We start from the raw sequence: 144,179 nt of genomic DNA on the forward strand, positions 1-144,179 counted from the left end.
GGATTCTTCTCAGCTGACCCCTACAGGCGGGCACAACATACTGCACCCTCACCTTTTCCCTGACCCACTGGCAGACCCACTACACCACACGCTTGGGTCTCTCTGCTTGTATAGAGAGGAACAAAGACCCAGAGAGGACTTGCTTCTTCCTTCCACTCTCCCCGTGTTGTCCACTCCTCTCCACACTTTCTAGATGGCCAGGGCAGTGACCACCTCGATGCGGAGGCTGAGCGGTCCTCGTGACTGAAGAGTTTGTATCTGTCTACTACAGTGGGCCAGGACCAGGCTTTGGGGTGAGATTCCTCCCTCCCTTGAGCCCCTTGGGGGCCTTCTTGCCGCTGAAAGTGTCTCATCCATGGGCTTTTGTAGCGACTCTGGGGCGCCCCAGGATGCTCTCCAAGATGCTGTTTTCCTGCCATCCAAGTGCCTGGGAAACAGATTTATAACCAGCAGGAGGCTTGGTAAACATGAGTTCAAAGCATAGAAAGACATTTATCATGGATCATAACAGAAGTCTGGAGTAGCAGTGGCCTCAGCAGCCCTGTGGGCAAGATGCATACACAACACAGACATACACAGACACACACACAGGCACAGACATACACAGACACACATGCACTCACAGACACATACACATAAATAAACAAATAAATAAATTCAAAACTAGAAAAAGAAGAAAATAAAGAAGCACCTTTGTGAATTTTGTAACATATTTTTGGGGGAGGGTAGGAAGCCCTCAGCATGGTCATGCCTAGGTTCCCCACACCTATAAAGAGCTCACGGCAAAGAGAAGCTAAAGTTGAAGTTAAGATGACCCATGCGAGTCAGCTGACTTTACAACAATCTGGACTCTCCTGGCAGGGCTAATGTAATGACCCTAAATGTCCTTAAACTATGAAAGAAGAGGCAAAAGAGGAAGAGACAAGTGGCACATGCAGAGTCTCTCTGATTTGGGGTCGTAAGCCAGAGAATGCAGACAGCTTTTAGAAACTGGGGAAGCCAGGGGTGGCTGTGGGATGAGCAGAGGAGGCCGCTCTGCTGGACTGTTTCATAAACCCCGTCCAGAGGGCACTGAGGGTTAAATGTTGAAAGAAACACTAACTCTTGATACCTGTGACTCTGGCCGTGTTTGGAGGTAGAGTCTTTGTGATGCCATCAACTTAAATCAAGGTCCTACAGGATGAGAGGAGACCCTAAATCTAGAACCTGGACTCCTTGTAAAGAGAGGGGGCTTGGAAACCAAGCCACATAGAGGAGAAAGTTATGTTGAGACAGAGATCAGAACAATACTGCAAGCCAATGAAAACCAGGGCCTATCCTGAGCTGGAAGAGGCAGGAAGCAATTTGCCTTAGACCACAGCTAGTCCTGCTGGTGTCTGACTTAAGACTGCGGTCCCCAGAGCTGGAGTACCCTCAGCTGGTAGTACTGTGCCCTCTGTAACCCCAGGAAACCCATATTGAGAGTTAGCTGTGTGGTCACCTCAGAGCAGATGCTCTCCCAGAGTCCCTTTAAGGTAGGCAGCTTCCTCTGCACAGGCAAAGTGACATGGACCAGCCACTGCCTGTCCAGCTGCCATATTTCACTAGAGGAGGAGGAGTTGCTGTCCATGGCTGACCTGAAGTTGGCTTTTTATTTTTGTCACCTCTATTTCTTGTCCAGTGTGCTGTTCATCTTCTTGGTGGTGGCACCTGTGTTAGTCACTTTCACCTCACTGGGGCAGAGTAATGGACGGAAGTTATTAAGGGCGATAGTATTTATTCCAGCTTGTAGTTAAAGATGAGATGGCCCAGCATGGTGAGGAGGGCATGGGTTCCACCCAGGAGCTTTCGACGTGACTTGTTACAACAGAAACCACAGGCTAGAAGCCCAGCCCCTAGAGGCTCACCTCCCCTAGCTAAGCCCCCGGATACTCCCCCAGACTTCAAAACACAGTGACATGAGCCAGGCTTCGGATGTCCAATGCATGAAGCCTGTAGGTGACATCTCACAGGCAAACTGTTCAAACCACAACATCTTCTAAATGTAGTCTCCTAGCCAGGAGCTCCGGGCCCCAATCCCTGATTCCAGAGTTGCCCTCCAAGGTCCCCACCCAACATACCAGTCAGAATCTGAAATGACATGTCTCTCCCACACAGAAAGGTGTTGAAATGCTATGTATTTCCAGATGCCATCAGAAACATTCCATTCTGAGGACCAGCAAGACGGCGGAGCAGACAAAGTTCTTGCTGCCATTCTGATGATGGGACTTCAAGCCCCAGTACCCACATGGTGAAACAAGAGAAACGGCTCCTTCAAGCTGTCTTCTGATCTCCTCGTGTGCCACAGCATGCACACGCATGCACACACATGTACACATGCACACACTAGGAGTTAGCTGATTTAAATTAATCAAGATAGTTTTTGAAAATCCATCTGAGCTGCCAACAGGCGTGCCTGGTCAGAATAGAACCTGCCATAGACTCACCTGACAAGGCATCCTGTATATTCACGTCTGTGTAACACAGCAGGGTGTGTGGACAGAACCACGCTGTCAAGCCAGTAGCTCTCCAGACTCCTCCGTGGTCTCCCTGACTCTTCCTCACTGCATCCAAACCCTCCCTCTTCCCATTCACCTCTCTCCTCTCTCCCTCCCTTCTCCCAGATTTTCTAAAGGTAGGTGCGTGTGTACGGTGCCCAATGTTGAAGGTTTGGTCCCTGTAAATGAGTCTGACAGAGTGCTAAACCACGGTTTTGAAAGTCTATAACCACTAGGGGGAGTGTTTGTACAGGCAGCGCATCTGAACCTTGGTGTTTGCTGTGAAGGACTCGTGAGGAAGGAATTCTATTCTATACATATGTAAAAGGAGAGAAAGGGCAGCATTTCGTGGCTGTAAGAGTAAAATCATTCTTTTGACGCTAGTCTGTGCGATCCTGAAGAGGTACGATCGCAACTCATCTGTCTCACTTTCCTGTATTGATTTTGTGAGCATGCCACTGCCTTTAAAGCTGCAGGCTATGTTTTGGAGCAGTTCGGGGTTACGGAAAACCTGAATGGAAGGTACACTGCGTTTTACAAATGGCTCGCTTATCTCTTCTCCCCTTGTTTTCCAGTTACTGACACCTTGCAGTTGGGTGGTTCAGTTATTAAAACCAATAAGTCGATGTTGGTACACAATTATTGACTAAATTCACAACTGACAATAAAGTTCATTCTTGGTGTTGAGTGTCCTGCACACACTATACATATATACGTGTACACACGTGTGTGTGCCTGCATACAACATACAGGATACAGCAAAAATACTCGTGACTCTCCCCACAGAGGGCACAGACTCGGGAGAACCTGCGCCCTTGTCACAGTGCCATGCAAAGTAGACCGCCCTTTCCCCTCCAGCATGTTGGGACCCAAACATTGGCAGCTAGCTCGCACCCTGTAACAGCCAACCATTACCTCACTCAGCATCGCCCTCCGTGGGCACAGCGCTGCCAATCACTTATGCGGGGGAGGGGTCTTATCTAATAGCAAGGAAATGTGCGCTAGGAACCGGGTCCTTTTCTGAAGCCCATCGAGGCTCGGCATCCTCAGAAAGAAAAGCAGCTGAAAAGGAAAGACCAGAAGAAGCGAGGAGGAGACTAAAATAACTCGATATATCAATGAGGATCGCTATCAGTGGTAGCCTGGGAGTCAGAGGGATGGGAAGTGGTGGGGCTGGCCGAAGAGACCTGGAGCAAGGTCTCAGCCGTGAGTCATCTGAGATGAGCCACACGAGAAATGGTCCAGCCCCGAGCTAGCCAGCCCCAGGCAGGAAAAGAGGAGAGCCGTTAACTTCATTGATATGCACAGTGATTCACCAGGCAGAACGGTCAGGACCTGAAGCCCATGTCTCTGGTGATGATGGGACCCAGGTTTCTTCCCCAGAGACTGAGAAAGTGGGAGGTGTGGGCTAGAGCAGAGCAGTGGTGGTCTTGGCAGGAGGCAAGATGGCTTGCTTCTTGGCCTCCTGAACTGGAGGTAGTTTGGGGGGTTTGGTCTGGGTTTCTGACATGGGCACAGTAAGTCCCACAGCTGGTAGTCCCACCCAGGAGCAGACAGCAAGACAGTTGCTATGGAGACAGTTGTCAATAGTAGACTCCTTCCATTTTGTTTGTGACACTGGATCAGGACTCCATGGTAGACAGTGATAGCTTCCACTCACTGGAATCAGGGAAAATATTTGGATTTTTGTTTTGGTTTTTTTTTATTATTTTTTTTTTCAAAATAAAAATAGACATTACGTTCTACTGCTTTGTGAAGTGAGTTTGGCGCAGAAGCTAGAGACGCGGGTGCATAGATGTGACAGACACCTGCAGAGTACCCAGGCCAGTCCAGGTTCGTTCTCCTGGCAGGAGCCAGCCAAGCCGAGGATGCAGCTACCCTACTAACGGGACACGTGGAGCTCACACAGTGTAGGCTAACATGGCTCTGCCCCTGCTCTGCTTCCAGAGTTTCGCTGCCATTGCAGATCCTGAAGCCTTGTGGGGAGGATTTGTAGGTAAGCTATCTTGTTTATACCCAGGCTAATCCTCCCTGAAGAAACAAGCTCTTACAGAGGCGCTAAGAAGCACAATGAACCAATTCTATCTATCAAGTAAGATGGACAGAAAAGACTGGCATGCTCCTGCTCCAGGTATAAACAAATACTGGCTGTGGTTAGTGCTCCAGGTATAAACAAATACTGGCTGTGGTTAGTGCTCCAGGTATAAACAAATCTGGCTGTGGTTAGTGGGACTGAGCATCAGCATCGAGAGTAGTTCACCTGCCCACCCGAGGTCCAGGGCACATCTAACACCTGCAGAAAACTGGAACATCGTAGAATATTTTAGTCACAGAAATCTGGAAAGATTTCTGTCATTAAGCAATTTTGGTGCCAAAAATCAAGGTATGGTATCTGTTAAAGTTCTCCTATCTCACACTTTAAAACTTGCAGGCAATTTTCAATTGCCTGCTTTCCAAGGGGCCCTGTGGGCTGCACCCATTTGTGAAGTTCATAAAAGTAAGCAATTGCAATTGATTTCCAAGAGCAACTCACTGACACCAAGGGATGTGGAAATGCTCCAACTGCACAAGGTAGGAACAATATTCTTCTGTCTGTATGTAGATGGGGTTGAAACTATGGATACTGTAGATTAATAAGCATGGGGCTCAATGGTGCCGTGCCTCAAAGACGAAATACACTTGTACAAAGTCACATGAATGATTGTCGACGAGCAACCAAAGGAACACAAGAGTTTTGAGAAGGCAAAATCATTTCTTATTTTATTTTACTCCCAGAGTGGATTCTCTAAAGCCCAGCCTGAGCCCAGGCATGTGAGCTCCTAACTCAACCTCTCTCCTGAGCATTTGGGACACAGGTGCGCCACACCCTGAGCACACCACTCCAAGCCCTGAGCACACCACTCCAAGCCCACACCAAGCCACGCCACACCCACGCCTATACCACACCCAGGTAAACTGTCTTTTTTTTTTTTTTTTTGCATTCTAAACTGTGTTAGACTTGGTAAGTGTCGAGTTTCATCCCTATCACTGGGATAAAACACCCCAGCTAAGACAACTTAAAGAGAAAGTGTTTGTTTGGGTTCCAGGTCCAGGCTCCAGCGCATTTCTGAAGGGAAGCCATGGCATGAACCTGCAGCAGCAAATCACATCCAGTGGGGAGGAGAGAGCAGACGCGGCCTGCCCACTGCTCTACCCTTTGATGAGCCCACAGAACCTTATGGTCCACTTTCAGGCTGAGGTTTCCATGACAATCCCCTTCGGACACCCCCTCAGGCCTACCTGAGCTGGGTAACCCTCACTGCCACTCTCTTCCCAGGTGACTCTGTGTCGTGCTGAGGGTGACAACGACATCACAGTAAGTAAGACACATCATTTTATTAATTCATTTAGCAAATGTTACTGGGACCCTATATGTGTTCAGAACATTCTAGGCTTTACAAATCATAATTTAGATAAGCATTGTATCTTCATCAAGCTTTCCTGCTAGAGGACAGAGAACATGCAAGAGATATTTAAATCTGTGGTCATTTTCTTCCTTATACTGTCACTACTACCATAATGCATGTTTTATATCAGGCATGAAGCTTACCAATAAAGTGAAGAAAACAGATATCATTAATAATACATATTTTTAAAATTTTGCATTTTTAGTGTATACAACATAACAATATTATTACATGTTACGATCATATTTCCATACTCCTGTATAATGTGTGAACATATTTTCATACGTCACATTGCATATAGTATATTCAGGTCCTGTAGCTATAACTGTGTTGCTATATATTTTAAATATTATCTATATAGTATTAAATATTATGTATCACTCCTATTACTGTATATGCAAACATTTTAGTTTTATGCATCTAGTTACCTATCATATGTTAGACACGTGTGTTTTCTGCTGTACACAACCACACCACATTTGTGTGTGTGGAAACACTCCCTCCATTAACTAGCTTGGGTTCTGAGGAGATGAACTACTTCACCATTTTCTCTCTCACTTTAAATACTCAAAACCCCATACCCTACTCTCACTTCCTATTCCTCTAAGATTGAAGCAAACACAAAGAATTTCCCCAACCCCCAAACTCTCCCCGCTCTCACACCACACTACTCTCTAACCCTTGTCCTAGGAGCAATACAGGGCATACACCACCATCTCTCCAGGTCAGTGCATGGGTGTAATCCCAGGCCAGGCAAGGCCAGCACACACGGAGCTTCCAAGAATGCAAAACAGGGTGGCTAATCTGAATTCTCAAGTTGATGGGATTTAAAATCACCATGGGAACAGAGCTCTTGGTGAATCCGTGAGAGGTTGTATAGATTAGGTTATCTGAGACCAAAAGGCCCACCCTAATTGTAAGTAGCACCATTCCAGGGTCCCCAATTTCCTAAAAAAGAGAAAGGGGTCGAAGCTTCAGCATCCCTCCCTCCTTCCATCTCTCTCTCTTCCCCCCCCTCCCTCTCTCTCTCCTGCTGATGCAATGTGACCCGCTGCCTCACACCCCTCCTGTAGTAACTTCCCCACCAGGTTGGACCACGTACCCTAAAACTGAAAGCCAAGACAAGTCCTTCCTCCTTCAAGTCCACTCCTAATCAGTATTTTGATTAGCTAGTGCAGGTCAGCTGCCTGAGGAGAAGAAGATGGGCTGAGTCACTGTGGGTGCATCGAGTCACAACCTGGAGAACTCCAAGCTGAGAAAGGAAAGAACTGACCTGGCCCCAGACTGCACTACGGTACTCCCTCCCTAGAAGCCAGCCAGAGGGCAAGAGCTTCTCACATTATCAAAAGACCATTCTACAGAAGGAAAGCAGTCTCTGAACAGAAGAGCAAGTGTAAGAATCCCTTCCATCCTAAGTCTCCTTCTCAGGCACTGATTGGACATTGTGTCAAGCTCCCACAGCATCTCAGAAGGAAGCTATTTATGTCAGAGAGCTTGGGGGATTTCCTCCCAGCCACAGTGAGAGACAAAGCTCACACAGAGTCTGTCTGGCTTTCCCAGATGCATGGGTACCTGTGACTCTGAGACAGGATGACTATCTTAGCTCAGAATCAAGGGACGTTATGAACAATGCATTCACTGAACATGCCAGGTTACCGACTTTCCGGAGACAGGCTCAAAACGACCCCCACAGACAGCCTTACTTTTGGGTACTCCGAGACCTGGTTGGCTGTATTCTTGCCTTTGCCTCCTGTGAGATGCTCTTCATCCTTTATTTAAACCATTTCCTGTGGTGAATCGCTCAAAAAGTATACACCTACCTTTGGATGGTGTCTTAGAGTTTCTCTTGCTGTGAAAAGACACCATGACCATGATCATTTTTTAAATATTTATTTATTTATGTATAGTGTTCTGCCTGCATATATGCCTGCATGGTAGGATAGAGTACCAGATCTCATTATAGATGGCTGTGAGTCACCATGTGGTTGCTGGGAATCTAACTCAAGACTTTAGGAAGACCAGCAAGTGCTCTTAACCTCTGAGCCATCTCTCCAACCTCCCCCCATGGCAACTCTTACGAAGGAAAACATTTAATTGAGGTGGTGGCTTACAGTTCAGAGGTTTAGTCCATTATCATCATGGTGTGGAGCATGGTGGCATGCAGGCAGACTGTTGATATGCAAATAACAGGAAGTAGACTATGACACTGGGTGGTATCTTGAGCATATGTGAGACCTCAAAGCCTGCCTTGACAGTGACATACTTCCTCCAACAAGGCCACACCTACTCCAACAAGACCACACCTACTCCAACACGACCACACCTACTCCAACAAGGCCACACTTACTCCAACAGGATCACACCTACTCCAACAAGGCCACACCTACTCCAACACGACCACACCTACTCCAACACGACCACACCTACTCCAACAAGACCACACCTACTCCAACACGATCACACCTACTCCAACAAGGCCACACCTACTCCAACAAGGCCACACCTACTCCAACAAGGCCACACCCACTCCAACAAGGCCACACCTACTCCAACGAAGCCACACCTACTCCGACAAGGCCACACCTACTCCAACAAGGCCACACCTCCTAGCAGTGCCACTCCCTTCGGAAGCCATTCTTTCAGACCAGCACGGATGTGCATCACTACCCCGTACCCCACTCTCTCCTGTGTTTAAGTCTAAGCCTATTAGACTGCTTCCTAAAACGCCCTTTCCTGTTTAAACTGGCCATTATGGTTTGTGGTTTAGATGTAAACTGCCCCCCTTGGGTTCATGTATTTGGATAGTTATGCCCCAACCTGGTGGTGCTGTTTGGGAAATCCCAGAATCATCAAGACACGGGGCCAGCTGGAACAACTGGGATGCTGGAGGGGTTGTATCTCGAGCCTTACAGCCTGGCCTGCTTTGTGGTTCCTTTGTTTCCTGGTCAGCTGAGATGCAAGGAAACAGCCGTAGGACACTTCTGCTGCACAGAGCTGCCCACTGCCTGCTGCATCTGCCTGAACAGACTGCATGTGCACAGAGCTGCCCAATGCCTGCTGCATCTGCCTGAACAGACTGCATGTGCACAGAGCTGCCCAATGCCTGCTGCATCTGCCTGAACAGACTGCATGTGCACAGAGCTGCCCAATGCCTGCTGCATCTGCCTGAACAGACTGCATGCCTTCAAACCGAGAGCCAAGAGAAGTCCTTCCTCCCTCACTTTGCTTCTCAGCAGGTATTTGGCCATAGCAATGAGAAAAGTAACTGATGAACCACCTTCAGAGATTCCTATTCTCACAGCTGGAAGAATCCTAACCATGTGGAACCTGCACTGAGTGCCAGCAGAGAGGAATGCGAACTGCATTTCCATAATTCCCCCAAACTGAACCAATGACTTTCTCCTGCGTTAACTAGATGATGCTTTTCTAACCTTAGGAGAGCATCAAAACTACCTGAGCTTTTAAGAAATGAGTTTTAAGAATGAACTGTAGTTAGAAAAATGTTTCTTTCTGTAAAGCAAAGCTAGAGACTTGGGACTTGGAAAAGTGCTTCAAGTGCTTGCATTGTAAGAATCTGGGCCAGATTTTGAGGTCTCCAGAATCCACATAAGTGTTGTGTGGGTGTGGTGGCTATTCCAGCTTTGGAGAGGCAGCAGCTCACCCCTAGAACAAGCTAGCTGGCAATCAAGACTAGCCACCTTTGCAAGCTCTGGGCTTGACTGAGAGACCCTGCCTCAATGAATAGGATGTAGGAATAACTGGTTCCTAACGTCAGTATCCGACGGCCATGTATGCACACCCATGTGCATGTGGATGCACACGAATGTGCAGCTACACACATCCAACTTTCACACACACACATACACATACACACCACACAAGCACACACACACAAGTGGAAGAAAATAAATAGATAGATAAATAAATAAATAAATAAATAACAAGTCAAAGCAAAGCAAAACACACATGCACACAAAATTGCTTGATATTCTGGTTTGTTTGCGTGGAGTAAAAAAGCAGGGAATTCTAATTCTAAGTCAGTCTGATTGCTTGCGCAATCTTTGGAACCCTCAAAAGGTCAGTAATTTACCTTCCACTTTACGGTAGAATTTGTAAATGTCTGTAATTTTTCAGACTCTGCAGGAATGCCTTTGGTTCATTTAGTAAACATTCAACAGATGCCTGCTGCATGCACCGCCTCCATCTTCAGGACAGGAGACTAGAAAGCAACCGAGGGTAGGGCAGGAGGAAGTTTCTCACCTGGTGGACAGATAGGCGGCTGCATAATGGAGGAGGGGCGAAGGAAGAGGTAGGTACGGGGAGCAAAAATAACCAAGCCTGGCATCCTGAGCCTCGTATCCTTTTATGCTGGGTAACTGACACGGCCGACATAGAGCAGCAGAGGGGGAATGAGTGGGAGGGAGGGGCAATATCCTAACTCAAACAGCCTCATCCCGTTTGAAAAAACCTGAGTAGTTCTTGGCCTCTTCTGGTTCTTCTCGCATCTGGATCAAATCACCTGTAAGTAGCAGGTCTGGTGCCAAGGAGAAAGGAAGGTTCTCTAGTCAGACCCTGATGTGGGAGTGTCATATCAATCTGTTGATTTCATTGGTTAAGTAATAAACAAACTGTTTGGGCTCATAGCTTAGAACATAGGTGGGTGGAGTAAACAGAACAGAATGCTGGGAGGAAGAGGAAGTGAGCTCAGACTCGACAGCTGCTCTCTGGAGCAGAGAGGCTATGCTCTGTCTCCTGGGCAGACGTGAGCGATGAAGCTCCGACCCAGGATGGATGTAGGCTAGAATCTTCCAGGTAAGACCAGTGCTCACAGATTATTAGAGATGGGTTGATCGGGATATCAGAATTAGCCAGTAAGGGCTAGAGCTAAAGGGCCAAGCAGTGTTTAAAAGAATACAGCTTCCGTGTAATTATTTCAGGTAAAGCTAGCCGTGCGGGCAGTGGGGTGCTGGGGACGCAGCCCCGCCGCTCCTAGGGTCCTACAAGACCCTAGGTAGATTTGGGTTTGGGGTTCTAGATTTGGGTTCCCTTGCTGCCGCCAGTAAAGGGGCTTCAGGGAATGAGACTCGAAGGGTGCCGGGGGAGGGGGGTCAGCCCTGTTTTGTGGCGGCATGCTCTTTGAAAAGGTTGTCCCCAAGTTCAGTTATTTCCCTTCGGAAATGGCTATGGTTCTGTTTACTCTGGGGCTGTGTCACGGTTCGTTTCTGCCTACGCTGCTGACAGCTTCCATTCTCATTTTTCTCCTCTTTTGCTGATACTGACGGTGTCACCGAAAGCACAAGGCACAGCTTCATCAACCTGAATTTAAGAGGCGCGCTGAGGGTTCCAGGGCTACAGAATGCTATATTCCACAGCAAAGAGAAATGGGACATTTTCTTATTAAACGCGTTGCCTGTGGAAAGCAAGAATTCTGGCTACCCAGGTATGGAAGGCATGGTGCTAATCCTATTTGTACATAGCGTTTTGACCTGGCAATTTTAAGAGTGCTGTCTTGTGTGCATCCTGCCGGAGCTAGCTCAGCTGTGTCAGGGTGTGCGTGTGCGCTGCAGCCTGTGTGGAGGGAGGCTGATCTCTCATAGGATGGTTACCCCTGCTCCCTCGTTCAGCTCCAGACATTACTTACCCTCTGCCCTCAGGCTCCCCACCTTTTCCCCCTTCTTTTCCTTCCCTTACATTTCTCCTTCTCTATCTTTTATGCTAGGTTTCATTGGACCTTTCTCATATTTATTTGGCTGTAGAATGAAGATAGCATGAGAAGAAGGAGAAGAAGAGGAAGAGGAAGAAGAAGAAGAAGAAGAAGAAGAAGAAGAAGAAGAAGACCACCCGTTTGGAGCTGAAGAGATGGCTCAGAGGTAAGATTTCTTGCTGCTTTGTCAGAGTACCTGAGATCAATTCCCAGCAGCTTCACCACGAGGCTCACAACCCAACCATCTGTAACTCCAGCTCCAGGAGAGGTGGGGGGGGGAGGACAGAGGGAGAGACGGAAGGGGAGAGAGAAGGAGGAAGGGAAAGAGGTGGAGGGAGGGAGGGAGAGAGAGGGCGACGCAGGGAGGGAAGGCACGGGGATAGAGGTGGGGGGAGAATAAAATTTAAATGTACCCGTGTTACTGTTGGAGAAACTGACTTGGTATCAATCACATCTTAGGTCATGAGACTAAGAAACAGCTCTCTCCTCTCTGCTGCCTGGGGAAGACCAGGCAGAGATGTTCTCCACTCAGAGCTTTAGTAGTGACCAGCAGCACTCTGACGTTAATTATGGGTCATCTTGTCCTTGACACTTGCCTGAGGTTGTCCCCCATTCTCCTGCCCCGAAGCTGCAACAGAGAGCCAGCTGTGATCTATGCCTGACCGCATCTTGGGTTTCTATCCCCATGGTGTGTTCTTTCCTCTCGCTCTCTGCCCATCGGGCCCACTCTCTGTGCCACAAACAGCTTAGGGTAAGCCAGCCATGAAACAGTGCCCTGTCCCAAGGATGAAAACAACAGACCCACCCAGCAACTGGTTGGCTGGGTGTTGTTTTTCCAACACTGGGGCCCCGCACCCCTTGCCATCCTCTTCAGAATGTCTGGCTGGGGTCCATAGAGGGTTTTTGACTCCATGATGTCATTCTCTCTGATGAACTTCATCTAATCCCACGTGGCCTTTATCATACTCTATTTTAAAGATGCCAGCTATGTGGGGACAATTGTGTGTCATAAAATCTGCCCCTTAAAGCACCACAAAGTGATTTTTCCAGTACACAAGGAGTCGGGCAGTTTTAGCTGTTCATCGCTGCTCAGAGAAACGTGACTCAGGGCAATCACTCCCTGCTCCCTCCCATCAGTCCTTGGAAACCTCTGGCCTATTATTCTTTGTCTCCGTGTATTTGCCTAATCTGGACATTTTATATAAGTAGGATATATGACATTTTGTGAGTGACTTTTCATTAGCATAATGTCTCCAATGTCCATCATGGGAGGGTGACAATATTAATACTTCTTTCCTTTGTAAGCCAAATATGTTTTCGTTGTGTGCCTATGCCCTGGTGCCTCCATCCACAGGACACCTAGGTTCTTCCCATGAATAAAGATGCCAAGAGCAGCGATACCATAAATTGTCAGATGCAGGTTCTTGTATGATTTTATTTTTCTTGGGTTTATACCTAAGGAAAAAACTTCTGGGTCACGTGATGGTAACTTGAAATTTTTCTTTTCCAGGGAACCACCAAACTATCTAGCAAAGTGATGTGTCACCTCACAGATCCAGCTGCAGGCCCGAGGCTGCATGTTTCTTCCTATTCACATCCTCTGGGCTTCTATGAATTATTTCTGCATGAGCCGTCTTTCTTCTCTTGGATTCTTGAGGGCATCACAATGGCCATACACTCAGTTTGGTATAATTTTGTTGTTGTTGTTTTGTTTTGTTTTGTTTTTGGACAAAGTTTCTCTGTCGTTTGGAGCCTGTCCTGGAATTTGCTCTTGTATACCAGGCTGGCCTCGAACTCACAGAGATCCACCTGCCTTTGCCTCCCGAGTGCCAGGAAGTTGGGTGTATATTTTATGACAATAGCTCCACTTCCTGACTAGTTGGGGTGCCTATTTTAGGAGAGTACATGGTGCTAACCCAACACCCCCCTAAGAGGCTAGCAGCACTAGCAGAGGGTACCATTTACAGAGCACATCCTGGATTCTGTCCCATGTGACCTCATTTAATTAGAAGGGACACCAGGCTCCAGATTACTCTCCAAGTAATCAAGAGAAGGATGAAACTCACACTCAAGATTCCCCTCTGCCTTGATGTCCTTGCACAGTGCTCCCTTGAGGTCGCCGTGTTCCCCATTAACAAATTTCCCCAAACCAAGGCCAGTGTCTTGCCTCATTTCCTACTGCCGCAGTTCTGAGCCTTCCTAAGGCTCTGACCCTTCGGTACAGTTCCTCATGTTGTGGTGATGCCCATCCATAAAACTATTCTATTGCTACTTCACAACTGTAATTCTGGTACTGTTATGAATCATAATGTACACGCCAGAACTGCAGGATATATGACATGTGACCTCCGTGTAATGATTGACTCCCAGGATAAGAACCACGATCCTGCTGTATAGGGTGGCTTGAATGAGAAGTATCCCCTGTGGGCTCAGGCATTTGAATAGTTGGTCCCCAGTTGGTGGCAGGGTTTGGGGAGGTTTACAAAGTATGGCTTCACTGGAGGAAGTGTCCACTGGGCATGGGCTTTGGCAGAGATAGTCTCCCCCTATTTCTAGTCCCCTGTCCCTGCTTCTCACTAGTGTTTGGGACGTCATCTCTCATACCTGTTACTGCCGTGGTCTTCCCACCAAAATGGACCCTTATCGTTCTGGAACCTGACTCTAATAAACGCTTCCATAAGTTCCCTTGGTCTTGGTATTTTATCACCGTAACATAAAATTAACTGATATGCACGGCAATAAAAAAAAGACATTAAAGCAGAAAGATAAGTACTTAGAGGAAAGAAAGGAGGCCAGCAGGATGGGGCAAAGGGCAGAAGGGAGGGCAATGGGAGGGAGATGAGAGCAAAATACAGTGTCTGTGTATACATACCTATACACGACATATATATGAAAATATACTATTGAAATATTTTGTATGCTAATTTGTATTTCTAATTGTTTAAAATTGGACAGTGGTATAATGATTACTAAGTTGACATACAGACTCGGGGCATGTTATCACGGCGTGATTCAAACCTTATTTGTGATTCCGTGGTAATCCACACTAAGTATCCAAAGGCTGCTGATGACCACTGAACAAGCTTCTAGCTATATTTCGTTCAAGTCCTCCTGACGTGGCCGCGCGGGAACCGCAGGCTCGCTGCCTCCTGGCAAGGACTGGGATGGTGTCCTTCAACAGGCACCGCCAGCTGTCAGAAAAGAGAACCAGCAAGAGGCCTCTGCCCGCAACAAATATGGCCGCCCTGAAGCTTCACGCTTAGGGCGGTGGGATGGGCCTCACGTGTCAAAATCCTGCTTCGTTATTGGTCATGTATAAGAATAGGGCGGGACTTAATGACCCGAGCAAGCCGACCTTAAAGGGACCTCTCCTGTGCTCCCGCAGGATCTGCAGCTCAAGGCCGGCCGGCGCAGGCTGGCTGCCCCTCCCGCGTGGGACGGAGGCGGGCGGGGCGGGCGCTAGAAGCCGGCGTCCCGGCGCCGCGGTGACCCCGCGAGGGCGAAGCGGGAGCCGGCGGCCGCGGCGCAGAGCCGAGCGCAGTCGAGCCGAGCGAGGGAGCGCACGCCGGGAATGGAGGACGGCGTGGCGGGGCCGCGGCTCAGGGAGGCGGCAGAGGCAGTCGAGGCGCGGGCGCCCCCCGGGGTGACTCTGAGGCCCTTCGCGCCCTTCTCTGCGGCTGCCGAAGCCGACGAGGGCGGCGGCGACTGGAGCTTCATCGACTGCGAGATGGAGGAGGTGGATCTGCAGGACCTGCCCAGCGCCACCATCGCCTGCCACCTGGATCCGCGCGTGTTCGTGGACGGCCTGTGCCGGGTGAGGACCGTGCGGCCGTCGGGGCGGAGGGCGGACACTTGTTGCGGGGCGCGGCCAGGGCGGGGACGGGCCGCAGCCCTGCTCCCGGGGTCGCCGGCTCTGAAGGCGGGCTTCCTTCTGCACCTCCTACATGGTCCAGATCGTGTTCTACTGGATCACTGAAGATTTGAAATCAATTCCTCCTTCCCACTGCCATGGTTGGTTACTCTTACCTGTCCCCTCTCCTCCTTCCCAGAGTGTCAAAATTGTGTGGATTAGGGAGGGGAAGGAACGACTCCCAGTATACTGGATGCCCCGATGGTGTCATGTCACCCCTATAAGGAACTAAATATCCTAAAGGCTTAGGAAAGGGTCCCCTTCCCCCTAACACCATTCTACCAAAACTGGCCAATCAACCGCAAGATAATGAGCAACCAGGATCCTCACCCAAACACCGGCTTTTCTTCCAATAGTGCAGATTGAGAATGCAGAGCCGTAGTCCTATTTATGAACAGTGAGTCACGTCTGTTTCCTCCTTCCTCCCAGTTAACGATGTGAACCCCTCCTCTACCGAGTAAATACAGGGCAGGGGCTGAACCCCCAGAGACAACGTATAGCTCCCCTGGCCACTTCAGATGATAATTCATTCTGAGGTCCAGCTCACACTTGCTTGTTAGCCCTGAAGGCAAAATTGAAATTTTATTCTCTGCTGTATCCTCAGATCTAGAACAGCCCCACAACAGAATTTTAATAAATGTTGAAATTAGTAGCTGGCCAAGTGGGCAGATCCTTAGACAATGCTGTTTCAGGATCTTGCCACAAAATGTATGAATTACCAGGCACCCAAGCAAGTAAGTACAATCTCACAGTGAACTGATCTTGCATGCGGGAAAGAGAAAGCCTGGGGTCCCTAAAGGTCTGAAGTGCTGGCCAGAGCTAAGCCTGCAGATGGAGCTCCTGACCTGTGACAATTGTTGCTCAGAGTACGATGTCCGGACGCTTACATGGTCATTGTAAATCCTTTCTGAAAGTAAATGGGCGTATAAATTATAAATAACCAAAACACAGTGGTGTTTCTCTTGGCAGCGACCTTCAGCTGCAGTTCATTGACATATGGACCCAGCGCCAGGCTGGGAGCTTTGCTGACATGTTTGACTGGGGGAAACAGAATAGGCAAGTAGCAGATGAAGCAGAAGGTGACCGTGCTGTAGGGAGGAGGAGGGCTCAGGGACTAGAGGTCTGAGGAAGGAAGAAGTTGGCTGCCTCGCGGCAAAGGAGCAGCGACACCTCTGGAATGATAAGGTGGCTCTTGCTAATTCCCCGACGCTGGCTTCCAGGGTGGGTGACCGTGAACCTGCCAAGCTTGTTGCTTTCATGGGGCTTGGATTCTGGAGAGTGTGGAGAGGAACGGACCATAGGAAAGAAGCAAGGGAATGGGATATTTTAAAGCATAGCCATTCCTTGTATCCATGGCAGATCCTTGGTTCTGGGACACACACCCCCATACTAAAATCACGGCAATGTAAAATAGCATGATGCTTGCACATAGTATCATCCCACAGGCTTTAGCTCGGCTTCAGGTGATGGATGATTCCAATGGGTTGTAAATGCTGTATAAATTTATCATAGGTTGTAAGTGCCATATAAATAGTTGTTACACTTTTTTTTTTTTAAATAATGGCAAGAAGGGAAGTTCTGTGGCTGTTCTAGCAGGTGCAGTTTTTATGAAGAAAAAAAAAAGTTGATTCCAGATTGCCCAGCTCTGAACATGAGGAACCTTTGGATACAGAAAGCTGGCAGAAATGGTGGTCCATGGTAGAATGTGAAACAGAAACAGGTAGGAGTGACAGGTGGCAGACCGAGTGGCAGCCAGGTCCTTACAGGGTTGCATATCGCTGGTTTAGGATATTGGACCAAAGAGCTGGCTAATTGGGCTAGCCTCGGGAGCCTCACAAGAGGCATTCAGTCCATCAGTCATCGCAGCAGCTAGAAGCCACATCAAGGAGAGGAAGCAGCATGGCTGGAGCCCCCCTCACATCCCCTCCCCGCCCCGTGAGGAGCTGTCCAGCAGGAGCTCTAGATCTGAAGGTGTGGAGTGGAGGGGCCAAAACTCGCAGGGAAGGAGCCCAGCTGTGGCACCCAGATCATCCAGTGATAGGGTCTGCCTTCCAGGGTCCAGAAAAGGGCCCTCGGGACAGTGTGGATGCAGAGATACCCACTGAGGAGTTAGGTCAAGTAGCCCAGGATGGCCCCTGCACAGGCTGAGAGGGCTGACAGAAGCTTCTGAGGGGACTTTTCTATCTGGGATCCATGTGAAAGGAATAGCAAAGCTGGTGGGTGGGTGCCAGGGTAGGCGAGCCGGAAAGACCAGAAGGAGTTCAAGAGAGCGTTGAAGGGCAGGGTGCCATGGTGGGGAGGTCTGAAGAGCAACCAGGAGAGGGTCCCCAGAGAGCTGGACTCAGATGTTGCTCTGACTTTAAAGTTGGGTGGAAACTGTCCTATAGGGAAAGGAAAGTGCGTGGACAGGAGAGGAAGCGGGGAGGCAGGCCAGGCAGGGATAGGCTGTGCTCATTGTCAGGGTTGCTGAGACCGACACTGCTTAATGCAGAGGCATAGCATTGAAGGAGAAGGACCCGCCTGGCTGAGCCTCCCCTTTCTCTCCACCTTGAGGTCTGGAGTTTCGGGATGAATGGTGGGGGAGTGTTACCCACTGATGGGCTGATGGTTCATGGGTCTGGAGTGATGCAAACATCATTAGCCACTGGGCGCAGGGCGCCCGCCTGCTGTGTGAATAGCTCTGTACAGGAAGACCGCCTGACAAAACGGCCTTCATAGCAGGCCGCTGGTGGGTCTTTACCCGTTAGCTAGCGAGAAAGTCTAGCAGGGCGTTTAACTTGCTGTCTGTGGGTCTCTTTGGGATGGTAGATTGAAAACGTGCTTGCTTCAGGTTGGCCATGTCTACTCTGGTCTAGGTAGGTTACTGAGAGCAGAGCTGACCCCAGGCCCTGGAGCTGGCACCCCCTTTCTAGTCCTGACGTCTTAAAGGAAATAAGAAACTGAACTACTCACGTGTTGAGAATTTCTGAAACTTTTAGAACTGCTAGTATATGAGTTGGATATGTGAGATTTGCTTTTAGTAGACTCTGTTAGTTAAATGTCTGCATAAGAAACTGTATCCTTGTTCATGTAAAGAAGTCTCGCTAGAGAGACTCATACCGTTACAGGGGGTGGAGACCTTTATTAAAATAAGGCTACTTTCTGCCTGGGCAAATGTTTACCGGTCATGCTCCGTTGCACTAGCTGCTCCTTCTACAAATAGGTTCTACTTAGAAGGTAAAGCTGTGCCTTCAATGAGCAATTACCCGTGCTTTGGGCTGTTGACTGGTTAGTTGGTTCCCTTTGCTAGCTGTCACCAAGCTAACGGGCAGTTTCAGTGTTCCCATTTGGCTTCCATGGGGCAGGGCTCCAGACAGTGGAAAAACATGCACTTGCCTTGATTGTCTCAGACACAAATGTGCATCTGATGGACAGAGCTTTGCCTGAAGGCTATGTCTGGAAATCGCACAGAATCTACTTGTTTCTACTGAACATACATTTCTTTAAAAAATGATTATGATTTATGATAGATAATTTTATTTTAATAACATATACTCTGATCAGCATAAAAGGAGCTTATGCAAGGGCCCTAAATTCTTTATATACATGCCCCACCCCCAAGCAAGGAGATTCCAACTGTACCTGCCCCTTGCAATCTGTTTTAAAAAATTGTGTGTGTGTGTGTGTGTGTGTGTGTGTGTGAAGGGGAGGATATGTTTGTGAGGTCAGGACAACTTTTGGAAACCCCTTCATTCCCTTCATCTTGCTTTTGAAGCAGAGTCTCCCATGTTTCTGCAGACTTTAGGCCCTGCCACTGGCCTGCAAACTGTGTGTTCTCCTGTCTCTTCCCACCTCCCACCTCACCGCAGGAGCCCCAGGGTTAGATGTGAGCCCCCTCTAGTTTCTCACCCAGGTGCTGGGGCTCAGCTCACACCACCAGGTTTGTTCCTGCCGAGCCACCTCGCCACCCTTCCCCCCCGCCCTCGGAATCTCAAGGGAGGTTTGAGAAGTCCCCTGTCCTACACTCCAAACCAATTCCATTCTGAGGCGAGGAGCCGGTCTGAAGCAGTGCTTCCTTGGCTAGAAGGGGTTTGGTCTCAGTCAGGTATGGTAGCCCAGGCAGGAGGATTGTCTTTTGTTTGAGGAGACCAGGGCTATGCAGTGAGCTGTGGTCCAGCTTGAGCTACAGTGTGAAACCCTGTGGGAGGGAAATGTGGCTGGGAGAAAGAGGCAATGCATAATTTAAAGAGACACCGAATAATTGGCCACTGGGTCCCGACTAAGCAGATATCCAGCCTGCCTGCTCCTGGATTTCTTCCAGTCCATAATGGAGGTCAGGTTCTCTGCCCTGAGGCTCCCTTTCCTTAACAGTTTGTGTGACTTTGAAGCCTAAGCAGAATGACTATCAACAGGAGTGTCCACGTCTTCGGGAAGCTTACTCTAAGGAAGGACCATCCTCTTCCCTTTTGCCCTTACATGCGGTCCCCAGGGGTAGACTTGTAGACAAGTCCACATTCCATGTTGATTTGATGGTTAAATGTTTTGGGGAACTGGAATGGCACCGCTGGTGTCCACAGCTTCCACTCCAAGGTTGAACATCAGCCATGTTTCTGCCTGTTTCCATCCCACATCAGTCTGGGTAACATACTGGAAATATGACATCCTGGGGGCGGGATGGGGGGAGGGAGTTAGGAATCCAGGTAGTGTCAGGCCATTTTCACTTTTCAGCCAATTCTGGGGGCAAAGCCTTGTTCTCTCAGGCATACATCTTGGGTGAAGTTTCCTCTTCTGTTGTTTGGGCTCTGGTGTGGTGGGTTCAGTTTATCTGGACACATTTGGAACGCTATGATAATCTGTAAAAGTCCACATTTACTAGGTGCAAGGCTTGGTGTAGCATTTACGCGCTATTTCCTCGACTTTAAAATTTCCGACTCTTCACAAACAGGACACTCCATAGCCATGCTGTTTCCTTTCTAAATGTTTAGTCTCTCTTCCACCCCACAAGTCAGTCCACCACCAAATCTTGCAACAATCTTCATAGCAGAAGCTATAACTGTTCCTGTGCCTACAGCTACAAGCTCTTCAATCCTGGGGACACTTACATAAGGTGACAGAAAAAGGCTTCGTGATAGAGCAGGAGACTGACTGCTATTGACTCGGGGTTTGCATCTCAGGCTGCACCCTTTGTCTCTTTGTTTGGCTCCCTCAAAAATGGTGGTAATAAAACACAATCTTGTCTTCAGTGCCAGTCAGCAAAGGGCTGGTTTGCTTCTGTGAATGCATTGCTCCTGTGCAGTGTGTGTGTGTGTGTGTGTGTGTGTGTGTGTGTGTGTGTGTGTGAATAGACCCCTTGGTGATGCATGAGTCGTGCACAGTCATTAGGACCCATTTTCAGAGCTGTGGGGGAGTTCCCTTTGTAAATACTAATGACTATCAGAACCAGCAGATACTGAGGTAATGAGACCAGGAGTGATTCTGCTGTGTCTGGAAGCAGTAGCAGGTTTCCCATAGCAGTAGATGGTAAAAACGTGTCCTGTGTATCTGTATTGGCCAGGATTCTCTAAGGAGTAGAACTGATAGAATGAACACACACACAAACAAACACACACACAGGATTATTAGAGTGGCCTACAGGCTGTGGTCAAAGTAGTCTCCTGACAGAAAGGCCAAGGATGCAGTGGCTAAGACTGGACATCTTTACACCATTCTGGTGCCAGAGTCCCAGGGAAGTCCTAGAAAGGTGCTGGTTTTCACTCCTCATTGGCATTCCAAAAGAGTGGTCTCTAACCCCCGTGCACAGTGAATGGGTCAAGACAGATGAGGCTGCCGGTGAGGGTGAGGCAAGCTGGCAGGAAGCACAAGCTTCCTTCTCCCACATCCCTTCAAGAAGGCTGCCACCAGGAGGTGTGGCCTACATTTAGCGTGGGCCTTTTCACCTCAGATGATCCAGATTGAGGGTGAGTCTCCCACCTCAGATACTCCAACCAAGAAAATTCCTCATGGGTATGCCCAACTGCTGGGGTTGAGTTAATTCCAGATATAGTCAAGTTGACAACCAAGATTAGCTGCCACCGTGTCTCTGGGGGAAACCAAATATGTCAGAATATAGGACCTGAAGAACAGCAGCACCAGGAACATCAGTACCACAAGGCTTGGTTGGCTTCCTGCTGTATGAAATTCAGTCTCTAGAAGTCCTGGCGTGGCCTGTCCACAAGGAGGCAGTGTGGTGTAGTGGGTAGGAGCATAGGTCTTTATCCAGAGGCCACATTCACCCAGCCTGTGTTCTAGTTCTTCTTCCTGTGAAATGGGGATGCTAATAGTAGTTTGGGGGGAGGGGGAAGAAGAGTGGGTGACTTGGATCTAGCAAAGGTTCAGTGTGAGTTCCTGTATCAGTTTTCAACCCTGTGTAATGAGCGTGTGTGTTACTGTATCACTTTCAAGCCCGGTGTGACAACTCACACAGATGGTTGGTGAACTAACAGGGCATGGTCGTGGGATCCAGCAGTGGCTGAGCCTGGCACAAATCTGCATTCAGGCGTCATCTGTGCTTCACATGGAGACCGGCAAAGGCAGATTTCGTGTGGACTGTCACTGGGAGCCTCAGTCCTTTGATGGTTAAAGATGGCTGTGTTCTTGGGTCTCTCCACAACAGCTCAGAGTGACTGCTGGCTTCCCTCAGAGCAAGAGAACATGAGGGTGGATGGAGCCCCCATGCCTCCTAACGGCAGCTCAGAGTGAGAGCCGTTGTCGCACTGTTCTAGGAGTGAGGTACAGATGCAGGTTTGATTTAGAATTTGCCCACTATTCTCCTAATTGTAGAATTTCTGGCTCTTAAAGGTGATGCTTACAAATGCCATCGTGCAAGGCCGCAGTGCTGGGAGATGGGTCCCGGCGACCAGAGACAGGCCACCTGGCAGCACCGCGGTGAGGACCTTTGCTGTCCTGCTTACTTTATTTCAGACAGTCCTCAGGAAGCAGCTCACTGGCTTCCAACTCCCTAGGTAGCTGAGAATGACCTTGAATTCCTGATCTTCCTACCTCCACCTCCCAAATGCTATAATCACAGGTGCCCACCACCATACCCATTAGGTTGTTGGTTTTGATTTGATTTGTTTTTCCCACTGCCCACCCCCAGGCCTCTGGAGCTACTGATGTTTAGAAATGTTTGCTAAAACAGGCTTGAGATAGAGCTCAGAATGTAGAACTCTCACTTGCTGTGCTCAAGGCCCCAAGATCAAGCCCCAGCACAGAAAACAGGTGTTTATTAAGGCATTCTTGTTTGGTTTTCTTTTGAAGTTCACCTTCATAAAAGAATACCTCCGCGGCTTACATACACTGCCTCGTTAGAGGCTGTAGAGCTCCGGAGATTCGATACCTGTCACCGAGTTTCTGAAAGGAGCAGGGTTACTGAGCCCGTCTGCGACCACAGCGCCCTGGCTCATCTCAGAGGATGGGCAGGCAGACCTGGTTAACTCGGAGGGAGAAACTGGACCCTGAGCAGCTTGGGAAGGCCCAGTACTTTTCCTCTGTTGCGCATCTTGACTGGCGAGGCATGAAATTCCCACCGCAGTCGTAATTAACCCAGTAGAGAGGTATTTGAGGTTGGCCTGGATTTAGAATTAGAAGACAAAAATGTTATTTAATATAGAGAGCTAATTTTGGAGTTTTTTCCACTCATGATAAGAAACAGCAGCTTTCCTTACTTTATCATGGCATTAGTGTGCCTTCCCAAATGCCTCTGACAGACTTCCGTTTTCTCACAGCTCAGAGGCTCCGCGGCTGGTGTCAGGGTGGAGTTTCTCTGCGTGGCCTACAGATGGCGCCCTCTCACTGTATCCTCGGAGGGTCTTTCCTGGTATGTGGGGACAGGGAGCGTCTGGGGCCTTTTCTGAGAACTTGTAAAGACTTAAGGGCCCCGACCTTGGACCCTGGATTAATTACTTTCTTAGAGACCTCATCTCCCAGTCCAGCCTGTGTTAGGGCTTCAGCATGTGGATTTGATAGGGAGGAAAGGACCCAAACAGTTAGGCCTAACCACCCACCTTTGCGTTTCTGGTTAATCTCTAAGACAAGTGCGTTATGCCCGTTTGTGTAGTACGCTTTGTTTCCCCTTCTGAGAGCCTTGTGAAATCGTCCCATTGCTCAGGTGGTGTTCAGTGACTCAGGTCACACGGCGCAGGTCGGGCTCCTGCCTGGCTTCCATGCACTCAGAAGGCCTTGAGGCTCACCCTCTCACACAGTTCAGCTCTGTCACCCCTAGATCGACACGGTACAGCTCTGTCACCCCTAGATTGACAGGGTACAGCTCCGTCACCCCTAGATTGACACGGTACAGCTCTGTCACCCCTAGATTGACAGGGTACAACTCCATCACCCCTAGATCGACACGGTACAGCTCTGTCACCCCTAGATCGACACGGTACAGCTCTGTCACCCCTAGATCGACACGGTACAGCTCTGTCACCCCCAGATCGACACGGTACAGCTCTGTCACCCCTAGATCGACACGGTACAGCTCTGTCACCCCTAGATTGACACGGTACAGCTCTGTCACCCCTAGATTGACACGGTGCAGCTCTGTCACCCCTAGATTGACACGGTGCAGCTCTGTCACCCCTAGATTGACACGGTACAGCTCTGTCACCCCTAGATTGACACGGTACAGCTCTGTCACCCCTAGATTGACACGGTGCAGCTCCGTCCACTCTTAGATTGACATGGTACAGCTCCGTCACCCCTAGATCGACACGGTACAGCTCTGTCACCCCTAGATTGACACGGTACAGCTCTGTCACCCCTAGATCGACACGGTACAGCTCTGTCACCCCTAGATTGACAGGGTGCAGCTCCGTCCACTCCTAGATTGACACGGTGCAGCTCTGTCACTCTTGGGTTGACACGTTCAGCTCCGTCACTCCTTTCACTGTGCCTTTCCCTTGCAGGGATGCTGCTGGTGATCCTGATGGGTCAGTCAGTACAGTGGCAGCCCTCATGCTAGGCATGTGCATGTGCTCAAGCCCAGTAGTGCCTGGACGTTGGAGACAGGCAGACCTGGCTCCAGCATTTCATTTCCACCCATTCGTGCAGACATTCATCAACAAGTGTTTATCAGGTCCCACTCACATTCTGAGCATTGCACAGCTCAAAACTCGCCATGGGAGCCCAGACAACTCCCATCCTCCTCCTTGATTGCACAAAGACCACCGTGCTCTCTACCTAAAGTCCGGGAAAGTTCGTGTAAGAGGGCCTACTGCTCCAGACAGTCATCGTCTCCCTTCAAACCTCAGGGCATAGGGAGGACGTGAAAGTTAATTTTGGATATTGTTCATGCCATGCAAATGATGAACTGTGTTTGTTGGGTGAATTACTTTCTTGTGCAAACCTTGTCTGCCTCCCTTTGAGCAGATTAGAGTCTCTGAGGTCATCTCTAGCTCCAGAACCACAGTGCACTATTCTCCCTGTGGGTGCCATAGCTCGCTTGCTCCCTGCTCCCCAAACCCACAGGATCAGTCAGACTTTCCCCAGTTAGAATCTGCTCAAGATGCGGTGTGTTCAGTACATTCTGTCTGTCCTCTATCCAGGTCACCTACCTTCCATCCCCTCCCCCATCCATCCATCCCCCCAGCCCTCCATCCCCTCCCCCAGCCTTCCATCCATTCCTCCCCCCAGCCTTCCATCCATTCCTCCCCCCAGCCTTCCATCCATTCCTCCCCCCAGCCTTCCATCCCCTCCCCAAGCCTTCCATCTACTCTCCCCCCCCCCCCCGCATTCCTCCTCCCCGTGTCTTGTATTGTTAGTTTGTGGCTAAAGGATGGTGAATCTAGACACTCAAACTTTGTGCCTTTAATTGATTTTGGAAGTTCATGTAAAATTAATCTGATGATCTTGTACCAGTGAGGATTTAAGTGATCCCAGCCCTGGTCATTAAGTGGTTCTGCTGCTGTCTGAAGATTTGCCAAAACACTAGAATGACATTTGTTTAAAGTCTGACAGCAGAGAGTTTTCCAAATGTCAGGGCAGGTTTACCTTATTGAGAGGATGGCTGTCTGTCCACCTTGTTTATGCTTATTGCCTGGGGAAATTAGTTCTTCTTCCTCCGTGTGTGTGTGTGTGTGTGTGTGTGTGTGTGTGTGTGTGTCTGTGTATGTGTGAAAGTCTCACTGTGTTGGCCAGGCTGCCCTCCAGCTCCCAACTCAGACAACCCTCTGGCTTCAGCCTTCTAAAGACTCCAGGTGGCTGCCACTACTCTGGGTGAGGGTATTCTCAGTGCACGCTTCCCAGTTTGGGTGGCAAACTATAGAATTAGCAATTCCAAAACTAACTCTGAGTACATCAGTTTAGCATTTTGTGACTTGTGTCAACTCTGTATGAGTGGCACCCTTTCCGATCTTTCTTATGAACTTCTAGGGGAGATGCTGTTATCTGCTCATCTTCTAGACAAAGGTGACTTCTCTTTATAAAACAGCAAGCATCACTAAATCTCACAGTTCCTGCAGAGCCCATGGGAAGAAGCGTCCTGTGACCCTCACCTTGCATTTGTCTGGGAAAAAACGGAGACCCAGGTGACTCACCAGATGTGGGCAGACCTGGAGCCTCCTAGGGTGGGCAGCTCCATCATTTCTGGGTCCAGGAGAGACTTCTCTCTTATTCTACATAAAGGAGCTCAGGCTGTCTCCAGGCCACTGTTAAAAGAGCAAGGTGCCCTGCCTGTGAGATTTGTACCTGTGCTGTTCAGTGGTCACCACCAGAGGGAGTAACTTCCTCTGGGTTCTCCTTGGATCCCCTGTTGACTTAAGACTGTTCAGGCCTGCCTTTCCCTTGAGGAAGCTGGGAGCAGTCATGCCCAGAACTTCAAAGACAGATTTGTAATTTCAGCTTTAAAGGGGAGAGACACCATCCTATCTCCTAGCAGAAAGCAGGCCAGCAGGAAGCCCCTCCTGCTGCTGCCTTCCCTGCTAGGATTGGATGCTGAGGCAGGAGAGTAGAGTTTGCCTGAGGGGAACCCTCCTAATGGAGTCATCCTCCTGTTCCAATTGTTCACTGACACAGTTTAGGAAATTTCTTTCCAAAAACTTGACTTTTTAAAAAAATTATATGAATAAGTAATCAGAATAAATAATTATGACTTGATGTAGCTCCCTGGTAGGGCACTTGCCTGACATGGGCAAGGCCTCGGGTTCCATGCCAGCACCATGACCCCCACAATAAAATATCAGAGAACTCACTCGTGAAAATGTCCACTAGTTCAGAAACGCCAGGGCATTGTGAGCAGCGTCCTGTGTCAGGTCGCTAACGTGAGTACACTCAAAGGGAAAGCTTGTGTCCCAGGTGGTTCGCCAGAGCTCCATGCTTAGACCTGCTCACTCGCATGGGAGAGAACCCTGTGACATCTGCCTGGACTGGGACTGAGATTCTGGGACGCAGGGGTGGGTTCAGCTTCCTTCCTGCTTCCTAATCTGTGGTTTTCAGGTAGGCATTGCCAGTGCTCTGTAAACCTTGGCAGCTCCTAAAAGCAGGCCCCAACCAGAATCCATCACAGGGCTGCCCTGCACTCCTGCAAGTGGTTGGAAGGTGATTGAGCCCATGTGAGAAGGCGTGCAGTTTCCTAGTCTAGGTAAATCCAGGACGGAGCTTTGGGAGTGATGTGGAGTAAAGCGGGCTGTGATAGAGCCGTATGTCAGCAAGGAGTTCTGTGCAGAGGACGACCTCAGGGGACATGTGTCCTGCAGTGATGCTGCTGGTGCCAGGTGATGTGTGAGTCCCCTCTGTGAATAAAGAAACCGCCTTGGCCTGTTGATAGGGCAGAACCCAGGTAGGCGGGCTGGGGAGGAACTAAACTGACTGCAGGGAGAAAGGAGGCGGAGGCAGAGAGAACCCAGGTAGGCGGGCTGGGGAAGAGAGAACCCAGGTAGGCGGGCTGGGGAAGAGAGAACCCAGGTAGGCGGGCTGGGGAGGAACTAAACTGACTGCAGGGAGAAAGGAGGCGGAGGAAGAGAGAACCCAGGTAGGCGCTGTGACAACCATCTTAGACCTGCCCTGTCTTTGGGGAGCCCCTTCCTGCGTTGTGCCCAGCGTCCCGTCAGACATGTCTGTTTATGTGTGTGCATACATTTCTGAGGCAGGAGCCTCTGCCAGTTTCTCTCCATCGTACTACCGTATGGCTGTGTTTACATTGCCACCAGCCCTGTGGAATCCTGTCTTTTACCATTTTGGGTCTTTGACAGATGGGAAAGAATCCCTCCTTGCTTTAAGTAGCCTGTCCTTAACAGGGAACAGGGCCGGCCATCTTAACAGGCTTCTTGGTCATTTGGTGCTTTGTCTCTGCCAATTGCTTATGTTCACTGTTTTTCTGGTGAGCTTCTGGCCTGAGGCGAAGAATTTGTTAAGAGGGCTATTAATTAATTCATTTATTTATCTGTTTATTTATTATTTACAACTGACCCTCTGACTCCTTGGCGATGACAGCCCCACAGAACCCTTTTCTTCTTTTCCTTTGTGGTTCAGATGCAACACTGCTGTCTCCATTGTGTGCATGCAGGGAGGCGGGGAGGCGGAGAGTGTTTCTTTGAGTGCTTTGCATTATTGTTCATTTTTTTCTTCTTTCTTTTTTTGTTTCTCGAGACAGGGTTTCTCTGTGTAGCCTTGGCTGTTCTGGAACTCACTCTGTAGACCAGGCTGGCCTCGAACTCACAGAGATCCGCCTGCCTCTGCCTCCCTGAGTACTGGGATTAAAGGCATGCGCTGCCACCGCCACCACCACCTGGCAGTGCTTTGTGTTCTTACTGTCGGCTTTTCTGTTTGCTGCAGGAAGGGGGTTGTTTGTATGTTTGCCATGACTTGTTCCTGCTCTGCCTACTAACACTTCCCCTTGAACATTGGAAATGCAGCCTAAATGGTGTTTATATGCATGTATCAGAACCCCTGTTAATGTCATGGTCCACGTCTGAACCAGCTTTGTCCTGATTTTGTGACTGTGGCTAGGATATTAGTAGGCTGACTCTCTCTTTGTCACTTGTCCTTCCTTCTGTCACCTACGTAGACTTAAAATGTGTTCAGATAGAGCTGAGCCAGTGAGATGCTCAGCGGGTCCCGGTGCTGACCACCAAGCCACTTGAGGCCCATGCCCAGGGCCCACATGGTGGAAGGACAGAGACTACAACACACATACACCTTTGTCATGGGCGCACACACATAGACACATACATACTGACTACAACACACACACATCTTTGTCATGGGCGCACACACAGAGACACATACACACTGACTACAACACACTCACACACATCTTTGTCATGGGCGCACACACATAGACACATACACACTAACTAAATAAATGTAATAAAAAGTGAGAACTCACTGTTCCGTATTTTGCTTTCCCGTAAGGGAAGTGTCTGCCCCATCTTGACTCTGTAACCCAGCCCTCATACCAAAGCCTCCTGCTGCTCCTCACTGGCCGAGTCCCTTGAGTGTTGGGACACCCTGCTTTGACTTTTGTGTTTTTTTCAGACTTTGGCATATTCCCACACATACAGAGATATCTCGTGGGCAGGATTCCAGACTAAACAGGAGTCATTCAGGCTTTGTGGACGTTATCACACACATGGCCCAAGGCTGGCTTTCTAGAGTATTTTTATTTCATTCATGTTTCTGCGTCAGCCCTTCACTCTGGTGTTGAAGCTTCCCTTGTGCTATGTGAGCATTCCAAAGGCTTTGGGTGAGGTGCTGTCAGTGTTTTAAATAATTTAGTTTCTGTGTGATTATTTCAGGGTTGAGCATCCAGGAACCAAGTGGCCTCCTTCAACACAGAGAGGGTCAAGAAAGCCCACCAAGTGATGACCCCTCCCCAGGGAGGTCAGGACCATTCCCAGAGGCTATTTAGGCTGCCGCTCAGAGAATGAACACGTGGCCTCCAGGTTTTGCATGGTGTCCCCTTCTCTCTCTTCCCCTTGCCATGCTTTCCTGGGCCACCCAGGAGCATTGCATTAAACATGAGCACCTTTATTGGGTCTAATTTGGTCTGGTTGGAATTATTTGCATCGGTGGAGAGGCTCGTCCTAAGAAATATTCCTAACAGAAGGAAATAGTTCAGTGAGGGTGTGCCTTGAACTCTGCCCCTGTCTCCTGGTGTACACACATATTCACTCATCCCTTCCACTTCTCTTCCTCCATTCCTTCCTCCCCTTCCTCCTCCCACCTCTCCCTTCCTCCCCTTCCTGGCTTCCATAAGGTGAGAGTCCTCCACTGTGCCCTTCCCCACCATGCACCATGAACCTCTGAACCCGTGGCCCAAATTGACCTCTCTTGCTTTTTAAGTTGGCATTGTCAGATCTCCCCCTGACTCCCTCACTCTCCCACCCCCGTGATGGAAGCGGGCTAACACACCAGTCCTCCCAGAAGGCGGCAGAGCCTTGTGGCCAGCTAAGAAGCCAGATCCTTGGGTGTGACAAGAACCCAGTCTCTCTTTCTCGGCAGCAGCCACCTGCAGTGCCCAGCTCTGGGCCTCACTTCCCACAAAGCGAGCTGTGGCACACGTGGCAGAACTGGTTTGATGGAAGGTCTCAGGCAGCTGGAGTCTGTCCTTCAGCAGCTGTTGCTCCATTGAGCAGGGAGAAGCCTTGAGGCGGAGAGCTGCAGCAGTCAGTCTTTTCCCTTCCTCTTAGATGACCCGTCTGGAGGGAGGGTCACTGGATGGTATTGCACAGCCAAGAAAGAGGGGGGCAGATATGGAACTCCATTGTCTTATATCAGAGTTCAAATTCTTACCACCCATTGCATCCAGTCTACCCTGGTTTGTTCTGATCCCTCCTATTTCCCAATGAGGACGCTAAAGCCTGTGGGACATGCCCAAAAACTAGAAACTGCACCATTTTTTTCTCAAGCATTTAGCTGCCTCTGTCATTGTCCACTTCCAGTCCCTTGCACTGTGTCCTGCTCCATGCCTCCTGTGCCGGTCAGTGTTAACTGTCACCTTCTGGAATCTAGAGTCACCTGGGGGAGGGTTCTCTGAGCTTGGCTGTGATTGCATTAACTCAGGTGGAAAGACCCGCCAACTCTGGGTGGTGCCATTTCACTGGGCGGTTCCTTCACTGTGCAGCTGGAGAAAGGAAGCTGAGCAGCTGCTCCTGTGCATTCTTTCCTGCCTCCAGCTGTGGGCGTGATGTGAGCAGCTGTTTCAAACTACCATTGCCTTGACTACCCCACCATGTTGAACTATACCATGAACTGTGGCCCATAACAAACCCTTTGTCCCTTATATTGCTTTACTCAGTGTTCGACACAGGAACAGAAAGAGAAACTGGGATACTCCCACATCAATGGGACACAGACACATCACTAAGATACTTCCACATCACTGGGATACTGCCACATCACTGAGATACTCCCACAACACTGGGATACTCCAACATCACTGAGATACTCCCAAATCATTAAAACACTCCTACATCACTGGAACACTCCCACATCACAGAGATACTCCCACATCACTGGAACACTCCAACAAAACTGGGATACTCCCACATCACTAGAACACTCCCACATCACTGAGATACTCCCACATCACTGAGATACTCCCACATCACTGAGATACTTACACATCACTGGGACACTCCCACATCACTGAGATATTCTGACATCACTGGAACACACCAACATCACTGGAATACCCCCACATCACTAGATATTCCCACATCACTGAGATACTCGCACATCATTAAGATACTCCAACATTACTGGGACACTCCCACATCACTGGAACACTCCCGCATCACTGTGATACTCCCAAATCACTGAGATACTCCCACAGCACTGGAACAGTCGCACATCACTGGAACACTCCGACATCACCGGGATACTCCAACATCACTGAGATACTCCAACATCACTGAAACACTCCAACATCACTGGGATACTCACACATCACTGCGACATTCCCACATCACTGGAACATGCCCACATCACTAGGACACTCCCACATTGCTGAGAAACTTAAACATCACTGGAATACTCCCACATCACTGAGATAATCCCACATCACTGAGATACTCCCACATCACTGGGACACTCCCACATCACTGGGACACACCCACATCACTGAGATACTCCAACATCACTGGGACACTCCCACATCACTGGGACACTCCCCCAACACTGAGACACTCCCACATCACTGGGACACTCCCACATCACTGGGATACTCCCACATCACTGAGATACTCCCACATCACTGGAACATGCCCACATCACTAGGACACTCCCACATCGCTGAGAAACTTAAACATCACTGGAATATTCCCACATCACTGAGATAATCCCACATCACTGAGATACTCCCACATCACTGGGACACTCCCACATCACTGGGACACACCCACATCACTGAGATACTCCAACATCACTGGGACACTCCCACATCACTGGGACACTCGCACAACACTGGGACAATCCCACATCACTGGGACACTCCCACATCACTGAGATACTCCCACATCACTGAGATACTCGAACATCACTGGAACACGGCCTAATCACTGGGGAACGCCCACATCACTGAAATACTCCCACACCACTGAGATACTCCAACATCACTGGAATACTCCCATATTTCTATGACACTTCCACATCACTGGGACACTCACACATCACTAAGATACTCCGACATGACTGGAAAACTCCCATACCACTGGGACAGTCCCATATCACTGGGATACTCCCACATCAGTGAGATACTCCCACATCACAGGGATGGTCCCACATCATTGTGACACTCTGACATCACTGGAACAATCAGACATCACTGCGACACTCCCCAATCACTGAAAAACACCCAAATTACTAGGAAACTCACACATCTCTGGAATACTCCCACATAACTGAGGTACTCCAACATCACTTGAACACTCCCAGATCACTGGGACACGCCCACATCAGGGAGATACTCCCACATCACTGAGAAACTTCCACATAACTAAGATACTTCCAATCATTGAAATACTCCCACATCACTGAGAAACTTCCAGATCACTGTTATACTCCCACATCACTGATATACTCCCACATCACTAAGATACTTTAACACCACTGAGATAGTCCCACAAAACGGAAATAATCCCAAATCACTGGAACACTCCCAAATCACTGGGATACTCCCAATCAAGGGGATACTCCCACATCACTGAGATATTCCTACATAACTTGAACACTCCCACATCACTGGGATACTCTCACATCACTGAGATACTCCCACATCACTGGGATATTCACACATCACTGTGACGCTCCCACATCACTAGGAACTCCCATATCACAGGGATACTCCCACATCACTGAGATACTCCCACATAACTGAGGTACTCAAACATCAGTGGAACACACAAACATCACTAGGATACTCCCACATCACTGTGACGCTCCCACATCACTAGGAACTCCCATATCACTCGGAAACTCCCAAACCACTAGGACACTCCCACATCACTGGAAAATGCACACATCATTGGGACACTCCCACATCACTGAAATACTCCCACATCACTGTGAAACTTCCACATCACATAGACACTTCCACATCATTGAAATAGTCCCACATCACTGAGAAACTTCCACATCACTGGGATACTCCCAAATCACGGAGATACTCGCACATCACTGAGACACATACACATTACTGGGACACACCCACATCACTGAGATACTCCAACATGACTGGGACACATCCACATCACTGGGATACTCGCACATCACTGGGACACTCCCACATCGGTGGGACACTCCCTAATCACTGAAAAACTCACACAACACGGAGATACTCCCACATCACTGGAACATGCCCACATCACTGGAACACTCCTACATCACTGGGAGAATCCCACATCAATGGAACACTCCAAAATCACTGAGATACTCCCACATCAATGAGATACTCAAACATCACTGGAACACTGCCACATCACTGGAATACACCCACATCACTGAGATACTCCCACACCACTGAGATACTCCCACATCACTGAGATACTCCCATATCACTGGAATACGCCCATAGTACCATGACACTTCGACATCACTGAAATACTCATACATCACTGGGACACTCTCACATCAGTCTGAAACTTCCACATCACTGGAATACTCCCACAACACTGAGATACCCCCACATCACTGGGACACTCACAGATCACTAAAATACTCCCACTTCCCTGGAAAGCTCACATTTCACTGGGACACTCCCACATCACTGGGACACTCCCACATCACTGAGGTACTCCAACATGAATGGAACACTCCCACATCACTGGGATACACCCACATCACTGAGATACTCAAACTTCACTGAGATACTCCCACATCACTGGGATATTCCCACATAACTAAGATACTTCCGCATCATTGAAATACTCCCACATCACTGAGAAACTTTCAGATCACTGGGATACTCCCACATCACTGTTATACTCCCACATCACTGAGATACTACCACATCACTGAGATACTTTAACACCACTGAGATACTCCCACAAAACGGAAATACTCCCAAATCACTGGAACACTCCCAAATCACTGGGATAATCCCACATCAAGGGGATATTCCCACATCACTGAGATATTCCTACATCACTTGAACACTCCCACATTATTGGGATACTCTTACATCACTGGGATACTCACACATCACTGAGATACTCCCACATCACTGGGATATTCACACATCACTGTGACGCTCCCACATCACTAGGAACTCCCATATCACTGGGATACTCCCACATCACTGAGATACTCCCACATAACTGAGGTACTCAAACATCAGTGGAACACTCAAACATCACTAGGATACTCCCACATCACTGTGACGCTCCCACATCACTAGGTACTCCCATATCACTCGGAAACTCCCAAATCACTAGGACACTCCCACATCACTGGAACATTCCACATCACTGGAAAATGCCCACATCATTGGGACACTCCCACATCACTGGAACACTCCCACATCACTAAGATGCTTCCACATCACTGAAATACTCCCACATCACTGTGAAACTTCCACATCACTTAGACACTTCCACATCATTGAAATAGTCCCACATCACTGAGAAACATCCACATCACTGGGATACTCCCAAATCACTGAGATACTCGCACATCACTGAGATACGCAGACATTACTGGGACACTCCCACATCACTGAGATACTCCAACATGACTGGGACACATCCACATCACTGGGATACTCTCACATTACTGGGACAATCCCACATCGGTGGGACACTCCCTCATCACTGAAACACTCCCACAACACGGAGATACTCCCACATCACTGGAACACGCCCACATCACGGAACACTCCTACATCACTGGGAGAATCCCACACCACTGAGATACTCCCACATCACTGGAATACTCCCATAGTACTATGACACTTCGACATCACTGAAATACTCATACATCACTGGGACACTCTCACATCACTCTGAAACTTCCACATCACTGGAATACTCCCACAACACTGAGATACCCACACATCGCTGGGACACTCCCACATCACTGGGATACTCCCACATCACTGGGACACTCCGCCAACAACTCCCACATCACTGAGATACTCAAACTTCACTGAGATACTCCCACATCACTGGGACACTCCCACATCACTGGGATACTCCCACATCACTGAGATACTCCCACATCACTGGAACATGCCCACATCACTAGGACACTCCCACATCGCTGAGAAACTTAAACATCACTGGAATACTCCCACATCACTGAGATAATCCCACATCACTGAGATACTCCCACATCACTGGGACACTCCCACATCACTGGGACACTCCCACATCACTGGGATACTCCCACATCACTGAGATACTCCCACATCACTGGAACATGCCCACATCACTAGGACACTCCCACATCGCTGAGAAACTTAAACATCACTGGAATACTCCCACATCACTGAGATAATCCCACATCACTGAGATACTCCCACATCACTGGGACACTCCCACATCACTGGGACACACCCACATCACTGAGATACTCCAACATCAATGGGACACTCCCACATCACTGGGACACTCCCACAACACTGGGACACTCCCACATCACTGGGACACTCCCACATCACTGAGATAATCCCACATCACTGAGATACTCCCACATCACTGGGACACTCCCACATCACTGGGACACACCCACATCACTGAGATACTCCAACATCACTGGAATACTCCCATCTTTCTATGACACTTCACATCACTGGGACACTCACACATCATTAAGATACTCCGACATGACTGGAAAACTCCCATACCACTGGGACAGTCCCATATCACTGGGATACTCCCACATCACAGGGATGCTCCCACATCATTGTGACACTCTGACATCACTGGAACAATCAGACATCACTGCGACACTCACCAATCACTGAAAAACACCCAAATTACTGGGAAACTCACACATCTCTGGAATACTCCCACATAACTGAGGTACTCCAACATCACTTGAACACTCCCAGATCACTGGGACACGCCCACATCAGGGAGATACTCCCACATCACTGAGAAACTTCCACATAACTAAGATACTTCCAATCATTCAATACTCCCACATCACTGAGAAACTTCCAGATCACTGGGATACTTTACCATCACTGAGATACTCCCACATCACTGAGATATTCCTACTTCACTGGGATACTCACACATCACTTAAACATTCCCATAACAGTGAGATACTCTTACATCTCTGGAACACTCCCACATTATGGAACACTCCCAAATCACTGGAACACTCCCACATAACAGAGAGAATCCCACATCATTGGAACACTTCCACATCAATGGGATACTCCCACATCACTGAGATACTCCCACATAACTGAAATACTCCCACATCAGTGAGAAACTTCCACATAACTATGAGGCTTCCACATCATTGAAATACTCCCACATCACAGAGAAACTTCCAGATCACTGTTATACTCCCACATCACTGAGATACTCCCACATCACTGAGATACTTTAACACCACTGAGATAGTCCCACAAAACGGAAATAATCCCAAATCACTGGAACACTCCCAAATCACTGGGATACTCCCAATCAAGGGGATACTCCCACATCACTGAGATATTCCTACATCACTTGAACACTCCCACATCACTAGGATACTCTCACATCACTGAGATACTCCCACATCACTGGGATATTCACACATCACAGTGACGCTCCCACATCACTAGGAACTCCCATATCACAGGGATACTCCCACATCACTGAGATACTCCCACATAACTGAGGTACTCAAACATCAGTGGAACACACAAACATCACTAGGATACTCCCACATCACTGTGACGCTCCCACATCACTAGGAACTCCCATATCACTCGGAAACTCCCAAATCACTAGGACACTCCCACACCACTGGAACATTCCACATCACTGGAAAATGCCCACATCATTGGGACACTCCCACATCACTGAAATACTGCCACATCACTGTGAAACTTCCACATCACTTAGACACTTCCACATCATTGAAATAGTCCCACATCACTGAGAAACTTCCACATCACTGGGATACTCCCAAATCACTGAGATACTCGCACATCACTGAGATACGTAGACATTACTGGGACACTCCCACATCACTGAGATACTCCAACATGACTGGGACACATCCACATCACTGGGATACTCTCACATCACTGGGACACTCCCACATCGGTGGGACACTCCCTAATCACTGAAAAACTCACACAACACGGAGATACTCCCACATCACTGGAACACGCCCACATCACTGGAACACTCCTACATCACTGGGAGAATCCGACATCAATGGAACACTCCAACATCACTGAGATACTCCCACATCAATGAGATACTCAAACATCACTGGAACACTGCCACATCACTGGAATACGCCCACATCACTGAGATACACCCACACCACTGAGATACTCCCACATCACTGAGATACTCCCACATCACTGGAATACTCCCATAGTACCATGACACTTCGACATCACTGAAATACTCATACATCACTGGGACACTCTCACATCAGTCTTAAACTTCCACATCACTGGAATACTCCCACAACACTGAGATACCCCCACATCACTGGACACTCACACATCACTAAAATCCTCCCACTTCCCTGGAAAGCTCACATTTCACTGGGACACTCCCACATCACTGGGACACTCCCACTTCAGTGAGATACTCCCACATCACTGAGGTACTCCAACATGAAGGAAACACTCCCACATCACTGGGATACACCCACATCACTGAGATACTCAAACTTCACTGAGATACTCCCACATCACTGGGATACTCCCACATCACTGTGACACTCCACAATCACTGAAACACAGCCAAATCACTGGGAAACTCACACATCACTGGGATACTCCCACATCACTGAAATACTCCCACATCACTGAGAAACTTCCACATAACGAAGATACTTCCGCATCATTGAAATACTCCCACATCACTGAGAAACTTTCAGATCACTGGGATACTCCCACATCACTGTTATACTCCCACATCACTGAGATACTACCACATCACTAAGATACTTTAACAAAACTGAGATACTCCCACAAAATGGAAATACTCCCAAATCACTGGAACACTACCAAATCACTGGGATACTCCCACATCAAGTGGATACTCCCACATCACTGAGATATTCCTACATCCCTTGAACACTCCCACATCATTGGGATACTCTCACATCACTGGGATACTCACACATCACTGGGATATTCACACATCACTGTGACGCTCCCACATCACTAGGAACTCACATATCACTGGGATACTCCCACATCACTGAGATACTCCCACATAACTGAGGTACTCAAATATCAGTGGAACACTCAAACATCACTAGGATACTCCACATCACTGTGACGCTCCCACATCACTAGGTACTCCCATATCACTCGGAAACTCCCAAATCACTTGAACACTCCCACATCATTGGAACACTCCCACATCACTGGAACACTCCCACATCACTAAGATGCTTCCACATCACTGAAGTACTCCCACATCACTGTGAAACTTCCACATCACTTAGACACTTCCACATCATTGAAATAGTCCCACATCACTGAGAAACTTCCACATCACAGGGATACTCCCAAATCACTGAGATACTCGCACATCACTGAGATACGCAGACATTACTGGGACACTCCCACATCACTGAGATACTCCAACATGACTGGTACACATCCACATCACTGGGATACTCTCACATCACTGGGACAATCCCACATCGGTGGGACACTCCCTCATCACTGAAACACTCCCACAACACGGAGATACTCCCACATCACTGGAACACGCCCACATCACTGGAACACTCCCACATCACTGGAATACTCCCATAGTACTATGACACTTCGACATCACTGAAATACTCATACATCACTGGGACACTCTCACATCACTCTGAAACTTCCACATCACTGAAATACTCCCACAACACTGAGATACCCACACATCACTGGGACACTCACACATCACTAAAATACTCCCACTTCCATGGAAAACTCACATTTCACTGGGACACTCCCACATCACTGGGATACTCCCACTTCAGTGAGATACTCCCACATCACTGAGGTACTCCAACATGAATGAACACTCCCACATCACTGGGATACTCCCACATCACTGAGATACTCAAACTTCACTGAGATACTCCCACATCACTGGGACACTCCCACATCACTGGGATACTCCCACATCACTGAGATACTCCTAATCACTGGAACATGCCCACATCACTAGGACACTCCCACATCGCTGAGAAACTTAAACATCACTGGAATACTCCCACATCACTGAGATAATCCCACATCACTGAGATATTCCCACATCACTGGGACACTCCCACATCACTGGGACACACCCACATCACTGAGATACTCCAACATCACTGGGACACTCCCACATCACTGGGACACTCCCACAACACTGGGACTCTCCCACATCACTGAGATATTCCCACATCACTAAGATACTTCCGCATCACTGGGATAATCCCACATCAATGAGATACTCCAAAATCACTGGGACACTCCTATATCACTAGTACACTCCCACATCACTGGAACACTCCCACATCACTGGAACACTCCCTCATCACTGGGACACTCCCACATCACTAAGATACTTCCAAATCACTGGGATAATCCCACATCAATAGAACACTCCTACAGCACTGAGATACTCCCACATCACTGGAAGACTCCCACATCACTAAGATGCTTCCACGTCACTGAAATACTCCCACATCACTGTGAAACTTCCACATCACTGGGATACTCCCAAATCACTGAGATACTCGCACATCACTGAGATACGCAGACATTACTGGGATACTCCCACATCACTGAGATACTCCAACATGACTGGGACACATCCACATCACTGGGATACTTTCACATCACTGGGACACTCCCACATCGGTGGGACACTCCCTCATCACTGAAACACTCCCACAACACGGAGATACTCCCACATCACTGGAACACGCCCACATCACTGGAACACTCCTACATCACTGGGAGAATCCCACACCACTGAGATACTCCCACATCACTGGAATACTCCCATAGTATTATGACACTTCGACATCACTGAAACACTCATACATCACTGGGACACTCTCACATCACTCAGAAACTTCCACATCACAAGAAAACTCCCACAACACTGAGATACCCCCACATCACTGGGACACTCACACATCACTAAAATACTCCCACTGCCCTGGAAAACTCACATTTCACTGGGACACTCCCACACCAATGGGACACTCCCACTTCAGTGACATGCTCCCACATCACTGAGGTACTGCAACAGGAATGAACACTCCCACATCACTGGGATACTCCCACATCACTGAGATACTCAAACTTCACTGAGATACTCCCACATCACTGCGATACTCCCACATCACAGTGACACTCCCCAATCACTGAAACACAGCCAAATCACTAGGAAACTCACACATCACTGGGATACTCCCACATAACTGAAATACTCCCACATCACTGAGAAACTTCCACATAACTAAGATACTTCCGCATCATTGAAATACTCCCACATCACTGAGAAACTGCCAGATCACTGGGATACTCCCACATCAAAAGGATACTCCCACATCACTGAGATATTCCTACATCACTTGAACACTCCCACATAACTGGGATACTCTCACATCACTGGGACACTCCCACATCCCACATCACTGGGACACTCCCACATCACTGGGATACTCACACATCACTTAAACACTCCCATAACAGTGAGATACTCTTACATCTCTGGAACACTCCCACATCACTGGAACACTCCCAAATCACTGGAACACTCCCACATCACAGGGAGAATCCCATATCAATGGAACACTTCCACATCAATGGGATACTCCCACATCACTGAGATACTCCCACATCACTGGAACACTTCCAAATCACTGGGACACTCTCAAATAACTGGGATACTCACACATAACTGAAATACTCGCACATCACTGAGATACGCCCACATCACTGGAACACTCCCACATCACTGAGATATTCCCACATCACTAAGATACTGCCACATCACTGGAACACTCCCACATCAGTGGAACACTCCAACATCATTGGAACACTCCTACATCACTGGAGAATCCCACATCACTGAGATACTCCAAATCACTGAGATACTCCAACATCACTGGAAAACTCCCACATCACTGAAAGACACCCACATCACTGGGAGACTCCCACATCACTGAGATACTCCCACATCACTGAGATACGCCCACATTACTGAAACACTCCAAAATACTGAAACACTCCCAAATCACTGGGAAACTCACACATCACTGGGATACGGCCACATAACTGAGGTACTCAAACATCACTTGAACACTCTAGGATCACTGAGATACTCCCACATAACTGAAATACTCCCACATCAGTAAGAAACTTCCACATAACTAAGAAGCCTCCACATCATTGAAATACTCCCACATCACTGAGAAACTTTCAGATCACTGGGATACTCCCACATCACTGTTATACTCCCACATCACTGAGATACTCCCACATCACTGAGATACTTTAACACCACTGAGATACTCCCACAAAAGGGAAATATTCCCAAATCACTGGAACACTCCCAAATCACTGGGATACTCCCACATGAAGGGGATCCTCCCACATCACTGAGATATTCCTACATCACTTGAACACTCCCACATCATTGGAATACTCTCACATCACTGGGATACTCACACATCACTGAGATACTCCCACATCACTGGGAAACTCTCACATCACTGGAATACTCCAACATCACTGAGAGCCTTCCAAAGCACTGCGACACTGCCACTTCACTGGGACACTCCCAAATTACTCAGACACTCCCACATCACTGGGATACTCCCACATCATAGGAACACTCCAAAATCACTGGGATACTCACACATCACTGGGACACTCCCACATCCTTGGGACACTCCCACATAACAAAGATACTTCCACATCACTAAAATACTCCCACATCACTAATAGACTCCCAATCACTGACATACCCCCACATCACTGAGATTATCCCACATCACTGGGATACTCCCAACACACTGAGATACTCCTATATCACAAAGATACTCCCACATCACTCGAACACTCCCACATCACTGGGACACTCCGGCATCACTGGGACACTCCCGCATCACTAGAATACTCCAAAATCACTGAGAGATTCCCATATCACTGAGATACTCATACATCACTGAGATACTCCAACATCACTGGAACACTGCCTCATAATGGGATACGCCCACATCACTAAAATACTCCCACACCACTGAGATACTCCCACATCACTGGACACTACCATATTACTATGACACTTCCACATCACTGGGACACTCACACATCACTAATATACTCCCACATGACTGGAAAACTCTCATATCACTGGGACACGCCCACATCACTGGGAATCTCCCACATCACTGGGACACTCCCATATCACTGGAATACTCCCACATCAGTGAGATACTCCCACATCACTGAGATACTCCAACATCAATGGAACACTCCCACATCACTGGGATACTCCAACATCACTGAGATACTCCCACATCACAGGGATACTCCCACATCACTGAGTTATTTTACCATCACTGAGATACTCCCACATCATGGGGATACTCCCACATCACTGAGATATTCCTACATCACTTGAACACTCCCACATCACTGGGAAACTCCCAAGTCACTGGGATACTCACACATCACTGAAACTCTTCCATAACAGTGCATTACTCTTACATCTCTGGAACACTCCCACATCTCGGAACACTCCCACATCACTGGAACACTCCCACATCACAGGGAGAATCCCACATCATTGGAACACTCCCACATCACTGGGATACTCCCACATCACTGAGATATTCCTACATCACTTGAACACTCCCACATCATTGGAATACTCTCACATCACTGGGATACTCACACATCACTGAGATACTCCCACATCACTGGGAAACTCTCACATCACTGGAATACTCCAACATCACTGAGAGCCTTCCAAAGCACTGCGACACTGCCACTTCACTGGGACACTCCCAAATTACTCAGACACTCCCACATCACTGGGATACTCCCACATCATAGGAACACTCCAAAATCACTGGGATACTCACACATCACTGGGACACTCCCACATCCTTGGGACACTCCCACATAACAAAGATACTTCCACATCACTAAAATACTCCCACATCACTAATAGACTCCCAATCACTGACATACCCCCACATCACTGAGATTATCCCACATCACTGGGATACTCCCAACACACTGAGATACTCCTATATCACAAAGATACTCCCACATCACTCGAACACTCCCACATCACTGGGACACTCCGGCATCACTGGGACACTCCCGCATCACTAGAATACTCCAAAATCACTGAGAGATTCCCATATCACTGAGATACTCATACATCACTGAGATACTCCAACATCACTGGAACACTGCCTCATAATGGGATACGCCCACATCACTAAAATACTCCCACACCACTGAGATACTCCCACATCACTGGACACTACCATATTACTATGACACTTCCACATCACTGGGACACTCACACATCACTAATATACTCCCACATGACTGGAAAACTCTCATATCACTGGGACACGCCCACATCACTGGGAATCTCCCACATCACTGGGACACTCCCATATCACTGGAATACTCCCACATCAGTGAGATACTCCCACATCACTGAGATACTCCAACATCAATGGAACACTCCCACATCACTGGGATACTCCAACATCACTGAGATACTCCCACATCACAGGGATACTCCCACATCACTGAGTTATTTTACCATCACTGAGATACTCCCACATCATGGGGATACTCCCACATCACTGAGATATTCCTACATCACTTGAACACTCCCACATCACTGGGAAACTCCCAAGTCACTGGGATACTCACACATCACTGAAACTCTTCCATAACAGTGCATTACTCTTACATCTCTGGAACACTCCCACATCTCGGAACACTCCCACATCACTGGAACACTCCCACATCACAGGGAGAATCCCACATCATTGGAACACTCCCACATCACTGGGATACTCCCACATCACTGAGATACTCTCACATCACTGAGATACTCCCACATCACTGGAACATTTCCAAATCACTGAGATACTCCCACATCACTGAGATACTCCCACATCACTGGAACACTCCCACATCAGTGGAACACTCCCACATCACTGGGAGACTCCCACATCACTGGGAGACTCCCACATCACTGAGAAACTCCAAATCACTGAGATACTCCAACATCACTGGAAAACTCCCACATCACTGGAATACACCCACATCAATGGGAGACTCCCACATCACTGAGATACTCCCACATCACTGAGATACGCCCACATTACTGAAACACTCCCAAATACTGAAACACTCCCAAATCACTGGGAAACTCACACATTACTGGGATACTGCCACATAACTGAGGTACTCCAACATCACTTGAACACTCCAGGATCACTGAGATACTCCCACATAACTGAAATACTCCCACATCAGTGAGAAACTTCCACATATCTAAGATGCTTCCACATCATTGAAATACTCCCACATCACTGAGAAACTTTCAGATCACTGGGATACTCCCACATCACTGTTATACTCCCACATCACTGAGATACTACCACATCACTGAGATAATTTAACACCACTGATATACTCCCACAAAACGGAAATATTCCCAAATCACTGGAACACTCCCAATTCACTGGGATACTCCCACATCAAGGGGATACTCCCACATCAAGGGGATACTCCCACATCACTAAGATATTCCTAAATCACTTGAACACTCCGACATCACTGGGATACTCTCACATCACTGGGATACTCACACATCACTGAGATACTCCCACATCACTGGGATATTCACACATCACTGTGACGCTCCCACAACACTAGGAACTCCCATATCACTGGGATACACCCACATAACTGAGATACTCCCACATAACTGAGGTACTCAAACATCAGTGGAACACTCAAACATCACTAGGATACTCCCACATCACTGTGACGCTCCCACATCACTAGGAACGCCCATATCATTCGGAAACTCCCAAATCACTTGGACACTCCCACATCACTGGAACATTCCACATCACTGGAAAATGCCCACATCATTGGGACACTCCCACATCACTGGAACACTCCCACATCACTGAGATGCTTCCACATCACTGAAATACTCCCACATCACTGTGAAACTTCCACATCAATTAGACACTTCCACATCATTGAAATACTCCCACATCACTGAGAAACTTCCACATCACTGGGATACTCCCAAATCACTGAGATACTCGCACATCACTGAGATACGCAGACAATACTGAGACACTCCCACATCACTGAGATACTCCAACATGACTGGGACACATCCACATCACTGGGATACTCTCACATCACTGGGACACTCCCACATCGGTGGGACACTCCCTCATCACTGAAACACACCCACAACACGGAGATACACCCACATCACTGGAACACGCCCACATCATTGGAACACTCCTACATCACTGGGAGAATCCCACACCAAGGAGATACTCCCACATCACTGGAATACTCCCATAGTACTATGACACTTCGACATCACTGAAATACTCATACATCACTGGGACACTCTCACATCACTCTGAAACTTCCACATCACTGGAATACTCCCACAACACTGAGATACCCCCACATCACTGGGACACTCACACATCACTAAAATACTCCCACTTCCCTGGAAAACTCACATTTCACTGGGACACTCCCACATCACTGGGACACTCCCACTTCAGTGAGATACTCCCACATCACTGAGGTACTGCAACAGGAATGAACACTCCCACATCACTGGGATACTACCACATCACTGAGATACTCAAAATTCACTGAGATACTCCCACATCACTGAGATACTCCCACATCACTGTGACACTCCCCAATCACTGAAACACAGCCAAATCACTCGGAAGCTCACACATCACTGGGATACTCCCACTTAACTGAAATACTCCCACATCACTGAGAAACTTCCACATAACTAAGATACTTCCGCATCATTGAAATACTCCCACATCACTGAGAAACTGCCAGATCACTGGGATACTCACACATCACTGGGATACTCCCACATCCCTGAGATACTCCCACATCACAGAAATACTACCAAATCACTGGAACACTCCCAAATCACTGGGATACTCCCACATCAAAAGGATACTCCCACATCACTGAGATATTCCTACATCACTTGAACACTCCCACATAACTGGGATACTCTCACATCACTTAAACACTCCCATAACAGTGAGATACTCTTACATCTCTGGAACACTTCCACATCACTGGAACACTCCCAAATCACTGGAACACTCCCACATCACAGGGAGAATCCCACATCAATGGAATACTTCCACATCAATGGGATACTCCCACATCACTGAGATACTCCCACATCACTGGAACACTCCCACATCACTGGGATTCACCCACATCACTGGGATACTCCCACATCACTGGAACACTCCCACATCACTGAGATACTCCCACATCACTGGGACATTGCCATATCACTAGGATACTTCCACATCACTGGGACACACCCACATCACCTGGACACTCCCACATCACTGGGACACTCTCACATCACTGGAATACTCCAACATCACTGAGAGCCTTCCACAGCACTGGGACACTACCACTTCACTGGGACACTCCCAAATTACTCAGACACTCCCACATCACTGGGATACTCCCACATCACAGGAACACTCCCAAATCACTGGGATACTCACACATCACTGGGACACTCCCACATCCTTGGGGACTCCCACATAACAAAGATACTTCCACATCACTAAAATACTCCCACATCACTAATATACTCCCACATCACTGAAATACCCCCACATCACTGAGACACTCCCACATCACTGGGATACTCCCAAAACACTGAGATACTCCTATATCACAAAGATACTCCCACATCACTCGAACACTCCCGCATCACTGGGACACTCCCGCATCACTAGAATACTCCAAAATCACTGAGAGACTCCCACATCACTGAGATACTCATACATCACTGAGATACTCCAAGATCAGTGGAACACTGCCTCATAATGGGATACGCCCACATCACTAAAATACTCCCACACCACTGAGATTCTCCCACATCACTGGACACTACCATATTACTATGACACTTCCACATCACTGGGACACTCACACATCACTAATATACTCCCACATGACTGGAAAACTCTCATATCACTGGGACACGCCCACATCACTGGGACACTCCCACATCACTGAGGTACTCCAACATGAATGGAACACTCACACATCACTGGGATACTCACACATCACTTAAACACTCCCATAACAGTGAGATACTCTTACATTTCTGGAACAATCCCACATCACTGGAACACTCCCAAATCACTGGAACACTCCCACATCACAGGGAGAATCCCACATCAATGGAACACTTCCACATCAATGGGATACTCCCACATCACTGAGATACTCCCACATCACTGGAACACTCCCAAATCACTGGGAAACTCTCAAATAACTGGGATACTCACACATAACTGAAATACTCGCACATCACTGAGATACGCCCACATCACTGGAACACTCCCACATCACTGAGATACTCCCACATCACTGACATACTCACACATCACTGGAACACTCCCACATCAGTGGAACACTCCAAAATCATTGGAACACTCCCATATCACTGGGAGACTCCCACATCACTGAGATACTCCAAATCACTGAGATACTCCAACATCACTGGAAAACTCCAACATCATTGGAACACACACATCACTGGGAAACTCCCACATCACTGAGATACTCCCACATCACTGAGATACGCCCACATTACTGAAACACTCCCAAATACTGAAACACTCCCAAATCACTGTGAAACTCACACATCACTGGGATACTGCCACATAACTGAGGTACTCCAACATCACTTGAACACTCCCAGATCACTGAGACATGCCCACATTTGGGAACACTCCCACATCAGTGAGAAACTTCCACATAACTAAGATGCTTCCACATCATTGAAATACTCCCACATCACTGAGAAACTTCCAGATCACTGGGATACTCCCACATCACTGTTATACTCCCACATCACTGAAATACTCTCACATCACTGAGATACTTTAACACCACTGAGATACTCCCACAAAACGGAAATACTCCCAAATCACTGGAACACTCCCAAATCACTGGGATACTCCCACATCAAGGGGATACTCCCACATCACTGAGATATACCTACATCACTTGAACACTCCCACATCATTGGGATATTCTCACATCACTGGGATACTCACACATCACTGAGATACTCCCACATCACTGGGACACACCCATATCACTTGGACACTCCCACATCACTGGGACACTCTCACATCACTGGAATACTCCAACATCACTGAGAGCCTTCCACATCACTGGGACACTGCCACTTCACTCGGACACTCCCAAATTACTCAGACACTCCCACATCACTGGGATACTCCCACATCAGAGGAACACTCCCAAATCACTGGGATACTCACACATCACTGGGACACTCCCACATCCTTGGGACACTCCCACATAACAAAGATACTTCCACATCACTAAAATACTCCCACATCACTAATAGACTCCCACATCACTGACATACCCCCACATCACTGAGATACTCCCACATCACTGGGATACTCCCAAAACACTGAGATACTCTCATATCACAAAGATACTCCCACATCACTCGAACACTCCCGCATCACTGGGACACTCCGGCATCACTGGGACACTCCCGCAGCACTGGCATACTCCAAAATCACTGAGAGACTCCCACATCACTGAGATACTCCGACATCACTGAGATACTCCAACATCACTGGAACACTGCCTCATACTGGGATACGCCCATATCACTAAAATACTCCCACACCACTGAGATACTCCCACATCACTGGACACTCCCATGTTACTATGACACTTCCACATCACTGGCACACTCACACATCACTAATATACTCCCACATGACTGGAAAACTCTCATATCACTGGGACATGCCCACATCACTGGGAAACTCCCACATTTCTGGGACACTCCCATATTACTGGGATACTCCCACATCGGTTAGATACTCCCACATCACTGAGGTACTCCAACATCAATGGAACACTCCCACATCACTGGGATACTCCAACATCACTGAGATACTCCCACATCACAGGGATACTCCCACATAACTGAGATACTCCCACACCACTGAGATACTCCCACAACACTGGAATACTCCCATAGTACTATGATACTTCGACATCACTAAAATACTCATACATCACTGGGACACTCACACATCACTAAAATACTCCCACATCCCTGGAAAACTCACATATCACTGGGACACTCACACACCACTGGGACACTCCCACTTTAGTGAGATACTCCCGCATCACTGAGGTACTCCAACATGAATGGAACACTCCCACATCACTGGAATACTCCCACATCACTGAGATACTCAAACTTCACTGAGATACTCCCATATCACTGGGATACTCCCACATCACTGTGACACTCCCAATCACTGAAACACAGCCAAATCACTGGGAAACTCACACATGACTGGGATACTGCCCCATAACTGAGGTACTCCAACATCACTTGAACACTCCCACATCACCGAGATACTCCCACTTCACTGAAATACTCCCAAATCACTGAGAAACTTCCACATAACTAAGATACTTCCACATCATTGAAATACTCCCACATCACTGAGAAACTGCCAGATCACTGGGATACTCCCACATCACTGGGATACTCCCAATCCCTGAGATACTCCCAAATCACGGAAATACTACCAAATCACCGGAACACTCCCAAATCACTGGGATACTCCCACATCAAGGGGATACTCCCACATCACTGAGATATTCCTACATCACTTGAACACTCCCACATCGCTGGGATACTTTCACATCACTGGGACACACCCACATCACTGGGACACTCCCAAATCTTTGAGATACTCCCACATCACTGAAACACTCCCATTACACCGAGATACTTTCACATCTCTGGAACTCTCCCACATCACTGGAACACTCCCATATCACTGGAGCACTTCCGCATCACAGGGAGAATCCCACATCAATGGAACATTTCCACATCTCTGGGATACTCCCATATCACTGAGATACTACCACATCACTGAGATACTCCCACATCAGTGGGACACTCTCACATCACTGGAATACTCCAACATCACTGAGAGCCTTCCACATCACTGGGACACTGCCACTTCACTGGGACACTTCCAAATTACTCAGATACTCCCACATTACTGGGATACTCCCACATCACAGGAGCACTCCCAAATCACTGGGATACTCACACATCACTGGGAAACTCCCAAATCCATGGGACACTCCCACATAACAAAGATACTTCCACATCACTAAAATACTCCCACATCACTAATAGACTCCCACATCACTGACATACCCCCACAACACTGAGATACTCCCACATCACTGGGACACTCACACGTCACTGGAACACTCCCACATCACTGAGATACTCCCACATCACTGAGATACTCCCACATCGCTGGAACACTCCCACATGAGTGGAACACTCTAACATCATTGGAACACTCCCACATCACTGGGAGACTCTAAATCACTGGGACACTCCCATATCACTGGACACTCCCATATTACTATGACACTTCCACATCACTTGGACACTCACACATCAGTAATATACTCCCACATGACTGGAAAACTCTCATATCACTGGGACACACCCACATCACTGGGACACTCCCACATCACTGGGACACTCCCATATCACTGGGATACTCCCACATCGGTGAGATACTCCCACACACTGAGGTACTCCAACATCAATGGAACACTCCCTCATCACTGGGATACTCCAACATCACTGAGATACTCCCACATCACAGGGATACACCCACATCACTGAGTTATTTTACCATCACTGAGATACTCCCACATCATGGGGATACTCCCACATCACTGAGATATTCCTACATCACTTGAACACTCCCACATCACTGGGACACTCCAACATCACTGGGATACTCACACATCACTGAAAAACTCCCATAACAGTGCATTACGCTTTCATCTCTGGAACACTCCCACATCTCCGGAACACTCCCACATCACTGGAACACTCCCACATCACAGGGAGAATCCCACATCATTGGAACACTCCCACATCACTGGGAGACTCCCACATCACTTAGATACTCTCACATCACTGAGATATTCCCACATCGCTGGAACATGTCCAAACACTGGAACACTCTCAAATAACTGGGATACTCACACATAACTGAAATACTCGCACATCACTGAGATACGCCCAATCATTGGAACACTCCCACATCACTGAGATACTCCCACATCACTGAGATACTCCCACATCACTGGACACTCCCACATTACTATGACACTTCCACATCACTGGGACACTCACACATCACTAATATACTCCCACATGACTGGAAAACTCTCATATCACTGGGACACGCCCACATCACTGGGACACTCCTACATCACTGGACACTCCCATATCACTGGGATACTCCCACATCAGTGAGATACTCCCACACTAAGGTACTCAAACATCAATGGAACACTCCCACATCACTGGGATACTCTCACATCACTGAGATACTCCCACATCACTGAGATACTTTACCATCACTGAGATACTCCCACATCATGGGGATACTCCCACACCACTGAGATAGTCCAACATCACTTGAACACTCCCACATCACTGGGATACTCACACATCACTGAAACACTCCCATAACAGTGAGATACTCTTACATCTCTGGAACACTTCCACATCTCTGGAACACTCCCACATCACTGGAACACTCTCACATCACTGAGATACTCCCACATCACTGGAACACTCCCAAATCACTGGGACACTCTCAAATAACTGGGATACTCACACATAACTGAAATACTTGCTCATCACTGAGATACTCTCACATCTCTGGAACACTCCCATATCACTGGAGCACTTCGACATCACAGAGAGAATCCCACATCAATGGAACATTTCCACATCACTGGGATACTCCCACATCACTGAGATACTACCACATCACTGAGATACTCCCACATCACTGGGACACACCCACATCACCTGGACACTCCCACATCACTGGGACACTCTCACATCACTGGAATACTCCAAAATCACTGAGAGCCTTCCACATCACTGGGACACTGCCACTTCACTGGGACACTTCCAAATTACTCAGACACTCCCGCATCACTGGGATACTCCCACATCACAGGAACACTCCCAAATCACTGCGATACTCACACATCACTGGGACACTCCCATATCCATGGGACACTCCCACATAACAAAGATACTTCCACATCACTAAAATACTCCCACATCACTAATAGACTCCCACATCACTGACATACCCCAACATCACTGAGATACTCCCACATCACTGGGATACTCCTCAAAACACTGAGATACTCTTATATCACAAAGATACTCCCACATCACTGGACCACTCCCGCATCACTAGGACACTCCAACATCACTGGGACACTCCCGCATCACTGGAATACTCCAAAATCACTGAGAGACTCCCACATCACTGAGATACTCCGACATCACTGAGATACTCCAACATCATTGGAACACTGCCTCATACTGGGATACGCCCATATCACTAAAATACTCCCACACCACTGAGATACTCCCACATCACTGGACACTCCCATATTACTATGACACTTCCACATCACTGGGACACTCACACATCACTAATATACTCCCACATGACTGGAAAACTCTCATACCACTGGGACACGCCCACATCACTGGGACACTCCCACATCACTGGGACACTCCCATATCACTGGGATACTCCCACATCAGTGAGATTCTAGCACATCACTGAGGTACTCCAACATCAATGGAACACTCCCACATCACTGGGATACTCCAAAATCACTGAGATACTCTCACATCACAGGGATACTCCCACATCACTGAGATACTTTACCATCACTGAGATACTCCCACATCATGGGGATACTCCCACATCACTGAGATATTCCTACATCACTTGAACACTCCCACATCACTGGGATACTCTACATCACTGGGACACTCCCACATCACTGGGGCACTCCCACATCACTGGGATACTCACACATCACTGAAACACTCCCATAACAGTGAGATACTCTTACATCTCTGGAACACTTCTACATCTCTGGAACACTCCAACATCACTGGAACACTCCCACATCACAGGGAGAATCCCACATCATTGGAACACTCCCACATCACTGGGAGACTCCCACATCACTGAGATACTCTCACATCACTGAGATACTCCCACATCACTGGAACACTCCCAAATAACTGGGACACTCTCAAATAACTGGGATACTCACACATAACTGAAATACTTGCTCATAACTAAGATACTCTCACATCACTGGAACACTCCCACATCACAGGGAATCTCCCACATCACTGCATCACTGGGACACTCCCACATCACTGGAACACTCCCACATCACTGGGACACTCCATATCACTGGGATACTCCCAAGTTACTGGAACACTCTCACACCACTGGAACACTCTCACATCACTGGGATACTCCCACATCACTGGGACACTCCCACATCACTAAGATACTTCCACATCACTGAGATACTCTCACATCACTGGGATACTCCCACATCACTGTGACACTCCCCAATCACTGAAACACAGCCAAATCACTCGGAAACTCACACATCACTGGGATACTCCCACATCACTGAGATACTCCCACATAACTGAGTTACTCCAACATCAATGGAACACACCCACCTCACTGGGAAACTCCCACATCACTGCAATACTCCCACATAACTGGGACACTCACACATCACTGAGATACTACCACATCACTGAGATACTCCAACATCACTGGAAAACTCCCACATCATTGGAACACACCCACATCACTGGGAGACTCCCACATCACTGAGATACTCCCACATCACTAAGATACTCCCACATCACTGATATACTCTCACATCACTAAGATTCTCCCACATCACTGGGACACTCCCACATCACTGGGACACTCCCACATCACTTGGCCACATCCATATCACTGGGACACTTCCACATCACTAAGAATCTTCCACATCACTAAAATACTCCCACGTCACTTAGATACTTCCACATCACTGAGATACTTCCACATCACCGAGATACTCCCACATCACTGGGACACTCCCACATAACTGGGGCACTCCCCCAGCACTGGGACACTCCTACATCACTGGGACACACCCACATCACTAAGATAGTCCCACATCACTGGGATACTCCAACATCATGGAGATACTCCCACAGTAGTGTGATACTCTGACATCACTGAGATACTCACACATCACTGGAACACTTTCACATCTCTGGGACACTCCCACATCACTGAGATACTCCCACATCACCGAGTTACTTGAGCATTACTGGAACACTCCCACATACCTGGGACACTACCACATTACTGGGACGTTCCCACATCACTTGGAAACTCCCACATCACTGGGATACTTCCACATCACTGTGATACGCCCACATCACTGAGATCCTCCCACATCGCAGGAACACGCCCACATCACTGGAACACTCCCACATCACTGGGACACTCCCACATCACTGGGATACTCCCACTTCACTGGGATACTCCCACATCAATGAGATACTTGAGCATTACTGGAACACTCCCACATACCTGGGACACTACCACATTACTGGGACATTCCCACATCACTTGGAAACTCCCACATCACTGTGATACGCCCACATCACTGAGATCCTCCCACATCGCAGGAACACTCCCACATCACTGGGATACTCACACATCACTGGGATACTCCCACATTCCTGGTACACTCCCACATCACTGAGATACTTTCACATCTCTAAAATACTCCCACATCACTAAGATACTCCCACATCACTGAGATACTCCCACGTCACTGAGATATACCACAGCATTGGGATACTCTCAAATCACTGAGATACTCCCACATCACTGAGATATTCCCACATCACTGGAACACTCCCACATCACTGAGATACTCCCACATCACTGGAACACTACCACATCAGTAAGATACTCCCACATCACTGATATCCTCTCACATCACTAAAATTCTCCCACATTACTGGGACACTCCCACATCACTGGGACACTCCCACATCACTTGGCCACTCCCATATCACTGGGACACTCCTACATCACTGGGACACTCCCACATAACTTGGGCACTCCCCCAGCACTGGGACACTCCTACATCACTGGGACACTCCCACATCACTGGGATACTCCAACATCACTGAGATACTCCCACAGTAGTGTGATACTCTGACATCACTGAGATACTCACACATCACTGGAACACTTTGACATCTCTGGGACACTCCCACATCACTGAGCTACTCCCACATCACCGAGATACTCCCACATCACTGGAACACGCCCGCATCACTGGAACACTCCCACATCACTGGGACACTCCCACATCACTGGGACACTCCCACATCACTGGGATACTCCCACATCACTGGGATACTCCCACATCAATGAGATACTTGAACATTACTGGAACACTCCCACATACCTGGGACACTACCACATTACTGGGACATTCCCACATCACTTGGAAACTCCCACATCACTGTGATACGCCCACATCACTGAGATCCTCCCACATCGCAGGAACACTCCCACATCACTGGGATACTCACACATCACTGGGATACTCCCACATTCCTGGTACACTCCCACATCACTGAGATACTTTCACATCTCTAAAATACTCCCACATCACTAAGATACTCCCACATCACTGAGATACTCCCACGTCACTGAGATATACCACAGCACTGGGATACTCTCAAATCACTGAGATACTCCCACATCACTGAGATATTCCCACATCACTGACATTCTCCCACATCACTGAGATACTCCCACATCACTGGGACATTCCCACATCACTGGGATACTACCACTTAACTGAGATACTCCCACATCACTGGGATACTCCCACATCACTGGGACACTCCCTCATCACTGAGATACTCCCACATCACTGAGATAGTCACACATCACTGAGATACTCTCACATCACTGAGATACTTCCACATCAAACTTCATGGCCCGGCCTCCCTAAAGGGTGGCCGTTCCCCTTTGCTGCCACAGAACGCTTTTTTTCTCAGACAGCAAGATTGTTCTTGTCCATGTGTTTGCTTGAGGCTCTGTTGCCTCTTCTGGGTTGCAGTTCAGAGTCTTCATCTGTTTAGCTTCTGTTTGTTTATTCTAGGAGGTCTGCATCTGACTCCAGGGCCAGGATAGACACCCCCTAAAGTCTGTAGGGGACGTTTTTGTTCCCTGTCTGTTTGTATCACCTCAGAATATAGTAACTTGCCCATGACACTGAACAAATATGTATGAGTACACTTTACCCATCCCCTCCCTTCTAATTCCAGATTCAGACTGAGTGAACACTAGCCTGCCTCCCTATTTACTGTAAGATTCTGGGTCTTTCTGGGGCATTGGTCACCCTGGGGCATAAACCATTCCTCTGGCTGATCCCTTGAGGGCAGATGGGATCTGGCTCAGCATTCTGGACTGCTTCCATCTGTTTACTAAGCCTGGTTCCCTCTGGACTCCCTGCAGCAGTGGGCCTGATGGTAGAGCCACCCTCGTGTCTCCTGCAGATGGTCCCCTGCTCTAGGAAGTAGACTCAGCCAGTGCAGGCTGCTGAGTGCACTGTTAATGGCAGGGAAGCGACAGATGTGTTCGCCTTGCCTACCCATGCTTCCTAACTCCCACATGGAAAACTGAGACTCAGGATGACCCAGCCGGTGTGTTGATCATACAGGGGCACTCTGACCTGGCACTTACAGGCACTGGCGACAGGTAGCAGGCAGTTGGGTGAGGGCCATCTAGTATTAGGCTGAAACACTTGAACTCACCAATACCCAGCATTTTCGCTGAAATGTGAGTGTGTCTGATGAGGTTTCTTAGAGATCGTCCTGTAATCAAGTTTTTGGGACCTAGCAAGGTGGAGACCATCAGTTATGGAAAGTCGGGCAGGTTTTGTAGACATACAGCAGGGGAGGGTTGAGCTTGTCTCAGGGAGGAGCATGCAAGCATCTTTTTCAGTGCAGTGGACATTAGTGAGCAGAACAGTTCCTGCCCGTGTTCTCTTCCCATGGACCTAGCGCCAAGGCCCCATCCCATGGCCTCCCGTGTGCTAATTAAGTCAAGCCACAAGGTTTTCCTATAATTGCAGATTGATGCCTCAGAGTCAGTCTCTAGAACATGCTAGGGACATTACATCAGAAAATCTGGGCAGAGCTGAGACGACCTCAGCCAGGAAGTGTGTTTTTATTTCCCCCTGGAATTGGAGAACACAGGTACAGATGGTTGAGCCTGTGGTTTGGTAATAAATGAGTCCTTACTTATGACAAGACTTGGGTCTTGACAAGGGATAGTGGCAGGGATGTTTCCAGACCCAGAACAGTGGCTCTAGTGGAGCGGAGGCCAGGAGTTGGGCCCGGGTGTGCTGGTACACATTGCCCCGTATTAGTATTGACTTCCATCTCTGCCTTGAACTGGGAAGAGGGACTTTGCCCCCTCTGCCTGAACCAGCCACCAATGTTGTGTTCAGAACAGCAGTCCAGAACTGATCCTAGGACTTACCAAGTCTTATTTTATTTTATTTTTAGCATCATCCAAAGATGATGGCAGAGCCAAGGGGCATGTGGCTGGCTACCACTGTCAGGGACTAATTGTGCCACTGTGCCCGACTGGAAAGCTGTGTGCCAGCATGGGCACTTAGAACGTTTAGGAGGATGTGCATAGGTTACTTTCAGATGCTACCACAGTCTACATGTCTAGATAAGGTACCTGGGAACCAGAGGGTTTAGATTCTGGAACCATTCCCTTACAGATACTGAGGGACGATTGCACAGGGCAGGCATCTTCTAGTCCTCCTGTAACACCCTTCACAGTGCCTGGCACTCAGGGGCATCAAGGATGTAACTGACCAGCCACAGGCCAGGCTCCAATGGGACTCAATGGGCAAAGCTCAGTGGCCTGGGGCCAGAGCCAGGGAAGGTGCCAGCGCTGCTGCATGCTGGGATGGGACATGGAGACAGCATTCACCCCCAGAGATGCCGTTTAGAAGGGTTTGGAGGTGTACCCTGAAACCAAAGTTCTTGGTTAGGACATGGAGACAGTATTCACCCCCAGAGCTGCAGTTTAGAAGGATTTGGAGGTGTACCCCGAAGCCAAAGCTCTTGGTTAGGCTTTGTTATTATGATTGCTGGGACCCATGAACCTTGCTTCTGTATGAATTCATGTGTGCATGCGTGTAGAAGGAGACTGCTGCCCACATCACACGTGTGCATGTGCGTGTGCGTGCATGAATGAAGCAGTATGGATATGTTAATGGATAGTCGTCGGGGCTCTGCAGTAGCTGCTCTGACCATGTGGGCTCTAAGTTATAGATCAACCTATAGACAGAACAGAATGCCAGACTCTGGCAGCTTAAGCAACAGAACCTTCTCTTTATTTGGAAGTTGGAAGTCTGAGGTCAAGGCACCAGCAGGTTAGTTCCTCGTGAGGCCTCTCTGGTGGCTGTGTAACAGGTTACTTTCTGTTCCCCGTATCCTCAGACCGTCCATCTAGTGACCTTTGTGTGCCCTAGCATTTTCTGTCTTGTGGAGATATCAGGTTGAATCCAGACCCACTTAGTGACACTGTTTCAATCCCCTCCCCCCTTCTAAGGCAGCAGACGCTCAGGCTGCAGCCCTCGTGGTGGGGGCTTCAGTGAAGGATTGGAAACTGTACGAGCCGTGCGTATAATTGCTCCAACAAGATACGCAGTAGCCACAGCTTAGGGAACGAGGATTCATTCTGGCTCATGGCTTCAGGGGACACAATCCACATGACAAGTGAGGAGTGGCAGCAGAAGTGGGCTCGTCTGTGGTGGCAGAAACGTGGCAGTGGCTTCTCAGGTCTCAGAAGGTCAGAGAGCAGAAAGCTCTGGCTAGAATAAGAAATGGCTATAGCCTCCAAGGCCCACCCCCAGGGATCACAGGTTCTCGCAAAGGAAACCACCTGTCCCCAAACAGTGCTGGCAGCTGGGGACCAGGTGTTCAAACATGAGGCCTGCGGATGACCTCGCACGAGGCAAACTGCACTTGGGGACAGAGGGACAAGGGTTCAGCTCAACCGTGATAGTGACCTGAGCTCTCCAAGGGCCAAGTCAGAATACCTGCAGGACTTTATTAGCAAACAGTATTAGTTCCGGAATAAATAGCAGGTGCAAGTACGTGTATGTGTGTGTTGGGGGGCGGGGCAGTACATGTGAGTGCAGTTGCCCACAGAAGCCAGAAGAGGGCATCAGATCCCCTAGAGCTGTTGTTGTGGAGCTGTTATCTGCTCCATGTGAGGGCTGGGAGCTCCCGTGCTCAGTAAGAGCAGCAGGTGCCTTTAACCTCTGAGCTGTTTCTCCAGCCCCCAACAGCCTCAGCATCTTTTTAAAAATATATATTTCTTTTATTTATGTGTGTAAATGTTTTGCCTACACGTATATTTGTGTGCTTGTGTGTGTGTGTGTGTGTGTGTGTGTATGGTGTGTGCCTAGGGAAGCCAAAAGAGGTCATCAGATTCCCCAAAACTGGAGTTGTAGGCAGTTGTGAGCTGCAGTGGGTCGGGAATTGAACCTAGATCCTCTGCAAAAGCAAGCTCTCTTATCCTCTGAGCCATCTCTCCAGCTCCTCTCTGCCTCTCAGCCACAGCCTCCTATTGTCCCCTCTCCTGTCCCTGAAGTGCTGTCCCCCTTAGAACCAGCCACATCTGGATGGTCACACTGGGGCTTCTCCAGCACGTCAGGACATGGCCTACATGCCACAGAATGCCCGCGAGTGTCTCTGTCCTGCTGTGCTGCCTCCAGAGCCTCCTCAGCTCCGCTTCTGCCATGGCAGGGCCCTTCTGCCCTCTCGCTATTGCTCCACTGCGGTGGGTGCCATCTGGGTTCCTAGACTATTCTTCCTCCTCACACACCGCTGCTGAGTCCTGAATGCATTCTCAAGCAGGCCTTCATAGCCCGCACCAGCAGCACACCGTCCTCCACTTTGACCTTCTTAGCAGTCCTGTGGCACGGGTCACCCCTTAACACACCATCACGAACTTTTGTTGAAGCGTCAGCACCCAGCACCTAGGACAGCACCTGGGTCTTGAATAGAGGCCTCACTGATGATAAATGTCCTCCTCTGGACAGTGAGCCCAAGGTGTCAACGGCTGAGAGCACAGAACCCTCTCCCGAGGCTCAGCTGAGCCCTGAGCTGGGGAAAGCCTGCAGTCCTTGCTTCTTACTCAGGACACAGCTGGGAAGAAGCACCTGCTAAGCCAAGTGTCTGGTCAGCTCTGCAGTTTGATAAGAGATTCCTAGCTGGAGGGTCACTGTCAGTTCTAGGTCCCACCTCCTCCCCACCATTATCTCCCACTTTCCCAACTTCCCCTAAATGCCTGCTTCTATTCTCCTTGTGATGCAAACATTTCCTTGTCAGTGTTTTGGTTTTCTTGTTTGATTGTTTGTTTGTCTTTTTGTGTTTTTTGTTTTTCTTAGAGTTAATGGCATTGATGTCTGGCAGTGACAGCTACCTATCTTTGTGGTTTGTTTGCCGTTTCTAACTGGTTTCCTAAGTGGACAGGAGTTAGGAGCTTAGGGAATGGGGCTCTCTTCTCTCCTCTGCCATCCCCTCGGCTGTCAGTCCTTCCTTCAGCTGAGGGATATTTGCCTTGTGGAGACACAAGCCTGGATTGTGTCTTCCAGTCGTTAGGTCTAGTTTTCCCTGGCTCTCCTGGCTTTATCTACCACCACTCTCCCCAGCCCCGTTCACAGGCTTTCCCTGCAGTGTTTGCCTCCCGGTGCTTTGCTGGCTCTCCAGTGTGTGCCTGACAGGGGCGGTTGCAGGCCATAGCTAGGCAGGTTCTGGAGTCGTCCCTGCTTTATGCAGTCTTGAGCCAGCCATTCTCTCGTCCCAAGAGTGGGATCAAAGTTGCAGAGCCCTGACAATCCCGAGACCGGCACCAAGGTGGGGAGCAGGAGAAACAGTACATGCTGCCCGCTGAGTGCTTTGTGGGCTTTTACACCCGCAGCCGCCACACCCACTGCTCCCGACTCTAGTTCCAGGGATCCTGTCCCTGCTACTTTTGCAAGCATTTCCTCGGGTCCCATGGGCCCCAGCAAGGACATGACTGGATCCTAGCCAGCAGAGTGAGCTGCACTGATATTTTAGCACGGGCCCCAGGCTGCTTATTCATCCAGTCACTCAACCCTAAGCAAGAATGTGTTCATACTTTCCATCGTCCCCCGGCCAGCCAGTTTCCATATCAGCCTGGCCTCAGGAAGGTAGAAGGACACACTGTCATTCTTTCCATTCATGCTGACCCTGCTTGCTGTCAGGCCTGCGTGCCAGCAGAGCTAGCTACAGGAAGTCACAACTGTTGACCCTGCCGAGCAGCCTCGCCTCTGTACACTTGATGACAGATAAGATGGCTCGACTCTCCTTATCCACAAGAGCACAATGCCAGCCACCCTTTTCTCCTTGGCAGTCCTCGGCCACTTATCTTTTAAGATGCAAAAATAATTGTGGTTGTAGACATTTGGGGTCTGTCAGAGCTGGTGTGACATCGTCCCCTCAAACCCTGACGCCCTGGTGGTGTGGTGATTGTCAGAATGACAGCCGATGCCGTGTGCTCCTTTCTGAAATGACAGTTCCAGTGTTCAGGCTCACAACAACCAGCAGCCTCAGTGGACGAAGCCAGTGCACCGTGGTCCTGTCAGCCTCTGGCTCGATTCTAGGGCATCATGGCAGAGTTGGTGCTGAGGGCTTGGTAAATGTACGCATGGAATCCGGTGCCATGAGAACTGGGATGGACTCTGGGCAGTTTATCCAGTGGTCTCAGAGTCTGGCTGTGTGTCAGAATCACATAAAGAGCTCATGCAAAATTCAGATGCTGTCAAACCTGTGGAGTCTGTGTCTTTCATCACAGTGTGAATGTGTGCGTGTGTGAGTGAGAGAGTATGTGTGCTTTTGTGTGCACTTGTGTGTGTACGTGTGGAGGGCAGAGGTCAACCTTAGGCGTCATTCTATAGGTGCCATACACTTTTTCTGGTTTTAAGATGGTGTCTCTCACTTGTAAATCACAAGGCTGGCCAGCCAGCGTTTCTCAGTGTAGCCTTGGCTGTCCTGGAATTCACTCTGTAAACCAGGCTGACCTCGAACTCAGAGATCTGCCTCCCGAGTGCTGGGATTAAAGGCGTGCACCACCACCACCCAGTGGTATTTTATTTTGTTTTTTAGACATGGACTCTGAGGATCAAACTCATACTTTCAAGGCAAGCATTTTATTAACTAAGCAATCTTTTGACCTTAGCCATTGCTTTTTTAACAGACTCTCCATGTGGGGCCTAAACAACAGGCCAAAAATCCCTTCAGGGACCCATCACTAAATATAATTATTTTTAAATCGACTAATTACTTGTTACTCGATGAGGAAGCAGCGCTTCTGCTAACTCTTTGTAACCGACCTGGAGTCCCCGCAGAGCTCGTGCAGCCCAAGGAGGCATTTCTTCTCAGATGAAGGTGCAGAGGTTAAGGGTACCCCACTACCACCTTAGGATGAGTTCTTTGTGGGACCCCCTGAAGCCTTCTCCACAGAAGGGTACCTGTGAGGCCAGAGTCGATGCCAACACTCAACCTTAGGTTAGATCCTCGCCCTCCATCTGCTGCCTGTGGTGACTGCGTGCCTAGGAGAGGAGACGTCGTTTGCTCTTCCTGGGGTACCTGGCTGATGGCTGCTCAGTGAGAGACTGACTGGCCTGTGTTCTACTGCCATTCTTGATTTCCTCTTACACAGTCCACATGACAAGCTGACATCCAGAACAAGCTAATGTCTGTCTCCTGTCCCAACTCTTCCTGAAGGTTCTGACTGAACATTGAGCTCACTGCTCAACCAGATAGTGGAATGTGGTTTCCAGATCGTGCCCAACCCCACTTTGCAGTTCCCACAAAGTCCAGTATGATTTCATTTACTTATTCAAATGATATGTTTCGGGTGTATGTTGGGCAGCATGGGGGGGGGTGGGGTCCTGGCAGCTCGAGGTCAGAGTGGTGCAAGGTTTGTTTCCACAGCACTTGTCTCAGGCTCTCAGGTCTCGGCATGCTTTCTGGCTGTCGCCCGACTCTGCCCCTGACACCCGTGTTTCCTCACCCCTGTCGTGTCACTTGGGGACTCGTGTGGCTCTCTGTGGGGCTCCAGGCCTGCTGTCCTTGCTGTCCCCTAGCAGGCTTTCGTATCTTGGACATTTCTTAGGTACTTCAGTTGCCTCTGGAGGCTGCCCGGAGCCACAGTCCCCAACACAGCGCTGCTGGAAGGAGCAGCTCAGGGGAAAGGGCAGCCTCAGTGTGGGGTGGTATAGGGGTGAGTCTGGCTCTAGGCCTGGCTACTGCACTTTCCTGACAGAGAGCACCAGCCCCATCCTATTTTAATTCCGAAGTTAACTGAAACCTGTGAGTCAGCAAGTAGGGCTTACATGTGTGTAGCTAAACAAATACACAAACACTCTACGGGGCTGGGGCAGCCATGGCTCTGAGCAGGAAGGACCAAGAGGGTGTGCCTGTTTCACACGTCAGTCACCACTTAAACCAACCTGTGGGTCACGACCCCTTTGGGGGGTTGAACAACCAACCCTTCCACAGCAGCGGGCTGTCAGCCTACATATCAGATATTTGTGTTACAATTTTTTGTTTCTTGTTTGTTTTTGTTTTCTGAGACAGGGTTTCTCTGTTTAATCCTGGTTGTCCTAGAACCCATTCTGTAGACCAGGCTGGCCTCGAATTTACTGAGATCTGCCTGCCTCTGCCTCCCAAGTGCTGGGATTAAAGGCATGCACCACCACCACCTGCCTTGTATTACAATTCTTAACAACAAAATCAGAGCTATAAAGTAGCAATGAAATAATTTCATGTTCGGGGATCACCATAACATGAGGAACTGTATTAAAGCGTCCCAGCATTAGGAAGGTTGAGAACCGCTGACTTAAACTATGTCACATCCTGCTTTGCCTGCTGTAGGACCTGCCTTTCTTGAGTGACATTTCTGTAAGTCTTTCTGTGTGCGTTATGTATGTTACCACAGTCCTGAGTGTGGGCATCTCCTGGGGCTCTGTCCTTCATGTTGTACATTCTGCGTTGGCCCATGCGAAGATCTGAGGCCAAACTGCCCTCAGCACAGCGTCCTCTCAGCCTCCTAAACTGACATCTGAACCACATGTCTTCTTCCTCTGTTGTGGGCTTGCACACATACACACACACACACACACACACACACACACACACATACACACACACAACACAACACACATACCAAAACAGGAAAGAACGGAAAGTAAATTATGTAATTTCTCAATAATGTGTTTCCTTGGTTGTTTTTCTTTATTTTGTTGCTGTATTTCACTGTGTAGTCCAGGCTGGCCTCAAACATCCTATGATCCTCCTGCCTCAGCCTGCGTGCTGGGATTATGGGGGTAAACCACCACACACCTCCTCTTGAAAACATCTTAAAGTGCATGTATGTGTTCCCCTTGCAGTCTTTAAGGCAGCTGTCTATTTGCTGATGGATACTGATTTCCAGGGGTGGGGGTGGGACTGGAGGTGCTTACTTGTTTCTGCTCTGTTTGACTGACAGAGCCTGAGGTCCAGTCCCTGGCAGGTCTGCGCCTAAGGCGTCTCTCCACCTTGTGTCTAGCTCCTTCAGCCATGGGGAACTTCTTCAAGTGTTCCTATGTTCTTCCTTATTTCTTCGGTGGGATTCTGGAGATGTTGGGCCTCCTGAAGATGCTCCCCATCTCTGATACGTGTTTTCTCTCTGCGTGCTTTTGCCACCCTGGTAATTTGAGCCATTTTCTAGCAGTTGGGAAAGCAGCGTGTGCTGTGCCAGCCGCACAGGTTGTACCAGCTGCAGCAGAGGGTACAAGTGGGAGTGACTGCAGGCTGAAGGACGACCTTGGAGGAGCAGGGCCCTGAGACAGGAGAGCAAAGGGAGGAGGAAGCAGACAGGAGTGAGAGCAGGAACAAAAGGAGGCTTCTCTCTCTTTGGGTGGGGGGACACAAATGGTTGCTTCTTATGTACTAAAGAGAAGCAAGCTCAGATCAAGACAGAACTGCTGTGTAGTACAAGGGTTGCCTTGGGAGTTGTGATGCAGGGAGCTCATCTCCTTGGCTGATGCTGACCCAGACCCATCCGGAGTTACATAGGATGTGTTTGCCATGGGACCAGTCAGCCTGGTTCCTAGCACTGGTGTAAGACCCATGACCAAGAGCTGGATTGAAATTTGGCACAGTCATCACGATGATGGAATGTGAAGAGGGGATTCCATGGGGCGCAGTTTCCATCACTCAGGGTTACCAACAGAGACTAGCTAAGGGATCGGAACTGTGTCCAAATGTGTGACTTCATCTCTCTGAGTTCTCCCTCTGCTCTGAATCACCATTTCCATGCCAGTGCTTGTCCGAAGAAGAAACAAGAGCAAATGGAACCTGGAAACTTTGGTGCCACAAGTGTCCGTCCACACAATACACGGCGTCTTTCCATGCACAAACAGACAGCACAAAGTACACAGACACGTGTCTTCCTCCTCCATAGGAACAGTGGTCATGCAGCTTCTTTCCATGTCCATGCCAACAGCAAACAGCACTCAGACAGCATCTATACGTGTCCACTCAGACAGCATCTATACGTGTCCACTCAGACAGCATCTATATGTGTCCACTCAGACAGCGCTCAAACGGCACCTATACGTGTCCACTCAGATGGCATCTATATGTGTCCACTCAGACGGCATCTGTCAGTATCCACCCAAACAGCAAACAGAGCTCAGACAGCATCTTTGGATCTCAGAAGTAAAACCAAATCCCCATCCACGAAAGTGATTCGTCTTGCCTTCAGAATGTCTGCTGATGTTTGCTGGGTATGGGGAGCAGGTGAGCAATCTCACACACTTCCATGGGTGTTGGGATTGACCAAGCTGGAGGAAGCATTAGAGATTGATCAGCTGTCTCAGTGATTATGAAAGGTTCACTTTAAATTTTTTGATGTTGCTCAAAATGAAACAGTTTTCCAAATATTTTACCAACTCCTTACACATAAATGCAGAACTATCCTGCTATGAAGTAGAGAGTCAACCTTGGAGCCCTACAATGCTCTCCTGTACCCACTGAATCTTTCCACTGCCTAGAAAGTCTCTTTATTTTCTGGTTGAGGAAGTCAAGCCAGGAAGAGGGGTTGGAATTGCACCTGGCCTCCATGTTCTTTCCCAAGAAGCAGCAGCTCCCAGGACAACAAGAATTCAGACGTCTGACATTCCGACTCCTCATTGAGGCAAGAGGAATAATTCCAGGACAAGAGTTTAGTTCAGGGCTTTGTTACTTTGGGGTTGTGTGACGTCTCCTGGTCATAGAGGAGTTAGTAGCCATGTTCTTGTCTCACGGCCTTTCCCATGTCCCTCAGTTAACATGTAGGTGAACTCTGCCTGTGTTCCAGTCTATTGCCCTGAATGACACTGACCACCTCAGAACAGCCAGTGCAGCCAGCTTCTGTGCTCATAGTTCTCACCCTGTGGAGTCATCCGACTATAGCACAGAGAGAGCAAATGGAAGCTCAGCGCACAGCCGTCTTCCTAGGTCATTATTTCCTAAACAATGCAATTTACTAACAGTCTGCATCACAGTTGCCTGTTAGATATTCTGAGTAGCTCAGAGATGGCATGACAGCCACAGAAGGGGGTGTGGAGTCTGCACAAATACTCTGCTTCGTGAGGGTCTGGGGGCCTGAGCTAACCCGCCACGGACAGCTGTCCCTCTCACACTTCACGGATCAGCAGCTCTTCTTGATTCCAAATTATCATCAGTGATTATTAAATTAGGGCTTGGGTAGGCAGGAAGTAAAAGCAGTTTGCTGTAATTTACCAAATTAAGTAAATTAACTTGATGTGTTTTTTAAAGACTTATTTGTATTCTCTATGTAGTTCTAATTTAATTAATTGGTAATATTAAGGAAATTTAATTTCTTTACAGTACTTCCATATTCTAACAGCACTGCTTTTTTAAACAGATATATTGATTTTTATAGGATATATTTCACCAGTTTTTAAGTAGTTATTTTTGGTTTTTGTTTCTGTTTTCAGGATAATTTAACAGCCCCATCAGGAAACTAATAGCAGTGTGGTACATTGGACGAGCCCGTGTGTTTCTAAAGCAGCCTCCCCAGCAGCTGCCCTCAGCTCCTCGCCCACTCTCACCTGCCCCGTGTCTGTGGGTCTTGGCTGAAGTGTGCAGCTAGCAATCTGTGATCAGGGAGAGGAAAAAAAGAGGAAGAAAAAGAAATCCTCAGTCCAGCATTGTGTGCGTCGTCCTAAGCAAAGTTCTCTGCTGAAAGCAGGCGGCACACCTCTTCAGTTATGTTAAAAGTCTGTTTCCCGAGTAGTGCGTGAGAATCAGAGATGGCGATGGCCACTTTCTATTTTTAGTTCAAAATTATGTTGCTGGGTTCATCATGGACTGCATAGATCATGTTTTTATTCAAATGTTCATCCAGAAAGGGGGAGGGGCTGCCTCCCTCTTTTAGTTGGCAAACTTATTCAGGAGGGCAGGATGCTTTAAGTCTAACTCAGATTGCCGCGATGTCATACAAAACCCGTTCCTACTTAGTGGACCTCTGCCCCTCCAGTACCCAAAGCAATGGGCGCTCTTCAAGCATAGCGTGAGTCACTTAACACATCTATGAATAGTCAAACCCTAATTCTATATATTAGCCACGTAATCCGAAAGAGTTTATAAACATTTCTCCTTCCTGAGACGCTAGGGTTGTAGACTAGACAGAGAAGGCCGTGTCCACAGAAGGCCTGTGAATGAGGTGGCTGAGTTCTGGTGCTGTGCCGGGCTCTGGTAGATGGCAAGGCTTTCTCTCCAGGCATTGCGGTTGGCGCTGAGGAAGTACAGGAGAACGCTTCCTCTGGGGTGACTCGTGGAACCAGGGAAGGCTTCCTTTTGCTGTCTGCCCTGCTTTCCTGACTCTCTTTTATTTTCTTTAGCTCATATTTTCCCTGTGACATTTTTTTAGTCTTTGTACGCATTTAGGAAGGAAAGGACATTCCCCCTGTTTGAGGTCCATTAGGGAGTTGGAGAGATGTCTCCATGGTTAGAAGCAGGCACTGCTCTTGTATAGGACCTGAATTTGGTTCCCAAGACCTGCTTTGGGTGGCTCACAACTCTGTTACTCCAGCTTCAGTGCCAACACCCTTTTCTGGCCTCAGTGAGCACCCTCATGTGTGTGCGCGCACACACGCACAGGCACACGTACACAACTAAAACTATGTAAAGACATCTATTTAAAACATTTTTGTGGTGCTGTACTTACTGAAAGTTCTGCTCTCCAGGCCAGTCTACTGCAGGCTTCTAGGATAAGTGATGGAGACCCCACTTGACTTCATCATCTTTCCCTTCCATCCTCTTCACCCTCACTGAGTCCCACAGAGGTCCCATAGGACAGATCTTGTCCCAGTTTGTGTTCAAAGACCGGATCTGCAGGAATTCACGCCAGGCCTAGGCAGAGCCTCTTTGAGGTGGTTTCCTCTCTCAGACAGGAATCCACACCTACCTCACAGCCAAGATGAGAGTCTACGTGTATGCATGAATGCCTGGTACAGTGCGGCACATGCTAGAGTCTTCCTCCTTTTCCTTCCTTCCGTCCCCACCCACACCTATTCCATCCAGATGTTCTCAGCAGTGTCCCTGTTAGGTCTGCACTGGGCAGAACCATCCTCAGTGTGGGGCAGACCAAGGCCTCTGCTGCTTCCCACCTGAGCCCCGTTCCTCTTCCTGCTGACCATGAGGGCATGGTAGTGTGCACTGTGTCACTTCAGAGTCTGAGGCCACCAGGAGTGTGGTATGGTATCAAATTGTCAGTGTTGTTGTTATTATTATTATTTGTAAGGGTGTTTGCCTCCATGCATTTCTGTGCCAAAAGAGGGCACTGGGTTCCCCACAACTGGAGTTACAGACGGATAAGCCACTATATGGGCGCTGGGAACCAGAACTAGTTCCTCTCCAAGAACAAGTGCTGTTACCCACTGAGCCATCTCTCAACTGTATTCAGTCATGTTGAGATAAGGGTCATGGAGCAGCTGCCGAGGCCTTACAATGGCTCCTCCACAGCCATTCCTCCATGTCAGAAATATTATTCCAGAACCCCGAGAGCCCCCTGCTCAGAAATATTATTTCAGAACTCCGTGAGCCCCTGCTTGGTGTTAGGAAGGTCTTTCCCACAGATGCCTGTGTGGCCAGCAGTGCGACTAGATGTGATCTAGTGCCTATCTGGAACCCCACGGGGAAGTGCTAACAGAAGGGAGCCCTGAAGAAGTGACAGGGCCTAGGTGCTCTGGCCGCTTTGCCGTACTGGAAAGGCAGCTGCCGCCAGTGCCGACGGTCCTGTCGGTCATCTGTGAGCATGCTTCCTCTCGGGAACAAGGCTCCTTTCTGCAGAGTCCACTGAACGTGGACTTCACACACTTCTCCATCTAAACCTCAGTAGTTCCATGGCAGATGCCAGGAGACTGCAGGGGGCCGCACAGCCTGGCTCCAGGCCCCAGACTGTGCAACTTTCAAAGGTAACTGAAACCTTAAAACACAAGTTCTAACGGCTCATCTAATTATACAGCAAAGCCCTTTGGCAGACACTGGGCTGGGTGAGCATTGTACCCAGACTGAACACCTTTAGTTTCCCTTCTGTCAGAGACACAGAGAAGGCTGACCTTCCCAGCTGAGCTCTGGTGGCAGGGGGCTAATGAGAAGGGGCCCTGGAGCCAGCAGGAGGCCTGCTTTCAAGAAAACCTGTTGACCTTCCTCCTGGTGGGATGGCCTTTAAGGAAGACTCCAATAGAAACTGCTAGAAGTGTACCGCCACCCTGGTGTGTCTGTTCCCTCCACATTTCCAGAGCTGAATCCTGACCAACTGCAGGAAAGACCGGGGAAAGATTTGATCTACTCCAGCATAGAGCCATGTATGAACAAGATATAAATAGTCATCATAAGGCTGCTGGCCCCACCCCCCACCCCCGCCCCGTCATCTGCTACCATTTCGTGATGTCAGCAATGGCGGCAGAAGGGATTATCACAAAGCCCATATAGGTAGGGCTTTCTTCTGCTGTAATTAATTTTAGGGAAGTCTGGCAGAGTGTTTTCCCAGTCAGTCACAAAGACAATGTTCAAACCTTCCAAACTGACTTGAGATCACCCTGAATAATTATGGTTACCGTGTATCAGAGGCTGCCCCTCAGAGCTGCGCTTTTCAATAATATATACATTTTATTTTTGTGAGTTATCAGTATTTCTAGCGATCTTTCTGTGTTTACACATACCATATAACATAGTCATACCTATATATACATATACATACCATATACATGCACACAATATATTCACACAAACTTACACTGTACACATATACACATGTATATACAGGACACATACGCAACATACACACTAGACACACACATTTTCATATCACACATACACATGCATATACACTACATATACAAACACCACACATTTATGTGCTGAGAAGAGAGAGGAAAGGGAACTGGGAGACTGTAGACTGGAACGGGGAATATACTTCAAGAGCCCCTTACACATAAGCCATTTGGCTCTGGTCCTATACCTGTGCTATGACAGAAGAGCCTCTTCAGTTCCCAGGCAGCCCTCTCATCTTCATGTGGTCCTCAAATAGTGCTCCTGTGCCCTCAGCCAGAAATACCTCTGTAACTACTCAGAGGCTTGATAATAATTACAGACTGTTTGGCCTATTAGTTCAGGCTTATTATTAACCAGCTCTTATAACTTAAATTAATCTGTTTCTTTTAATGCTCTTTTTAAAATTGTTTTTATTGAGCTATATATTTTTATCCACTCCTCTCCCTTCCTCTCCCCTCCCCTTCCACCCTCTCCCATGATCCCCGTGCTCCCAATTTACTCAGGAGATCTTGACTTTTTCTACTTCCCATGTACATTAGATCCATATATGTCTCTCTTAGGGTCCTCTTTGTTGTCTAGGTTCTCTGGGATTATGAATTGTAGGCTGGTTTTTTTGCTTTATGTCTAAATTAATCCATTTCTATTAGTTTATATTTCACTACGAGGCCTCGTGTCTTGTTACCTCACATCTTACTTCTCCAGCTAATGCTGGCCTCTCACTCAGCTCCACCTTCTTTCTCCCTGCATTCAGTTTGGCTTTCCTGCCTAGCTCTGTTCTGCCCTGCCGTAGGCCAAAGGAGCTTCTTTACTAACCAATGGTAATAAAACATACAGCCTGCACACATCACCTCCTTTTCCTCTGAGGTGTTGTGTAGCACATTCCAGTACTGTGACCAATGTGATGAGCGGCTTTCGCTGTGCAAGAGTCGGAGAGAGAAAGGCCATTGCTGTCCTGTGCCCTTCCATCAAGAGGGCATTCTGTTAGCATTGTCTCTCATTCAGTGCTGCGTACAGGACGTACACACACTCACACGCGCACACACAAGGTGGAGCTGTCTCACATAGGTGCCCACCTCTGTGGAGCTCCATCAAGTGCATACACAGTCATCAGTGAAGAGACCCCAGAAGCACAGTAATCAAGTATCACCTCTTGTTGTGTTTCTATTTACTTTGCTTTTTGGTTTTGCTTTGAGATAGATCCACTGTGCTTGTAGACAAGGCTGACCTTGACCTTATAATCCTCCTGCCTTTTCCTCCCCCGTGGAGGGGATTACAGGTCTGTGTCCTCACATCCAGAGAAGTGCGTGTCTGTCTATACCATCTGTGTGCCCCAGTGGCTCTAGTTCCTTGTGTTGCTGTGATAAAAAGCAACTCTGAGCAAACAACCTAGTTTTACCTCAGAATTCCCAGGTCACAATCTATTGCTGAAGGAAGTCAGGCAGGAGCTCAAGGCAGACACCCAGAGGCAGGAGCCATGGGAGAATGCTGCTTGCTGACCAACTCTCTGGCTCTCTTTCTGGCCTGTTCAGGCTCATGCTCATCTCAGTTCCTTATACAGTTCAGGACCCTTGTTTGGAGATGGTGCCGCCCACAGTGGCCAGGGCCCTCCTGCATCAATAGCAGTCAGTCCTCATAACAATGTCCTCAGACCAGCCTGGTGAAGACCCCTGCTCAGCAGACCACTCAATTCTCGTCTGGGTCAGACTGACAGTTGGCGGTGACTAGGACACTAGTCCCAGGTATTTATTTGTTTCAGGTTGCAAATTACGCAGAGCATGCAGGATGCACTGGATTCACGCTGACTTTCTGAATGGCAGTAAAAGAAAAGGCTTTGAGCCCTAAGAGATTCTAGATCTCTTGGATGGCATGCCCACCCCATCTTATGCTAGCCATGCTTTCTGACCACTGGGACAATAACTCTTACACTGTGATCCACACACAGGCAGGGCTGAAAGAAGTCATCAAGGGACATCTGTCCAGCCACAGCTGTTTTCCACCACCAAGCCCCTCTACCCCGAGCATCTTGTCAGTGTCTACAGTGCTATCTGGGATACAGAGCACGTGGGAGAACCCTGCTGCTCTCTGGACCTCTCCATCCCCAGAAGCATTGGTTGCTGGGCTTCCTTGGGCGCCTCCTATATGCTGGGCTGCCCTGGGAAATAGAGGCATATTTGGCATGTAGTAGTCACCCATGCATTGGTGCCTGCAGGAAGCAGAGTGCTTAGAGGGGAGAGTGGAATGCATGCAGAGGATAACTGCACATAGCCCGAGCACGTCGCCCTGCATGCTCTAAAGTATCCCTAGGATGCATACAGTAACTGGTACAGTGTAGACACTGTGCAGTCACCACACTGTATTGCTAAGGGAATAAGAAGTCTGTGCATGGAGACGTAGCGTCCTTTCTTAATTTGTTCTGTGCACTCTGTGATTCATGTGGCCGTACCCATGAACACAGGTGCTCAGCTATACTTTGATTTCCAGGAGTGTAAAGACATAGCAATGATGTCGCTAACGATGTCACTTTACTGACATTTAGCCAAGCTCTGCCTTAAAGGTTTGTCCTAGAGAGAGTGGCACATAGCAACTGCGGTCCAAACCCTCGTTTTGGAAATCACGGAACCCTCAGTGGGCCCCACTTGAAAGGCTTTGCTCTTCAAGAACTCACAGAAACTGTGGGGCAGATGGGGGAGAGCCGCACCCAAGCTGATGCAGCTCCATGCAGGAGAATGTAGTTGAGTGTGGCACGAGAATGATAAATGACCTGGAATTTCTGGGTCAGTGCCTGAATTGGATGGGTAGGACTATGAGCCTTTTATGGAACCAAATCCCCGAGTCCTTTGCCTATGGAAGAATGCAGTCTGCGGTCACCAGCTCCGAATCCACAGCGTTTCTAACATCGAGACTAATGTCTGTTTATGTGGAGCCAATGTTGTAAAGTTAAGTTAAAATTTAAGCCTTTGCTGTTGTTGTTTTGTTTGAAATGAGGTCTCACTCTATAGCCCAGACTGGCTTAGAATTCACTGCACAGCCCAGATTTACCGGGAATTGAGCAATCCTCCTGTCTCAGCCTCCCAAGGCATAAGTCACCACACTAGCCCTAAAAGTTGGGAGTTTACTTCCTCATAACTGTTTCTGGATTCATGTTTGACTGCTTTTCATAAACAGATGTCTGGGGTAGATTTTACCTATAATAACCCAGAAAGAAGCAACACTTCCCAGAAATTGCCAGTTTCTACAACTCTGCTTTAACAGGGCTGGAGGCCCTTGGGCTCAGTTGTTCCCAGCACCCACTTGGTGGCTCACAGACATCTGTAATCCAGGTCCAGAGCATCTGACACCCTGTCCTTGCCTCTGAAGGCACCAGGTACACACCAGTGCATTTACATGCATGCAGGTAAAACATGCAAAATTTTAAAAAATAAAATATTTGAGCCACATAGAACTTACTCAATATTTTTATCCCTTGGAAGAAGATGTAACTAACTATTCTGAGTGCTTTTGTGTTCATACACAGAGTGTTAGAATAGACTTGAATATAGACAGGGTGTGCAGGCAGGTCACTGTTTCTGGATTCAAAAATAGTCCCACCATGGCTACAAATGTACTTTAGGGATCATTTTTCAAGGCACTACAAATAAAAGTTTTAAAGCAACCACTTGCCACAAATACAAAACAAAACAAAAAAACCTAGTGCCTAGAAAAGAGTTTAGGAACTGTTCCCTCTGTCTGTGCTGTCATGGATGGGGCCGTTCCCTCTGTCTATGTAGTCATGGATGGGGCCGTTCCCTCTGTCTATGTAGTCATGGATGAGGCCGTTCCCTCTGTCTATGTAGTCATGGATGGGGCCGTTCCCTCTGTCTATGTAGTCATGGATGGGGCCGTTCCCTCTGTCTATGTAGTCATGGATGGGGCCGTTCCCTCTGTCTATGTAGTCATGGATGAGGCCGTTCCCTCTGTCTATGTAGTCATGGATGGGGCCGTTCCCTCTGTCTGTGTAGTCATGGATGAGGCCGTTCCCTCTGTCTATGTAGTCATGGATGAGGCCGTTCCCTCTGTCTATGTAGTCATGGATGAGGCCGTTCCCTCTGTCTATGTAGTCATGGATGGGGCCGTTCCCTCTGTCTATGTAGTCATGGATGGGGCCGTTCCCTCTGTCTATGTAGTCATGGATGGGGCCGTTCCCTCTGTCTATGTAGTCATGGATGGGGCCGTTCCCTCTGTCTATGTAGTCATGGATGAGGCCGTTCCCTCTGTCTATGTAGTCATGGATGGGGCCGTTCCCTCTGTCTATGTAGTCATGGATGAGGCCGTTCCCTCTGTCTATGTAGTCATGGATGGGGCCGTTCCCTCTGTCTATGTAGTCATGGATGGGGCCGTTCCCTCTGTCTATGTAGTCATGGATGAGGCCGTTCCCTCTGTCTATGTAGTCATGGATGGGGCCGTTCCCTCTGTCTATGTAGTCATGGATGAGGCCGTTCCCTCTGTCTATGTAGTCATGGATGGGGCCGTTTCCTCTCTCTATGCTGTCATGAGTTCAGCACAGTGTGGCGCACAGCACAGTCAGATGGCGCACAGCACAGTCAGATGGCTCACAGCACAGTCAGATGGCTCACAGCACAGTCAGATGGCTCACAGCACAGTCAGATGGCTCACAGCACAGTCAGATGGCTTACTGGATGTGGCACTTTTTGTTTCTTGATTGACCACTCATTGTCTTCACTGCCCCCGCCCCAGGCACCAACGGCTTCCTCAGCAGCAGAGTGGCCCTTCCGGTGCCTCTCTGAAGCCATGTCAGTATCACTGACTTCTAACAGTCCTCTTTTTTGTTGTTATTTCAACCAAAATTTCTTCTGGAACATTCTAGATTATTCTATTAAGCATTAAAAGTATTAAAGAATTGCAAAATAGTTTCCATTATAAAATCCTGCTTTGCTCATTTACAGCTATCTTTGTAAAGATGTTTTCAGGAAGTGGTTTCCCACCAAAGCCCACAGCCCCAAGGAAGACATCTATACAAAAAGTCTTTGCGCCTCCTCTTATTCCTCAATTTTAATTCCCATTTTTCTACTGCCTCCATGTTCTCGGGGTAAAAGCTGGAGAAAGGAAAAGGATGGTCCCACTTTCTGATGTGGAATGTCCTTTTGTATGTATGTTTTTATTTATGCTTTTATTGCTTGATGAATAAAGTTGTTTCAGCCAATGGCTTAGCAGAGTAAAGCTAGGCGGGAAGTCCAAACACAGAGAGAGAGAGATTTACCTGGGGAAAGTGTTGAGAGGTGGGGAAACTGTAGGGTGACTGGGGTGTGCAGAACCGTTAAGGCCCTGTTCAAAGGCCTAGGCTAATTCTCAAGGGACAGACTATCACTGCACGGCCGCTTGTGTGCTGTAACTCTTCTGCAAACACCTGCTGGCCCCATCTGTTGTCTTGAGTTGAAGGAACAGGAGGTTCTCAATGGCTCTAGGCCCTTGTAGCCCTGAGTTAAATCAACTTACTTATAAATTGCCAAGTCTCAAATATATCATTATAGCCCCAGGTGTGCACTGGCACTAGACTGACCCGCCCGGCTGTGGGAGTCCCGAGTGTGCAGTAGGGAATTCAGATGTGTGCCCTCCACCCTGAGCAGCATTTAATGGGTTAGTGTGGGAACCTTTCTCAGAGGCCTTGGGCACTCACTGCTCTCACGGAGTAATTTTGGGCATTCTGAGGACCTGTCAGGGTTCTAGTTTGCTCTCTGTTGACCTGATAAACCCCACGACCAAAAGCAGCTTGGGGAGGAAGGGGTTTATTTAGATTACATGTTACAGCCCACCATACAGGGAAACTAAGACAAGAACTGAAGGCAGGCAGCAGAGGCAGAAACCGAAGGGAGGCCACAGAGGAGCGCTGCTTACAGGCTTGTTCCCCATGGCTCACCCAGGGCCACCTGCCCAAGGTGGCACCTCCTCCTCTCATGGTCCTCCTTCTCCATCCATGTCATATACCTGTACATGTGTGTGCTATACACACACATATAGACGTTCTAAATGTAGATTCTGCATACAGGAAAGAGTATGTAATCTTTGTCTGGCTCACTTGGCTGAATGACATGATCCCCGGTTCCATCCACTTCCCTACAGATGTCAGAACTTCTCAATGAGTGTGTTAATACAGGGGAAAGGCTGTTGCCAGCTGCAAAGTGTAAGCTGAGTGTCACTTGGACATGTTGTCAGTCTCAGTCTGCCTCATAGGCTGGAAAGTGTGAGCTACATCCAGAAGAATGTCAGGCCCTTCTGTGGGACCTGGCTCCAGACATTTCAGCTGACTTAACACACTTGAACAAGGAGATGTTTCAGAGTGGAGTCTCCACAGTCTCACCAGACTGTTGCCATGAGGGGCACTTTTGTCTCTTAGAGCCGCGTTCTTTATCTTTTACCTTCATCCCTGCCTATGAAAACTAAAGAGGCCCTGTAGTGGTGTCTACTGAGATGCCTCTCTGGGGCACACTGAAGAATCCTTCAGTATTCATACCAGTGCCCAAGATAGTCTGGAGTTTGACCAGGGCTCTTCCTACAGGTATCCCATGCTGGGAATCAAACACACTGTATTACTTCCTGATACCATCCAATGGCTCAAGCATGTTTTTGTCTGTTTATTCCCCTAACTCAGCTTTGCTGTGCTTTTCCAACTCTTCCTGGAATGAGCTGACTGCCTTATCCACCTTTGCCATCTCACAGTTTCCAGCGACCCTAATGGGAATTCTGGGCAGCCAAACTGACAGAATGTTATGGCTTTATTACCGTTAGGATTACATGGAGCCTATTTTTGGTATTCGGGTGAAACATCTTTACAGCTCTCTGCTAGCGTTTTCTTTCCCACACTAGGTCCCGTTAGCAGAGCTGACCTAACAGGGTGCCGGCTTTCTGCTGCATCCCTATGGAGTCCTGGGCTCTGAGATCAGGGCTAAAGGAGTCCCAGTCGTCAGCTTAGCAATAGACCAGACTGCGGTGCAGGGCACAGAGGGTCAGGCCCCTACAAACACAGACATAGCCTGTCACAACCAGAACTCTGGGCTCCCAAGGTGACACCATGGTTCTGTAGAATCAAACTCTGCTCCCATCTGAACTCCTTGAGAAAGAATCGTCATTTTGGACAGTTGGGTTTGCTGTAGAGCTGAAGATCGCCACACGTGGATGGGTGTGGATTACTGCAGGTTTGACCATCTGGGCTCCATGTAGGACAGCAATTGTCAGCCTGTGGATCGAGACCCCTTTGGGGTCACAGAGGTCACCTAATACCATCTGCAAATCAGATATTTACATCACAATTCAAAACAGTAGCAAAACTACAGTTCTGAAGAAGCAGAGAAAATAATTTATGGTTGGGGTCAGCACAGCATGAGGACCTGTATTAAAGGGTCTCAGCATTAGGAAGGTCGAGAACCACTGGCCTAGGACATGTACACTCCTACCCTGCGTTCTTATGTGTAGCTCGAAATTTTGTTCTTTTTTTAAAAAAGGAAATTATTACATTTATTCTTTGGGGGAGAAGGCACACTTATGTGGAGCTCAGAGGACAACCTGTGGGAGCCGACTCTCGTCTGCCAGGCGGCCTCTGGGCTCGAACTCAGGTCATCAAGCTTGTCACTTGAGCCATCTTGATAGCCCAGTCATCTATCGGCTTTCTTGGTAATATTATTAAGGTTTTATTTGCCCATCGCTCACAAGTTTCAGTCACAGGTAGAGTTGGGGCTGTCAGGAACCCACTTCCTGGGTTCAAGGCCTGTCTTTCTGGGGAAGGGGACAGAGCTGGAAAACCTTCCTATCCTGTTCTTTTACTTGCATTTATTTTACTGTGTGAGTGTGGGTTCTACTCTGTATCCTCAAATTTTTATCCTTCCTGACCTAGCTTTTGGAGTGCTGGGATTGTTCTCAGAAAACTATTATTCCTGTGGCTTTTGTTTCTTGCAGGGCTAGGAATCAATCCCAGGGCCTTGTGCATGGCCAGCAAGTGCTCTAGCCATTAGGCTAAGCCCCCGGCTTTCCCACACACCAGTAGTTAGTGCAGGGCTCCTCTGCAGGGCAGCGCGGTGCCTGTCTGTAGAGATCCAGGAGAGTCTGAAGCAGCCTTCTCCATAGGAGCTCCCTCGCCTGTAGGTCACCCGCTGCCAGCAGCCAGCTGTGGGGTGGGCACTGCAGGGTTGAGAATGATGGGCTTTTTCCAGCAGCAGTGCCTGGGACCACGGGCACCATCTTGGCAGCTTGAACTTGTCAGCGTGGTTTGTCACGGGGCTGATGGATCGTTCCTCACTATTTGAAGAATCTGTGTCAAGCTGGGTACAGTTTCATTGTTAAGTTGCTTTAAATCCTGATTACAGTCATATCTCCAAGAGACCTAAGCACCACAAGCAGCCTCTCTTCCGTCTGTAAATAACCACCCCTGTCTCAGAATGGTGCGGGAATGAATGAAAAGCGAAATACTGCGGTACCTGGCAGGTGCGGTCAGCTGTCCCTTAGTGGGTGCCCACTTCGGTACCTGGCAAGTGTGGACAGCTGTCCCTTATGAGGTGGGTACCAGTTATCCCAGTATCCCCGTCATCGCTGGTGCTGCTGAATCCCCAAGGTCATCCTCTGTGAGCAGTGGGCACTGTCTTGCTCGTCTTTCAAGTATTTTGCATATGCGACTTGTTTCCATGTTTACTGTTTTTAAAACTTACCTCATGGTGCGTGTTAATATGAATCTGAGTGTGTCATTCAGTTTATCATTTCTCCAGGCTCGGCAGCAATTCTCTGGGCATAAAGCTGCCTACAGGGGACCGGTAGCACAAGCTAGGCGCTTTTTGGCCGGTGACTCCTGCCCTGCCCTGTCTCCCAGATGGAGCTGCCACCTCTGTCGGATTGCCACGGGAGCTGGGAATTACTGTTTTCTGAAGCAGGTGGCTGGAATGAGCCTCATGAGTGAGAGGCGGTGTAACTGGCTGGGTGACTTCACTGTACCTGGTGGCTCTGGCTTGATCTTCATCACTTTGAAAGGCCAGGTGTGTCCACCAGCAGAACAGTAAAAGTGACTTCTCTGATGGTGCGGTCGGCTAGACCCCGGTGACACAGGAAGGAGCAGCTGTGTCCTTGATTCTTGTCCCCCACTGAAAGGCTCACTAGGTGCCCAGCCTTCTGCTGCGCATTGTTCTCAATATTTCCCCTTACTGACAGCAGTACAGTGATCGTAAAATATAATCTGAACATCTTTGCCACTGATTATAGTGACTTACGAAGAAGCTGTTCCTAACAGAGCGTACTCTCTGGAAAAAACTTAAAACTCGAATGGCGCTCTTCAACTCTGCCTCCATCTTACTACTCTTAGACACACGTCCAGTTAGCGCCAGCCCAGGGTAGTGTGGACAGCTCAGCCCAGGGTAGTGTGGACAGCTCAGCCCAGGGTAGTGTGGACAGCTCAGCCCGGGGTAGTGTGGGCAGCTCAGCCCGGGGTAGTGTGGGCAGCTCAGCCCAGGGTAGTGTGGACAGCTCAGCCCGGGGTAGTGTGGGCAGCCCAGCCCGGGGTAGTGTGGGCAGCCCAGCCCGGGGTAGTGTGGGCAGCCCAGCCCGGGGTAGTGTGGGCAGCCCAGCCCGGGGTAGTGTGGGCAGCCCAGCCCGGGGTAGTGTGGGCAGCCCAGCCCGGGGTAGTGTGGGCAGCCCAGCCCGGGGTAGTGTGGGCAGCCCAGCCCGGGGTAGTGTGGGCAGCCCAGCCCGGGGTAGTGTGGGCAGCGCCAGCCTTGTTCTGACTCTTTTACCAAGTCTTCTTTCTTTCACTTCCTTTAAAATTTTGAAGGAACTTTTTATTGTGCAGATTTCTAACCTCATACAGAGGCAGGGAGAGTGTTCTGATGTAGCCTGTCGCACACCTGAAATCCCAGCCTCGGTACTGGACAGCGTGGACTCTCCATTTGCCAGCATGTTCCATTCTACACAACTCTAAAATATAAGAATTCTGGTTTTCTTCGTTTTTTTTTTGTTTGTTTTGGGGGTTTGTTTGTTTGTTTAGAGACACGGTCTCACTGTGTACCTCTGGCTGTCCTGGAACTCACTTCATAGACTAGGCTGGCCTTGAATTCACAGAAATCCAACTGCCCCAGCCTCCCGAGCGCTGGGATTAAAGGTGTGTGCCACTGAGAATTCTGTTTTAATAAAAAATAAAATAACTTTGATATAATCATCAAATACCCATTTTGTTCTCAGATTTCCCAATTGGCTTCATAATGCCTTTTTAAAAATTTGCATATTTGAATCCAAATCTAAATCCGTGCCCCTTCTGTGTGGCTGATCTGTCTACTCTGTGCCCTAATATCAGGGCTCCACCCCTAGTCATTCGCATTTGAAGGCATGGTCTCATTTGTCTGATGGAAGAAAAGAGCAGTTGCACCCGGTTAGCAGCACTGAGCACGTGTCCTCATTCCCAGAGTAACGGGTGAAAGCTCGGTGACTGAGTATCTGGTTTGATCGCACGCCAGCCCTTCACCTGGACTGGGCAACCCACTGCTGACCCCTACCCTGCAATTTGTCAGTGCTAAGGCATCAGCGACCCAGCACCTCGCCTTCACCCGGTGTCTAAATCAATTTGAAAGTTTGCTTTTAAAAATAATAATTCATTTAATTATAGGTGTTTAAAACACCGAGTGATTCTTCTGAAGTAATGCTCTTTAGGTCCCAGTGATTGCGTAATTCACGACATCGTGGCGTCTTTCTGTAAGGATGCTTTTAGGGACGATGGCTAGAAACATAAAAATCAGAGTCAGGTGTTGGGGCTCAAGGGTGGAGTACAGCATCCTTGGGAACCTGGAAGTGATCCCCAACAGTGTCCAAAAGAGAACAGAAGCAGATGCAAAGGAAGGCGAGTACAGAAGTGATTGGCAGAGTGGTTTGCCCATTGAAAATGTGTGCAGTGTTCTAGAAAGAAGGGATTTTAAATCCCCTCTCCTCCTTCAAGCCCAAGCAAGCTAACACAGAGTGTTCGTTTTGGTAATAAAAACATGATAACATATTCAAATGGCCTTTAATAACGCCTGTCTTGGCCCGAGCAGGACTGCACGTTGTGGCTTAGCTCATTTGCATCTTAACTACTCTGGAGTCCAGGCTTCCCTGCTGCCTTCTGCTCTTTTGTCTCTCTGGCAGTAGCTCTGATTGTGGGGCTGAACCCGGAGTTTGAGTCTGAAATGCTGGCTGTGCTGTGCCAAAAGCTCTTCCCCTGGAGCAGATGTGACCCCCGTGTCTCTTCCCCTGGGGTAGATGTGACCCCCGTGTCTCTTCCCCTGGGGTAGATGTGACTCCCGGGCCTCTTCCCCTGGGGTAGATGTGACCCCCCTGTCTCTTCCCCTGGGGTAGATGTGACCCCCGTGTCTCTTCCCCTGGGGTAGATGTGGCCCCCAGGCCTCAACCCCTGGAGCAGATGTGATCCCCAGGCCTCTTCCCCTGGAGAAGATGTGGTCCCAGGTCCCAAAACACTGAAAGCATTGGGATTTTCTAACCAAACCCTTACTTGGGGCTTAGACTCAGGAGTTCCATTGTACCTGGGTTTCCGGGTTTTCTGTATACCTGACTTTTTAAATGTGGAATCCTCCTCAACAGAATCACTCTGGAGCAGAAGAGGCTGTGAGTCAGTGTGGAAATGGCAGCAGGGAGTGAATTAGTCAGGAGTGTCTGGTGGCGGGCTGTGTGTTATCAGGAAGTGGTGTGACTTTCCATGGTCTCGTGCCCTGGAAGTCATGTGGCAGCATGCTCCAGGCACCTGGCTGGGCTTTCTGTTCCTTTTGGAAAATCCTAAATTTGGGGAGAAAATTGGCAGGTGCTGGTTGAGCAAAGGCTGCCGATGACTTCTGGACCCAGTGAGTCCGTCCCACTGGGAAAGGTCTCTGCCCTGCTGCCCCAGCTGTGGAAGGCTGTCTGTCTGGAGCCCAGTGGAGGCTGCTGGGTCACGTCTGAGAAGCAGCTAGCGAATAGACCTGCTGTCCCAGAACTTTTGGGCCTGACCCCTTTCCCACAGCCCTGGACCTTAATGCTGTCACACCTGTGGTCTAGAAAAGAGTTCTGTGTGTTGTGTCTCAGGCAGCTTGAAATTCAGAATTATATTATATTCTGGCCATTATACTCCAGTCTTCCCTCATCCCATTAAGAAAAGAAAAACTTGTGGGAATGAGGCAGATTAAAAGTTTGAGTCATGTGAATTCTATAAAATTGGTCTCTAGAGGAGAATGTTGGAAACACAGGCAACCACTAAAACTGGTCATGGAGAGAAAGACGTTTATTGTTTTATTGGTCATGTAAGTCAATTAAAATCAAGTCCAGACACTTCTCCATCTTTATAGACAGTACCACAGCTTCCCATGAGCTCAGGTTGGCATAGCGCAGCTAGCTGCATCCCCATCTTTATGGACGGTACACACAGCACCCCCCTTCCGTGATCTCAGGTTGGCACAGTGCAGGCAGCCCCATCCCCATCTTTATGGACAGTACACACAGCACCCCCCTTCCGTGATCTCAGGTTGGCACAGTGCAGGCAGCCCCATCCCCATCTTTATGGACAGTACACACAGCACCCCCCTTCCGTGATCTCAGGTTGGCACAGTGCAGACAGCCCCATCCCCATCTTTATGGATGGTACACACAGCGCCCCCCCCCCCGTGATCTCAGGTTGGCACGTGTCACACATTTTAACCAGCACATCAAATAGAATGATTCAGTTGAGAATGGAGGGTGTGTGTAAGTGGTTGAGTTGAGTGCTCATTTTCTGGTTGAGCCAGGGTCTCACATGCCCCAAGCTGACCTTGAACTCATGATGCATTGAAAGATAACCTTGAACTTCTCCTCCTCCTGCCTCCACACCTCAGCCACGTCCCCGGCCCAGGTGATCCTAATACCACGGACCACATGCTAAACATTTTCCCTGGGCAGTCCTGAAAGCTGCATTGGCCTTTGTGAGTCTGGTAAGTTCCTGTAGAGAAGTTAACGCTGACGTTTTCACGTTCTTACCATATGTTGTCACGTCCCTCCACGGGGTCGTGCTCCTCATACCTCAGCATGTGGAGGAGTCCTCTGGGGACCTGGGGGCCCAGGATTCTGTGTTTTCAGCCATGGCATGGCTGCTGCCTAAGCCTGTTGCAGACTCAGGATCCCTTGAGGGCCCAGACTGTATAGTAAGTGTGTCTGTAGCACCACCAAAAACCTGAGCTGCAAACAGGATCACATCTGATACATAGATCATGTCACAATGGTAGACTTTCCTTAACAGGACCTGCCCATGCACAATGTGTCCAGTAGAGACGCAGTATGAGTGTTAACCTCAGGAAGCCCGGCAGAGCTTCCTGCCTGTATCCCAAGCCTGCATCCTAACTGAGCACTGTCTCAGACCTCAGACAGTGAGGGGCTGTCACCCCCTACCTCGGCTTAGTAGAGTGTTCCTAGAACCTTGGCCATTCTGGCTTTCTCATACAACCTGTGAGCTGAGATCTACAGCTTCTTTCCATGGTATTTTTTAAGGCTCTGTGCCAGTGTCAGACCAAGATGCCCTCCAGGGGTCTTGCTGCTGAGCTACAGGGTCAGGGAGCTCCAGCGCTGCCTAGGAGCAGGAGGGAGATGCCAGCATCCTGTAAGGAAAGGTGCAGGAGGCCCTCCAGTGTTGTAACACTGACTGAAGGGAACAGGGCAAAAAGAGTGTCCATCGGGGAACATTGCAGCCAATCTTAGCCAACAGTGCCGCGCTTGCCCGTTGTCAGAATGCGAGCTTGTGACCAGATGGAAAGAGGTCCCTCTGAGTTCCCCTCGACTGCTCTGGTGGAAAGTGGCAAGTCAGCATCATTTTAAAGTCCAGGACAATGTGATTCAGGCTTTGTCATCTGTTTTTCCAGGGGAGAAGTAATTACAGATATTTTCTGCAAGGATATATTGCTGTATGAGTTTCCACCTTGGAGCCCGCCAGCAGGCCTTCCTCCTGACCTTGGACAGGAACAGTGCTGGGGGAGATAGCCACCACTGGCACGAATCCATTGTTTCTCTTGGCGTGGTGGGAGCCTTTCAAAGCCTTGGTGCCACTCCCCTTGAGTTCATTAGGGGAGGGGACTGCCAGGAAGGTAGCATTTGGGAAGGAGCTTCATGACTCAAAGAGTTGCCTGTCCCCCTGTATCTCATTGGCGATTCTCTGGGCTCTCACTTGTGAGTGAATTGTAGCCTGTGTTGGATGGCAGAGTTTGACTGCCCTCAGCTCCACAATAGAGTCACGTACCCCTCTAACCAGGCCTGAAGATAGCTAGTGCCCTGGGGTAGGTGGCCTGCAGCCATCAGCACATTCGCTGTTTCCCCTTGGAAACAGAAGCTGTAGGTAGGAGCTTTTGTGTGGGGCACAGATGTTCTTCAAGGTGGGTGTACATTATACTGTCGCCACCTCGGACGCTGCGATTATACAGTTTATTAGCAGTGCCCAACACAGGTCACAGACTGAGTGTTCAAAAACAGCTGCGTTCCCCCTCCAGTCCTGAAGGCCAGAAGTTCAAGATCACCACGTGGGTGGGGATGGAACTGTCTGTCTCCTTAGAAGGTTCCTCTGTCTCACGGCCTTTGCAGCTCCGAGTCTGACATAATCACACTAGGCAGCTGAATTAGTGTTCACGCTAATGGCTGGCCTCTTTACCATAACCAAATTTGAAAAGTCCTCCCTTTAGGTGCAGTCATGTGGAAAGTGCTGGATAGTAGTAGACTCTTGGTGTGTGTGTTTGGGGGTGCCATGCGGCCCATAGCAAAGGTCATGGACTCCATGGTGAATCACAGAGTTCTTCCTTGAGTTGGGTTACCTGGTGCTTCCTTCTTGAGGTTGTTCTGCCTCTGTCTTAGTGGGCATGTGGCAGGCTGGAATTGCACCCCGAGTGAGAACTGCCATCCTCCACCCCCAGTGAGAACTGCCATCCTCCGTCCCCAGTGAGAACTGCCATCCTCCACCCCCGAGTGAGAACTGCCATCCTCCGCCCCCAGTGAGAACTGCCATCCTCCACCCCCAGTGAGAACTGCCATCCTCTGCCCCCAGTGAGAGCTGTCATCCTCCACTCCCAGTGAGAACTGCCATCCTCCGGCCCCAGTGAGAACTGTCATCCTCCGCCCCCAGTGAGAACTGCCATTCTTCACCCCTGAGTGAGAACTGCCATCCTCCGCACCCCAGTGTGAACTGCCATCCTCTGCCCCCAGTGAGAACTGCCATCCTCCACCCCCGAGTGAGAACTGCCATCCTCCGCAAACCATACTCCAGGCCACCGGGGAAGCCTTGACTCCATAAGATTTCTTGAGAATCCATGCGTGGACCTAGGCCACTGACTTGTGTGAGTTATAGCTGGACCTGTGACACAGGCCTCTAATCCCAGCTACTCAGGGGCCTGAGGCAGGAGGATCACAAATTCAAAACCTGCCTGGGTTGCAGAATGAGTTCAAGGCCAGTCTGAGCAACTTAGTGAGCTTTTGACTCAAAATACAGAGTTAAAGGGGTTAGTGATACCGCTGGGTGCTAGAGCTCTTGCCTATTGTGAGACCCTGCATTCAATTCCAGATAACTCTGATCAAAACCAGGCCTGGGTGGCGATTCTCACCCTTACCTCCCTGGGCTGCTTTAAAGCCACAAAATCACCAATAATACTGGGTGGAGCCTCAAGATCACACTTGGCCTACCCTCAGTGACCCCGACAGTCTTTTGGGGTGGTCACATGTGCCCCATGGAACCATCAGCTCAAGGAATGATGATATAGTTGTATCTGGACCCCAAGATTTGGCCTAGTCAGCGCCCCGACCATGGCTGGTGTTTGGTGAATAAGCGGATGGTTCAGTGAGCAACTGAAAGAACAGGTAGTCTGGGAGATCACTCCCACCCCACTGCTGGAGCCCTGCAGAACAAGAAAGGCAGCCATGGGGGAACGTCCTGGTCTAGGTTGATGACTTCTGCTTTTTCATTCTTGTAAGGGTCTCTACTGTGTGTGTTAGCAGTAGAGCTAAGCCCGCCTTTGTGTTACGTATTAGAAATAAGTCAGGCACCCTGCAGCCCTGTTTGAACCGGGGTTGGAGGGTCAGCAGGGTCACCCTGGCTGTGAGCATCCATCTTCTAAGTTGTCCTCCGTGATTTGTCATCTTGGGGTCTTGAGTTCTCACCACTAATACTAGCTTTGAGCAACCACAGTGAATCAGTTGGCAGATGTGTTTTTAAACCCCAGATTATGATAGACCATCACCTCACCACCAGGTTAGGAAGTGGACAATTAGCAAAGATATAAAAACAATATTTAGATCAAATCATAGGTTAAGTTCTGAACGGCACCCCCATGAGGAGTTCACATCTTTGACCTCATGCTGACCAAAGTGTGGTTCTTACTGTCTGACTCCCCTTTCGCCCTTGGAGAGCCACCAGCACTCAGGCCAAGCATGTGCAGGCACAGCACCTTAGTCATGGGCCAAAGGCTGACCTCCACAGGACAGGGGTGGCGAGAGGCTTTATTCATAGCCCAGCGCCTAGCAGCTGAAGCCAACGCACTTCTTTCCTGGAGTTTGACCACAAGCCAGCTTGTAGAAAGCTGCATTCCTGCTGCCCGGTTCCTGGCTGCCTGGCTAGCTTATGCCCTGAAATAATTACACGGTAATTGTATTCTTTTAAACACTGCTTGGCCCATTAGCTCTAGCCTCTTACAGGCTAACTCTCATATCTTGATTAACCCGTTTCTATTAATATGTGTAGCGCCACGAGATGGTGGCTTACTAGGAAGATTCTTAACTTGCATCCATCTCAGAGAGGAGAGCTATGGCGTCTGGCTCACTTCCCTTCTCCCCAGCATTCTATTCTGTCTACTCCACCTATCTAAAATCTGCCCTATTAGGCAAAGCAGTTTTCTTTATTAATTAACCAATGAAAGCAACAGATAGAAAGAAAACACTCCCACATCATTTCCCCCTTTTCTGTTTAAACAAAAAAGAAAGGCTTTAACTTTAACATAGTAAAATTACATATAACAAAACAGCATGACCATCAAACCTGCGCAGATGAGCAGGGCATGCGCAAAGCAAGCACACGGAGGAAACACATGCATCACTTTGTCATTGCTTCATGTTCTCGCAACAGTCCTCTGCCTGTGTTTACAGGGAGAACTTGGAAGCATAAGGTTTTATATATGTATATATTTATTATGCGTAAATGTGTGTGCCTTTGTAAACTTATGTGCACCATGTGTGCAGGGCCATACAAGGCCAGAAGAGGGCACTGGATCCTCTGGAACTGGGGTTATGCATTTGGGTGCTGGGAACTGAACACCGGCTCCTCTGCAAGAGCAGCGAGTGCTCTTCAGCCTGGAAAAAATAAGGTTTCCTTTAGTTGGAACCTCGGGAGAATTTAACATGTTTCTGCTGACCTGTTTTAGATAGATTTTAAGGAAATTTGTGGGTAGCTGGGAGTTAACAGCCTTTACATTTTTCATGAATAATATTGTTTTAATTAAAAAATGCTTCTGGGCTGGGGAGGTGGAGCTGTGGGTTAGAGCCCTTGCCCTAAGGAAAATGCTGGGCGTGGCTGCCGATGCTGTGACCCCAACATTGTGCTGTGGCCGCAGATGGATCCTGGAGCCCCCTGGCAGCCAAGCAAAACAGCTTTAGCTTCCCGCTCATTGAGATACGTTGTCTCAAGGGAATACGGTGGGAAATGACACATGTTGTTCTCTAGCCTCATATGTGTGTGCACAGGTGTGAATCCACACTACACCACACACACACACATACCACCCAAAAACAACAACTATAAAAACTGTTTTTTATGATCTCAAGCAATATGTCAGTTGTATTCGGTGTATGAAGATGTTGACTGTACTATAACATCATATGTGTTTTAACTCAGGAAAGCTGTTAAGAATACCATGCTTGTATTTTAGAAACCTTTTATCCTGTTCACAGCTGCCTTCAAGCTGTTCTCCCCGAGGGGAGAAACAAGAAGTCCCTTAGCAGTCTCAGGTGAGAAAGATGTGGAAGAGGATTGCGTTTGACTAGGGGAACAAGATCCTCCCTCACCCAGGATGTAGCCAGCTTTGCAAGTCAGATTCATATGTTGCCTTGAAAGCAAAACGTGTTCTGTAATCAAAAGACAACATTGACTGTCTTAATTCATTGTCTCTCAGTAAGTCAAGAACCTGGACTTGGAACCCATAGACTGTTCAAACCTGGTTCTAAAGCTGAGTGGTGAGGGCATCTTAGCTCAGGTTATCATGACTGCCACAGACTGGTGAGGGCATCTTAGCTCAGACTATCATGAACTGCTACAGATTGGTAAGGGCATCTTAGCTCAGGCTATCACTAACTACCATGGACTGAGTGGCTTAACACAGAGGACTTGCATTTCCCGTCACTCTGGGAGACTGGCCAGTGGCACAGCTGGTTCCTGGGGAGGGCTTTGCCCTGGTCTGCAGACAGCAGTCTTTTTGCTTGGTACTCAGATGGCAGAGAGAGGGGGGAGGGAGAGAGGGAAGGAGGGAGGAAGAGACGGAAGGGAGGGAGGGAGGGAGGGAGGGAGGGAGGGAGGGAGGGAGGGAGGGGAGGGAGGCGGGCAGGTTCTCTGGTCTCTTCATATGAGGAGCCATTCCCATCCCAGGACTTCATCTGACCCAGTCCCTTCCTCAAGCCTTCCCCCAGAGGCCATAATGACAGAGTTGAGGCCACAGCAGCGGGGAAACTACTGTGTCTCGGTTTCCTGCCCTCTACACCATAGGTTGACTCTACGGTGTAGTCCTAGACAGCAGGTGAGAGGAGCGAGGCCAAAGGGAGGATCTGGCTCTGGGGGAGACCCTTGTTCTGGGAGACAGAGGTCCCCGTCAAAGCCTGTGTGGTAGGAGTTCCCAACCAGTTCCTCAGTTTCATGGCTCTGCTGGTGGTGGCAGCTGCTGGGTGGGAGCTCCCCAGCTCGCTTTGAGGGGAAGCAGCCCTACAAAAGTCCTGTCTTGTAGACTGTGTGACTCTTTCCTACATATAGACCCCCAAGTAGTATTCGAGCTGTGTTTCCTCATCGGGTACATCCCCATTGCTCAGCCTACATCATGCCTTCGTGACTTTTCACGGCTTCAGTTTTTGGTTCTATAGACAGAGCATGGTAATAGGTCAGGACCCCTGACCTTTCCTGTTTCCCGTCTTGGTGGGGAAAACATGTTTTCTTTCCACATCTGAAATGGAAATCAAACATTTCTTGTGAAATATATATCGGGACGGTGGGGGGAGGGGGTCATTGCTATTCTAAACCTGCTTCCTCCTATTGAGTTCCTGGTCTGCAGAACGTTCTGTGGCTTCCAGCTTCCACACTCTGAAATGCAGTTAACTGCGTACGTAATGGTACCAGAGAAGGCTGCATTTGTTAGCAGGCTGCAAAGATAAGGGTGGTTGACTTTTGAATTGCAGAAGGTCTTCTTGGTAGCTCTTGATTTTTCCATTGAGTTCTAGAATGTTGATACTCTAGCGTTTGGGGGGTTTTTCAAGTAATTTAATTATAGCAGTAAATGTCAGAGCCTATTTAGTTTGAAACAAAGTTTCTACGGGTTTTTTTTAACTTCCTTATTTTTTTTTTAAATAAGGAAGAAACTATCATCATACCACAGATCAACTTTTAAACGTCATTTCCTCTTAGAGCCTGTGTGTGACGGGTTCTTGGCTTAGGAATGGGCAGAAGCAGAAAGATGTTGTGAAGTGGAGTTTTATTTAATGAGGGAGACAACAACAGCAAAACCCATTTGGCCTGAGTCAGTTTTAAATCTTATGTTGTTTTGTTTGTTTTTGAGACAGGGCCTTACTATCCTAGGCTAGCCTTGAACCCCTTTGTAGCTGAGGTTGGCCTTGAGCTGGCCCTCCTGCCAGGCCATCCCCAGCCCTTGGATCATTTTCTGAATCACTAAAATGTTTTCTCTGGCTCCTTTTTACTTCGTAAATTCCTCACTTGGCCAAAGAGCGTGCTGCATGTATGGGGCAATTCACTGGGGAGCAACCGCGCCTTTCAGCATGTCTGCTGAATGCGTCACCCCACTTTTGAGTTGTGTACAATATGAGGCTCTGCCTGGGCCGTGTATGAAACGACACATTTCAAAGGTGTTCTATATTAAAAGAGGTCATTCTTTCCTGCTGAATAAGAAATTAAATGAGTGTGTTTGGTGTGCTGGGGCTATTCTTGGCATGTTAGGACAACCTGCTTAATTTTAGATCCCAGCGCTATTATTCTCTAGGCTGCCCTCCCAGGGACATCTGGCAGTCTCTGGAAGGCTTCACAGTTGCAGGAACAAATAGAGGACAGCGACTGGCCTTCAGGACAATCAGAAGAAGGGACGGGGGGGGGGGGGGGGGGGGGGGGGGGGGCGGGGAGGTGCAGGGGTGCGGGGAGACGGCACTAGAAAGCAAGTGACAGGGCCACAGGAGAGATTGTTTCATCTCAGATGTCTTCTGTTGAAAAACACTGAGTGAAAACGGGGTTCAGAATATTAGGACACTGGGCCTTCCTACCCCATGAGCTCTCTCCTCCTCAAGTACACACACCACACATGCTTGCTACCCGCCCCTTCCAGGGCAGAACCCTTCATACACTGTCCACTCTCTGAAGTGGCCTTCTTAGTATGGGGCCAGTCCACCTTACATCAGCAGACCTTGGGTTTTTTCTGGGGCATTGAGGGAGGAGAGGTCGAGACGGTTTCACTGTTTATCCCTGGCTGTCCTGGAACTCACTCTGTAGACTAGGCTGGCCTCAAACTCACAGAGACCCACCTGCCTTTGCCTCCCAAATGCTGGGATTAAAGGCGTGCACCACCACTGTCCAGAAGGATGTTAGGTTTTCAGGGTGTCCTCTGACTGAGCTGTGAGAGACAACGTGCCGGACCCTCCAGAACAGACCGCTCAGCCCAGCCCTGATCCCCCCACTAGAGCGAGAAACAAACATGAGGTGGTACTAACACTGGGAGTGGGGAAGGGAGCCTGGCCCAGGCTTTGTGACTTGGCCTTGATTTTGCACTTTGCTTTAATTTGCCATGGGGATGCACCCACTGGAAGCCTGTGTGGTGCTGAACTGTATAGAATGCCTATCTGTAAACAGAGATTGCTCATTCATTTCCTGGCCGCCCAGACCCAAATAATCACACAGAAACTATATTAATTACAACACTGTTCTGCCAATGAGTTAGGCCTGTTTCTAGCTAGTTCTTACATCTTGAATTAATCCATTTCTATTCATCTGTGTATTGCCACAAAGCTATGGCTTACCAGAAAGGTTCCAGGTCCTTCTCCTTTGGCAGCTATATGGTGTCTCCTTGACTCTACCTACTCTTTCTCTATATCTCTGTTTGGATTTCCTGCCTGGCTTTAGTCTGCCCTACTATAGGCCAAAGCAACTTCTTTATTAACCAATGGTAATAAAACATATTCACAGCATACAGAGGGGAATCCCACATCATCTCCCATTTTCTGTCTAAATAAATATAGTACAAATAGTATAATAAAATTTATTTAGTAGTCTAAATAACATAGTAAAATTGCATGTAACAAACAGTCGTCAAGAAGAAGTATAGTTACAATATTTGGTCCATTTACATTTGGTAAGTTAAGAAAAATACTCTATCATCTATCTTATCTTTGTAAGTCTAAAGTTTTATATCTAATTTATCTTTTATCATAACTAAGGAAAACTATAACTATCTGTCTTAAACTCTTCAAAGACCCCAGAAGTATATAATATTACCTAAGTTAACAGGAAGTGCATTGTAAGCAACTCCCAAAACTCTAAAATTGATAGAGATGTCTTGCTGCCTGGACAGTCACCCAAAGTTTTTCTGTAACATTGGGGCATCCATTCTCCAGCCTACAGGCCCATAGTATCTGGCAGACTTTTCCACGAAGCAGGAAATTTGAAAGACTGTTTTGCCTATATTGGCTGTTTGTCAGTAACTTTCTTCTATGTCCTGCAGAATGTCTGGCAGACTCTTTCATGAAGCAGGAACCCTGAAGGACTGTCTCACCTTCTTTAGGCAAGTTCATTTTTCTGTGAGTCCTGTATGTCCAGTTTATACAGCATACCATCAAGAAATACAGGCAAGAGCAGTTACTTGCTCAAATGGCTAACCTCATTACATTGAAGGCAAATTCCATAATGAGTTTCTTCAATGCCCATTATCCTCTCTGAAGTAATTGGTGCTGCCAGAAGCAGACATGTTTCACTGTCAAGAAAAGTCTAGGTTCTTAAAACATTTTAAATGCCATATTCTGTAGGTCTTTAAAGATTTGAAGAATACCTGTTTATCTGAAATATATCTCTGTTCATCTAGAAAACCTAACTAACATGACTACAAGTTTGACTATTATAGATGACTCTCTATTAATCTGTATTTCTTAAGTATATATTACATTTTTAAATGAACTGCACAAACACAGTACTTTAACAATCAGAAATATATATACACAGTGTAACAAAATCGACCTTAAATTTGTACCAGTAGACCAAGATTCATGCCAATGAAAAGTATTCATCTCTGAATCATATTTCCCTTTAAATGAAAATAAACACTTATAAACAATCATTTTGGGAATTGGGGTATTGTTTTCTCTAAACTGCTTCCTGCTGTTTGTTGGGTGAAGTATTTTTAGGGTTCATGGAGAACATTCAGGGGGTCTTATTCCATTAAATCACATTAGTCTGGAAGGAATCCTCAGGTCCTCATCTTCTGAGGAAACAAAAGCAAAACCTCTTTTCCAGTGTAACGTTATCCGTAGACTCAAATTTGAAGTCAAGATACATTTAAAATATATGTGTTGGTTAGCAGTCTGTACAATGAAATGTCTCTCTGTAGTTAGCTCATTCACAGTCAAAAAATCTAAAGAAAACACAATAGTATACATAATCCAGATTCTCTGTGTATTTTTCATCTTTACATGACTTTTTTTCTATTACTTTTTCATATTATTGTTACTCCTTTAACCTATGTATTGTTTTATTTAAAACTATTTACTTCTTTTTATAATAGTCTATACTCTTTTTCCTCTTTCTCCCAAGCCTATGTACATATTTTAAACATACTGTGACCTGTTGAGAGGTTTATTTTTATCTGAATCTGTCTTTATTGCATATTTGTAATCATTTTCTGACCCAAAGTGCCTTTTTTTATGCTAAGTGGGCATGGCTAGGACCAACTCCACAGCCCTGACTGTTGGCTCCACCCCATCCAACATGGTAGAGGTATGTTCACCACCTCTGCAAGCCATGCTCACTGCCCCAACTCCAGGGACTCATCAAGTCTGTGTCACCATTAAGCAATTAGTATCACACTGCTTACAAACCCCATTTAAGTGTGGGACCTTTGAAAGAGCCAGAGTTTGTGCTGCCAGCACAAACCAGGAAGATATCTCTCAATGACGCCACACAGTTTTTGCGGCTAACGCTGAGTCAGGAAGCCTTCTCTTACAGGAGCTGCACCTCTGCTTGCCACCAGCAAACAGCCTATCTAAAAACAATGTAGCTACCAAGAAGCTGTATTTGGCTTCCATTTTTGTGGATCTAGAAGCCCTTTTTCTTCTTAAGCTTTTTTAGGTCTTATGTGGATCCATGCCCCAGAAGGTGAGTGCCATTTGTCAATGGAGATGCTCCTTCATTTCCCAGACACCCAGACTCTAATAATAACACAGAAACTATATTAACTACAACACTGGGGCTGGAGAGATGGCTCAGAGGTTAAGAGCATTGCCTGCTCTTCCAAAGGTCCTGAGTTCCCAGCAACCACATGGTGGCTCACAACCATCTGTAATGAGGTCTGGTGCCCTCTTCTGGCCTGCAGGCATACACACAGACAGTTGTATACATAATAAATAAATAAATAAATATTTTTTAAAAAACTACAACACTGTTTGGCCTATTAGCTCAGGCTTCTTATTAACTAACTCTTACACTTTAAATTAAGCCATTTCTATTAATCTATGTATCACCACGAGGATGTGGCCTACCAGGAAGGTGTCTGTGGCATCTTTCTCCTTCCGCAGCAACATGGTATCTCCTTGACTCCACCTACTCTCTCTATATATCTCTTTCAGTCTGACTATATTCTGTCCTGCCATAGGTCAAACCAGCTTTATTCACTAACCAATAAGAGCAACACATATTCAGAAGGACCTCCCACATCACCTATCCAGCCTGCACCCAAAGGTGTCAGGAAAGACTCAAATGCCACACAACAAAAGTCCTCACTGACCAACTTCCTGGTCTTCAGGACAGACCTTATGTTCATATCCCCTGTGGGCCAGCCAGGGCACTCCCCTCTTCTGCCTACTTTTGACACCTCTTCCCCACCACTCCAGCTGCTCACTGTCCTCATCGACTTAAGGGGTGGCTCCCCATGTAGACTGCAACTCCAGCTGAAGTGGGTGCCTCACTTTCCCTTACTGCCCTCTCGGCATCAGCAGGCCCCTCCCACAAGGAAGAGACTCAAAAACACGAATGGAAGAAACTTATATACTAGCATCAGAACCCACTACAGTTAAAAAAAAAAAAAGTCAGGGATTGCCTTTTAACTTCAAAACTGTGGTGAAGGATATATAATGCAACGTTTTCTATCTTAGCCATTTCCAGTGTGTTTAGTTGTATGGTACCAATTGTCTTTTAAAACCCAGTTCTTCTTTTTAGGTCAGTATTTAGTTTACAGCTACCTGGACTGATCATTCATCCAGGCATTCTGTCAACAAATAGTGAGCCATCTCCTGGCCTCCCAAACTGGACGAGGTGTGAAGCGTGGGTGTTTGTTTACCAGTCATTGGGGAGTCTCATGGATAGCCTGGGTTGTTTAAAAGATAAACCTGGACCCATTATCATTTTCTTCTGAGGCTGGAAGAAAGAGGGCCAACCCATGAGACACTGGGGCAGGCTTTCCAAGAAGAGTTGAGCTGTTTACTTTCTATTAAAGTAGGATGAGCCAGGAAAAGATGAGGGAGAAGCTTTGGATTCAGGGCGCCAGCCTTGGGGAGCCAGCCTTGGGGAGCCAGCCTTGGGGAGCCTTGTGATCCAGGACAGAGTGGAACTGGACACAGGTGAGACAGGACTCGAGCTGAGAGGAGCTGGAGTGACTCATGGTCCAGAGACTGGGTTTTCTCCTGAACGCACATGGAAACCATCGCTAGGCCGTCAATTCTCACGATGTTTGGGATGGTTCAGAGAGGCTAGTCTGCTGTTTTCAGGGTGTCTATGTGAGCAAACCAATCCGGTTGGGCCAGAACTACTTCAGGTGGGCCCATTATTCACACCAGTGGTGTTCAGGCTTGCACAATCCTAGTCAGCTGGCAGGTTGTTAAACAGACTCCCAGTCAGTAAATGTGTGTGTGTCTGTTTTCTGTTGCTGTGGAACGAATGACAACAGAGGCGCGTTTTGCACCACAGGTGTCTGGCAGGACTGGAGGTAGGGACCAGGCATGCTCACGGGGCACTGGTTCTGAGAGCTAGAGGCAGGGTTGTGGCTGCCTGCACTCTGTTCTAGAGGCCAGAGGCGGGGTTGTGGCTGTCTGCACTCTGTTCTAGAGGCCAGAGGCGGGGTTGTGGATGGCCTGCACTCTGTTCTAGAGTCCAGAGGCGGGGTTGTGGATGGCCTGCACTCTGTTCTAGAGTCCAGAGGCGGGGTTGTGGATGGCCTGCACTCTGTTCTAGAGTCCAGAGGCGGGGTTGTGGATGGCCTGCACTCTGTTCTAGAGTCCAGAGGCGGGGTTGTGGATGGCCTGCACTCTGTTCTAGAGTCCAGAGGCGGGGTTGTGGATGGCCTGCACTCTGTTCTAGAGTCCAGAGGCGGGGTTGTGGATGGCCTGCACTCTGTTCTAGAGGCCAGAGGCGGGGTTGTGGATGGCCTGCTCTTCTGTCAGAATTTGTGGAGCGGACTCTGCCTCCCAGCATGGTCAAATCCTCCTTATGAAGGGCTTCCCGCCACCCCCCTACGGCACCTGCATTCCTTACCCCTGACTCCTCCATCTTCAGAGTCAGCATCAGAGACTGCTTCACGTCTTCTTTTAGACACAGACTTACTTAATTGCCCAGGCTGACCTTGAACTCACTATGTAGCCCAAGCTAGTCTCGAACTCAGAACTCCCAATCTCGGTCTCCAGAGTGGTTGGGATTACAGGTCCATGCCACCATACTTGGCTAAAAGGCCTCACTCACATTGAGTCTATGATCTCAGGAAGAGTCCAGTCCCTTTGAGGGCCCCCCTGCTCAGTCTCCCTGAGTGACTTAATCTAATTGCAGAGTAGAAGCAGGCCATCCTAGTTCCTGTTTCCCTATCACCGCACCTTTTGCCTCTGCCCTCTGATCTCCAGTCATAAGATGCTGTGATTCTATTGTGCCCACCCCGGTAATCCACCATCTCTCAGTCTCAAACTCAGTGTACTGACCCTGTGTGCATAGTTCTCCTTGCCCCATAGGATGCTCACAGTTCTGGGATCAGAGGACACCCTGATGTGCATGCTAACAGCCACTGTTATATAACTATATAGTAACCATACAGTAGGTAAGGTTCCACGGCGCCTGTCAAGGTTCCTGCCCTGCTGTGTCCTTGAGGTCCTTGCCATGACCACTCTGTTGTGTACCTCACACAGCCCTGCCACCCCTGTGTATACGTGGTAAGATGATCTCTGTTGTATAAAGACGTTATACCCCACCTTGTTCCCATTCATGATCCTGTGCTCATCACATTTCTGAAAGTAACAAAATGCCTAAGGTCATTTAATTCTTTAAAAACAAAAAGCAAAAGTTATTTTGACTCACAGTTTTGGAGGTTTCATCCCGTGAAGATAGGAAGGTGATGTGGCACTTCGTGGAAGTACATGGGAAAGCAAGGTGTCAGTACCTGGAAGAAAAAGTTATTGATATATACAGTGATTGGCATATGCAGTGATAGACATATACAGTGATTGACATATGCATTGATTGACATATGCAAAGATTGGCATATGTGGTGATAGTCATATGCGGTGATTGGCATATACAGTGATAGACATATATACAGTGATTGGCATATGCAGTGATTGACATATATAGTGATTAGCATATGCAAAGATTGGTATATGTGGTGATTGACATATGCGGTGATTGGCATATGCAGTGATTGGCATATGCAGTGATAGACATATAGTGATTGGCATATGCAGTGATAGACATATACAATGATTGGCATATGCAGTGATAGACATATACAGTGATAGGCATATGCAGTGATTGGCATATGCAGTGATAGACATATGCAGTGATTGGCATATGCGGTGATAGACATATGCAGTGATTGGCATATGCGGTGATAGACATATGCAGTGATTGGCATATGCGGTGATAGACATATGCAGTGATTGGCATATGCGGTGATAGACATATGCAGTGATAGAACATATGCAGTGATTGGCATATGTAGTGATAGACATATGCAATGATAGTATATTCAGTGATTGACATATGCAGTGATTGACATATGCAGTGATTGATATGTACAGTGAAACTTGTTTTCAACCATAAAGAGAAATCAAGTTTTATCATTTTTAAGAAAATTGATACTATAAATAATGGTACTGAGTGAATTAAGCCAGTCTCAGAATGAAAAGTCTTGTATGCTTTCTCTTATGTGTGGATCCTAGATTTCACATAATACACAGTATCAGGTGTGTGTGTGTATGTGTGTGTGTGTGTGTGTGTGTTTGTGTCTCTGTGTGTGTATGTGTGTAGGTGCCAAACTGTCCAGGGAATAAGGGATGGGGGAGTGGGGGCAGATGGTGGAGGGTAGCAGTGTGTGTGTGTGTGCGTGTGTGTGTGTGTGTGCATGTGTGTGTGTGTGCATGTGTGTGTGTATGTGTGTGTGCATGTGTGTGTGTGTGTGCATGTGTGTGTGTGTGTGTAGATGCCACACTGTCCAGGGAATAAGGGATGGGGAGCAGGGCGGTGAGGAGAAGCAGGGCTGGGGAGCACTCAGCACTGAACACCCTGCAGGAGAATACCCTTACTAACACATTGCCCTATGCACTGAATATAGACAGTGAAACTTAAAGAAACAGAGAGGAAGTGGCAGAATCCTACAGTCACCTGACCTTAGGCTCTCCCTAGGGGCGCAGCCCCTAAAGGTTTCACTGCCTTCCGGTAGCTCCAGTCTGGGACCAAGCTTTTAAGGGGTTCTTGGGGAGCCACTCACACACCAACTGCGGCAAAGCCTGCTCTTGCACGCGCTCCTGTGGAAAGCAGTTGACGACTGGCCCTGGATGCTCGCTTTCCTGTCTGACTAGCTGCAAGTCTTGCCCTGAGCACATCTGGGACATGTTCCCTTCACTGTTGCTGCAGAATGGTGAAACTTCACAGCTTCAAGAGGAAGCACTGACTGTTGGTCCTGAGCTTCCATTTCTGCGGAGGCATCTGTCTGTCTGTGGAGTCTGCTCAGCCTTGCTTGGCCCAGAGCCTCCATTCAAGATGCTGCGCACAGCGAGCCTAAGAGGAAAGGTCGTGAGGCTCAGGTAGGTGCATGTGGCTAAACTTTCCAGAGGCCATGCGGTGTCCACTGAAGCACGCACACAAGCCCTCCCCATTCTAGGGCAGGGGACACCCTACCTCTTGGTCCACAGGACCGTGTGGATGAGGGATGGTGCCGTAGCCGACTTTGAAAACTGTTTGCAGAGATAATCTTTATCACAGCAGCCTGCAGCTCTGCGCCCACCCCATCTCCCATACACTGCTCTCCAGGCCCAGTGAAAGATTTTATCTAATAAACTCATTTATTTGTGTTAATGTTCTTACCAAAGTATTTTTAAATGGGGCTACATGTGTGGATTCTTTTCTTTGAAAATGAAGTATGCAGAGACAGGATGGATGTCCTAACATATCCAGGACCTAAGTGAGGTATTCTCCGGTACTGTACTGAGTTTTGTGGCTGAGTTTTGTTTTGGCTTTTGTTTTTGTTTTTTGACTGATTTGGCAAGGAGATTTTGGGAGGAGCAACTGCCTTCCTCTCACACGAATCTCCAGGTGCTAGGTGCTATGTGCCCTTGAGCAAATGCTTATGAAGGAGTTTTCGTGTTTTGGGATATGTAGTTTGGTCTGCCCTTAGTTTAGTGGAGGAAAACAGTCCTGATGGTGAGAGCTAAGAATCAGGGGTTCCTTTACAAGGTGTTTGATGGGGTCCTTTGGCCCAAGCATGGTGAGCACCCTAGGTTTTAGTGTCAACTTAACACAACCCAGAGTCACCTGGGAAGAGGGACCCTCACTGAGGGACTGTATCAACGAGCTTGGCCTGTAGTCATACCTGTTGAAGACTGCCTTGATTAATAGTTGATGGGGGAGCTCAGCCCACTGTGGGCGCGGCACCATCCCTGTGGAAGTGAGCCTGGGCTTCATAAGCTACCTAGCTGAGCGGGAGCTGGCCAGCAACACTCCTCCATGATGTCTGCCTCGGTTTCTGCCTGAGTCCCTGTCTTAACCACCCTCAGTGATGGATTTTGACCTGGAATAAACCCTTTCCTCCCCAAGTTGCTTTTGGTTGTGGTATTTATCTCAGCAACAAAAAAAAATAAACTAGAACACACAACAAGTCTATAATAAGTGATGGCTGGATGGACAAACTCATCATTTGTCTTGAGACTTGGAAGCCTGGCTGGTGTAGGTCCTGGGAGTTTTCCCCTGTAACTGAGTGCTGGCCTGGAATTTTCCCTCTAGCAGTACATTCCACTGGAGTTGAGACTTCGATCTCGAGAATTTGCTGATTAAATACCAATTCTCTTAGAAGGCCTTGCACATTAAACACCTGTTATCTCTAGTGCTGTAATGGGGAAAGTTTGTTGAGTAACATTCCAGTCTTGTTAGAAGGCTGATTCCAAGGAAGGGGCCATTGTGGGTGGGGCGTGCCTGCGTGATCACAGAGCGCTAGGGAAGTGGGAACAGGTGAGCAAGAATTCAAGCACGGAGTCCGCACAGTAGACCTCCAGTGGGGGTTGGGTTCTCCCTGCCAGCCTCACACTGCAGTCCAGTTGGCAGAATGCTCTGTACTCTGAGGTCTGATTGTACTAACGCAGAGGTTGGCCCAGCCTCCCGCAGCACATCACAGACAATCAAATGACTGTTCCCTCACACATGATGCCTCTGATTAAACTGTAAACACCTCGTCCAACACAGCTCATTACTGGGGTATTTCCCTAAAGATGGTTTGCAGAACAGTTTTTGGTTTTGTTTTTTGGTGTTTTTTTTTTAAGTCAAATAAATAGTTCTGGTAAAATTTTGGTTTTAAAAAGGGGGTTTTAAAAAAGTCACTGACTGACAGTACATACTATCAATATACTGAAAACACCAGGCTCGGGCTGGGGTCATAGTTCAGTCAGTGGAGTACTTGCCTTGCAAGCCTGAGGACCTGAGTTGGGCACACACCCTCCCAGAAAACACATATAGAAAGCTGGGCATGGAGGTGTGTGCTTGCAATCCTAGCACTGGGCGGGCAGAGACAGGTGGATTCCTGGGCACTCTGGCCAGCGCCAAGTAAACCACAGGTCAGTGAGAGAGACCTTGCTCCTGAAAACATGGTAGAAAACACTCCTGAGGAACTAACCCAGCTGGGATTATTTTCTGACCTGCACACGCATGTACACACATGTGCACCATGTGCACACATACAAGAACAAAAAAATCACCAAGCTGAGGAATTCTGACTAAAAAATAAAATATAAATTAATGGTCCTAGTACCAAATCAGTCTTCTTTTTTTGGGGGGCGGGGTAGGTTTTTTTCTTTGTTTGTTTTGGGAGGTGGGTTTTTTTAGTTGAGTGTGTGTGTGTGTGTGTGTGTGTGTGTGTGTGTGTGTGTGTTTCATCTTCCGAGACAGGGCTTCTCTGTGAAACAGTCCTGGCTGTCCAAGAACGCACTCTGCAGACCAGGCTGGCCTCGAACTCAGAGTCCCACCTGCCTCTGTCTCCTGTGCTGGGGTTAAAGCTGTGTGCCACCACCACCCGGTCCAAATCAGTCTTCTAACCGTGAATTTTATGTGGCATTTCTGTTAACCTTGACCATCAAGATACAGCGTGGCAAGGGGGGGGGGCAAGGGGGGCTTTATTTTATTCAAAAAGCAACCAGTGCATTGTGGAAATTTTGTGACCAGCGTGAGCCCAGAGAGAAACACAGCAGTCTTCCCTGCTATTCTGTTTACTGTGTCACTTTTCTTCACCCGAATTGTCACCATAGCACTATTGCTCATTATTGCTAACACTAATGACTTTACAGCAAATAGCATCCTTTTATAGTAAACATTTTCACTTCTTAAGTATCTTTATTCTCTATTCAGTGGATTTAGGATCTTTAATTTTTAATATATTTTAACATTTTTTTATTTTTATTGTCTGGTCATTAGTTGGATATTCAGTGGCCCCAAAGGGCCCATTTCCATCTCTGTCCTCTGCCATGAATGATTTCTTTACTGAGTTCCCAGGAGTGGGTTGTCATCCGAGGGTTTCAGTAGACACTCCTCAAAGTTCAGACTTCCTTTATCCACTTCCTGTCAAGTTATTCACCTAAGTAGATGAGCTAATGTCCCTGAATACTGGCTGCTGTCTTGAAGTTAAATGTCACGACTTCCAGGTGATTCCTGATGGAACTTTCTTGTCTCCTTGAGCTCGTGCCTTGTTTGGTTGTTTGGGACCAGGGACATAGACCCTTCAGGAATGGAGATCGACCCCTGGTTGCTTGTCCTCTCTGGGGATCACTCGTGCCGAGGGGAACCCCTGGAATCCCTTCTGAACAACATGGGGTAGCAAGGCCCACCCCTCCTGCGCCATCCTTGGGACTCCCCACAGGTTCAGAAAGGTGTCCGCAGGGACCAGGACAGCGCAGCTCTCTCCATCCACCTTGGCCTGCTCCCCACACCGCTTGCCCATAGCCCTTTACACAGAGCCTCTTCTGTGGGGAAATCAGGTGTCCAGACAACTGGTTGGTTGAGCTAAGTTGATCACTATGGGTTCCTCTCATCGTGGGCGAGGAGCCTCCACGACTGCCTCTCAGAAGTTTGGCTGGTCCTAAAGGATGTTTCTTAAAAGATAAAACCAGGTTGAATGGTTTTTATAGTTTTTTCAACATAAGATGATTGATCAAGTAAGTCCTACATCTTCACATAAACAGTTTAAAATGCTGTCTTCCCAAGATCATCTTTTTTTTTTTTAAGTATCTTTAAAAATCCTTGGGGATTGGATTGGAGAGATGGCTCAGCAGCGAAGAGCACTTGCTCTTCGAGAGGATCCAGGTTCCACAGTACTCCACTTCCCGGGGATGCCTTCTCCGGCCGCCGTGAACACTGGGCACATATGTAGTGGAGTGTTCACAGATAAAAGAGTCATCCACTTAAAATCTTAAAAAAATCTCATCCTAGAACCACCTCCAGCCCTCCCCCAGATGCTCCGTTTATCACAAGCTAATTCTGAAGGGGCTGTAAGTGCTGAGGTTCTGACTTTCAGCCAGGGCCTCCCCGTTATGGCCATTGTTCACGCCTTTTCTCACTGCTGAATGGAATGCCTGACAGAAACAACAGGAAGGATGAGGGCAGGAGGTGGGGCTTGGGGATTAGAGAACAAAGTCCATTGTGTCAGAGAAAGCATGGTGGGTGGACAACAGGCTCATTCTGTGTCATAGAAGCAGAGAGCTAGACCTGAAGGAGAAAGGGGGTCTATAAGCCCCAAAGGGTTCATCTCACCCCCTAATGGTTTTTAGCCCCCCAGAACAGTGCCACACATGAGCCTGTGGGGGACATTTCACCTTCAAATGGCAAAATAATTTCTTTGTTGAAAGCAACAGTGGTTTCTGTGCACCAGAGTGTGGTCGAGGCCATCCCATAACCATGTCAGCCTCATAATTCCCACGAGCCGACAGATTTCAGGAGCGAGAGAACATTATCCAAGTGCCCGGCAAGTCACCTCAGAGAGTGGCAGCCTGTGAGTAGCCTATGAAAAATCAATACATTTGAGGAAGTGCTGTCGGAGGTAGGGAGGGGGGGCACTCACTGTGCAGACACCACAGCGAAAGCCTCGGCGAGGCCCCCAGCACCCCACCCAGCGCCTGGCTCTAGCAGATGACTCTCTAAGTTAAATCAGATGCTGTAACTTCATGTGCCTTTGGGGTTGATCCTCGGTGAGACAGTGACAATGACACTGGGACATTGGAGAATATCAGTGTCCAAAGCACACAGGGCTCATGGCCGTGCGTCTTCTCCCACCCCCCAGAGAAATCAGAAGTTCAGCTTCTGTAAGAGAACTCCCAGTCTATAAATGTTGGCAGCTGTTTTCTTCATGTTGTGGGGTGACTACCATTCTCAGGGCAACTAACCAGGCCATTGTCTTGGGAAAAGAGGATGTTTTGGGTCTCCCACATTCTAGCACAAGGGTGTGAGCCCAATTCTCTGGCACATAAAGATTAACTTCCCCCTGTAACTCAATGGGAACCCCCTGGATTTCCTAAGGAACACCCAAGTTTTAGTGGGGTCTTTGTCATATGCTACCATTTACACACCGCCAAACTTTTTAAAAAAAAAATGTGCATTGGTGTTTTGCCTACATGTTGGTCCGTATGAGGGTTCTCGATCCCCCGGAATTAGAGTTATAGACAGTCGTGAGCTGCCATGTGGGTGCTGGGAATTGAGTCCAGGTCCTCTGGAAGAGCAGCCAGTGCTCTTAACCGCTGAGCCATCTCTTCAGCCTTACCTTGAATTTCCTATCCCTCAGCCTCCGAATCCCAAGTGCTGGGATTACAGGCATGCGCAGTGCTGGCATATGTAGTACTGAGGACCAATCCCAGAGCTTCCTGCACACGAGGCAAACATTTTACCAGCTGAGCTGCACCCCATCCGTGGAGCTGGCCTTTCCATCCGATGCTGGAGAGTCACAGACTCCAACCTTGCCTTCTCCCTCTCTAGGGGCAGCTCCCCTTGTCCCCCTCTGAGTGGCCTTCCTCACTAGGCTACAGTGCCATGTCTGCCAGCTCCCTGGAGAAAACTGCCAGAAGGTTTTCTCAGCCCTAATGATGAGAGGGATGAGTGTCTGCCTGGGAAAGACAGGGCTTTCAGGAGTGGCACCCCAGAAAGTGGGGATCATGCTTCAGAGGTGAAGGGACAGACTTGTTGGAAAGATTGAGCAGAGCTTTGTGAAAGCCATTTGGCACCTGGAGGAAGACAGCCAAGCTAAGTGATTCTGTGGGGCTGGGGGGGGAGGGGGGGCGTGGCCAGACCCCACAGGCAGCAGCCCAGGTTTTGCAGGAAGTGCCAGCGTATGTCTCTGGGTGAGGACTACATCAGAGCTGAAGTTAAAAGTGGTCGTTAAAGCAAGTGATCCAGGAAGAGCAGACCAAAAAGAGCCAAGCCGGAATGAGTAATGGCAGCAGCTCCAGCCTTGCAATCGCTAAATCAATGCTGCCTCCCTTGGTCCTGGGTGTTGGCGGCCAGGTGGTTAGGGTCGCTCTGATTTGCCCGAGGCTGTTTCTTCATCTTAAACTTTGCAGACTGTGCTTTTCCGAGAAGTAATAGAAGGAAGGTGATCTTTATGTGCCCGGGAAAGATCGTGGTAATAAGGAAACAGACGCTAATCAGATTCCACTTTAGGAAGAAAAGTGTGGTCTTTCTCCACGCTTGAGGCTTGAGACTGGCATTCTCTCCTCCTCCCCCTCCTCCCCTTCATCTTCCCTGCCATCTTCTCCTTCCTCTTTCTTCCCCCTTCCTCCCTTGCCTTCTCCCCCCTCCCTTCCTCCCTTTCTTTCTTCTCCCTCCTCTTCCTTCTCCTCGTTAGAATTTTCTTCTGGTTAGAATTCTCACGTTCACTTTCAGCTTGGATTGTCCATAAACTTCCCTCCACTAAAGCCGGTGCTTAGCACTTCCCCCTGACAGGATGGACACAGCGCAGCCGCAGCCATCACTCTTGGCGCTGGCATAAACAGTCGTTAGAATTCCTATATCATCCCCAATGCAGAACAGTGTCTTTCCTTTGACCAAGCACATTTTTGCCAGTGAGACCACATGTAGACAATGAATCCTGAGTCCACATGTCATAACTGCGCCCCGTTCTCTGATTGCTCCCAAAACTGACCCAAGGGGCTGAGGAGGTGGCTGGATGGTTAAACACTGGCTGCTCTTGCAGAGGACCCAGGTTTGACTCCCAGCACCCACATGGCAGCTCACAACAGTCTGTAACTCCAGTCCCAGGAAGTGGCGAGGGTAAAGCAGAGAGAGAACATTTAGTTGGTCAGATGAGACCATTGTGATGGGCTTTGAAGAGCAAATAGGAATTTTACAACTGGTGAATCCCCTCCTCACAGTCAGCTAACAGTGAGTATAGGCTGGAAACCAGTAACGACCATAAGAGACATATTCGCCTAAGGAAAGGCTGCTTTGTTTGACGCACACCTACCGCTCAGTGTTCAGAACATTTTTAGAATAAATGCATTTAAGTCTTTTGGGGCTGGCAGCCCTGGGTGATTTGGCAAAACAAACACCATAACTGGTTTCTTACATAACCCCAGAGTTGGCAGCAAGGCGCCAGGCTTTGAAATTAAGCAACACTCACTCATCTCAGGAGCCTTGCCTTTGTGTGTGTGTATGTGTGTGTATGTGTGTGTGTGTGTGTGTGCGTGTGTGTGTGTGTGTATGTGTGCGTGTATGTGTGTGTGTGTGTGTGTATGGGTAGGGATAAATGCACTGTTTGTTCCGCTTGAATGTGTTCTTTGTGATTCCTAGGCTACTCTAATGGTGCCTTGAATAAAGTTTTCAGTGTGGAAGTATGGCTTGACTTCTGGACGTTTGGAGGCTCACTCTGCATCACCTTAGGAAGGTGTTGATACTGTGAATGCTTTAATGAGGTTGGGAAAAGCGGGAAGGACAGATTGTCCGAGACTGGTAGTTGGAAGTAGGAACTAGGGCCCTCTGGATGCCCGCAGTCTGCAGCAAGCACCCCACACCGTGTGGGCACAGAGGCTGGTGGCATGCTTGTCTGTAGAACCTGAGTCTTTCCACATCTGCTCCCATTTTTGATAAAAAGAGAAAGTGTGGTTGTTGGACAGGACGTCCCCTCAGCTTCAGAGCCCGCTTCCCTGTCCCACTGTTGTTTCTGTGACACGGGCATCATCTTGATGGCATGATTCTGCCAACCTCGTTCCTCTGGGACAGTCTTCGCTTGAATTCTTTGAGCCTCCAGGAAACATGCGTATGTTGCCCATCCCTGACCCTCCAACTCAGGAGATTTTCCAAAGGAGAATCCCTTCCCACCATCCCACTGGGAAGTGGGACCTTTGCCTAGTAAAGTACAATTGGGGAGGGGGTAAAAACACTGCGTTTCACAACAAACCCTACTTTTTTCTTAAAAAACAAAACTCACTGACCAAGACCAATTGCAAAATGTTTCTCTGATGCCCAGCAAGAAACATTGAGGTTTGTCAGGGCTAGCAACTCCCCACGACTTGGATTTCTAGGTCTTTCAAAGCCTAAAGACTCCCTGGAGAATAATTGCTGTTTGCCCCGTAGACCTTCGTCCCTTCTCATTCTGTAACATTTTCCATCTTAAGCGGGGCCCGCCCCGTTCAGCCCCAGAAGCGTGTTGTCTGGGCTGCCGAGTGGAATTACTACCAATGGGAACTATGCCGCAAGAGGGGTGGTGAAGCTTCGAAGCTCAGCAAACCTCAGCGGCCTTTCCACCCTCTGAGCAGAGGTAATTAGCATAGGGAAAATGACTAAGGTGTTGACGTCACCTCTTTCCAGTAGAAACTTACACTTTGTCCCTGTCCGCCTGCAAGCACGCCGGACTTGACTCAGGAATTTGCTGTCCAAACAGGATGCTCTGGAAGCCGAGCCCTCCCCACCCCCAGGGGGCTGGCCCTCAGAGGAGCTTTATAAACCCGGCTGGAAAAAGGACCCGTGGTATCTGTCTTGCCAAGGAACCGCTCCAGCTTGGTGCTTGCCTGCCTGAGTCGTTAGCGTCTGCCCCGTAGGAAAGCAGAATGCATTTTAGGGACTTTAACTACAATTTTAGCTCCCTGATTGCTTGTGTGGCAAACCGTGATGTCTTCAGCGAAAGCGAAACCAGGGTAAGGTTTTCTGGCGACCCGGGATCTCAGAGCATTTTCCAAGAACGCCGCTAATTGGGACAGTTAGCCAAAATCTCAGGAGCGGGTGGCTGTCTTGTGGGGTTTATCAGGTAACCCCCAAAGTAGTTAGCGTCTTGAAAATCAGACGCTGTTGCCTGAAGAATTAATTGGGATGGGAATTGGGTAGAGCTGCTGCTTTGAATGCTCCGGATTCCCTGTGTGCGCGGGAGGTGCGGACATTGTGTGTGGCCACACTTGGCTCCTGTGAACTCTGGAGGGAGGCTGCTGCCAGCTCTTGCCCCTGGAGTTCCAAATGACCCGATTTCCTCGTGGGAAATACTGTGAGAAGACTGCGTGTTTGCAGTACTGGCAAGTGTCTGCCTTCAGCTTCCAGATCCTTCCAACTAGAGAAAAATGCAGGCAGGGCAAATATTAAAACTAAGCGTGGGATGAGATAGCAGCCATCGCAGAGATAATTAGTTGTCTTTATCACTTTGCTTTTCTTCTCCATTTTGGAAAAGCATTAAGAGGTTTTTCCCATCAGTTACTATCAAGCATTAATAGTAATAGTAACTAATTGATCTCTACTAAGAATCATATGAAAGGATATTGAATATGTCCCGTTTGTGGGGATAGTGTTTGGAATGCTTTCTATTCAAGCCCATTGGGATGTGTAGAGAGTTTAGTCATAGCTAAATGTTATAACGTTTGAGAGACTGGACAGTAGCTTTTTAACTTGATTGTAAACACAGTCTATTCACAGACAGGCTACAAACTTGATGTGCTGAATATTAGCCCGATAAGTGAACTCATTCAACTGTTTCTTATTAAGTAGATATCCTATACAACAAGTGTAGCTGGGTATCTACTATTAGAACAAATAAGATTATTTCCTAAGTGTGCGCACTTAGCAATAATGTGTGTTCTCTGGTGCTCTGCTTCTGAGCCCTATCTTGCATTCTAAAAATATTCACCAGATTATCTCTCCCAATTTCTGAATCATAACTTCAAAACTCCAGTTAGTCACAGTGCCTGTTGATGAGATCATGTGAAATCCCGGTCTTACCAAGACACCCTTCTGCCAGAAACCTGCCCAGCCCCCCACAGCTGCAGGAGAGGATCGCCCAGCTGCCCAGCTGGTGACATCCAGGTCAGAGGTCAGCTCTGCTCTGCTCCACACCTGGGCTCCCCAGCCACCTGCCTCAGAGAAGAGCCCGCAGGCACGCGCACGTGGTTGTGCTGTGCTCCATCTGGAGCAGGCGCAGAGCCTCCAGGTTTTTAGTCCCAGAGATGGCTGACTCAGAATTCCCTGCCCTATCTTCACTTCCCTCAGTGTTTCCAGGATAGGCTTGTAAGTTTCTGCCTCAGTTGTCCACCTGTGCAGGAGTGAGACCACGGCTCAGGATCCAGGATCCAGCTGCCTCTCACCACCCACCCCCAGAAGTCCCTGCAAACTGGCCTGAGTGTTCTTGGTTTTTGTTGTTGTTGTTTTTTTGTTTGTTTGTTTTTTGTTTTGGGTTTGGTTGGTTGGTTGATTGATTGTTCCAGACAGGGTTTCTCAATAGCTATGGAGCCAATCCTGGAACTCACTCTATACACTCTGCTGGCCTTGAACTCATGGAGATCCGCCTGCCTCTGCTGGGATTAAAGGTGTCCACCACCGCTGCCCAGCTTGTCCTGTGTGTTTTAGCCTGTAGAAAAGAACTCAAAAGGCTGGGCGGTGGTGGTGCACACTTTTAGTCCCAACTCTCAGGAGGTAGAACAGGTGGGTCTCTGTGAGTCCGAAGCCAGCCTGGTCTACAACAGAGTGAGCAGACTCCTAAAGCTACAGAGAAACCTTGTCTTGAAAAACAAACAAACAAACAAAAAGAATTTAAAAAAAAAGAAAGAAGGAAGGAAAAGAAAGAGAAAGGAAGGAAGGAAGAAAGAAAGAAAAAGTCCCAAAACACCTGGCATCTAAAAAGCCCCCAGAATCTTCTGGAGTCCCTAGGAGGTGCATTCCTCCATCCCGCATACTGCTGCAGGAGAGGGTGGGGCCCCCAGCCTTTCCCAGGAGACTGATGAGCTTTTTCCAGAAGCCAAGAGCCAAGCTAGTAATCCCAGAATCTGGGCTTTCCACGCTCACAGCTCTCACTGTTTCCTAATTCTCAGCAGCCCTTACAACAGCAGGGCAAGGCATGTACCTGCAGGGAAGCATCGCCTGCCCACCCACCCGCCAGCGGCTTGCGCCATGATCAATTTTAAGCCTTTAAAAAGTAACAGACCGAGATAAACCACAGTGGGAGTTCACAAAGAGCTTCCTTTAAGGAATGGTCAGACTTTCTTTTTAAGGTCATTGTGCCTTTGTTCTTCAGTTTTCAGAAAGGTTCTCCCCTCACCCCTTCAGATTTGCTTGCAGGACCTTGAGCCCTAAAGAAATATTTGAAGAACACAAAGTCTACTCTGGATGAGCTGGCTAGACAGCAGAGGGAGTATCAGGCTGGGATAAGGAGCGACCTGACGCTACCTCCCTAGAAAATGCTTATCCCACTTGTAAAGGAGTGCTAGTTGTTCTGCTGGTTAAATGAATTTGGCATAATAAACTGTCTACTTCCCTCTTAGAGGATCACCTGAGTTAGTCTAATGCTGGCACGTGTGCTTAGTGTCTCTCTCTCTCTCTCTCTCTCTCTCTCACACACACACACACACACACACACACACACACACACTTGGAGTCCTGGGAATGGCTGATACTCATTTCTTCACCAAGGAAGGTAATGAGTAGGGCCTCCCTCAAGCAGGTGAATTATAAACTCTTTTATTGGTATTGTTTTTCAGGCCAAATTTGAATCCCTCTTCAGGACGTATGACAAGGACATCACCTTCCAGTATTTTAAGAGCTTCAAACGCGTCCGAATAAACTTCAGCAACCCCTTATCTGCCGCCGACGCCAGGCTGCAGCTGCATAAGACTGAGTTTCTGGGGAAGGAAATGAAGTTATATTTTGCTCAGGTAAGTGTGTCCGTTGCGAAGCAGGGTCCTCCCTCCCATCACGTCCCAGCAAAGCACCCCATGTGCTGGTATGATAGACACTGGAAAACTAGTACGCATCCCAAGAGAAGAGGAGCCCTACCCTGAATTCTGAGTCTCACCTGATCTGAGAAGGAAGCAGGTGAGCGTGAGAATCACCTCAGAGATGGTTACCCTGTAGCTTCCTAGGCTGGATGGGGAATGAGGGAAAGAAGCCCTCCTGGTTCACACAGGGATCTGGTGCGGGTTCTCTAGGCTTACAGCAGCACCCTGGCTTTGTGAGGAACCTGAATGCAGATCAGCACAGCGTTGTCAATCTCGAGGTGGGGGAATGCTTACCACATGGTTGAGACCCTCTCTCAGCTGAGGGGCAGAGGTGGGGAACTATGGGTAGGTTTGCCCTTTGTCCTGCCAACCCCAGGTGAACCCTCAAGGCAGCTCCCACTTCTGTGATATTGTAACAGGAACTGGTAGATTGCCAAGGAAAGAGAAAAGAGGTTCTAGAACGCTACTCCCAATGTAAAGTCAGTCCTTGTCAGGTCCTGAGCCTTTTCCTCACCCCACCTCCACCCCCAGAATTGTTACTTAGCCTTTGGGTCTCCCAGAAATTGATTCTGAGATCCCTCTGCCCTCAGCAACAGTGGCTTCATTTATTCTAAAATCGTCTGTGTTCGTCACTGTCATTTAGGACAGGCACAATCGGTGCAGTGTGAGGCTAGCAGCCCTGGGGGGCTCCCACCGTACTGGCGCTGTTAGGGTTTGAATATGAAATGCCCCTCTTGGGCTCATGTGTTTGAATACTTGGGTCCTCGGTGATGCCACTCTGAGGAGTTACTGAACCTTTAAGAGGTGATGACCTAGCTAAAGGAATGGGATCCTTCAGGGGTGGACATTGAGGGGTTAGAGCCCAGCCCCCCCTTCCTGTTGAAGCCCTCTTTGCTTCCTGGTTAGCACCGTGTAACAAGAGGCCACGTGCCCCTACAGGTCCTAGCCACTGCAAGCTCTGCCATGCCCCCGCCACGGTGACTTCACTGTGAACTCCGTCATGCCCCCGCCATGCTGACTACACCCTCTCAAACTGTGGGCCAGGACAAGTCCTGTCTCCCTTCTGCTGTTTTCATCCAATGTTGTCATAGCCACTAGAAAAGTTTGCCTCACCAGACACCTCCTTTCACCTCCGTACAGACATCTTCACAGCTCTTGGAATAGGAGCTGGTGCCCTCCCTGGCCCCTCCCTGGCCGTTGGGGTGCTGCTGGCTGTGCTTGCCTCCCACAGGCGTCCGGGAACCTCTGTGAACTATTTACCGCTGCTCTTCTCTCTCAGCGCACTGATGAGCTGCTTTCTCTCCGCAGACCTTACACATAGGAAGTTCACACCTGGCTCCGCCTAATCCAGACAAGCAGTTTCTCATCTCCCCTCCCGCCTCTCCGCCCGTCGGTTGGAAACAGGTGGAAGATGCTACCCCAGTCATAAATTACGACCTTTTATATGCTATCTCCAAGCTGGGGCCAGGTAAGCAGCGCCCTCATGTGGTCAAGGGGCTGGGAGGGGAGGGGAGGTTGTCCTGACACAAGACGCCCCCCATGACCCCATGCAAATGTGTTGTGTGAACCCTGCATTCTTCCCCATTGCTGCCACTGGTGCTCATGGTGTGTCCCCTGGAAGGGTTGCAGGAGAGACAATAGCAGCCTGTGGGTTTCTACACCACCATCCCCGAAGTGTCCCCTAAATCTGCAGCCCCATCAGGCATGCCTGTGTGGCACACTCCCCGGCCACAGAACAAGTTGTTCCAGGTGGGGTGAGCAGCTGGCTTTTGTTTTGGAAAGGACAACAGACCACCCTTCTCGGGAGTTGGTGCCTCTGCAGTCACTGTTCCTACCTGGCTTTTCTAGTGGGTGGGAGGAGAGTCCCAGGTCCTGGTGAGGACAGATCCCAGAATGGATCTCACTTGTGGAACTGTGAGCCATCGAGAAAACCATCACCTGTAAACGGCGCTGTGCATGGTTCCTGGCCGTGGGCAGCTCAGTGCTCGGGATGTGGTTTTTAGGAGTTAGGGTGCAGAGATGTGAGGGTCACTCCTGCCCGCCACACAGCAATGACTGTCCATCAGCTTCTTGTTTCTCCTTGAGCAGCTACCTGATGTTCCTTTGGGGAAGGGTTTTATTTTCATGGCCCATCAGCAGTTTCATGCTGAAAGATTACACTTCTGAGAACACAGCCTAAGCGGAAATTCCTCCTGCGGTACAAAGCAAGAATCATGTTACTAGTGCTAATTGGGGCCTGAAGGTCAAGACTGGAAATGACCTGTATGAGCAAGTAGATGGCTGGCCATGGCAGTTGCTAGCTAGCATCATTAGTGAAGCCAAGGGTCTGGCATCAGGGTGTCACACATGGAAGCAGAGGGCATCTCCATCTGAGGCAAGGAGCCAAACTGTCCCAGGGCAGGAAGTGAGACGAGCCTTCCATCTCTGAGAACCCAGACCGTGGATGAATGGGCCGAAGCATCCCTTTGGGAAGTCTGCAGTGTACACTGGAGTAGCAGAGTGCCCCCCAGGGCCCCGAGGGAATTCTCACGCCCCAGAGTTGAGCACACCTTCAGGTCTGACGAGAAGGTTCTTACAAAAGGGACTTTCTCAGAGTGGTTTGCCCTTCATCTATTTAGCAGTGAAGTTAATGGGTTTTGTGTGTGTGTGTGTGTGTGTGTGTGTGTGTGTGTGTATTTTATTTTTTGTTTCAACTGTGCCTTGGACTGCAGAGGTCTCACAATACAGCCTCGAGTTCCGAGCCTTCTTACTTGGGACGATGGTAGATACTTCTGTGGAAAGCCTCCATTTTCATCTTTCCCAGCAACCCTCAGCACTGGGAGAGCCGAGGCTCCTTCACGTTAGCAGTTAGGACAACATTTTAGCCTCACTGGTGGGGCAGAGGCCAGGCCATGTGCCATGTTTGGTCCTGGTGCCGTGCCTCCACATCTGAGGTGCACACTAGAGAGCTGGCAGCCCCGCCAAGCCACTGCGTCACCTCAGAACTCAACTAGTTCAGCAGTGGGGTTCAGACCTGGGACCTTGCATCTGCTGGCAAGTACCCCATGTTTGATCACATCCCAGCACCCTACTTTTTTAAAACATAGAGCTGGGTGGCATTGGTCAAGGCAGCGTGTCGTGAGCCTGCTGCTGGGTGTCTTGAATGCTCTCTGGTGGAACTGGCCTCATCGCCACCTTGGTTGCCCCATTTTAGAGAAGACGCAAAGGGCACAGAGGAATGAAGTGGCCTGCATGCCCACTGTGTCCAGGTCCTCGCGTTGGCACTCTCGTCCATACGACAGCCACTCTGCCATGCTGACTCCCTCAAGGGGTGTCCCAGACCCCTGCTTTCCAGCCACAGTGTGTCAATAACAGAAGGCTCCCTGACCTTGCTGCAGCAGAGTGGTGTGAACGTGATGGAGTCTGGGCAAGCCTAGGCTAGCCCAAAACAGCAATGAGGGAGCACTCTGCTCCAGCTAATAGCTGACACAAGTATGAATGAATGAATGAACGAACGAATCAATGGTGCTGTGGCTGAGGATGTCGCTCAGGTGGTGGAGTACCTGCTTAGCATGTATGAACCCCTGGGTTTGGCCCCCAGTGCCTCATAAACCAGCACAGTGGTGTGAGGCCTCTGCGTCTAGAAGGTAGAGGAAGAGGGATAGAAGTTAAGATCCGCCTCAGCTACTTAGGGAACTTGAGGCCAGCCTGTACTCTGTCAAACCTGCTCCCAAACTAAGGGAAAGATGAGACAGTTGGACAGATACAAGGCAGGCGTGTGTGTGTGTGTGTGTGTGTGTGTGTGTATACACATAGGGCCTCTCCACACCTCCTCCCTGCTGTGCTCTGCACCCCAGCTGAAAGCCTTACAACAGACTCAGGACATTTGTTCACAGAGTGGTTTTTGCCCGTCCTTTCTCTGAACGGAGGCTTCCCACACCTCCCCTGGATTATGCTCTGGGTAGACCTGGGAAGGGTTAGCTAACAACACACGTTCTGTTCCTCCTGCTCTCCCTCCCTGCCCTGGTGCCAGTCCCGGGTACCTACATGTCATGCTCAAGGACTTGCCCTGGTTACCCTGTGGTGCCTTCCTTCCCTAGGCGAGAAGTATGAGCTCCACGCAGCAACAGACACCACTCCCAGCGTGGTGGTTCACGTGTGTGAGAGTGACCAAGAGAACGAAGAGGAGGAGGAGATGGAGAGAATGAAGAGACCCAAGCCAAAAATCATCCAGACAAGGAGGCCAGAATACACGCCTATTCACCTCAGCTGAACCGGCTCACAGACCGCGAAGACACGTTCTGAACCCTGCTCATGGGGAAGAGTCTTTTACTGTGCAGGTGGCTGGTCATAGCTTTGGAGGTGACAGCCATGACCACTGTGGCAGAAATTCCAGTTCATGTTGCTCAGAAGAGAATCAAGGCTTTGTCTCCTTGTTCTGATATCGCACCTCAGTCCATGTCCATGGCACCCAGGAATGTCTTGGGCCATTCACTGAGTCTGTGGTAATCACACAAGGAAATCTGGGGACATCTCGAGAAACTGATAATGGTGGTGTCTTGTCCTCACTCTTTTCTAGGTTCTGTTTTTGCCAAGGACAGGTTGACTGGTGGCCCAGGGTGAGATTTCTGTTTCCAGCCAGCGTTCAGCGTTCAGGGTTCAACCCCACTGGCAGGCAGAGGCCCCCCACAAGTCACCGCGTGTCCAGTGCAGAAAGGCTCCTCCTTCCTGCCGTCATGTTCTAATGTCCATGCATGTGTACTACTGGGTTCCAAGACTAACCTTTGTTTGTGTTGAGTTCCGCCGGGGAGACGAAAACCTGTGGCCTCTCCTGGCCCCGGCTCTCTCTGCAGCAGCACCCACACATGGGGTCACACCTGGAGGGGTCACCCAGTCGCTTGTGCTTTCTCACAGAAGAGGGTGACCCTGGGTTCCTGTGTAGAATTTAGAGGGAGTGGAGAGAAGAGCAGCTTCACTGCCAGCTGCAGGCGGGTGGGAAGTTTAGGTGTGGCTTTCGGGTTCAGACATTGATTCCCATTGTTTCTTTTATGTAAGTGGTTTGTGCGTGAATTTCAGCCAAAAACCCCTTTGAGAACTGTTGGTTGAGACGGTTTTTCACCCCACTGAAACAGGAAGACAAACTTGTAAATAAAGCAGAGAGCATTTCTGGATTCCTGTCGCGTACCTGGGTGAGGATAGAGGGCAGAGGGGTCCCAAGCTCCCTGTGACTTGTGTGTGGTAGAAATCAATGTCATGTCTAACGGGCTGAATTTGGAGCATGTGAAGTCGTAGCCGTGTGTTGCTAGAGGGACACAGTGCCTTTCCCCTTTCCTTCCAGATGGGCCATGACACTCGGTGAACATTTGGGACTTTCTCTTTTCTAGTTGCCGTGTGTGTGTCTGGTAAATAGGTGTTCTGTTTTGGTCTTACAATACCATTACCAAGTTTGTCACTCTGAAATAACCTAATGCCATTTAACAATGCATGCTTTGGGAGTTCAGAAAGCGGTCTCCTCTGGGGAGCAGATTGCTGGCATTCAGTCTCCATCAGTCTACGACGAAACATGGATCGAATGTTCTCCAAACCCTGTCCACAGTGCTGGGGGGAGGAAGCCAGCAAGGGAGAGACCATCGCATCGCTGCCCAGTGTTTCTAGTTCAGTGCTTTTGAGCCGGAGAGGCTAACCTCAAAGATATTTTTTTTAACTGCGTTCTGTAATAAATCAGCACAGTCTGCTCTTCTGGAAGCGTTGCCTGTCACTTTCTTTCTGGGACGAGTCATGGGGACATGCGTTCATTTGTCACTGCCTGCTGCCATGCCACATACAGAATGTCAAGCACACGCCACTTGGGAAAGGGCCAAACAAACAAATTCAAGCTCTGAACACCTCCTCTGTGGAGGTGGGCGAAAGGCATTGTGACGTCAGCCCTGCTGCCCGGCACGGCACGTTCACGCGTGCATCCCTGTGATTCCTGCGTGGAGCTGGGAATTAGACCCGAGGCCTCATACTTGCCAAGCAGACACTTTTACCTCTGAGCCCTCCCACCCCCACTCTAGTGATGCGTGTTAATTTGAGGGGTTCTCTACTAAAAGGAATATCCACAGAAGTCAAGCTGTTTTTTAAATGTTACCTTAGTAGAGATGTATGTGTGTGGTCGGGCTGGCGGTAGTCGGCTGGCGGTAGTCTGGCCTTCCCTACACCATGTGTTCCTGGGGACGGACCTCAGTTCCATGAGCCTTGGCCGCAAGCACTTCTTCCTGCTAAGCCACCTAAAGGCCAGCCTGTTCAGAAGACCTGAACCTCTGGTCACCTCTTCCCTGGAAAGGGAGTTGTGAAGCTACTGGCCAGCCTGCAAAGGCCTCAATAAATATTTATTTGCTGATATAGGGAAATAATCTTGATTGAGATTAACATAAAATATTCCTCCATGGGAACTTACATGCTACTCTTTTTTTAAAGCCATGTATGGTCAAGATTGAAGCCTACTGGGAGGTCCACATTTTAATCCAGGTGCTCAGAGCTAAGTAATGACCAGCTTCACTGACTGGCCGTAGGCGAGATGCTTTTCCAGACAGGAATACAGCATGGCGTTCCCCTTCACTGTTCTGGGTGGTTCTGAGACTGAGGGTATTCCGGCCCCGGGGAGTAGGTTCATAAATAGCCCTAGACGAGGGCTGTGGTGCTGCTCGGTACCTGACTGGGAGCAGTCCCCACAAAGCTGGTGTGGAAAGGTGGCACTGTCGCTGCTGAGGACACTGACCCTAGAATAGAAGGTCATCGAACGCCCCTGTGGGAGACCCCTTGTGAGTAGTTCCATGGCGAACGTGAGCGGCGGTCCCAGCTGAAAGTTTGAAAAGATCACCTGGGTCTGCAGGCCTCCAAATGACAAGATGCCTCTGTCTGAGAGGGGCTCCATAAAATGAGAAAGGCAGGGGCCCAGTGGCCAGGTCGTGACGGACTTTGCTGTCGGTTGAATGTTGTCCCTAAACAGTGCGTGCGTGCGTGGCACCACTGCAACAGTTTCGAGGAGGAAGATTTAGCCCGTGGTTCCGAGGTTCATCCCGTGCTGGCTGACTCTGTTGTTCCTGGTGCAAGAGCATGGTTAGGCAAGATTACTCACCTCCTCGCTGCCAGGAGGCAGAGAAAGGGGAAGGGGCTAGGAACCAAGTATTAGTTCAGAGGTTCACACACACACACTGCAGCCCCCAGCCTGTGACCCGCTCCCCCTGGTTATACCTCCCAACATAGCGCCACTAACTAAAGCGATGTGGAGAGGACAAAGCCTTCAACACTTGGCATGTAGAAAACGTCTGGTATTTAAACTAGAGGTTTCATGGCTGTCTTACCAACATGATGGTGAGTGATTTGGGATCATCCAGGACACAAAGCTCCTTGACGTGATTGCTAAACCAGCCGGACAGTGGTGGCAGACGGTGAGAAGAATGTGGTTGTTCTCGACGCTGGTAAGGTCAGGGTTGCAGACAGCATCTGCAGTCAGCAATTGCCGCATGTAGAGAAGACATTCGCAGAACGTCCTGGGGTTAGCGCCCACAGAAAATCTGGGTGTGCAGAGTGCTTTCATGTCTAGGTAAAGCAACAGAACTCTCCAGGAGGTAAATAGGATTTATAAAATGCTAAATTACAAAGAATTAAATGCAACAGTTGTGGGCAAAACTGAACAGGCAGCAGGGATCCATCCCACCTCACAGTGCAGAAGGCTTGCCTCCATTTTATAGGTGTGTGTCGGCAACAGTCACGGAAAGCCAGCAGCTCAGGTGGGAGCTACACAGTCTACCTCAGAGTTACTTAGGAAGAAGACCCTCTGAGCTTCAAATGCTCTCCCTTCCTCTGTCTCTGGGCTTCTGCTCTGAAAGAGGACATGGAAGATTTTCTTTGCAGTATTCTGTAGACAATTGGCATTCCACACTGCAAATGCTCTCTGACTCATCAGAGTCCTGTGGCCATTGGGTAGGCAGATTTTCTTCCCACATGCCCCATTTTCTCCAGGAGGCCTTCCCTGCTGTTCGTGAAAGGTCATTTCATAGTGGTCGTGTGTATAAAATACAGAGAGATTGTCAGCAAGTGATGGGGTTGTAGTGCCCACAGTTGGCATTTCCTTTCCCTCTCGAGATTCTCACGGGGCTTTGACCACCGTTCTTCATGGGAAGGGAATGCCAGGCAGATGTTGAGCCTCTGGCCCGACACTGCTGGCTTTCAACCATGCTTTAATATCTGCACCATGTCCCATGTGCTCTTCATTTAGAATACCACCCAGTGTCCCAACCCAGCATTGTTGTCTGCCCCGTGAGAACAGCCCTGTGTCTGTCCTGCCCCTCTGTGCCCAGACATGGACAGTTAGCACAGCGCCTGGCCCACAGTTCTCTACAAATACTAATGAATAATTAGTCTACTCAATATTGTCCTACAAATTTCCGTCATTAATGCCTCTTCCCTAGAGTATCAGTGCTAGGTCTTGCTGGGTCTCTCATTCTGCCCCATTCTTCCTTGTAGTATGTATCTTCTTTTCCACATAATTGTTTGCCTTCCTTATTCCAACATAAAATGGTTGGAAAGTAGATTTGGGGTACCAAGCTAAAGGTTATAGTAGACACCAAACATACTTGATGAAAACTAAATTGAATAGAACGGTGGATCAATGAATCAATGGATGATAGGATGAAAACTAAATTGAATAGAACGGTGGATCAATGAATCAATGGATGATAGATCAGTTGGTGGAGGATGAGCAGGGGGTGAATGGATGGATGGGAACAGATATGTGGTTGAACAGGTAAACTGGATGGGGTGCTTGGGTGTTTGGGGTAGGGATGGGGGTTGGTGGATTGACGGATGGATGGATGGGTGACTGGGTAGATAGATGATAATGGAGGTTTTGAAGAATGAAAACTGAGCTGCTGCTGACAGAGAGTGGAAAAACAATGAGGCCTGTTCCTGCCTCTCTGGTCAGCCAGCCCAGCCCGTAAGCAGCTCACGCCTTTAATCCAGCAAATTGCCAGGCAGCTGCCGATGCAGCAGGAAATTAAAGGCAGGGATTAGCAGGCACGCTGGTGCTGGGGAGTCACTGAGCAGATGAGCTTGTTCAAAATTGTTTCCTCTAAGAAAGAGATTGGCTGCAGGGGAAATGGCTGGGAAGTTCTTGAAGCGACTCTCCTCAGTAACGAGACTGGTGACTGAGCCACCTACTACAGAAGTGACATCACAGGTGTGGGCATCTGTCAAAAAGTGCCACACCCCGGCAGTGGAGTTGTTTGCCAGCGCGTGCCTAGTAAAGGAGTTTGACTTAAAAATCATCATATGGGGGAAAACTCAAATCTTAGGCGGTGGACAGAAAAGGAAGGAAGGTCTCCATTCCCACCGTCTAATTTAGAGATAGGCAGAGATGCAGAGACCTGGAAACATTTGCAGAACGTGGTGTTACACAGAAGAGTGGAGCAGGAACCCTGATTGGAGTGTGTGTGTGTGTGTGTGTGTGTGTGTGTGTGTGTGTGTGTAAGATCAAACCCAAAGCTTTGTAAATGCTATGGAAACATTTATCACTGAGCTACACCCAAGCCACCCTGGGGAGCTGGAGAGACGGCTCAGTGGTTAAGAGCACTTTCTGTTCTTGCAGAGGACCTGGGTTCAGTTCCTAATAACTGTCACCTATAACTTCAGTTCTGGGGTATCCAGCTCCGTCTTGTGACCCTCATGGGCACAGGCAAACACATGGTGCTCATATATACCCACAGGCAAAACACTCATACACATAAAATAAATAGAAATTTAAAAGTTAACTTAGACCACATTTACTTCCATTTCTTTGTTGTTGTTATTTGAGACAAGGCTTTTCTGTGCAGCCTCTTGGCTGACCTAGAACTCACTCTATAGACCAGGCTGGCCTTGAACCCACAGAGATCCGCCTGCCTCTGCCTCCTAAATGCTGGGATTAAAGGTGTGTGTCACCACTGCCCAGCTATTTCCTTCAATTTAACATATGATTGATTTCCTGTATACCTAAAAACAATGTGTTTTTTTTTCTTCAAAAACAATACACATTTGAATATAAACTGTAGAAAGACACACAGCCATGGCAAGATTTGTTGGTCCCTGTCGTAGAACAGAAATACTGCAGACACCCAGGCATGAAATGACCCTACAACCCAGGCTGGTCCTGCTATAAATACTAGGTAGGGGGTGTGTCCGTGGATTTTAAGAAATCACGAATTACTAAAAATTCCTAAGTTTTTTTCAGGGAAATCTGTCTTCCTCCCAGGGATGCAGGACTAGGCTGGAATGGTCTCTGAGTGGTGGTGCTCAAGGAAGCAGAAGCAGAAGCAGGAGTGACTAACAGGTCCTAAGAGGCTCGGCCTTTGGGTACATTAGCCGTCCTGTTTGGATGCAGCAGAGTGCCCGAATTCTTCAAGATCTGGGTGAGCTGAGATGGTGCCATGCAAGTTCTGTGGCAGGTCCATGCTAATGGCTGCCCTCCCTGCTAGGGAGAGTTCTTCATTCAGGCAGGTGACAAGGACATCCTAAAGGGCTCATTTGGCTTTAAGCTCTTCCCAGGGTAGGACTGAACCCCACTGACAACAACTCTGATCATGTAAGCTCACAGAGGGCTACTCGAAGTGAGGCCACCAGGTACAGAAGATGGGTTTGTGGATGGGCCAGGCAATGCTGCTCCCGCTGTAGCTGATTGCCTAGCAAGGGGTCCGAGGGCTTCCTGCCGGCTCAACGTGGCTGCCACGGTGAGAGAACCCAGTGTGCCTCACAAGAACAAGCCTCTTGGCCTGTGGTGCGTGGAGAAGGAGGTGTGGCCTGGAGCTCATCCCACAGGGCTCTGCCAGGTTCTCGGGGCTACCTGAAGAGAGCCTGTCTGGAATTAGCATGGTAGCCGCTTTCCACTGGGCCCTGCTCTGTAGCCACCCCACCACCCTGGCACACACTAGGGTCAGGAACAGACATGAACACATGGACAAGTGTACCCCAGTGCTGGTTCCTCAGCCACACCTCTGTCACCCACCGAGGACAGAGCCTGACTCCTCTATAGACTCCTCAGCATGGATGGGAGAGGGACGACTACCCACACAGCGTGGCCTCTTCCCCCATGCAGGGTTTGCCAGTCCTGAAGCTGCTGGAAATTGGGGGCATTGCGCAGGGGCCTGAGGGCTAAGCTTCCCCTCCATAGCATCCCACCAGCCTGGGACAGCAGCAGGAATGGAGAAGGGATGCGTCCCAAAAGGAGCCTGGATCATACGGAGATCGGGAGAGGGGTTTTACCGGAAGATGAGCTCAAATGACAACCTGAAGACATGGGGCCGGAGCTTGTAGTACATTGGCTATCCAGGAAAGGACCAAAGCAGCAAAGTGTGTGCCCAGAGTGTCTGGGCATCGGCAGGAGGGATGGGGAGCCTGGTCAGAGGAGGGACGCAGATTCAGTGATGGTTGTCCCTTCTGAAAGACAGCTCCTCATCAGGCTGTCCGTGTGTCCCCCCTGACAGATGCTGTGAGCCTTGATGGAGGGGACAAGACCTAGGAGTTGTGGCTGACTGATGCTAAGATAGCCCTCAGAGTCTCACTCCAAGCCCAGAGTGGACAGGCCCTGCAAAACCCTCTCTGAGTGCAGGCAGGCCCTTGGAGGATGCTGGGGTGGTTGGCACCCTTGCATTGCTCCCTTTTGTGTGGCAGTGACAGAATCAATTTGGCCCTTAAGGGAGGCCAGGAACAGCAGCGCCCCCTGCTGGCCAGAAATAAATAAGTGGCTGCTGTTGGAGAGGGGAGCCTTGTGGCAAGGGCTTGGGGCCACCTCTAGTTGACAAAAAAAAAAAAAAAAAGTCTAACCCGAACCTGGAGCCAACAAGATAAAACTGCATCTTTCTCCTACCAGCATGGGAAAACAGGTTTGACTAACAGCGGGGGCTGATGGGAGCCCATGCTGCCCTATCTACCCTTTCCTTTAGAACAGCTCCCATTAAACGCCAGGAAACCCTGGCAGGCTCTCCTCTGGTGGCCAGAGAACCTGACAGACTGACAGAGCCCCACTGGGTGAGTTCCCGGCCACATCATCTCCACTCAGCACAGGCCGAGAGGCTTGCTCTTGCAGTGTGCACCAGGATCCTCTCTCGGCGGTAGCCGACCCAGGTGCCCTGACATGCCACCTTACCCTATCGGGCAGTTTGGTAGGGACACTGGACCTCAGTTGAGAACATAGCTCCAGCTGCCACCTTGGTTTCAGCCTGATGACACCCTGAAGACAGGAACCATTCCTGAGCTCTGACCCACGGACCTGGAACTGATAAATTTGTGTTGCGGCTGTTAGTTATGTAGTGATAAAGCTGTTGGAGATGCGGTCTTGAGGGCCCTGGAAGTCACTGCATGGACCCTCCCGTCTCCGCCTCTTGAATGATGATGTTAGAGATGGGTGCAACCACGTAAAGGTTGCACCTTCAAATGCCACCATGTCAACCATAAGTCTCAACACCCGGGTTTCAGAAGGGACACCTTCAAACAAGGTCTCAGTCCTTCATACTATTACATTGAATTGGGTTTGAGCTGGGCAAACATACACACGTCAGCGTGTGAACTCTGGAGTTTCAAAGGGTGGGTAACTGACTTACAGCGACGTGACTGATAGGTATAAAACAGCCTCATGAAACCCACCACTCACAGCTAAGTGGCAACTGCCCCTGGATGTTTGGCAAAGAGGACAGGTGGCTTGGCTGTCCATGGGGACTTCCAGGTAGACTGTTAGAGGCCATTCCAATTTCACCTGATGTGAAAGCAGTATATAAAACCATAACCAAACTAAGCCTCCTGCCATGACCCCATCTGTGACAGAGACTCTTCCCCTGCCTCCTAGGGAGATAAGGGCATGGATGTGTTTGGATGTGTTGGGGAGGGTGCCAAGCTTCCTCACCCCAGTGTCGCCCCCAGCCGTGCCCTCTTCTGACCTTCCAGCCTCTGACCCCTCTCACAGACCCTTCTCAAGCCCCTCATCCTTTAAAGAATTACACCCGACACCTGCCAGCCTCACTAAGAAGAACTATGTGGCCCTGCTCCAGCCAAGGCTCCCCACACAACTGCTCCTCTCTCAGCCCCATGGCAATGCTTGGCTTCCTTCTCCCAACTCCCCCAGCCTGTGACCGTGTCCGACTGAACAGCGACGTCTCAGGGGAAGACTTGGAATGCAGTCTCTACTCCGTGAGTAATCGTTGGATGAATCGCTTCCATTCAGTTCAATTCCCTTTTCCATTAACCCTTTATAGACCCAGATGTCCCCAGACACCACTGGTCCTGGTCGGCTGAGACTGTGTGGGTGGGGGCCAAGCAGCTGCAGCAGTAAATATTCCAGGGAGGTTGTTTTCTCAGTGGGGACTACGGTTTCCCCCAGGTGCTGCCAGGACGTGTCGGTTCTCCGACTGTTTCCCCCTGGTGAGGACACTGTCTCCTGCCCAAGGTCAGCAGAGTAAAGCTGAAGCAAGGAATAATAAAAGACCAAGAGAGCATTTCAAGGGCATGAGAAGCCCAGAAACCCACATTTTCTGGACGTGTCTCCTTGGGCCTAGTTTGAAGAGTTGGGATAGAGGGTACATTCGTAAGTTTCAGACCTGCTACGTGCAACCAGAGGGACAACCCCATGGTTCTGAGAGCAGAATAGCACTCATTCCTGAGGGATTTCCTATAGGGAACCGAAAACAAAATAGTCCCCAATGTGGAGCGTTTGCAAGCTCATTGGCCAGTTGCCTGAGAGGGGATGTGCATTGACACACTTACCCGACAGGGGGTGTGCATTGACACACTTACCAAGCAATATTGTGTAAAAATATAGCATGAGGGCCTGGGGGTGGTGGTGGCAGTGACAGCTGGGGAGGAGAGATGCTTGCTGGAAGGAGAGAACAAACTCCACCCATGAAGCACGGCAGGTGCCCCCGTATAATACATCCTTCACACACATGAAAACAAATAACTTAGAAGCCTGGCACAGTTAAAAAGCCCTCGTTTAGGAGCCCCTTGTCTTGATGGCTGAGTGGTGGCTTGAGGAGAGAGTGAGGAGAGAGAGGGAAGGGAAGATGGTAGATCGCCCGCTGGATGAGGCCCGTCCTTTCAGACCAAAGCAAATGGCCGATAAGCAAGCAATGATACTCCACACCACAGGGAAGTGAAAAATCAAAGCCCTAGGGGTCAGGGATCAGGGAGGCGACTTCACACGGGGGCAGAACAGCGCATCATACATGTTGATAAGCAAGTGTGAAATCTGGACCTTGACAGTGGATGTCCGTGGGGCTGCAAGCGTGACCACAGAAGACATCACATCTAGTCCTGTGCACAGACCTGGCCTGACCTCTCTCGGGCGGCAGTAACCAGGAAGGCGTTGGCTCTCACAGGTGAGGCTGAAAGTGGGCAGGTGTGCACTGGCCACTCGCCCAGGAAACAAGTCCAAATAGGATCTCAGCTGCGATGACTGTGGGGGCTAGGGTGGGGGAAGCAGGGTGCGATTGCTACCCACAAGCCTCTGCTTTGCTTTTGTCCCATGCCTCTTAGACACAGCCCACTGATTTGGTTTTCTGCTTTGTTTTCAATGCATTTCCTGAGATATAATCCGCACCCAGACGGTTCACCCACTTAGCACTGTAGTTCGAAGGGGTTCGGTAGAATCCCGGAAAGTGCAACAGCCACAGCCCCTTCTTGTCAACATGTACATCACCTCTGAGAGAAATGGAATGCAAGCTGTCACCTCCTCTGTGTCCTAGTCCCTTTCCCAAGTGCCCAGCCCCCAGCCGCCATTCGCTAACTTCGGGCTCTCTGTTTCTCTGCCCATGGCTTTCCTCTGAATGGCATCGTGGAAGACGTGGTCTTCTGTAGCTGGCTTCTGTCTCTTAGGGTAATTGTTTCTCAGATTCATCTACACTGTATTGTGAGTTGGGGCTTCGCTCATTTCAATGACTGAATAATTCCATTGGGTGTATGTCACATTTCATCCATGCATACCTCATGGGAGCCATGGTCAAGCTTACAGGGACACTAGAACATTCTGGAGCTGAGGGCTTCTTTACTGGTTGATTGACTAATCAGTTGATTTAGGTTATTGCAGGTTGATGGACATATGGGTTGTTGCTACTTTTCACCTATTATGATTAATGCTGGCGGGGCCCTCGTGCACGGTGTCTGTGTGAGCATATCTATTTTCATTTCACACAGGGTGAATTTTCTGGTTATTTCATCCGATCATTCCAGCATCTTACACTTGCTCTCTCTTCACTATCTACCTTCCTAAGGTCCCCATTTTCCTGGCACTGAAGCCCCACCCTCACGACACAGAATGTTTTTTCCTTTTCAAAGGCCCACGCCAGCTAGCACAAGGACGAGCTAAGTCCCAGGGACTCTGGAGCTTCCCCAGGGAGTTCACCTGGCAAGGACAAGACTTTTCACACCAACCATTCAGGAAAAATATGTAATCCATACCTGACGGGAGCCATGATCAAGCTTATGGGACAATAGAAAGTCCCGGAGCTATGAGCTTATTTACTTATTGGTTGATTTAGTGTTTTAGGACAGGGTCAACGCTGGCCACAAGATCACTATGTAGCCCAGACTAATCTTGAACTTGTGATATCCCTCTCCCTACCTCTCACATAGCTGGGGTCACAGGTCATGTCACCAAACATGGCTAGACCCATGTTTCTTTCTGATTCTTGTGGTTTAAAGGGAGTGTTAGTGTGTTCTCCTGTCTGGCTGTGTTCCAGGCCCAGCACCCCAAGCAGCTCTTCACTGTGTCAGTGGAGAACAATGGACAGTCATCCCTCAGTGAAGCCTGTGGCCATCAGGTGGAATCAGGTCAGTGAGCACTGAGGGATGAGGATGGACTGTCCTAATCACAGACCGTGGTGAGGCCCATGAAAGCTCAGGGAGGAAAAACAGCTAGTGATGGCAATTAGAACCGCAAGCCTGACCACGCCTATATAAAGGACAGGGTGGGCCGGGGATGAACAAGCCTTGTTTGACTAGCACTTCCCAGTAAGTGCAGAGCTGAGATAAACTGAGGGGCCTTGGAAATGATACCCAGACCAATTCCTTTGGCTGTTAAATTCACTCATTCCTTATTCTCTTAACAGGAAGTATGAGCTAAGTGCTAGGAAGGAGAAGAATCTAAGTCATCATAACCTGGTTATGACCAGATGCAGAAGGAACCAGAATGAACGGCTGTCTTTCCTCTTGAGGGGACCTCAAGAAAGGTGACACCAAAAGCTGAAGAGATGGCTCAGCAGCTAAGAGAGCATATGCTCTTTGGAGCACCTGAGTTCAGTTCCTAGAACCCATGGCTAGCACCTCACAACTGCCTCTGCCAGCTCCAGGGAGGCTGTCGCCCCCTTCTGACCTCTATGAGCACTGCACTCACATGCACACACACAGGCGCACACACACATATGCACAGGCACACACACACACATGCACACACTCAGGCACACACACACACATGAACACACACAGGCACACACACATGCACACACACACAGGCACACACACACATGCACACACACATACACACACGCATGTGTGCACGCATATGTGCTTACATATGTAAAAAGTGAAATCAACTGTAAGCCAGGCATAGTAGTGCATGCTTTTAGTCTCAGCACTCAAGAGGTAGTCAGGTGGACCTCCATGAGTTGGAGGCCAGTCTGGTCTACAGAGTAAGTTTCAGGACAGCCAGGGCTACATAATGAGACATCTCAAAAAATGTTACTATTATTAATAATAGTAAATTTTTTAGAAAGCAAAGTCCACATTACCAAGATGAACTCTAAAAAACAGAAAGCTCTCTGCCCACATAAACAAAAAGGGGACAGAGCTGCAGACAGTTGGAAGAATAGCAAAAATGTAGAAATGTTTTCCTATCCTCTGGCCCTGCGAGAGTTACTTTTTATCACCGTGATCAAACACCACAGCCAAGTCAGCTTCTAGAAGAGCAAGCTTCTGTGGGTTTATGGCCCAGAGGGAAAAGAGTCTGTGATGGCACAGTGGGGGCCTCGTAGTCAGCGCAGGAAGCTGAGCCCTGAACCCCAAGAAGGAAGAGTGTCTTTAAACTCAAAGCCCACCCCCAGTGACACACTTCTTCCGTCAAGGTCACACCGCATCAACCTACCCAGACAGTACCACCAACAGGGGACCAAGAGTTCAGATGGCCTCAGACCACAGGGGACATCTCATTCAAACCTCCACAAGGCCCCATTTCCCACGGCCTCGATACTCTTGGTTGGCTGTGATGTGGGACCTACAGGTCGGTCCGCATCAGCTCATCAGGTTCACGGCCCAGCTTGGGATGTGCTGATCTTAGAGTTGGCACACACTGTTTCTTGCATTCGGCTGTATCTAGGCAGGTGAATGACAGGTGCTATTCTCAATGGGCAGAAGTCATAGACAAACCAACTGTAGAGTGGTGGCCTGCTAAGGATGAGATCACAGTTCAGGGGTGGGTCCCCATGTCTGGGCTTGTTTCTGGGTACTGGTTTGGGCCCACATACTCAGTGCTGTCGTATACCAACCAGCCTCCGTACCCCAGGTGGGTGCTGGCTCCTTAGCACATACATGGGGTTCATCAGCCACCACCTCTTAGATCCAGACATTATCAACATTCTAATCCACCTCCATCCTACCCCTTAGGGTCCTGCACCTCCATGTGCACAGCCTGAAACCAACGGGGATGACTTCATCTTCTTTCTCAGACAACTGAGTATCTACCTCCAGGGAAATAACAAGGGCTGGGACTGGTGATGGAAGCGCGTTCCCAAACCAGGGGGTAAGCTGCCCCCACCTCTGCAACGAACCACTTCTCCACTCCAAGTGGACTTCGAGCAGCTCTCAGCTTATTCAGGAAGCACATAACATAATAAGTGTCCCTGCTTCCCTGTCCAAGGGCCGCATGCACAGTATGCCCAGTCCATCCCCAGAGACTACAGCTCCCTCCTGATAGGCGCCTGATGACTCCCTGGTACTTGGAAATGGTCCTGGGATGCTCTGGCATACATTTGGTTCCTCTCTTGCCAAGGACCTGGGTGTTGTGAGAATGTGCCAGAACTTGCTGCTGTTGGGGAAATAATTAAAAAATAAAATCTGGCATTTTAGTAAACCTGCTCAAAAGGAAACAAAAAAGACCAATCAAGCAATATGTCTCTCTGATGAATTCAGCTGAAGAATTTGTCCCTTGATGTTTGTATGTTCTGAAAGGAAACATCATATTAATCAAGACATCTTTTAGTCAACAGGAAATTATTCTGATACATGTAGTGAGGGACTGAGAACATTTTTCCAAAACAGCCACACCACATAAATTCAGCCAAATATGAGTGTGTCACATTGCAAAGAACGCTTCTCAAGATGCCTTAGCTTTAGACTTGCTCCAGTGGGGTTTGCTGTTTAGGCTGTGCATGCCAAGAGGTAGCACAAAGCCGAGGCTGGCCTTCATTCAAGTTGATCTAAGTATGTTGAAAACCAGCAGAGACTGACTCTTGCTAGGTGCAGACCAGGAATCACGAAGACTGAGTGAGCCAGGCTGAACTGTACAGGATAGACAACAAAGTTTGGATGGATTGATCGCCCCAACTTCCAAAGACCAATGGCTGGTGGACAGAGTGGTATCTGGGATGTCAAGAACTCCCCAGAACATGGCAACAATACTTTGCAACATCGCTTGTCAAATGATGGGAAATTTCTGGTACCACAAAAATGAGCAACCCAATTATAAGGTTGAGACTTGAGCTTAAATGCCATCCTCAGCTGTAAAAAAAAAAAAAAAAAAAAAAAAAAAAAAAAAAAAAAAGGCAAGAAGTTGGATATTCCTGGGTGCATGAGGCAAGTTATGGACAAGTGAGCAGGAAAGGTGACATCCAGACTTGGTTAGTGAGATCTGTTGTACACATTTAAGTCTGTGCCTTCTCCATTGTGTTGTTAAGGGTCTTCCCGAGAAAGTGGCGTTCCCGTGATCCTTTCTAGTACGAAAACTTACTCTATGTTTAGACCTTTTCATTGATTTCTCATTCTCAGTGGCTCATAGGTCACAATAATCCATATGCTAAAGAAGCATGTATTAATTACTTAGCTCATTGCTGTGACAAAATGGCCTGATGGTTAGAAGGGAGGGCTGTTTAGGCTCAGAGATTGGGGTGCAGTCTATCATAGTTCTGAAGGCAGGTGCAGAGGTTGAAGGGTCTGTAGCCAAGAGCTGAGAGGGATGGGCGCTGGCATTCCCCTGGCTTCTCCTTGTACACTCCAGGACTCCAGCCTGGGGAATGGTGCTGCTCACAGTTAGAGGGAATCTGCCCACTTTAATTAAGCCAACCTAAAATCCCTGATGGACATGCCCAGAAATGTCTCTCCAAGGTGGTTCTAATCCTGTCAGGGTGAGAATATAAACCCTCCCAGGCAGGTTCTGGGATGGCCTATGGCTGGCACAGGAAAGCCTGCTGTGTGCAGCAATGGGGCCCAGAATTGTTAATGCAGAAGGCTTTCTTGGTTTTAATCTTTAAATGCAGATGACTGCTTATCAACTATGAAAACTGGAAGGAAAATAATTCAAGCCCCGAGGCAAGGTCCTACATCGCTCCTCAGATCTGAGATTGGGAGACTGCCGGCTCTCCAGTGGAGGCACAGGAATCTACAAATAGTTCACAAAGGCAGCACCTGGTCTTGGGAAATGAAATAAAAATTCAGATACTTGGGACCTGGCCAGACTAATTTGATAATAACTCATGGGAAGTTTTTAATGCTCCTCCAGATTCTGAAATGTAGCCAAGGTTGAGAACAACTCATGGGAGATAGAATGTGAAGGAGCTTGCTGTGTTGCTAGAGGATTTGCCTTAGGACTTTCGGGCAAAGGAAAGCCAATGGACTTCATAGGGGAGCAGGGCAGTAGAGTGGGATTTGAAAGACTCTCAGTGGCTGTGTGAAAGATGGAGAGGCACGGACTAGGGAATCTCCAGCCAGGTGACTGTAGGCTGTTAGCCAGCTTTCCATTACTATAACAAATACCCAAGAAAAGACATCTTATAAAAAGAAAAGAGTTATGTGTGCTCACGGTTTTGGAGACTTCAGTTCATGGTAAATGGGCCCCATTGCTTTGAGGCCCATGGTGAGGCAGTGTACTGTGGAACAATGATCTTGTACCCTGTAAAGATTCTTCACTTGTATTGGTTTAATAAAATGCTAATTGGCCAGTAGCCAGGCAGGAGACCAGAACAGGAGAATTCTGGGAAGAGGAAAGGCTCAGTCTGCAGTCATTGCCCAGACACAGAGGAAGCAAGATGAGAATGCCTCACTGATAAAGGTACCAAGCCACATGACTAACACTGACAAGAATTATGGGTTAATGTAAGATACAAGAGTTAATAAGAAGCCTGAGCTAATAGGCCAATCAGTTTATGGGACTGGGAGAGACAGAAGCCACTGTCAACAAATGGAGCCCAATGTGGGCATTGACCCCATGACCCTCTGATTAAGAGTCTCATGCTGGAAGGTGATGCTTACTGTGAATATGTTTTATTGCCATTGGTTAATAAAGAAGCTGCTTTCAGCCAATGGCTTAACAGAGTAAAGTCATACTAAAAGAGATATATAGAGAGATTAGGTAGAGTCAAGAGATGCCATATAGCCACCAGAGGAGAAAGACACAAGCTGCCAGCTGGAACCTGCAGTAAACCATGAGCCTCATGGTAAAATATAAAATAATAGAAATGGGTTAACTTAACAAGTAAGAGCTAGCCAATAAGAAGCTAGAGCTAATGGGCCAAGCAGTGATTTAATTAATATAGTTTCTGGGTAAGTATTTCAAGTCATGGCAGATGGGAAATGAACAAGCAGCCTCTCCCAAAAAATTGGCACCAAGGTCGTCAACTAAAATCATTTAAAAACCCGAGAGAGCTTAAAAAGGAATTCTAGACAAACAAAAAAACACAGTTTAATGCAGGCAGCTTCTTGCTCTGTTTGCTGTCAGAAAGTAGAGACATGGCTCCTTTAAGAGGTTTCCTGACTCAACTTTAGCATAAAAACTGTGCAGCATCTTTTTTAAAATGTCAGCTTCCCGGTTTGCCAGAACGAATGGCTCTGACTCTTTTGGGAGGTCTGGCTATGAAACATTTAAATAGGGTTTGTGAGCAAAGTGCTACAACTTGCTTAATGGCAACACAGACCCTCTGCAACCAGATACCTGGATCTGGAGCAAAGAGAATGGCCTTCAGAGGCAGTGAATATGCCTCCACCATGTTGGACTGGGTGGAGCCAACAGGCAGTGCCACGAAGTTGGTCCTAGCCACACCCACTTAGCATTTAAAAAAAGGTGCTTCTGGTCAGAAAATAATTACAAATACACAATAAAGACAGATTCGGATAAATGTACATAGGCTTGGGAGAAAAAAAGAATATAGACAGTTATAAAATGGTTTTTTAAAAATAAAACAAAGTCTTTGAAAAGACAGAGTACAGAGAGTCATAGATAAAAGGAGTAAAGAAAAATAAGCCAAGTAAAGATGGAATATATAGAGAGAGTCTGTATTATGTATATTATTGTGTATTCTTTGAATTTTTTGACTGTGAAGGAAGCTAAGTACAGAGAGACATTTCATTGTACACACTGCTAAGCTAAACCAAAAGTATCTTGACTTCAAAATTTGGGTATAAGGATTTGTTGCTTTGGAAAAGAGGTTCTTCTTTTGTCTTTACAGAGGATGAGAACCTGTGGATTCCTTCCAGACTAATGTAGTTTGATGGACCAAGGCACCCTGAAAGGTTGCTATGAACACCCTCAAAAGTTACTTCACCCAACAAAAAACAGGAAGCAGTTTGGAGAGAATTACACCCAAACTACCAAGTATTGTTTATAAATGTTTGTTTACATTTAAAGGGGATATGCTATAGAGAAAAATACTTTGCATTGGTATGGATCTTGATTTATTGGTACAAATTTAAGGTCAATTTTGTTATATATATTTGCTCTTGAGTAAGGTATTATGTTTGTGCAACTCATTTAAAAATGTAATGTATAATTAAAAAATTCAGGTTAATAGATAATCATCTATAATAGTCAAGCTTGTAGTCATGTTAGTTAGGTTTTCTAGATTACAGAGATATATTTCAGATAGCTAGTTATTCTTCAAACTTCTCAAAGACTTACAGAATATGGCATTTAAAATGTTTTAAGAACTGAGGACTTTTCATGACAGTGAGACACGTCTGCTCCTGGCAGCACCAATCTACTTCAAGAGGATGAAGGGAGTCGAAGAGGCTCCTCATGGAGTTTGTTAGCCATTTGGGCAAGAAACTGCTCTCGCATGGACTGTTTGACTGGACTTGCAGGACCCACAGAAAAATGATTGCTGAAGCTGCCTAAAGAAGGTGAGTCAGTGCTTCAGAGTTCCTGCTCTATGAAAGAGTCTGCCAGACAATCTGAAGGACACAGAAGAAAGTAACTGACAAACTGCCAATATAGATAGAACTGTCTGAAATTTCCTGCTTTGTTGAAAAGTCTGCTGGATACTATGGGCCTGTAGGCTGAAGATGAAGACCCAATGGTACAGAAGAACTTTGGGTGACTGTTCAGGCAGTGAAATGTCTCTGTCAATTCTAGAGTTTTTGGTAGTTGCTTACAATGCACTTCCTGTTAATTTAGGTAATATTGCAACCCTTCTGGGGTCTTTGATGGAGTTGAAGAATAGATAGTTATAATTTTCTTTAGTTATGATAAGAGATAAAGTAGATCTAAATATTATAACTGCAATTCTTGCTTGATACCTGTTTTGTTATATATAGTTTTACTATGTTAAAGTTAAAACCTTCCTTTTTATTTAGACAGAAAAGGGAGGTGATGTGGGATTCCCCTCTGTATACCATTGGTTAATAAAAAAGCTGCTTTGGGCCTGGCTTTACAGAATATAGCAAGGCTGGAAAAGATATATAGAGTAGGCAGAGTTAGAGAGAAGCCATGTAGCCACCAAAGGAAACAGGTGCCTCTGCTGGAGCCCACCAGAACCTTGCCAGTAAGCCATAGATTAATAAAAATGGGTTAATTTAAGATATAAGAGTTTGCCAGAAATATGCTTAAGCTGTTGGCCAAAGAGTATTGCAAATAATATAGCTTCTGTGTGATTATTTTGGGAGTCTAGACAGCAGGGAATGATCCAACAGCCTCCGCCAAAAGCAGTGCACCATGCCTAAGGCATGAGGAAGAGCAAAACTACTCACTTTGTGGCCATAAAGTAGAGTGGGGGCATCAGGGCTTCACTGCTCTTTTGAGGTCACGCCCCAAAGGCCTGAAAGCCTCCCACTAGGCCCCACATCTTCAGTTTTCAGGGGCTCCCATAATACCAGGGGCTGCAAACAAGACTTTTATGAATGGGCTTTTGTAGGAGAGCTACCCAAACCAGGGCACTGGAGGACAAGGGCCATCTGAAACTGACATCACCATCACTCCCTTTCTGCTTCCTCTGCTCTTCAGCCTCTGCTGTCTTTAAGGACGTTTCCAAAGAAGTGAGCATTGATTTTTATGCCAAGCAAAGAGAGTGTCCCTGACACAGAGAAGCAGCAATACCTGCTCATATCACTCATCAAAGATGACCTTATGAAGGGTGGGGGTTGGGGCAGAGCTTAGTTGGTGGAATGATCACCTGCCAGCACAGTGCCCTGGTTACAATCCTACCATGCTGTAATCCTCATCACTGGGGATGGAGAGGAAGCAGACTATTTCCGGGTTATCCCTGACTCTCCCTTGACTATAAAGTAAATCCAAAGCTAGCCTGGAATACATGAATGAGAATTTGTCTTAAAAAACTGACAAAATAAGATGAAAGTAAAAAGAAGATGGCCATAAGGGCTATGTTAGGTATAGAGACTGTGGGCAACTTTAAAAAGTATGTAATAGGATAGGCGGTGGTGGTACATGCCTTTGATCCCAGCACTCGGGAGGCAGAGGCAGGCGGATCTCTGTGAGTTAGAGACTAGCCTGGTCTACAGAGCTAGTTCCAGGACAGGCACTAAAGCTAAACAGACAAACCCAGATCCACTCCCACACCCTCAAATTCTCAAATTTATGTCCTCTTTTTCTTTTTTTTTGGGGGGGGGGTAACCCTCTGACTTCTTGGTAAATTTAACCTATTTTCCACTTTGTGGATTTTTGAGACTTGGTTAGTCAACTTCAGTAGAAGAAATCTGTATCTGTGATAATTATTAAACAACCCCCGCTTGTGACTGACAGTCCCCAAGGTCAAATAGGAAGAGGCAAGACACAGAAATCATTTTTCTTCTCCCTGTCTTGAACATTCTTAAAAGAACTTGAGAACGGGGGTCACTAAGATGGGAGTGAGCGGGTTTAGTCTCACGTTAGAGCAGACATGCCTGGGCCTGGGTTGCTGCCTCAGCTGGGTCTCTAACTTGTCAGGAACCCAGGGCTAAGCTTCTAGTTGCTTCTTCAGAACAGAGGACTGTGATGGTTAACACCGATTGTCGACTTTACACGATTTAAAGTCACCATGGAAACAAGTCTCCAGGCATCCCTGCAAGAAATTATATTTAAACCAGATTAATTGAGGTGGAAAGTTTCACCCTAGATTAGATGGTTCCACTCCATGGACTGGAGTCTTGGACAGATTGAGAAGGAGAAAAAGCTGGTTGAGCAGAGCCGTTCATCTCTCTCCGCTTCCTGACTGGACAGAGTGACCAGCCACCCATGCCTTCCCTGACTCGGGGTGAGGACAGAACCAGCCCTCCTTTTGTCACAGGAAGGAGACAAGAAATAAACATGGGGGGGGGGGTGGACAGGCATGTCAGGTCTCAGCAAGGGTGCAACTTGTGTCCCAGAAGGAGTGGAAGTTTTTTCTCTTCCTAAGTAGTTATTTCTGAGTCTACTATTGCTTGAAGTCACAGGAAGATGTGTTTTACATTTGAGAACTCAACAGGAACAATTGCATCTCCTTTTCATCCACAACAACTCCACCTTCCTCCGCATTTTCCTTTTAGCAGACAGGAAACAGGTAAGCAACTTTTGCCACTGTCCTGTGCCCCCCCATCCCCTCACCTCCCACCCCCACTAGACTTCCTGACTTCCAAGAGGATGCTTCTGCTGGTTGGTAATCTCCCTTCCCCTCCCCTCTTCTTCACTCTCTTCTCCTCCCCTCCTCTCCTTTCTCCCTCTTCCCTCTCCCTGATATCCCTCCTCCATCCCTCCCTCCCTCCCTCACTCCCTCCCTCCCTCCCTCCCTTCTTCCCCCTTTCTTTCCCTTGTAGGTTCCTGGCCAGTTTGATTCTCAGAGAGACTCAGTGTCTCAATGGACAGTGGCCAAATCGCATGTATAACAGAACTCTCTCTGGTTCACCACCTCTAGCAACCTGCCTGGAAAACCATCTCCTTTGCCTACAAATTAAGCAAAACAGCCAGGAAGCCAGACTCCCATGGGTCAGACCTGCAGGAAGCCAGCTGGCTACCTCCAGTCCCGGAAGCTCAGAAATGACTTCTTCAGCAATCGGCCAGGGCTTGATCAGTGTCTCCCACAATGCTTGTCCCTGCTGGAGGCAGCCAAACAGGGCCTCTGTAACACTAGCCCACCCGCAGCTTCCCAGACCAGCAGCCTCCAACTAGGGCAGACCTGAAGCCCCTCCCTTTTTCCCACCATCTTCTACCTCTGAGTCTCTGTAGGAGATGGGGCCTTGCCACATCAGATCTGAACAGCCTTTGCTCTCCTCACTTGCTCACTGGACCGGATGCCCAGACTTTTCTCACCCTCTCTAGGGTATGGCGTCATGAGATCACTGCCATTAAGTGTATCTCTAACACCCAGAGTTCACTTCTAGATTTGAGCCTCTTTTGGCTCCAGGCTCAATAGCCAACGCCCCATCATTAGTCTTAGATGTTGAAAGACCCATTCAGAAGACACACTTGATTAGCCTAGCACGGCCCTCGTGCACCTGTCTGTCTCTTCCCCCTGCTCTTGCTGTTAATAGTGCGACCTCCACACAGTTGCTCAGACCAACCTTTCGTCCTCACTTCCATCCCGTAGACTCTGAGAGAAGAGACCTACGTTTAAGATTTAGAACCTGACATGCTGTATCTCGAGAGCTTCGCCCCCTCCCGAACCCCATCTCCAGCCATGCTCAAGTTCCGCTGGGCCTGCTAAGGCCACGCAGATACTCAGCTCAAGCCGGACAGCCAGGTTTCTCATTGACCTCCAGGATCTGACAGGCTTGTCAACAAATGTAATTGCTCTCCCAGGGAACTGTGAGAGCAGATTTCACAGACGATAGGAGGGTAACGAGGGGCTGATGAAAAGCAAAGGTCACAGGCCTTGAGCTGGGAAGCGGTCAGCAAATCCATCACCCTCAGTGACAGAGAAGGTGGGTGCTGAAGCCAGCGTGCTCCTTCATGCTCCCCGGCTGTTGTCCTGCATAGGTGTGCTCTTGTAGGATTCGAGTTATCTTTCTCTAAGTATGTATTTATTCATAGTTCTGTAGATACACGTACATATTTCACCAAGAAACCCTCATACAGCATAATCACCCATAGCTGAATCCAACTCTTCACAGCAACGTCTTACAACACGCGTTTAAATTTTTCTGTGGTACTGAGGATAAAGTCTAGAGTCTCGGGCATGCTGAGTTAACGCACTGCTGCTAAGTTAGAGCCAAGCTCCGTGTTTTATACTACATAAAGAGCTGTATGGAGTGGGGCTGCAGCTTAGCCTCTGTGGGGTCTGCTTGGCACGTACGCAGCCTTGGGTTCCATCCCCGCTCTGAATCAAAAAGGTGTGGTGGTGCCCACTGGTTAACTGAGCATTCGGGAAGTGGAGGCAGGAGGATCGGGTGTCATCTTCTACCAAATAGTAAGCTTGAGGCCAACCTGGGCTCCATGGGACCTTGTGTTGTACAGGACTAACCTCTGGGGCAAAGTGGCACCATCTTCAGGAATTCTGCTGGGCCTTGCCGAAGATCATCACTAGGCCTGTTTCTATCTCCCCTCAGAGAAGAAGAAGGTCACGAGGACCTCGCCTCCATATCTAGTCACCCCTCCCAATTGGTTGTATGTAATTCTGCCCAAACTCTACCTGACCTAGGGGTTAGAGGATATGGGTGGGAAGGATGGGGAAGGGGGCTCCATCTACACAGCCATGGGGAAGCCATACCCATGCTGGGTGCAGACCTTCCAGTGTGGCGGCTTTAAGGCCACCCATGTTCTCTCCTGTGCCCTTCACCCATCCCTCAGTAAGCTCATCAATTCCCCAGGGTGAACTTTGGGAGAACAGCACCTGTTTGCCATCAGGACCTTATGGGGGTGGGGGTGGGGGAAGGAGGGTGTTGCAATTTTGACTATTTTAAATTGTTGGAATAAATTTTGTTCATAAACAAGTATATATAACCTCCCTTTTTAAATGGCATCTTTAGTGCGGCACCCTTTGAGTCCAACATTGTTTGGGAGATTTGTCGGTCTGTGTGGGCACACACACTTTTAGCCCATCCTCGTTTTCTTCCCTTTACTAAAACCTAAGGGAAGAAACAAAAATTATGAGTATTGGCTCTATAAAGAACACGCCCACCTCATCCCACGAGAGCAAGAAACAGCATGCTAATTGAGCCCCCAAAGTTCCCCTGTGATGTCACCAGCCAGCACTGTTCTGTTTCCCTGAAGGCACCACACCCCCGAGCTTCTCAGGCTCAAATGCCATGCAGAAAGTATCGGGGTGCACTGAGCTCATCTCTCGCTCTGCTGCCTAGTTGAAGGGTTTGTCTCTGTGTTCCAGGAAACCAAGAGCTAAACGATTCCCTTCCTTTACTTTTTAAGAGACTTTACATTTTACAGCAAGTTTTAGAATTTCAGAAAAACAGCAAAGATAGTAACAGGGTCCCCACGTCCTCCACAAATGCTTATTAAAATGCTGTATCTGATTGCCCCATCTATTACAATGAGCTAGGAACGATGCGTGGTTAGTAAATTCATAACTTCATTCGTTTCTGCTTTTGAAACCCATGCCCGATATCCATTCCTATACCCGCAGCTCACACTCAATCTCCTAATGTCGCTCTGGGCCCAATGTGTGCAGCTGTTTCTCAGGTATTCTTTTCCTCTTGCCCTTGGACGTCTGGAGGAGGGCACCCGGGACTTGTAGGCTGTCCCACTGGGGGTAGGGGAGCATGTCTGATGTTTGCTTCAGGATGAGATTGGGGTCATCTGTCATTGAGAGGACGGCAGCAGAGGAGACAGGCTATTTTCTTCACATCATATCAAGGACACATACTGCCATGGTGGTTTATGCGTGCCGACAGCGGCCTCGGTCACCTGCCTGAAGCACTGCTTATCTGATATGTCTGTTGCGAAGTTATTCTTTTTGTTCCCATATTGTACACAGTAGTGTGGAGTCTCTGGTTTAGGGAGGCTGCAGACTGGAAGCTGGGAGAGCAAGCCACTTTATTCAGTGTGGGATTTAAATACTAATCTCATCCCAAGCCATCTTCATGAAAACATCCATCCAGAATAGTGTGTGTGTATGATGTGTGTGCTGTGTAGGTACAAGTGTGTATGTGTGTGTATGTATGGTGTGTGTGTGATATGGGTATGTAAACGAATGTGTTGTGTGTGTGTGTGTGCATGTGTGGTGTGTGTAGTATACACAATGCTATAACAACCTAACATTTTTAGGAATAGCTTACCATAATTAGCACATGCTATTTGTTATAGAATGGTTGGGTTCCATCTGTTAATACTTGGTCTAGTATTTTGGCATCTGTTTTCAGGAGTTGTGTTGTCCTGTGATTTTTCCATCTTGTTCTGGTCTCGTGCAGTTGGTTTGCTATCAGGTGTGCTAACTCCATAACCTAAGGCAAGGCTCGCTAGGTGCCCTTAGCATTAAAGCTCAAAATGTGTTTTGGAATTACAGATTTTGGCCTCATTTTGGGTGAGTTTTGTCTTTATCTCCTGTTCTCTTCTTCTGCCCAACTGCCTCCATCCCGTCTGGCCAGTCCTTCCTTGACCATCATTGTATGACAGTTTCTGCCTGGACCCTGGATTGAATCCTGGACCAGATTTATAACAGAAATGTGGGTGTCTTCCCCCACAGAACCCTAGGGACAGTTTCCCATCATGAGGCCAGTATGTCATTAGGTTTAGGTCTCACCTGGCCTTGGTTGCCTTCTTCCTGGGTCCCTGAGTAGTGGGTTGCTGATGGTGTGTGCCATGTTTGGTTCCTGTGGGTTTGCCCAGCAAGGGCCAGTTCCTCACTGGTTGTAGACAGAGAGCCCAGCGAGCTGGTGTTCTGACATTCCCTCACGTTTCTGTTGAACCAGACATTTCTCCTCAGCCCTTTGTGTGTAACACGTTATCTGTCACGGCTTTGTGTTTAGAGGTAAGGACAGGTCAGAGCCTGAACTCATGACCTTCCTCGTCTAGGAAGGAACGGATTTCACACATCACCGGTGATACCTGTGTGACGTGCTCAGATCCACGGACACAGCCTCCCGCCCCTGTGCCCTCTACCCATCTCTCTTGTTTACAGTCCACCTTCTTGTGCAAGAGGTGGCTTTCCTTTCTCACACAGCTCCTCCCTAGCACCAGTCTAAATGAAAGAGAGCAAGAAATCATACTCTGAGTGACACATGGACAAAACCAGAAACCGAGCTCTCGTCCCCTGCTCAGGGTCAGAGAATGGCTGGCTATCGGCACAGCCTGGGACCCCGTGAGGCTTTCCAAAATCCACCTCATTTGGGTCACTCTTGCCAAGAGAAATAGAACACAAAGTAACCACGGCCTTTGTTGAGGACAGTTTCCTTGTCCATTTACTCAGCTCCTAGATTCTGTGGCATCTGTGATTTCCGAGAGAACAATGTCGGAGGAGACACGGTCTGAGCTGCTGTCATGGCAGCAGATTTTCATTTAGATACTGCCAATCACATGCTTTCTTCTTGCTAACATTTCTAGTCCAGATATCCATGCTCCAACTTTCCACTAAGTTCAACTCAACCCCACGATCACCGAGGTTTTTCTGCGTTCAGACACCATCCGGTGATACAGGCGGGGCTGTCACTGTCCCAGGAAAGAGTGCTCCCCCAAACCATGGCTAGACAAGCAGCCAGATACTTCAGAAATGCCTGGAAAGCTCCTTCCACATAACTAAGTCCTTGGTCACAGTGGGACTAAATACAAAATTGATTGTTAGAATCTGCCTGCTGGAAATCCATTATATATAGCATTTGTGGCTAACATGGAGAATGCTAGGTCCTGAAATGGAGCCCTCAGGTCAGAAGGAACAGGGGCGTCATGGTAGACCAAGAGATCAGCCTGGGGCTCTTGTTCAAACCCTCTCTAAAGCAGATCCAGGATGGCTTCCAGTGAGGGCTTTGGGAATGAAAAGAGAGAAACAGTTCTAAGAACACTGTGGGGAGGAAGGGCGACCCTGGAGCTGCTGGAAACTGCGCAGATGTCCCCAGCAAGGGGTGATGATGACTCTGTCAGAGTCTGTGTGGTTCCCAGGAGGTGAGAGGGGAGGGTCAGAGAGTCTATGTGGTTCCAGGGAGGTGAGAGGGGAGGGCCAGAAAGTCTATATGATCCAGGGAGGTGAGCGGGGAGGGTCAGAGAGTCTGCAAGGCCCTAGAGAGGTGAGCAGGGAGGGTCAGAGAGTCTGCAAGGCCCTAGGGAGGTGAGCAGGGAGTGTCAGAGAGTCTGCAAGGCCCTAGGGAGGTGATGGGGAGGATCAGGGAATTTGTACGGTTCCAGGGAGAGGAGAGGGGAGGGTCAGAAAGTCTGTAAGGCTCCAGGGAGGGCATGTTGGTGAGCAGAGAGGGCTGGCATCCTAACTTTGCCCTGTAAGGTGGGCAAACATATCCACATATTTGACCAAGGGCCCTGTGCCCTCCTCACCTTGGAACTCAGCAAACTGAACACACCAGGAAGTCATCAGTGCTTTCTTTATTGAGAAAAAGAATTAAGGAAATGGGTCTATGCTCAGATCAGAATATCATGTAAACCAAGAACACAGCTGGAAGATCTTTTTGCTTTTTTTTTAATAAATTTTACACTATGGATTTTTGACATTTGCTTTTTCTAAAAGTTTCATCTGAATATATTGTTTCCCTCCTTTAAGTCATGGCTACCTCTGCCTCTGCTTCTCTTTAATTTTCTTCCTCATTTAGTACTCACGGGGAACACACGCCAATCCACATCTATCTAGGCCTCAGGGCTTAAGGTCCAGATGGGGAAACAAAACAAACAAAAAACCTGAAACCATGGCTATGACTGCAGACAACCCAGGATCGTCACTGGGCTGGGGAGACGATTCGGTGGTAACCGCAAGGCTTCGGCTCTCTGGCACCCAAATAAAAAGATGGATGTTGAGGTGTAAGCCTGAAACTCCATCCGTGGGAAGGAAGGTGGAGAAGGGAGAATGCTTGGCGCTTGCTGGCCACCCAGGCTAGCTAAGGAGGGAAGATCCAGGCTCAGCAGGAGACCCTGCTTCAAAAACTAAGGTGAAAAGGGACTAAGGAATCAGCCAGTATCAACCTCTAGCCCAAATGCCCACAAATGTGCACACGTGCACACACACCCTTCACACTCTTCCTGGGAAGGAAGGCCTCTTGCACCAGTGTGATATGCAGGGGCGCCAATGTCCTTCCATTTCAAGGGCTTCAACAATAGGGCTTCTGTGCTCTCAGGAACAGGAGACAGAGCAGCCAGTCTCTGCCATGCAAAGAGCGGAGGTGTCCATCTCATTCCCTCGTTTCTGTAGTCCTGGGCCCAGGAGAACACCCAGCATATGTTACCTTTTCAACTTTGAATCATCGTGTTTAAAGGGATTATACCCATGTCTAGGTAAACTGGGCCAATTGAGTTTAAAGAGAAAACTGTAAAGGCAATGTTTATGTTCAAATGTCAACCCCTGTGTGAGCAGATTTAGTGTCCTTTCCGACCTATGAATAACATTTCACACTGTAATGAATTTATCCATGTTCCCATCAGCCAGGCATTATTCCCCGGACAAAAGCAGTGGTGGGGAGAGGCTGAGGGGGCGGAGACTCTGTTATTTCTTTTGGAAAGGCTTTCTTAATTGGATATGTGTTCTTTTCATAATGCTATAAAGATTACGGCGATTTGACAAGGGCAAGGGCAGTTGTGGGTTTAAAACCGCTGCAGCTTCTCTGCGCACGGTAGTTCAAGGGTGTTTCGGATTAGCAACTATGCCCTCAAGCCCTGGCAGAGGCAGCTGAAAGTTCACAGCAGGGAGCATCTTGCCACCCAGGAGTGGGACAATGGCCTCCCACTTGTTGACCTTAGTCCACAGTAGAGTCCCATAGAGTTGATGCACAGTCAAGGGGACTGGAAAAGACAGCCCTTGGCTGAGCTCAGTGATCTCTACTGTGGCTGCCACTGAGCACTGTGGATCTGGGAATCTCTGCAGCTCTGGTTAGGGCACTGCATGTGTGACTCTCTGCAGCTCTGGTGAATGTCTGCAGCTCTGGTGAATGTCTGCAGCTCTGGTTAGGGCGCTGCATGTGTGACTCTCTGCAGCTCTGGTTAGGGTGCTGCATGTGTGACTCTCTGCAGCTCTGGTGAATGTCTGCAGCTCTGGTGAATGTCTGCAGCTCTGGTGAATGTCTGCAGCTCTGGTTAGGGCGCTGCATGTGTGACTCTCTGCAGCTCTGGTGAATGTCTGCAGCTCTGGTGAATGTCTGCAGCTCTGGTGAATGTCTGCGGCTCTGGTTAAGGCGCTGCATGTGTGACTCTCTGCAGCTCTGGTGAATGTCTGCAGCTCTGGTGAATGTCTGCCGCTCTGGTGAATGTCTGCAGCTCTGGTGAATGTCTGCAGCTTTGGTGAATGTCTGCAGCTCTGGTTAAGGTGCTGCATGTGTGAATTGGAAGTGGAAGAACTGAGCGCATCAGAGGGTTGTTTGTTTGTTGTTTTGTTTCGTTTTTTTCATATTCCCAAGAACTCTCCGGGAAAAGTTTGTAACTATTGTTCTAAGCTGATACACAGTTGACCAGCCTAAAGGTGCTTGCAACCAAACAAATGAGCAAGATCAAAGCAGTAAGGAAATGAACTTTCAGGTGAGAGAAAGGAAGAGACCTAGGCTGTGGCCTGCGCTTTATAGTCAGTGGCC

General features: G+C 48.5%; 1 protein-coding gene across 2 annotated transcripts; it reads left to right on the top strand.

Annotated features, from left to right (window-relative positions):
- Positions 1-15,067: 15,067 nt before the first annotated feature.
- On the top strand, positions 15,068-116,230 carry Rcan1 (regulator of calcineurin 1). Of its 2 annotated transcripts, none has more exons than XM_041673347.1 (4): positions 15,068-15,480; positions 110,850-111,023; positions 112,395-112,554; positions 115,166-116,230. In XM_041673347.1, exons 1-4 carry the CDS (start codon positions 15,238-15,240, stop codon positions 115,336-115,338), a joined length of 750 nt encoding a protein of 249 aa, XP_041529281.1. In that variant the 5' UTR covers positions 15,068-15,237; the 3' UTR covers positions 115,339-116,230. The 2 variants fall into 2 exon arrangements, with proteins under 2 accessions (XP_041529281.1, XP_041529282.1); XM_041673348.1 differs by lacking the exon at positions 15,068-15,480 and adding an exon at positions 107,821-108,032.
- Positions 116,231-144,179: the final 27,949 nt, after the last annotated feature.

This window comes from Microtus oregoni, unplaced genomic scaffold (genome assembly GCF_018167655.1).
Source record: "Microtus oregoni isolate MIOR12 unplaced genomic scaffold, Mior012 000023F_ref0000262, whole genome shotgun sequence".
In the NCBI taxonomy this organism is placed as follows: Eukaryota; Metazoa; Chordata; class Mammalia; order Rodentia; family Cricetidae; genus Microtus; species Microtus oregoni.

Bases quoted from the DNA above. Each gene is read 5' to 3' on its own strand.
- Rcan1 (XM_041673347.1), top strand. From the start codon at position 15,238: ATGGAGGACGGCGTGGCGGGGCCGCGGCTCAGGGAGGCGGCAGAGGCA. The intron at 111,024-112,394 runs GTAAGTGTGTCC...TTCTCTCCGCAG, and splicing joins TGAAGTTATATTTTGCTCAG to ACCTTACACATAGGAAGTTC. The intron at 112,555-115,165 runs GTAAGCAGCGCC...TTCCTTCCCTAG, and splicing joins TATCTCCAAGCTGGGGCCAG to GCGAGAAGTATGAGCTCCAC.